The 144,179-nt window shown below is 47.0% G+C and overlaps 1 protein-coding gene across 1 annotated transcript; it reads right to left on the reverse strand.

Annotated features, from left to right (window-relative positions):
• Window positions 1–24,094: 24,094 nt before the first annotated feature.
• LOC144175620 (uncharacterized) lies at window positions 24,095–93,005 on the reverse strand. The gene is made up of 8 exons (XM_077704674.1): window positions 92,879–93,005; window positions 79,935–80,033; window positions 75,233–75,343; window positions 74,735–75,127; window positions 67,786–67,911; window positions 30,846–31,067; window positions 28,862–29,159; window positions 24,095–24,837 (listed from the first exon to the last, which is right to left on the reverse strand). The coding sequence occupies exons 1-8, from the start codon at window positions 93,003–93,005 to the stop codon at window positions 24,399–24,401; spliced, it is 1,815 nt and encodes a 604-aa protein (XP_077560800.1). The 3' UTR covers window positions 24,095–24,398.
• Between the last annotated feature and the right edge of the window lie 51,174 nt (window positions 93,006–144,179).

The raw sequence follows: 144,179 nt of genomic DNA on the forward strand, positions 1-144,179 counted from the left end.
TCTGGGCCCCATCGCCGGGGGAGCACAATAGCCCGGCGAATAGCAAAGCAGCCTCTGCGGCTTCTCCTTACTCCCCTCACGCCCAAGTCAGCTCGGTCGGCGTGAAAACAAACACCATACAGGTAAACAAGCTAACTCCAGCGAAAGATATAGAGTTCCCTTTGGCGATTTCAATTAATTAGTGAGATACCCGAACTTAAGAGAGGTGAAAAGCAAAAAACGCCCGTGTGTATAAGATTTCGACGCATGATAAATATCACCAGGTGGTCAAAATTAATCCCGAGCTCTCCTCCAGGCGCGCCTCATCGCTTGCGTTGCGTCGGTGTGTGACACTACAATCAATCAATCAACTTCCGAAATGTCTTCCGAGGCTCGTCTGAAGACACCACCAACGCGGACATCCCTATAATCAGTGCCACGGAGTGATCAGTGCCAAGTTGTTGCCGTGTCAAGTGGTTCGACAAGCTCTTCTCGGCCATTACGAGTTTAATTTCAATGGCAGCACTGAAACGACACCGCTGCCGACAGAGCGGCACCAAGCTGGCCCACTTATAATGATGATTCGATACGGAATTAGCGCAACACTTCAAAGTGGCGGCCTATAACTTGCGCTTTTGTTGGCTACGTCCGCCGTAGCGGCTACAATACCCTTCTTTAGATGCATGGTGCTCTAACTCAGCTGCCAACTACGTGCCACGTTTCTATTTTGGCGACTACTTATTATGTTTGAATAGACAAACCTTCTAAGTGGAACCATCACTTTATTAGTTACAATTTTGTATTTACCATAAGGCAGCTCGCTGCGTCAGCAGTCGCGCATTGGTGTAGGCATCACCTTTTTTGTACGACTGACGATGACAAGGGCATGGCATTTACTCTTCAGTCGCATAGGTGTTCAGCCGCCTTATTCGTAATCCGCCGTGGTGCTTTACCTCACTATTTCCAGTCGCTGCTTTTGTAGAAACAAATGGCGTCGCCTGAACCCGTGTTTGGGAAGCCTGGATTTACTAACCCCATATGCAACTTTTTTTTTAAAGCACCTGTTGGAGGCGTTACTGGGTGCGACACCTGAGGACTTGTTTTGAATACGCCTAGTAGGATGACTAACACCCTCGCCATGCATTTGAAACGACATTCGGGCAAGCACGAAGAACACGCGTACTTGCATAAGCTTTGCAAACCGCAAAAACAACGGGCACCGAAGAGGCTGTCATCGCAGCCAACCGGGGCACGCAAGTCTAGGCCGCAACTTCAGCCTTCATTGACAAAAGCACAGGTTATGACCACCGATATTGGAGCAACCATCGGCCCCGTCAGCAACCATACAGCGTGGTTGAGTATTCCAGCTTCATTGACATGATGTGCTGTGCTATTCCGGAGTACGTCGCTCCTTCGCGGAAAGCCCGCGGTAAAAAAATAAACTGTTGGAGCTTGTTCGGGACGTATTCGACAACATTGGTGGCGAGTGTGTCCCTCTAACCCCAGATGGGTGGACGTGGCAGCGCGGTGACAGCTTCGCGCGTGTTGCGGCCCACATGAGGAACCGTGACGTCCTGCAGCACACTTGAGCGCTTGCCAGCAAATCGACGCCACAGGAGCAAACTGGATGGAACAAAGTTCAGTATCTCCGAGACGCCAGCGAAGATTGGGGACTGCCCGACAATATCGAGATTTGTTTCATTACTGACACCGGCAAAAACTCAGTTTCAGCGGTTGTGCAGAGGCTTGTCGAAGTCTGCGCCGAATATAACTGAAATTTGTTTGTGTCTGATCTAGACGTCTAGCTTGGGTGCGCAAAGGTGGAAATTATTAGCAGCTGCTGCAAAAGTATTACAGCCCTGGACAGAGCAACAACTGAGTTGTCGCAGACCACTCGGTAACGCTTTTGGAAGTCATGCGTCTTGTACATAGGATAAAAGTGGTTCTGCGTATGCACATCTTCGAAGACGAAGACAAAGCATCGTTGGCAAGGAGCCTACTGCGCAGCCGGGCAGCACTATTTTCGGACCTAAAATGGGCCCCTGTTCCGGCAATGCCCATGCTAGTTCACCCTCGATACAAAGCTATTTGTTACACCAAAGCGAGTAAAAAAAGTGGGAAAAGGCTACACTTGCAGTTGAACATGAGCTGGTGCCAGACCCAGAGGACTGTGCCCACACATATGGTTTCCAGACGTGCAGAAGCCTCAAGCTGACACTCTGGGGGGTGTATTTCCTTTGCTAAGTTGTAACATAGGGTAGCATAGTTTTCAGGACAAGGTTATTCGGCAAATGATGGACTACTTGGGCGCCCTCTGCTACCACGGTTGCCGGCTGCCATGGAGGAGCGATGGCAGCCAGCTTTACCCTGCGCTGGCCAAGGTAGCACGACTGTACCTTTTCATTCGTTCCACGCAAGCGACTATTCAGAAGCTGTTCTCGACCGTAAGAAATTTCAGCAGCCGGCAGAAGCTGCTCCCCCCAGAGAATGTGGAGCAACTAGGATTTCTTGGTGAAAACTTATAAATCCAGTATAGAAAAGCTGTTCATGCAATTTCTGACATATTACAGTGCCTACTTTAGTTCCAAGGCTTAATCGGGTCACAGTTTGCTATTTATTACAGCTTAATTTGTAGTGTGAAATATTCAAAATATTCGATTCGAGATTATTAGACCAAAGCACTACAGGCGTCGAATTCTCTTCGAACCTTGTGGGAATTGTGAAACCCGCTGTACCGACTCGGTACACGGTCAGTGCTCCGACACCCGCGCGGCGTTTCAACGATGGCGCGGCTTGCGCAACAGCATAACAACCACTACGGCGGGGTTCGCCTGTGCACCGGGAGGTGGTGCAACCACCGCTTCGACGCGCTTGGAAGCAGGCAGCTCGAGAGTGGCTTGGGGGGCGGCAGGTACGTGGGCTGCGGTGCTCGGCGGCGGGGGACAGCCGCCCCGAGCGACAGCATCACGGCGTGGGGTGTCGGAGCCTCCTGGGATTTCCCCTCCACCCTGGTCCGACCAACGTCCACCGGTAGCAACGCGGGACCCGTCGACAACCTAGAAGACGGTAGCGCTAGTGGGGTTTTTGGAATAAACCCCTCTGGAGGTTGGCGTCGGCTGCATTTGTGTCTCGCCTGTGGGCGCTGTCCATACGGCAGCCGCGTGCGGACGATCGTCCGTGTCAGACCCACACCACCACCTCAGATTCGCTATTCGCCCACCCCTAGAAAATACGGATACACAATTCTCTTTTCCAAGTCCTCGTTTCACCAACTCTATGAAGTTATTCCAATCATATTTGTTTCTCAGCAACCAAGCACACAGGCGGCAGGTTTGCAGGAGAGGAGAAATCTGCTTGACCGAGAAATAAGCATCAGAGCACTTGCAGCTCTTCGCACAGTTATTACGAATAGCCGTGAATGGCGCGCCGCTTTCTGCCTGTGATAACCAATCGTTTCCACTTCAGTTCCCGTACCATCATGCACCCAGTCATCAGGGGAGCATTTATTTCGGAGGCGGACCCCAAACCACAGCTCAATGATCATTCCGCATGACTGCCTCTCGCGCCGGCAACTACCTCAAGGTAACCCCCCATATCCGGATTCATACTAACCAATAGCTTCCCACAGAGATATACAGATCGTATATCTTTCCTGAACTGCCACGCACGTGGGAAATAGAAACCCTAGAATACCCCCAAGACACATTCCCGAAAATGCCACACGGGCAGCACCAAGTTACGGCGCTGCGCTGCTCCGACCTGATGATCCAATACAGCTTCACAGCGGGAACAGCCAAGGTCATCGGCCATACTATAATTACCACACCAGCATAATCCTGATTTATTGGGCTAATAATAGTTATTTCGTCCTCTCTATAGTTGCATATTTATCCCGAAGTATGTCCTTGCTACAGCTTCCCTTATATTGCTCGCAAAAGAAGGCGAAAGCCTGCGACGGCAGGCATGGCTCACAAAAGCAACTGTAAAAGCGTTTCTTAGACTTATTTTTTTTAGCCTCAATCGAATATGCCTTGTTGATGGGGGCACGGCAGCCATAACCAGCCTTGTGAAAATAATGCAAAAACTGCGCAGGTTTAACGATACTAAACCTAGTTATCACGAGTGAAATCAAAGACTATAGTAAGCACAGACTATGGCAAAGATAGGCGGCGAAATGAAAGATTTCGCCGCTTACCTAACAGCAATATATAATGCAATATCCAAAATATTGTTGAATGCATCCTTTCGCCTGTGGTGAAAGCAGCCGTAAAACTCTCGCCTTACAAAGCGTCACAGGCCAGCGTCAAAGAATTGCGCGCCGTCTCAAAGATGTCAGGCGGGCACAGCGGAGGGGGGAAGATCAAACTGTATTGAACAAACCTCCTTCGTGGAAGTTGCGAGAGGCGAGGACAAGAAAACAAGAAATGTAAGGGGGAGAGGATCTGTGGTGAAGTGGCAGGTTAGGATCAAGCCTCTTTCCACGATATTTTCAGCAAATCAAGTGGACTATCGGACAATGATTTCATTCCCTCATGGCTGTCCTAAAGAAATACCGCTTGATTTAGCTTCATCCCTATACTATGAATGTAGTCATGACATTTTCCGTCTGTAGCTCCAGGAATTCGTGCCGGGTGTTCATATTCTTCCGTGCCAGGAATTGCAGCAGCCGAAGGTTATGAAAAACAAAAAGAAGATTTTATAAGGGAGCACTTGTGCTACAAAAGCGACCAGCCATGCCCATGGGCGTCGGCAGGGGGCTGCAGAAGAGGTGTTTGCCCCCTAGTTCGAGCCGGACCAGAACTTCCCCCTCTTCTTGTCACTCTTCCGAAGCCCCTTTTCTCCATTTGGGCTTGCTTGTTTTTTCCGTCTAAATTGGTGATCAGAAACTTCCCGAAACCATCATTGCACCAGATACGTCAAAACAGGGGGAGGGTCCCTTCTGTTGGGGTTTCTCCAGCAGGAACGCACTTAGGCACCGTAAAACCAGCCACCCTTCTGGCGCCTTTACCGTGCAGATTCTGCCCGTGGCATTTTTCCTGAAACCCCAAAGTGTTTTCTTCGTATGATTTCCGGACCTGCGTTGCCCATCCCCGGATTAGTTATGCCGCGGTGCTGAGCCACTCAAGAGAGAGAGAAAAGACTTTATTGATCACAGCCACTCAAGGGCTCCGTCAAATGTGTCGCAAATGCTGGCTTCCGTGCATCTTCTGATCTGAAGTTGTTGCATAGAATCGGAACGTACATTGACATTCTCAGCACACATTTATCATTTCGGCAAGTCCATGACTGAAACGAACGAGGTCCAGTTATTTTTGTTACGAGACATTTGATACATTCGCTGTAAAGAGTATGCTAGATGCGCTGTTCCGAAGTGGTATCATTATGAAGGTGGGAAGATGAAGAAGACGCTGACGGTGACGCGCGTGTAGTTCGGTCTGTAGCTTAGGCAGCGCTCTCTTATACAGTGTCTTCATAATATCCAACCTGTAATGTAAATACATTTTTGTAAATGCTGCTCTACCCGGTATCAATATGACAATCCATTTCGATTCCGCAGCTCCTCTCCTTGTTTAACACAAATGCTATAGGGATCGCGCCATAAGCACAATAGTTGCGTCCCCGTCTATTGCACGGGCGGATGGTCATTCAAGGCACTGTCATTCAAAGTAGCTCTGAGCAGACGATGTTTACACCTGGCGTAGAATCGCCGGCACAAGTAACGAGTGGCCTATGTTGGAGAAGAGGAACCCGCCCCGTGGAGCTCGTGCTTCTCGGGCGGCTTGCACGAGGACCTGCCGGGGGAGGGATGCGTTCACCGAGGGTTTCTCTTCCACCCTGCCTCACTGTACCGCCGTCGGCCTCACATGAATAAAACCAAACGCAAAGGTTGCAATATCCACAATTTTTAGATGCGAAGGCATCTCATTCACCCGCCTTGTCCCTGCATCCGGCGTCGGCGTCGTCGTCGTTGGTCGGCGTCCACCCCTCCCCCATTCTCCTCGCCGCGCCAGGTTCGCTCTCCGCCGCTCACCCCCTGTCCTCTCCGATAGCGAACACTCTCGCGAGGGGCATTGGATTGGATTCAATAGGATTGGCTTGGCTTGGATTGGATTTGGATTGGATTAAATTGGATTGTGTTGGATTGTGTTGCGTCATAGCCGCGGCAGACGCACTGGCGCCGGCGCGTCCTCTCACCGTTATGCTCGCTATAAAACGCGGTGCCTGCGCCGCTCCGCTCCAACGTTCCAGCGCCGTTCCTCCGCTGTCCAACGCTGCAACCTGCACCCCCTATGCGTCGCATCTACACAGGGGTTCCCGCGATGGGAGGTGGGAGTTTTTCTTCAATACAATACGAGAGATTAGTAGCTCACAAACTATACGAGCGCTTGCGATGGTTCTGAAGTTAACAAAACGTTGTTTTTGAGCATAGTGTTTTTTTTTTGGAAACAATAGCGCCAAATGCAAACCTGCCCCATATTTATCGTTTCCATTGAAGCTGTCACGAAAAAAAAAACGCTCTCCTATGAATTTTCGACCAATTGCACTTCCGCGTACAACATTTGCCGTATTTGGGCCACCCGACGTCACTTCCACTCCTTAGACCTCTCCTGAAGTTTAACGACCTAACTAGAGTTTGCCTATACACAGGTACAAACGTTGTGTGTGAGATTAGCCTCCCTCACTAGTAACCCAAAATCAGCCTTGCTCCCGGTAACCAATATATTCGCACAAAAATCGGCCTTCGTCTTCTCTAAGTGCCAAAGCAAACAAACGTTCTCCTCTCCTACATAAAAAACTGCATTTTAATCCACAAATAAACTTTACTTTTTGTAGAGAATCACATTTAGTTGACTCGAAAAGTAAAATGTTATCAACTGCACATGCCACTGGTGAAAGTGCAAAACAGCGATAGATAGATAACTTGCTTCGTATTTTAGTGATTAGTCTACCTTGGAAGGCTGACATACGCTTTCAGACGAATTTTATAGACCGGTCCTTGATGTGTATAGACGTGAAAAATACCGGTCAGATATTCGGAAAGTTCCTTGTACGGTTTGACATAGTAAAAGTTGCTCGTGGTTTATCTCCGCCTGTTCGCGGTTGGTTCGATTCAAAACGAGTAATATGATATCCGAAGCGCCGGCTAACCACATCTGTCTTTCCACATCATATGCGCACGTGGGCTTGTAAATCTGGACAGCCTTTTACTCGTAATGCTAAGGATCGCTACTGTGGCAGTTATTGCGATGCAAAATTAACTCCAGTACGGTCAACTTCACCTCGTTTGATAGCAATGCGATGTCGGAATCGCGCCTATCTCCGCTAGGCTGGACCAACGTAAGCGGAAGTTTTGTGAAAATAATGCCAACAGTGGCGCTACCATGTACATTTGGAGGCTGCAGTGAGCGGCTACCGCAAATGACGCAACAGCTTCCGTTCTATCAGCTGCGTCACGTTCGGCCACCCATGATTGCCGCTCTTTTTGTTTTGGTTTTGAAGACGCCAATCTTCACGATCCGTGTGCCTCGCGCGAATATATGTTTGATATGGCGTATTGTGAATTTTATGCTATTTAATGGGTACTGTTAAACGACCTTTTTTTTCGTTGTCGAAAACTTCAGTGCATTGGCCTTTAAACACGCATTTGCAGATAACTGCGCCGTTATCATTCGATTGTGCAATTTTAAAACTACTTGTTGGGGGTGGCGAAGAGGGGTAGAGAAGTTGCGCCGAATAAATCGGCTGCAGGGGAATGAAAAAGTAGACGTGGATGCTTAGGCATATACAGCTTCGCTGAAAAAGTCCCTCTGCACTAAGAGTTGGAGTTCAATATATCCAATTGTTCAATATAGCCGAACCCTGTCTATAACGAATTTTTTTTGTGAGTTCGCAATACGCGAGACCACCTGCCATTAACACGGCGTAGAGAAACAAACGTATAAATTACGCCATTACCTTACACAAAACAATTCATTTATTGCATGCACTAAAGCTACTTTCCGCCTTAACTGCCTATTTCACAAGAGAGGGGTGATTTTTGTTTTCACTTTCGTTTTGGCGGAGACGTCGTTTTAGCCAGTTCAAGTCCATGTCCTTCAATATCGAAGTAATTTTGGCAGAGCGCATCGACTAGCGAAAGCGCTTCATTACGCTTCAAAAGCACCGAAGAGACTGAGGATGTCCCTTGTGGCATTTTCAGTCTCTTCGGTGCTGTCAGCAGCACCAGCTGCCATGACATCAGTGCCGTTGTCTGTGCCTGATAGGCTCACAGTGACGGCAAATCCGTCGTTTACACTCAAAGGGCATTCCTTTTGGCACAGCATCTGGAACTTTGGCGAGCTCTTAGCGCAGTTCGCCAATAATGCCGCCTTGGTCCGGACTCGCTGACTGGATGTGCTCCGTCTGAAATCCCGTGCGTCGGAAACAGTTACGGAAGGTGTCAGGCGTCACGTCACTCCATGCGAGGCTCAAAATCTCAATCTCGGACAATCAGTGCGTCCGTCGCCGCTCAGAGACCAAGAATATCGGTGGCAATGGTAGGCGCGCCGAGTTCGATATATCCGATGTGAACTTCCTTATAAGGAATATGCTTCGCATGCATTTTCGTAGTGGATTTGCTTTTGTACGATATATAGCATAATTCGCTCTAGTTGAGTTAGTTATAATCGGGTTTGACTGTACATACGTTGCACCGACATCACTACAGCTCGCATGTTGGTGAACAGCGTGCACAGCGAAAGGCAGTCAACGTATCTGATTCTCTCATCAAGAGCAGTGCTAGGATATAGTGAGCAGTGCACCCGGAAGGGCAGTGGTTACGCCACGTCCTAGCCTCGCACACCGGACCTCTAGAACGACTTCAGCGTCATTGGCTGTATGAAGAGTGAATAAGCGCTGTAATGGTGGCGGTTTGAGGGCTATTGCGAGATAAAGTGACATTTCTGCGGAGCCTCGCCACTAGCAGTCAGCTCCCAGTGATCTCCCGCATAGAAACGAGCACAATTAAGCGAAAGCGCGCCTCCACGTATTGAAAAGTGAAGTTCGTGGCTGAGAATTGCCCCAACGAAAGCACACGAGGAAGACGCAGCGCGGCAAAACCCGTCGGAGCTGTAGGACACGTGGCACCCTCTAGACTCTAGAGCGGTGAAACTCAATCGACCCGTTCGTTCATTTCTGGCTTAGGGCGACAGATGGCGGCTGTAATTTGTCAGTTTCACGGGGCCTCGATGAACGCGGAGTGCGCGGAGATCGAGTCAACCTAGTTGCAGCCATTTCGAGTTGATAGTCTGTTTATTTGCAGGACTGACTTTTCTATCCCCTATGCTTTCATTTACAAACAGAGTACCATTGTTCCGACTACGCGTCACAATCCGCGTCATCTAGTTTTTCTAGGCTGAACTAGCTGTCGGCATTGAATTCTGGGTTCTCGGCACAGCACGCGGGGCGCTTCTGCTATTGCCGACGGCAGTTGGCGGTAAGGTTGAATCACACCGTAATGAGAAATATATCTCATCCGGAATCTATGTTAACTTTTTGCCCTGTCATTGTCACATGAAACCTGATTTCGAATAGTGTCGAATGGTTTGCGGGTATTATGGCAGTTTACAGCGGATTCCTGAGGAGACTCATTCTGCGAAAAACCTTTGTTTCTCTGATTGTTGTTAAGGTCGATGTCCGGTCCAAAAAGGAGGCGTCGCTGTAAAAAGTACATAAAAAGAACCATAATTGATCCGATGGGAGTTGAACCCAGTCTTTATACCGGCAGCCCAATGCGTCACCAGTGGGCGATCACTGTTCGTGGCCAGCCGTAGGACGAAAGCTGTTTTCATTGTTTGTGTTTCTTCCGTCGTGGCATATGCACACTGAGGGAATTACACGGTAATAGGCAGCCTGGACAAGCGACGTTCCCGGTTCCCAGAAACCCCTAAACTCCAAAATGGAAACTTAAAAGCTGTAGAATAGTGCGTGTCCTGTGCTGTAAATCTAAGAAGTGAAAGCGAAGAAACTGACGCATACAAAGCACGGGCAAGAAACCCACGCCAAAAGACAACAAAGTAAAAGTGAAGATACGCAAGTACGCCAGAACTCATTAAGTACGGCCAGGCTTTCGCCTTCCAAAGTTGTAAACGACATAAGAGCCCCGAGAAATTTTTGGGTATTTTGTGCTGAAGTTAGTTAAATTCACGGACGTTTGAACTATTTGTCCATGTTTGATAGCGGTGTTAACAAGATATTGCGTAGTATTTTTCTAGCGAAGCTTGTATTGGCGGACGTGCGGCTTCGGTGGTGATGTAAAACGAAACGCCTAGCGGCAAAGCCAACTTTATCAACGTGCTCTAATGACGATAATGATGAAGCCCTTGATGTGTGTGTCACGTGCCCACTGAAAAGGATGGGCCAGAGATGAAGGGTTGACTGTGCCAACTTTATCCGCGTGCTCTTCGGGTACTTCCAGTGCGACGAGGGTAAGCTGCTCATGGTAGGTTCCGCGGAAGAGCGGGCAGCCGTTCAACAACGTAAACGTTCCAAATAACCCCAAAAACAAATATCTTCAATAACGTATAACAAACACTTCCGTTGGGGTAAAACTCAGAAAAGTGAAATTATTTCGTTTTCGGTTCATTCATGATTTTGTGCTTCATTTCCGTCATTGGGCTTTGATTTTAATAGAACTGTTTTTATTTTCGTTTTGTGGTCATTGCATTTCGATGTAGTTCGGTTTGAGTTTCACTAGGGTAAAGCGTTCTAACACACCCTGTTTCCTGAGTAAAGGGGTTTGTTACTTGCGGATGTTTGCAATACAGCACAAAGAAAACTAAACGAAAACATCACGCCCTGGCCAGCTACTTGAGCATGTAGTTCTCAGTCGACCGCACAAGCAATATCAAAGAACGAGAGTTACTTCGTAATAACCTGGTAGGATTCAGGCATGGGTTATCCACTCAGGATGTTATGCTACAGCTGCAACATCGGATAAATGAAACTCTGAAGCACCCCCCCCCTCTACCCCCTCCGATGTACTGGTAATCATCGGGCTGGATCTCACTAAGGCGTTTGAGTGCTTGAACCATGCGTCTATTCGTAATTATCTGAACAACCTCAATGTCGGGGTCAAAGAATATACCTGCATTGCGGTATTTCTTTCGCAAGGTACCACACAATTAAACATCCAGCGATCAAGTCGACCTACATAAGCCTCGGCAGCAGGGGGACGCCACAAAGCTCCGTGCTCTCCCCCTTCCTTTAAATGTGACCGTACTTAAGATTTCTCCTTTGCTATACCAGGTACGCCTATAACATTACGGTGTGGACGATTGGTAGTAGTGACGGTGATGTACAGGAACTCCTGCAAGCAGCCGCTGATGTTGTGCACACCTACGAACATACTCCAGGGGTTTGTCCTGTGCACATCACAACCCATCAAGGCCGGGCCGGACACCATCATGTGCTCCCGGCATTCAGGTGTTGCTCCAAGGAAACGCCATCCCCAAAGCTGACTGCATTCGAATTTTGTTTCTACGGATCCACGAGAAAGGCTCTAACACAGCAGGCATTCAAGCATTGCCAAATTCGGTTGCTCAGATTAGGAGATCAATCACCCGGATCGCAAACAAACAGCATGGCCTCATAGGGCCCAACCTCCTCCGTGTTGTGCAGATAGTTATTACCAGAAGAATTACGTCGTTCTGTGTCTCACGCTCCGGGAAACAGAAAGACAAAAAAGCATTAGAATTATCTGAAAAGCCACGAAGGCAGCAGCCGGCATCCCTACTAGCGTCGCCACGTACCGGCGTTTAGAGATGGGCATCCATAACACCTTGGAGAAGCTCATTGAGGCCCAGCGTACAGCTCAATACAATCGGCTAGCAGGTACCATCACCGCGAGAACCATCCTGGAATCCTTGCTCATTCCTTCCGTCCATGAATGAAGACCCAAGATCACCTTAGTTCGAAAAATCCGGAAACACATCACTGTGGCACTGATCCCCGCAACGTGCATCTATCACATCACTAGGAGCGCAGACCGGCAAGGGCCATGGCGCTTCACATGGAGATCCACTTTAACCTAGAGGTCTGCTGCGTTGGCACAGCGAGCTACCCTGACCGAGGCGTGGTAAAGGCAGTGGTGGTTGGCCATAAAGGTAATGTGATATCCTGGTGCTCAGTCACCACGTCCCGCCAAGACACAGAAGTGACCGTCATTCTCGTAATCATGGGTACGTGGGCCAGAATTATATTATCGGATTCGAAGGCCACCTCATGCAACTACGCAAGAGGAAGAGTTTCTACGGCAGCGACGTATATATTCTGGACCCCCTCGGAGATAACACCAAGACAAGTCCACCTGATTTCGACACCAGCGCACTCATCCCTCCCGGAAACGAGATGTCATACGAAGCAGCCCGAGGATGCTGCAACCAGTCTGACATCGAGTCCAAGGAGGTGCCGCTTGACGCAGGGGGGGGGGGGGGGCAGAAGGAGGGGATAGGCTCTGGAAGTATGAAGAAAAAAACAACATTATAGGGTAAGTCGTCTGAAACCTGCTAGGAAAATGATCCCTTACAAGAGGATCCTCAGTACGATGACGTAGGCTCCAAATATACACTTTCCCCAACCCCTCCCAATGTCATTGACACTACACAGAAAGATACGAGGACACATGGAAATGGTGCAGACTGTCAACTGATTTATTCACACACATCGTTTGTTCGTGTTATCTATTCACATGCCCACAGTTGGTAACCTTCAAGGAGCAGTCCTCTCTCCCCTCGTTTTTATTCTGGCTCTTCTTAATCTCTCTAACCGCTTAGCTAAAATCCAACACTTTAAACATAGTTTGTATGCCGATGACATCACTCTCTGGTGCGCCAGAGGTATTGATGCACAAATTGAGGATGAGCTTCAGGCAGGCACAGACGTGTTAGTCGAGCAAGTGGCACTCGCCGGTCTTGAGTGCTCGGCCTCTACTAAGTCGGAGCTCATTACCCTCCCTGCCCCTCGCCGGTCATGCTACACGTCTGACATAGCAATAAAAATTCAGAATTATTCCGTTCCAAGTGTCTCTATACTTAAAGTACTGGCATTGATCATACAATGCAACAGAGCCAAAACCCAATACATCTACCCAGCTCACCTCTCATGTCATCAAACTATGTGCCCCATCCGTTGTATAAGAGCTCGGAACAAGGGAATGACCGACTTTGAGCGTCTCCGACTAATTTATGCCTTCGTGATAAGTCGCATTACATACTCTCTCCCATACCTAAATCAGACTAAAAGAGAACTGTATAAAGTAAATTGCTTCATCCGAAAAATAAAAAAACGGCGTTTCTAATCCCTCAAAGCACTTCCACTCCCAAACTGGGACGCCTAGGCATGTATAACACAGCTGAAGAGCTCATGGAAGCCCACTCTGTAATTCACCTTTCCCGCCTTTCTACCACCCATGCAGGCACATCCAACTTAGATTCGCTCGGGCTTCATGCACCGACCTTTACTGACGAGAGAGTATGCATTCCTCCCGACTCACAAAATCTCCTACTTGTTGCACCCGAAGCACAATGTTAAACGCCGGGAACATCGTGCATGCGTGTTCGCCCGTAAATGCCCCATGGGCCCGACCACCGCGTATGTGTCGTCGCTAGGTTTCGCCACCACAATGCTTATGCAGGCACCGCAATCTACGACCGCAAAGCACCCCTTACCAATCACTAACTACCCTAATGCGCTCCCCGGCCACTGCGGAACAGGCGGCCGTTGCACTTGCGGTCGCTCACCGGCCTATCCCAACAATTAGTATTTCTGATTCCAAAACGGTCATTCCAAATTTTTCCCGGGGTAACATTTTCCCGCAGGCTCTCAAAATTCTTCTTCGAAATCCTTCAACCTCCCACGCGGAGCTGATTTCGACTCCAGCCCATGTCGGGCTGGAAGGAAATGAAGCCGCTAACCTTGCAGCTCGAGAGCTAACCGTCCGAGCTGGGTCAAATCGCATCCCTTCCCAAGGAGCCCAATCAGCCCGTGACAGCCTGTTAACTTTCCAGGAAATTGCCTGCCACTACCGCCTCTCTCGCCGGCGCTACCCTCCACCCCACTGGTCGCTCATTCCCTCTCATCTCTTGTGAGGGGCAAAGGGAGGCGGTGTTTCGCCGTTCGGACCCTCAAGTCCAGCAAGGACGTGCTGAACGAGCAGCTCAGGCCATCGGCAACCCCCAAGCGCTGGTCACCATGGTCGTCGTGTTAGCCCAGCTAGTGCTCAAATAGAGTTTCTTTCTCTCTCTCTCTCTCTCTCTAACCCCATCTCCCCAATCCCTTGTGCCGCATCAATAATTACGACCACTGAGGGGCGGGCTGCTCAGCTCTGTCCCCGAAGTTGAAGTTGCGGTCGTCGCCCTGGCGGAAGATGCCGCCAAGAACCACGGGTAAATAGAATGTAGCTCTCATTCACAAACATAATTAAAGTTCTTGCTTGCACGAGAAACCGCATCAAAAGAAAAAATTCATAGGCATTCAATGAATGCTGATGCAATAAATACATTTACTTTCACGTGCGTACAGAGTTCCCATACACAAAGTATACGTATCCCACGTGAAAAGTATACGTAGCCCATGCGCGTGTAGTTTGAAACCTTTTTAGTTACACCAGACTCTGGTTACACGTAAGCGACGCACTCCACGCGTAGGGCGTTTGGATGCACGCGTTTTCCGCCTAAAGCCGCGCGTTACTCCTATCGCCATCTACTAACCGACAATGACACTGCTGTAGCCACTCGTGATCTCGCGAGCCCGTTGCTATAACGACGACAAACGCTACTTCGTAATGCTTAACAGCCGAAAAATCGCTCTTCCATCTGAGAAAAAAAAAGCTGTTTATCGATTCAAACGTTAGGTGAGCGTAAGAATCGGTAAAATGAAGGCGAAATCAACAGCCTAAACACGATATCGCACGGAGGAATTAGCGGCAAAGCTGGTTTCGTTGCGAAGCGGGAGGGTAAGGCGCCGCCCTTGTTCGGCTACTCTACGTACAGAAGAAACGTAACCACCGCAACGTAAGAATTCGAATCGGATGTGCTTCCGTGAGACTTACGTAGGCCCTTTGCGTTCTGAGCATGCGCACGGGTTACCCGTAAAAGTTCCACGTGCGTGGAGCTTCTACGTACGTCAAACTAAAACTGTGTAATATTACAGTATGAGCGGAAACACGTCCTGAGTACATATTCGTAACTAGTACAGTCCCTAGCAAGTGTTCAATCTCGATGTTGGAGGCGCGAGTCCCTAGCAATTGTTTTATCTTGATGTTTAAGGCGCACAGACGAACCCATTTTCGACACTACTTTGGCATTGTTGAGGAGCCGTTTCACCGAAGTGCTTCCGGGTACTGCTGTGTTGCACTTGGGGAAAAATCCCGGGCCATCTTCACTAAACCTGTGGAGGGGAGAAGCATGCCGTGTGTAAATGTATTGTGGGCGCTTGGCGTTTTTGCCCGCGTAGACGAAACCATTGAGGAGTAGAGGTATGCAAAATTGCTGCAAGGCTCGTATCTTTGAAGCACGAACCGTTGTAGCGCGAGGCTTTGGAAAACGAGTGTCCCGGTGTGTTCTTCTAGTACGTGTTTTTGCCCACAGATATGAAATGTTCTACCGCGAAGCATTGAAAAAGGAGTGCACGGAGATAAAACGTTTTAGCGCGAGGCGTTGGAAAAGGAGTGCCCCGGTGTGTTCTTTTTGTACGCGTTACGTGGTAAGGCGAAGTGTGAAAAAACGAGTGTCCCGATGCTCTAGCATTGTGACTACAATACACTACGACGACATCAGGCGACGACAGCCCGAGCCCCTAAGGGGCTTTGCCCATAAAAGTTGGTTCAGTTGCTCGAAGTTCTTAATCTACGATAGCGAGTAGTCAACTGGTACCAGCAGGTACCACGACAGCTCATCCTGTGCCCCAAACGAGAAGGAATCTTCGGGCGCGGACGAGATGGCATAATCTGCGCTGGCTCGTTTGGTCACCGCATCAGCTCCCTTTACGTCGAGGGTCACCTGGTCTCACATAGGACTGTCTCGGATCCGTGACGGCTTAAACACTGCGATTAAGCAAGTGGCTTCAATGAGATCGCGCTATCCTTAGAAGTGTCAAAACCTGTAATCCGGAAAAAGTCATTAGAAAAGCGGCATATTCCATCCCACATGCTCACATCTATTGCCTTTTTCAGATCATGGTGAGATTGGCACCTTTTTCAATTCAATTCAATTCAGCTTATTCAGCATTCTTTTTACATTCAAAAAAAGAAATGCCAGGACAGAAACAATAAGCCACAGAAGTAGCTTGACGGGGTTTCTACCCCACAATTGTCATCGGAAACAACGAGAGAAAGACTCATCATACACTTTCGTAACATACACGTAACACAGACCTAAAACACGATACATTATTGGTTTATCCTAAAAACAAGCTTGATATGCGGGTATTTATACAGGTATGAAGCAAGAACAAAAATACAATCGAAAACAAAACGGGGCATACATATAAACACGTGCTACAAACATGAGCAAATAAACAGTTACATACACGTCGGCATATTATATATGTACGAGTGTCGGCAATTTAGGACACAGTCAATGAGAAGTTGGTAAACAATTCTTTCTACTTACGCTTAGAACGAGTATTCGTATTAACGTGCGTGTTTTCTAGGCCGTTTAAAAAACTTGGCATAGCATACTTTATTCTGTGCATGCATGGTTTGTTCTGCAAAAGGGTACAAGCCAATTCTCTTTTTGTCTCATATCATAACGCAGTTGTGCGGGTCTCCGGAGATTGCATAGTTTAAAGAAGCAATTGCTAAGATTTCGGTAATTGTTATATTTTGTACATAAATTGTATCTATACATTTGCGTGACAGGAATAAGATTAAAGGCGGCAAACAGCTCTTTCGTATGGTCCCTATATGCAACGTTCGCAATATGTAGAATTCCTCTTTTCTGTAATAAAAACAACCTGTGAATATGTGTTTCAGGTGCATTCCCCCAAACAAGGTAGCAAATAACCTAATTGTCAAGATAAAATTGCGTTGTAAATGCAAAACTTAACTTTCGGTGGCATTATCTGCCTGAACCTGGAAAGTACGCCAGAAGTCCTAGCCAGGTTTCTAGCAATACGTTCCAAGTGTGCATCCCAAATTAAATTTTGAGTAAAAATTACCCCTAAAGTCTTCCTTTCCGTTGAAAGTTCAGTATTCTCAGATCCAAATTTTATTTCCTCGTTACGACCGATTATCTCTTGCACAGGGGAAAACAATATTGCCTTCGTTTTCTTAGCGTTAATATGGAGCGAGTTTTACATGCTCCACGAAAGAATCTTACGTAAAGCTATGTTAGCTGAATTCGCGAGTTCGGTAATACTGTCTGACTGAAAATAAAGGCTAGTGTCGTCTGCGTATGCTATATATTGAGCGTGTTCATCGATTCCTGTTATGTAATTTATGTAAATATTGAACAGAACACGCCCCAATATACTATCCTGTGGCACCCCTGCTCTCAAATTTAGTATAGACGATCGCTTCTTGGTTAGCAATACGCATTGTGTTCGATATTTTAAGTACGATTTAATTAGATCTAGTGTGACGCCTCGGAAACCGTAAAGCTCCAGCCTACAAAATAAAGGTTGGTGATTTATACGGTCGAACGCTTTTGACAAATTAATGAAAACACCTAACGTCAGATTTTATTTTTCAAATTCGTTCAGTATCAATTATTTTTTCGTAAGTAATGCAAGTTCTGTTGACATTCCATTGCGGAAACCAAATTGTTGTGGCGATGTGGTGGCGAACTTTTGTCAAAAGGACGTTATTGTTCTGCATGTAACTTTTTCTAGTCCCTTAGATATTACAGGGAGTATAGAGACAGGCCGATAATTTGAAAATTCGTTCCTGTCGCCTGACTTGAACAGAACACTGATCTTTGCAAGCTGCATGTTTTGCGGAAATTGTCGTGTGGATAAGCAAAGGTTGAAGATGTGCGAGAAGACCGGCACAAAAAAGATCAATAATAAATTCGATTGATTTTATTTGAAGTTCATCAATGTCTCTTGCGTTAGTATTTTTTGGGGACATGAAGGTTGGGTAAATTTCACACAGGGTTATGGCCTCAAACAAAGCCGTGTTTCCATTCCGTGGGCCCAAAGTACTCTTGTCTATGTCGCCACAAACGTTTGAAACCCCTGACACCAAATTTGTGAGATAGTTGTTGAACTTGTCCGCTAGTTCGTTTCAAAAAATTGTTTTATTTTCTATCGTTATGTGGATATCGTCGTGTTAAGAGGTACCATTGTTTAAGAGCTGATTGATCTCGCACCACACTATGTCACTTCCAAATTTAGAGCCACTGAACAAGCGCTCAAATAATGCATCTTTAGCATTACGCAGACATTTTGTAACATAGCCCCTGTACTTTTTACATGCGGTAGAATCGCTGGGGTTCTTAGTTTTAAGAACCTACAAAACGAGTCACTTTTTTGTATCATTTTACGGCAGTCATTGGTAAGCCATGGTTTCCGTATCTTTTTTGACGTTTTAATCGTTTTCTACCTAAAGCAATTATGGAAAGTTTTTTTCAGTATATCTATGAACATGTCATAGGAAGTATCAGAGCTAGTTCATTGGAATACAGGGCGCCAGTCACTAAATTCAATTTGATTTCAGACGGCAGCTAGAGTTTTTGAAGTGATATCTTGTACACTGTGTGACTGAGGAGAACGTGTATAACTTACGTACGTTACAGAATGCTTGTAGAACATGTAAATCGGAAGGTCATCACTTAGATCGGTAATAATTGCGCCAGATATTTTGCATTTAGTCGGGTTGTTTGTATCAAATCAATCTAGAAGGCTTCCAGAGTATCCGCTTATGCGCGTAGCTTCTTTTATTTAATTTTCGCAGAAGAACTATTTCAGGCAAAGCTCAAATTCACGGGTTGTGGCTGTGTTCTTGAGTAGGTTGACATTGAAGTCCCCATGTATATTAACATCGAGGTTTTAAGAGCTTACGTGACTGAGTTTCTTTTCGAAAAAGTCAATAAACTTACCAATTTTCTGGTAAGGTGGACGGTAAATGTTAACAAACAGATAATTCTTGTATGCTAGTGTTAGAACTTTGACGTCAGGTGTTACGAATGAAAAGTCTATGACAATTCTACAAGTAATTTCTTCAGACACCAACTAAAGCACACCACTACCACCACGATTTCCGTTGTTAAAAAATAGGTTCGGTAGCCTGGAAGTCTTAGCACTACCTCTTCACACGGGTACCACGTCTCCGTTATCATTATCACTGGAAATGGGAAGCATATTTCACTGAAGAGCGTCGTTAATGCGTCACATATATTTCGTGAACACTGCGCATTGCACTGTAGAAACGCTAAATATCTACCATCGAGAGGTTGCGTAATATCTTTACGGACTGGCATCGTAGAAAAACATTGACTGTGGGTGTACTGTTGATTACATTGCGCTAAATGGCGGGAACGGCACTGCGAATCTTGGCCAGGTCAGTTTCGCAAGTAATTGGGATGGCGCGTGACTTTTCCGCAGGCCGGGCATATACTTTTCCACCGGCTGCTCATGCGTAGCACGACTTCACTTCCCGATTCCTTGCAATAGTCATGCCGAGCAGTTTCTTTAGTTGTGGGCAAAGATGTTCGTTGACATACACAGGTCGTTTTACGGCATGCCTAAGTTCATCGGTTGCGAACCTAATTTTTCTTGCTTTCAACATGACTGCATCCCCTTTGGTCTGGTGTTTGAAGACTATTACAATGTTCTGTTCCGAACCATCACCTTTATTTGCGTTAGTAGAATTTTGCCGTGTAGGAACTCGGTGACAAACCTTTATATCGTCAGCCTTGATGGATTCCTCTAGAGCAGCCCCGACCTTGGCAAGCACGTCAAGATTTTCATGCGTCTCGTGTGGAATTCCCTTGATTTTCGCGTTTTTCTTCCTAGAATATTGTTCTTCAGCTGTAATACGCATGTTGCCTTCGCGTACCATGCGTCTCAAGTATTAAGGTTCCTGCTCATTTTTTCTTGAGAGTCTTTCAGTACCACATTTTCCGTTTTTGCATCAAGACATCCCTTCTTGAGCTTATCGTACTCGTACACTTAAAATTCAACGCTGTTTTTCAGTTACCTTATCTCCTTCCGCAACTCTAGTTTAAGGTTATTGATTTCGCTCGCCATAGTGAAGACTAACACAAACGCAGCAATTTAGACAGCAATTTCACAACACTTTGGCAGCAAAGGCAGCGAAGAACGAAAGGAAACAAATGAGAAAATGCCAACGTGGGGATTAAGCAGAGCAATTAATCCTTTGCACTGCTCGCTCACTTCCTCCGCTGCCAAGTGATCACGGAAGCGCCTTCGTCGACCTTTTGAGGAGGTCCGAACTGCAGCATCAGGCCACGCGGTCCAGGGGGGCGGGTCGTAGTGCAGTCGGTGCAACTGCACTTGCACCTAGCGGTCTGCTGCCGCTAAAAGCCTGCCCGGGCACGCCTGTGGATTAACCAGAGCAGTTAATCCTTTGTACTGCTCGCTCGCTGCCTCCACTGCTAGAGGGCCGCAATATGTCAGTCTGTTCTTCACTTCGTAGTTGGTTCGCTTCTTGACTGCGGTCGGGGTAGGAAGCAGGCAACCAATGGCCATGCGTTCCTGTTGCGCAAGTACGTCCAACGCACAAGAGAGTCGCTTCATGACGTGATCATGGTGGCGTATCCACGTCTGTTCTTAAGTGGATTTCACGTTCCACTCTTAAAGCCGAAGCCTAAGCATTTTCCAAGTTTTTAGTGTTCATGGTTGTACAGAAGAAGAGGTCGCTGTGGAAGACGCATCAAAGCTGCGCCGAAACACCTTTGTCATTGGCGTATGCAGCCGCTGTAAATTGACAAGACCGGCCGCACCCGGTGCATCCTGCCCGACAGGCTCTGGGCCGCTGATGAAATATTGTTCTGCCTTTGTCCTTCGAGAAAGCAGGTTCCGCGGAAAGGCGAGCACATGGTGCAGCTTATAGGAAGAGAAACACAGCCCCGGCAAGTGGCGTTTCGTACTAGCTTTAGCGCCCTAAAGCCTTGGCATCAACAAACAGCCAAATCCAAGCGATGGAACGCTTACAGAAAGAACACCGTGCCCTCTGCCGTTCATTTGTAAACCTGGCGTGTTAGTGTTACAGTTCCACTGACGCCTTAACGGAACGGTGGCGTTCCTCCATTCCTCCCACCAAAAAAACGAATTTCCGGAAAGCCGTGCCGTAAAACACTGGTTCAAAGCAGCCGCGGTGGGTGTTGCCCATATGGAAGTGAAAACGGCCTTGTGTTCAGATTTCGCTGCACGTAAAGATTTCTAGGTAATGAAAATAATTTCGAAGCCCTCCACTTTGGAGAGCCAAATATCCCAGGTGTAGCTTTAGTGCGCTAAACCATGTACTATAAAATGTTTCCCGCTTTCTTGTCCCTTGAAGAACAGCGAAAGCTATGGGCGGCAAGGAACGGCACTGCATTACTTTCGCGTCTCCACAAAATAGGCTTAATGCTTGTTTCTTTGGCTGCGATTTTTAAAAGCAGTTTGTGACGGTTTTATTTCTGCCAGTGTGAGAAAGCCGGCGAAAAGCCATAACCAAGTGCGAACACGAAAATATGATACAGAACACACAAAGCGGAAAAATAGTGTTTGTGTAGCTCAAATAATGGCCCGCTGTTAATATAATTGTAAAGCCACATATCACAATTTTGTTATTGTAAGAAAGCTACGCGTCAATTTGACATGACTGGGAAAAAATCGCGCTATTAGTGTGTTCCGGTTTACATTTCCGTGTTCGCGTTTCATTTTCCATGACTGTACCTAGAGTTACAAATAATACCCACGGTGACAACACAAAAATGTTTTGCAATTTTTTTCTTATTTGTTTTTTGAGCGCCGAGACTAATATTTGGCTTTTTTTGGTGACCACGCTTTGTAAGCGCAGGAAGTTAGTTAAATGTGTTCTAAGGTCGCTTGCAATTTCCTTAAAAGTTAAAAAGAGTGTTGAAGCACACCTTAAATTAAGCAGTTGATTTTCGGTTATTACCACTTTTATGGCTGCTCACGAGCCAATATTTTGGCTTTTGAAGACGCTTTTCCGCGACTTTGCTGATACATTTGGTCTCTTACACCCCAGCAAAATCCGAGTATCAATGCGCACTAAAAGCATTGCCACTGTTATCCCCCGATCGCATCTTTCGATGGCACTGTAGCGTATCTCTTTATACTGAAGGCTACGTGACCGTGATTCAGGACGTTGGTCCTCAAATATATTCCAAGCATCCAAGAGACAATGTAGACATCTTACTGGCATCTGTCGAAGCTCTTCCGATCCTGCTAACTTTCCTCGGACATTTAGCGAAGTTTTATTGGCTGTATTGAGAGTAGAGGGTGTTCGCTACCAGAAATAATTGAGATCCTCAGCCGATGGCGCGATTCCTGTCGTCGACTACCTCATTTTATTTATTTATTTATTTATTTATTTATTTATTTATTTATTTATTTATTTATTTATTTATTTATTTATTTATTTATTTATTTATTTATTTACCAACCGCGCCAATATCCAACCGCGCCATCGTCTACCCTCCTACAACTCGAAGCGATATTACTGGCTGTCCGACAACTTCAAATTTCTCACTGGCCTACCAACCAGCCTCATGCAACTATCTTCACAGCCAGCCAGGAGGCATTCCGCGCATTGCTCCGGGTGCCTTATCAGAATTCTATCTGTGCGTCCATCAAGATGCTTGCCCGAAGGCTACATTGTACAACAGGACTACAAATTCGGGTAGACTGGGTGCCAGGGCACTGCGTTAACTCCACCAAGGAGGCCGCGCGCGCCCTGGCGAGCGATGTCCTTTCCACCCGCTCCCACCCAGTTTTTCCTCATCCCGACCCCAACTTGGACCCTTTTGAAGCCCGTGCCACCTACCAGCGATGTTCTAGAGCTCGACTCCGCAACCACATCTCTGCCAATGACTACCCGTTACCTACAGGACTGCCACGTGGCCTTCAGGTTCTCATCCACAAGGCTCTTGCTAGGGCGGCGCTTACAGAGGACATCCTTTTCAAGTGGCGTTCTTACATACCAAAAAATGGGCGGCCACCCGTTCTCCCTGGCGCTACCGCAAACAATTCACCTCCGCCGGCCATGACACCACCCACGTGCGTCACGTGCTCTTTAATAGCCACACCGACCATTGAACATCTCCTTTGGACGTGTCCGGGTCTGCACGCGGAGCGCACGTCTTGCAAACACAGCAGCGTTACGTGTTTGACGGACTGGCTCTACCCACCCGCAGCCACAGCCAAGCAGGTGTTTGCCTCCTTGTGGGACTTCGCTCTCGCTACTGGCGTTCATATGAGAATGTAAAGTTTTCCCGAACTCACACCATCCTCCCCACCCGCCCCCACATAGGCCGAGTCTCCATCCTTGTGTCAATAAAGCTTCATTTATTTATTTATTTATTTATTTATTTATTTAGTTATTTAGAAAGTACTGCAGGCCAAGAATGGCCCAGGCAGGAGTGGGGGTGGTACAATACAAGAAACATGACAAAAAAAAAGAAAACAATACAGGGGAGGCACAAACTAACAGGCACATATGCAACATATTATGGTACAATATCAAAGTCACATTTCACAAAAACTTTCAATACACCGTAAATTTTCTAAAGAAGCATGTCCGTACCAAGTTACTTTGGATTATTAATTACTCTATCTAGAGGTGCAAACAATATCCATGGTACGAAGAAGAGAAAATGTTAACATAGGTTAACTACCTCCGAGCGCCATGTTTAGACTTCACCCAGAATTTGCTTCCTTTAATTTAACCCCTTCAGGAACTGCGAATACGCAAGCAGGTACATGGGCAGTTATTTTTCTTATTTAGGGAAGGAAAAGACTATTACTAAAAATGATTCTTTACGATACGTAAGGTCCTTATAATGCCAAAAAACGCGCGAGAAGTCAGTTTTTTTATTACTCTGAATCCTTATTCGTCATATTTAGAAAAAGGTCTTGATCGCTATTTCTGGAATCCAGCAGAATTTTTTGTCGCCCAATGAATATTTTGTAGCACAATATATCATGTGACGGGAAACAGGGGTTCCAATACTCTCACTGTACTTTTCACACCTGTAAACTTCCCTTCCCGCAAATTTTTTTTTCTCTTGCATTCAATATTCACTTACCTAACATCTCTTTTTATTGTAACCATACAATTATTGACTGAATACGTTATCTAGTAGTGGCTCAATCAACCTGGGCACTGCTGCAAAAAGAGTCCCGAGTTCCATTCCCCCCGCGTCAGCAGCTTTATACGCTTTAGCACAACGATCTGTGAACATCAGGACAAGCTAAACCGCCATCATAGCAGCTTTCATAGCGGCATTCCCCTCAATCGAGACCCCATGGAGTCCGTTAGTGGATTTAAATATGGCAGAATTCTGCTTTCTCGCGATTTCCGCGATCTTGCTCAGGAGCGGTGCCCGGGGGCCGCAGTGGGAGTCAATGTCGTCTCCTTCCACATCGTATGCAGCCACGCAGAGGGCGCCTTTTGTTAGCGCCGAAACAGCCCGGGCTTTTTGTTCGAGTGTCTCGGCATCGTCAAAGGAGCAGCGGTACTTCTGGCCGCTGATGTCGCCGACGTTGACGAGCTTTGACAGGCTCTTGTCGCTCTTCTGAGGCCGGTTATGCGGCTCGCCATATTGAATCTTCTCGCACAGCTTCGAGTACGGCATCACCGTCCTGCGATGGAAACAACCAAGTAAAGAGAGATGTTCGGAGACACGACGACTATGGAGGTGAGAACCCAATGGAGGCGTGTTTTGCTGTCGCCAAAAAAATCATCTACTTCATCTTGCACGTATCTTTCTACGCAAGGTGAATGCGACGGAGATCAACTAGTGGGCGAAACACAAATGGGAGGACACCTTGCCAAGTTCTATAAAATTGTTGGTGTGATTAGTCATACACTAACCTAGTGTTGTCTTATTAGAACAAATGCATAGGCGCACTAATATTCGAAACACCACTGGTCGCACTCGGCAACTTGTCCTTGAATGGGGCGTGCCCGTAAACCTTCCCAAGCGAGGCGCTGCCCGAGGTGTAGCACAATATCTGGCACTTTGAAAGAAATTTCATACGGGGACACGTATACTAGACGTTGTTGATCAATACGTGACAATACTAAAATCATAAAAAGCCCTAGGAGGCCGCCTTTTTCAGCCCCAAGCGGAGTGATGTGAGGAGATATTTTGAGCATTCTTTTTAAATTTCTTAATGGGCTAAAGGTTACCGTTCCTCAGGTATAACACTAAAGAACTTCAGTTTGTAAAGGAAATACCTATGCACTGGAATGAGATGTAGGGTTCCGGTTGAAATACACACTCAGGAAGATGTGGAGAAGGCTTCAGATGCACCTTTGATTGTGGCACGCGATGGCGTTATCCTACTCGGCGATTAGAAATATCCTGTAGTGCGAGGGATCCAGACACAGGACAGCGCGTCCATCACACGTGCACGATACGTAGTACCAGCAGTGCCAGTTTATTTAACACTGGCCTCAGGGGTGCATAAAAAAAATTAGCAGTAGCTCATCTCGGCTATGCCAGGATATATGTAGAGTGCGCTAAGATTGAGCTGGTTTTTTTAAGGTTTCCTGGTTGTCTAGGTTTAGCTGATTATCATGCTTACTGCTGCTAAAATGATTTCAAATCCATTCCAATCGAATCCAGTCCAGTCCAGTGACGGCGGCGGTGGCTCTGGCGCTCCAGCTGTGCGCCGTGAGACGTCACTGCTCCTCGCGCATGCGCAGCATGGCTCTCCTGGAGCCAAGCGAAACTGCTCAACCTCCGCCGTGTAGCTGTACTGGAAAAACTTGCTAAAGTGTTCTCGGAATGCTTAGGGACTTTAAAAGTGCCCATAGCTTGGAACACGCCAACATAGTTCTGATTCTAAGAAGGGAGAGAACAAAAACATTAAGAACTACAGAACCATCAGCCTACTCTCAGTTGTGTACGCGCTGTCTGCCAGGGTAATAGCTAAACGCCAAACCGACTGCCTGGATTTTCAAAAGCCCTGATAACAGGCCAGGCTCAGAGAAGGATACTCCGCAATGGATCACTTTTATATCTACAATTTCGTAACAGAAAAATCTGCAGAGTATAATAAACATCCTTACATTACATTTATAGGTTATGAAAACACATTGGATTCAATGGACACCGGAGCAGTGTTGTAAGCGTTAAATGACCAACTAAGAGAAGAGACTTATATAAGATTCCTATACGATATATGAGAAAAGTGCTGCTAGGATAATCCATCACAATCAAAGCGAAAATGTCACGATCCAAACATCAGTGAATCGGCAGAACAACTCCAAGAAATGAGCATCGCCAATCAGAAAGATTCGCAGTGGCGTTGAAAGTAATTATGAATAAATCAAAAGCTTTGACAAACAAGCACACTGAAAGCGCCTTGTTCAGCACACTTCGTGAGACACTAGAACAAGTAGAATAATAACCTCGGACAGGTGGTCAGTGCTGATACCAATCACAAGAAATAAATCGGGGGCAGAATATGAATGGATTGGGGCGCACTCTGCAAGCACAAACATAGAATTAAAATTAAGCTATTTCTATCACGAACACGAAAAGTATTCAACCAGTGCGTTCTACCGGTGATGACAGACGCAGAGGAAACTGGGCGCCTCACTAACGAACTGGCAAGCAAACTTCGGCCGGCGCAACGAGCCACGGAGCGAATATCGATAGCAGTAACGTTTAGACAGAGGAAAGGAGCATTCTGTGAGGGAGAAAACTCGAGCAGAAGATATCATAGTTCGAAATAGGAAAAAGAAATCGACTTGTGCTGGCCATGTAATGAGTGGAAATAATAACGGGTGGACCATGAGAGAAATATGATGGTTTCGACAGGCGGGACTACAAGAAGGGGAAGGCCATTAACACGGTGGAGAGAATAGGAAAATTTGGAGACCAGGAGTGGACGGGAAACGCAGTACAGGAGCGTGTGGAGGGCGATGGCAGATGCATTCATCCAGCAGTGGACCTAAATAGGCTGTGGATGATGATGATTGGTGATGTGGACTATTGCCGTTTGGTGTTCAGTCAAACGTTACTATTAGCTGTTAGATTTCTCTACTGTCTTTCCTCGTTATGGTGTGTCGGACGGCAAATGAGGCATACCCTTGAGAGGCATTCCCTCGATGAGGTTAGTTTCGATTTCGCTGAGTAGGTTTTTGCGGTATGATGCTTTCGGACAACCTGTGTGTTTGCCTGGTGTGTCTGTGGTTGGGAGCCATCAATGTCAGTTTGGTCGTTTAGGCTACAAGATTCTTAACAACTCCTATGAGGATGGCGCCCGATTTTGGTGTTTTACCTTTGTAGTATTTGCCAATGGTGGCTTCGATTATCTTGTTCCTAAAAATGGGGATTTGATGGTTACGCGTGATTTTTCGAAAGTCGAATGCATGATGAGAAAACATTGAACGTTATCTGAGCTTTAGAATGCCATGTTGGGTACCTGGATTTAAACTGTTATCAGGGATGGCTCTTTTCATAGCCTGATCCCTTGTGAAGTGTTTAAAACTGGCATAAAAATAATTTGAAGCAGAGGAGGCGTATTGGTGTCGACTGCGCCTCACCTGAAACCGAGAAGTGTACCGTTGCTCCCTGCCTGGCAGAAAGAAGTAAACATTCCGAGCCGCCGCTCAAATAAAACGTCATAAGATACCGTTTAAGGCTACTGTTTCTTCATCTTTTAAATACTCAGAACGCTTAGAAGAAGATAAAGTGTGGGGGGTCGGGGTACTCGGTGTCGTTACTTTCCGTCATGATAAATTCTTGACGTGCCTCCGGAACAGGCAGTTTACAGCAGAAGCTTCGCTCGTTCGCAGCGTGAAACTATGTTACAAAACTTGGCCATGCAACAATAAACGACTCCAGTCTATCACGTCAGCTTTTTAACCTGCACTCTTCCAGTGCTGCCTTGTTTTGTTTAGGTTAGTGGACTGCTGCTTGTTAGTCGTACCTATGGGGATGTCGCCTGAATTTGGTATTTTACCTTTTGTACTTTTCACCACTGGTGGCTTCGATGTTCTTTCCCAGTAGAAATGTTGCCAGAAGAAAAAAATGCAAAACGTTACTTTCCAGTTTTACATTCGGCGATGAACTTTTTGTTTTGACGTAATTCAAGTATTACAATAGGTCAGATTCATGAGCTGGGTCAGCGCAGTTTTTTCTATCGCTCAGCCTTAGTGAGGTATGAGAATGACTGTACAGCGTCAAGTTACCACGTGTTACGCCTGTACGTCACTGTTACATCATCCACTGGACTTGGGGCAATACCTCCTTTCAGCTTAACTAGATTCTCCAGGCGAAATAGCTGCTCAACATAACGGTTGAGCAGGCGCAGTGGAAGCTGCCCTGCAAAGTGCGTTTGGCCGATCCCCTTGCGTAATTGCGCAGCTTGGAATACTCAACGTCAGAGACTATCGGCATAATAAATCAGGCCACTTTTCCTGTCAGCAGGCAACGCCCGTATAAATGAAACTGAAGCAATTTCGTCAACTTAATGCACTTCTCCGGACACCTCTAACAGTGACCACAAGCGAGGCACAGATTTCTAACAAATGTTGGATGCATTCCTCCTTTCTAGGTTTCTCAGCTTGCTTCAGTCGTTGCTACTGCCACAGCAGGTGTCCTATCGAAACTGTACAGAAAGGCCTGCACCACAGTACACCTGAGATGTACTGATATCCCGTAGTTTCGGCATATGCCCGACGCCGTCTTTAACTCACGAATCGTCAAGGCGCAAAGCAAGGAGGCTGAAGCTGTAGCACAAGTTGGTGACATTCCGTTGGCCCGCGGTGACGTTGCTGCTCCGTTCTTTCTGCGCGTTGACGAGTAAATCCTTCATGCGGAAAGGCGAGCTGCCGTCAGGCCCGCTGCTCGAGTCGTCGAAGTTGTTCACGAAACAAGCGCCCGCCATGCGCCCATTGTTGTCTACGGGCGCGTGAGTCTGGTACACGTTGGCCAAGACGTCGGGGCGGACACTTGTCTTGTACGGACCACTCCTCAGAATTACAGAAGTCGCGCCTGCGTAGGAACGTAATGGACATTAGGCGGAGTTCTTGGCGACTATAATGAATGCTTTTTAGCTGCAAGTGGCTTTCTCATGCATGTTAACAGTGTGGAGATTGAGGAGAGTTGGGTTAGAGTTCCTGCAGTGCACAAGCTAATGAAAACGCGAACGATCGACGATCCGTGATAGTCTGAATGAACAAATCAAATTGCATTGTCAAGGAAAAATTAGCTTCGTACAACAAAAAACATGCAGCGAGAAAAAGAAATTGATGGAAAGCGAAGAAACACTGCATGAAAAAAAAAAAAAGAGCGCGGAATGCCATCGCGACAAGACACGATACCTAAGAAATTAGGAGCAGAAAACTCAAAATATTTTAAACAGAAGATACAATTGCCTGAAAAAAATAAGGACAACTGACGAAATAGGAAATTCAAAATTTAAGGAGGGATGAACGGGCGGTGGGCGTGAGCGAACTATAAAAGCGCCAGCACAAGGGGTTGTAGTGACTATTGACGGCAGTTATTACTTCAAAAAAATCAACATTTGAGGGAGCGAGCATTAACGCAATGTTCAAGCGGCTATAAAGAGCATTTTGTTAAAAGTTGTAGCTGTACACAAATCCGCGGCCTACAAATTAAAAATGAAACTATGGCAGACGACGTCAAAGCCATTGCTGGGGCCGACGATCACGACATAAACGTGGCGTTTTCTATGGCCACCGTCGCAGTGCGAGAAAAATGTTGAATTTAGACTACCAAGCAAGACGTTGCTGTGGGAAGGAGACCATTTTTATACGGCATGAATGTAGCGTATCTACAACGAACTCGTAAAGTTAGCAAAATTAGATGTGCTTAACTCCGCTGGTTTTTCTGACGTTCAATTTGCCATTTCATTTATTCACTTGAACTGCGGGCAAGGTTTTTCTGAATAGAGAAGAACCCGCTTGCTGAAAGGCACGTTTTCTTTTTACAAGGAAAATGAGGGCAAGTATACCAACAAATACGCTTATTACTAAATTGCAGTACCGTTGTATAAACATTAAAAGGCCTCCTATTGGGGCTTGAGAGTTTTTGAAGCATCACCTCCAGAAAATATGAATTGAGTGGCAATTCAAGAGAAATAGCATGCTGGGAAGGTGCAGTGAGTCTGCCTTCGCGGGAACTTAAAGAAGATTCGGTGAAAAAGCTTTCGAAAGAATAAATGAGCTTGGTCGACTTCCTATGCGAACCGGCCTTGGCAAGTTTTTTTTAGAAATTCTCAAAGGTTCTCACGTTCGCGATTCAAAGCTTAGAATTATTGCGGTTGTCAAGAGGTTCTGGCGTAAATTTGTAGCTGGATAGATCCCTATATAGCGGGAATTTGGAAGGGAAGTGATCTGGTTAAACTCGCAATCCTCTAGTGGCTGTTATCTATGGTAGCTTGTAAGCTGAAGAACGCTTTTTTGTGCCTACATAGGTGTTGAAATTTATATGGCTTGCCAACTTTTATTCATAAGGTTCTTCGTATCACGTTCTGAACACACACTATGCAAACTGGGTAACTGAAAGTCCAAGAAGGAAATGGTTGCTCGCAAAGGGCAATCCGAGACAAAAGAACCGCAGCGAAATTTAACAAAGAGCCTCTTGAGATAGTCACGCTCGCTCTTACAGTTTTCTTTTATTTCCCCGTCTCTTCGCTCTCCACTCCGACAGTCTCACCTTGGGATTTAATTAGCCCTTGAATGAGCATCAAGCATGCTTTTTTTGTGATGGAATTCTCGTTTCCTTTCAGGTAGAACTCGAAGCCGTCAATCTTCAGCGATCGCATGGTGGACAAGAGCTTCGTGAGATCGGTGCCCTTCTCACAGGCTTCGCTCTTCACAGTCCGATACAGGCGGGATCGATTGACGGCACCCTTCACAAATTCGCCGAAGCTCCGTTCTGCACGATGGAAATGTAAGGAGGAAGTGGCAGTCGTCAATTATTTCACGGAAGAAACGACCCCTTAGGCATACACGCCTGCACAGGATGTGAACACGAAACAAAGTAAAACCAAGCGTTCAAAAATTACTGCGCCATCTGTTCGATTCAGCAAGCACCCAGTGAAGCCCCGTACAGCGATGTATACCTTGCTTCAATTAAGATCAAATGTGATGAAAAAATGAACGGAATTGAATTCAAACAATGTTAAGACATTCCAATATGTATGTAAACACCTAATCCCAAACTATATCTATTCATTATGAAGATATGGCCACTTGTGCACGTTTACATTCCAAATAGTAGCGGTACGAACTCAAAATGTGCTGGGCCTATAGATGCGGGTCCGATCCAGGTCATGGTCACTGCTTTTATGATGGAAACGAAAAGCCAAAATGCCCCTGTGTCGAGACCTTCGCGCGAGTTAAAGATCCCCTGGAGATTAAAATTATTCTGGAACCTTTCAGAAGGGCGCACGTAATAGCCCAGTTGTAGCTTGTCTGAATTGATACCTATAATCAGGAACTCCAAAAGAATACGTTTTAGGTCAAGGAACTGGAAAGACAAAATTACGCCATTCCCTTACTGATACTTTGCGGATGCATGTACGGAATTATTCGAATACGGGGTTAATACGGAGTATGGCGCGCCCAAGCGTAAATAAGCATATACTCTTTCCCCAAACAGGAAAATCGGTGATTTTTCAGAAAGAAGACACTTGGCACCGTTTTTGTGTTTCAGACTTCAATATAAGCCGAATTGAGGCTCCGGATGTTTCGTGTGTACTCTTTATATACTGAATCTACACGGACAGTGGTTTCTTTCAGCAACATGGCAGCGCGATAGCAGAAAAACACCGTTACAAACTTTGGGGAAGGTATTCAGTATGGTGTTAGTGTGTGTTCCTCAAAAGTATCTCTCCTTTGATGGCGGCCTTAGAGCACGCTAGGTAAGAACTCCCTAAAGCCGTAAATACGGAAAGTTACAGCCGGGTCGTTTCCATTTTCATAATTTACAGACAGGAACACAAACCTGTTAGACTCTTTGTGCGGTATAGGACCACGTAGATTTATTCGGGATAAGAATTATATACCCACAACGCTGATTCAGTCGCACTTTTGCCAGGCGACAGGGTTAAATAAGAAAACGCAGAAATTCGGACGTGTAGGCGTGGTCACTGATAAACCAGCGGAAAAGTAGTACGTACAAAAAACCTCTGATAAGTTCAGAGGAAAACATACTACGCAGTTATCATCACAAGATTCGGCGGCAGGCACATGGAGTCGTTACATAAGGTGAACTCTTTGGGGTGACCTCTAACAGACAGCATTGTTGGAATGACTATGTTCAGACAGAGTAGAACAAGCTTGGGGAATTGTGCGGGTCCTCAGCCTTTATTGTTACTTCCTGCCAACGAAAGTGAAGCTACTATTCCACCATTCGCCAGTGTTGTCGTACTTGTGTGAAGCCTTATACTTTCTGCTTTTAACAGATGAAACCTTTATCTTTCCCGGAGCGTGTGATTGAATGTCCGAAGCAGTGAATTGTACTAATCCAGCTTCTCCTACTATGTGTTTGAAGACTCCTTTTTAAAGGAGCCATGAAGAGAAAACACAAGTTTGGTTCATTCGAAAGATTGCCTCGTTAGAACCATAACGACACCACTTATAACGCAAACTTCGCTCAAATAAGCTACGTAATTAGGAAAAAAGGAAATGACCATGCGACCCACCAGCTCATTTTCCGCAACACAACCTATGATGTCACTCGAGAATGCTCTGCGATTGGCGGAGGCCGGCAAAAGCAAACGCATGTTAGGCAGGGCTTACAGTTTGCATAGCGAGCTAAATGCCCGTGAAACATACTGCACATTCTTTTTATGACAAAGAACGGTGGAGTAAACGGTTGAAGTTCCGAACGAACACGCAAGCGTGTGCGCCAATGCGTACGAAACTACCGCCTGGCCGAGCTCGACATCTCGCCGTCGCGCAGACGAATTTTCGGGTTCGAGGCGCTCTGACCTTGGGGGAAAAAATGCCGTAAACACCGCGCATTGACGCTCGTATCTTTCTGGTCGAAGCAGAGAGCTCGCGCGAACGGCTTTCCATACACGACACCGGCCAACTGGCATAAGCGATACTGCTACTGAAGTTGAACTATTATTAACCGTAATAAAAATACGGCACATACGTACCAGTCTGTATTCGTCCGTCGCGACGGGGCTGACGAGGCAGCGGTGCCGACGGCAGGGCGTTCGTCTGTTGTGGCTATCGCGGAATGGTCGCTTTCCCGTCCACCGCGTATCCCACAACTCTTGCCGCTCGTGCACTTAGAAGCATTGAGCGTTCAAGTGGTGTGAGGTTGTTAAATGCAAGCCCTAGCTCCTCGGCGAGAGTTTTGTTCTCCGGATCAGGCGATTCCATGACTAGGGCTGCGGGTGCACTCGGTTTTACAAGTATTTTTAAAATGGCCGCCGTCTCGGTCGACTCCCGCGTGTGGGTGCTATACGGAGTCGACATACTAAGTATCTGTTTCATGGACCGGCCCGTGTGACGCCGTTGCTCACGTCACCAAATGTGCAATTTTAGCGGGAGATTTAAAATTTTGGCTTAAGTTGCCTTATTTCTCAGTGAATAAAGCATCATTTGCTTCCGGGAAAGCGCTTGGGGTACCATGAAACACCTAATCTTTCGAATAAAACAAACTTTTGTTTTCTCTTCATGGCTCCTTTAATGATCCTATAGTAATAAAGACGTACACAAAAAACCTTTATTTTATATTTTATTTATAACGTTACAAGATGCAACAATATGGCATTTGAGTGGGGGAACAAAATATATCGACAAAAATAAAAACAAACCCTATCTGAAAACTGGCCCCCGTCTGAACCGCCATGGTGGCTAAGCGGCGGACGCGAAGTGCTGCTCAGGCGAAGTATGCGACCTTTGTCCTGGCCGCGGTGGCTGCTTTCCTGATGTAGACTAAATGTGAAAACGCCGGTGCGCCGAGGATTCTGAGCACATTAAAAAATTCCAGGCAGTAAAAATTCATCCGGAGCTCAGCACTACAACACACCTTATAGCCCAAGTGTAACATATGTACGTTAAAACCAACAAACCTTAAAATGAATCTGAAAACATCACCAATTCGAAAGTTCTTGGCTATGTGATACTGGCTATGCGAGGTTGCAAACTCTACATCTGTGCAAGTAGACGCTACAAATCAAGGGGTGTATTCATATTCCCACAGAGTATATTACACATGCACTTAAAAAAATTACATCTCGTACTTGCAGAACCTTAATTTAAGGTCGACTAAAATAATTACCAGTTCACGAACTGCCCCAAAGTGCTCTCTCTATGTAACTTGGCCAAATGTGCTGCCATCTTCGGTTATTTTACTGTTATTTATGGTCTTAACTCAAGGTTTCTTGCTAAATGATAACCTTTCTGGCGTGTGTATGTTCTACAGTATGCACTTCCAATATATGTTTGCGAATGGAACATTATTGCATTTTCTGTAAATTTCGTTTAATATACAAATAACTTGGATTCCAGCAAAAAGCTTCTACAAGCCTCCCGTAGGAGGCAAAGGATCGCCAAAAACTGTGACTGATGGCGCTTGATGGCATGTACTCATGTAAAAATTCCAATGTGTAGGCTGCGGTTCAATCCACCGATTTCATACAATTTTTGTCGGTAGAAGTTGAGCAAAACACCTATTGCGGGCATTTTCTATACACACAGGCTTCAGCTAGGAGCCTTTGTATTGATAGCAGGAAAAAATCCTAAACTGTGAATAGCTCAACGGTGAAAGAACACCGCAAGTACCGCAGCAATAGATATGTCTCATAACCATTGGTATATCCCCCCAGGCCTACGACGGGTACTGCCATTAGCATTACGTAAAAGTCGTTTAATAGAATGTGGGCTATGGCCTTGCTTGACATGTTTTTGGATAGGCATTGTTGCTGTCACTGTGGCTTTTGTGCACTTGTAATCACACTCCCTTCGGCTTACCTGGCGCGAGCACTAATGTTGAAGTGAGGTTTTTGCAATACGCCTTTATTGCTTTATTGTTCAGTTACTACGCAATGCAGTGCAGTCTTTTGATAAATTATTTCTTAAAGGCAACCGAGACCTCAAGGACGTTTGTTTTACCCTCCACTTCTGGGGAAGGCCTCACGTGGTGATTTATTTAAAATGTAGGAATAGCGTTTGTTTGTGCATGGTACATTTTAACGACAAGCTAACTTCGATAGATTTATCTCATTCTTTTTCTATGTACATACAGGTGCGTACATTCTTAAGGATGGTTTACGACTATTAATTTTGTTTACGGTTGTCCTATTCTATCCTTTCGGCAGTGCTACGGCAGAAATTCGGGCACACGGACGTTGGTATGGTATTGTGACGTAGCCAAGAACGACGCAGGGTTCTTCATGAAGCGTTTAATGGAGCGAGCTCATGCAGCGGTCACAGCTCACAAAATACACAAGCGGCTAAGGCGGATTCGAGGATGTGACGTACGTACACAGACGACTGTCGGCGGATAGAATGCAGCAGCATTAGCTCGGCGAGCACTTATCTTTCTTCGTAAATTTTGCCGAACCGTCCAATCAGATTGAGAACACTGGAGATCGAAGAACAACAGTCTAGTGAAGTGGCGACGGGAAATAAACCCTCAATATCCACTGAGTCGGATAGCCTCTGCGGCATATAAAAGAAATGAAAGCGAACATATGCTTCGCTTAGAGCGCAGGCAAGAGAGCCGGGCGCCGCTAGAGACTGAAAACAAAGCACACAATTAAACAAAACAGAAGGCAAGATTCGCGGCACTACTCCCCGCTGTAACAGTAATCGACCCCATGCTTATATGAAACTTAGTAAAAGCAATTAAAAGCCCGTCCTTCCTTGGGCGTAGTTAGGCTTGAAGCAAAATACGCGCACGACTTCTCCTAACGTGCGTCGGCGTGATGTGCCGGAGTCCTTGTCGGGGACAATCTCGTAAATAAGTTGGCCAACACGTAGTTGAATTCTGTAGGGTCAGAAACACTATCGAAGGAGCTTCTCACAGCGTTCACATCGTCGAACGGAAGTCCAAACCCACAGAAGATAACCTGGGTGATACTCCACATCTCGGTGTTGGAGGTTGTAGCCTCCGGCATCCACGAGATGCTGGTCCCCACGCGAGCAAGATTGGGGGCCTCTTCCGCAAGCTGTAGGTATCCGTTGACGTCGGCGTTGAGATCATTTTCTACATGCGCCAGTATTGTAGTTGGCCGTGTTCGATAGACAAGCTCGAACAGTTTCATGTGGGTTGTTTCCTAAATAGTTCAGTTTAGCACAAGCATGGCATAAGAGACGACTTCCTCCTAAGTCTTATGTTTAATGCCCCGTACATAAACAGCACATCCACGATTGTCGTATTCGGGCGTTCTGTTAGACCTCTCTTTTGGGAGTGGTACACCGTCCTTCTTCGGTGATGTGTCTTGATTTAGCGCATTGCATGAACGCCGCAGCGACCGCCGTTCCGCGGTTCGTGATTACGATTTCAGAAGCTTCATGTAGGTTAGAAAATAAATTAACGAAGAATTGGAATTTTTGTGCAGTCCCCTTCCGAAGCGCGCCGGTGTCCGCCTAGCACGTCACGTAGTCTGTTGCTCCGAAACTCCGCTTATTGTCATACCGCGACGCAGGGAACGGGCGCAGAAGATTTATTCCGATCTGTTGGACGGGTCTCGATGGGACGCCGAATGGCTGAAAAAATCCAGCGGGTCTCCTCCGCGGCGTTTTGCGGCGCTGGCAAACACGCATGCTCCGGACACGGTGGAAAACATCAGATGTAAGGCGTCGCCAGCAGTAGTTGGCCTTGATTGTCCGAGCTGTGCCGAGGTGTCCTTAAGACGGGTCGTTGTGGAACGCTTCCAAAGTTTTGCCACTAAAGTCTACGTGAATGACAAGCAGACAATTTATTCTTATTTTGAGGTCGAGGTTTTTCTTCCCGAGGTCAATGGTTTAAGGCCGAAGGTAGGCAAGTTTTGCTTGAAGGCTCTTGGCGCAGCATGGTTGCGTCTTTTGAGGTAGTCCATCATGACGCGTAACTCGGGGTCGACGCGCTCGTGGGCGGCTAGTTCGCTCTCCGTCACGGTTTTTAAAAAGCCGCCGTCTTCATTGCAGTCCTGTGGTGCTGGGTCTACGGGGCCGTGAGATAGGCATTCGGCTACCGAATGTTTCCTACCGGATTTGCAGACAATCTTAATGTTGAATTCTTCTAGGCCCTGGCTTAACTCCCGAGATGGTCAGAGGGGCCCTTCCAATTGGCGAGCCGAGACAGCGAATGGTGCTCTGTCGTAACCTTGAACGGTCTGAAATACACGCATGGGCATAATTTTTAGATGGACTACATAATGGCGAATCACTCTTTCTCTGACTGAGCAAGTTTTTCTTCTATGACAGACGATGGCTCGTCCAGGGAATTACTTTTCCCGGCCGCGTTGCTTTTGCACGAGAAAGGCACCCCAGCCCACATCATCCCCGTCAGCAGAATCACGCTTTGTAGGAGCTGTTTCACTTCGCTAAAGGCTTCCCCTTGAACGGCTGCCAAATAGGAATGAGTGCTGTTTTTCGTCAAGAGTGTGAGGGGCTTTGCTGCGTGTGCGAAGTTTGGGACGAAGCACTGATTGTTTTTCGTCGGCCTCAAAGCTGCGACAGACGCCACTTGCAAGGCTCCGAATAATCAGGGAGTTCAAACTTCAGGTTGAACGGAGAAACACAAAACGTTGAAGAAAATACGGACAAAGCCTGACTATCAACTGACTCTACTAACGAAAAAGTGTAAATCTATAACGAAAGATTGCACAACATTCGGAATGTGCGACGTTCTTTCTTGCTACGAGATCAGTGCACAGGATTATTCCCAAGGGGGTTCATTTCTTTCTCTGTCAAAGCCACGGAAGCCGGGGTGACGCAACCGTGCTGTAAACCCGCGGTTCTACAAAGGGCATATCTGCGGGCGGTACGAGACACGCAGCAGTAAGGGCTTCCTCTTTTATGAATCGACACTCTAAGAACGTGAAAAGAGCGATTGCAACTACGTGTTTGTGCTCCGCCATTGAGAGGCCGTGCCAGCCTCAGGTGAGAGCGAGCTTCACCAGGCACATAACCAGGCTGTGTAACGCCTGCTACGTGAAAAGCATATTGGCGGCAGTGTGCGAAAACCTACTACCGCGTGTGAAAGGAAGTAACACAAGAGGGAAAGACGTGCAGCGCACGAGAGGGAGGTAGTGGGTACCTGTGTACATTTCTTCGTGAAAAACCTCAAGAAAATTAGCCAGTCGTGTGCAGTGTCCCAAGCAGGGCGTATCAAATGCGCTGATCAGTAACACAAGAAACGAGCAGAGAGACATGCACCACAAACCATCGAACGATACGGGGTATGCCAAACCGCCACTGCTGCTTTGCAGGCAGCAGTGGCGGGCAGCCGTCACCCCGGCTCCAGCAAGAACGTTTGTTTTTTTAATGTAAACCTGTGCGACGAAGATTATAATGACTCACCCGGAGCACATGAAGCAACCAGGACCCCTGAAGAAGACCTAGTTTTGCCAAGGAGCCCCAGGAGTACATCAAGATGATGATGATGGTTGGTGTTTCATGGCGCAAGGCCAACGAGGGCAAAGAGCGCCAGAAAAGAAGTTATATAATGAAGCGAGGTGATTACCACAAAAAGGTAGGTATAAAAACATGTAAATCGGACATAGTAAAATCAATTAAAAGTAATGTTGATGGCTGGTGTATAGGGCCAGATTTGATTATGCGTGATATGAGATAAGGTTTAAAAACTTAACATCTGACAAATAATCAAACACACGTTTTATAGAAACACTGGCATCGTCCCCTAGAAACAGCGATGGATGTAGTGGGATATGTTGTCTGTAGAGTTCTCTGAAGTGTTTGTGTCGTGTTGTGTGAAGTGCCTTGCATGTTATTAGTATGTGGACTACGGATAGGCCCTCCCCGCACCTGCTACACAGAGGTCTAGGAGATCCCGTGAGCAGGTGGGAATGTGTTGCATGCGTGTGGCCTATCCGTAATCGAGCCAGGGTAACTTCGTTGTGTCTGTTGTGAGTATCAGTGGTGTATGCTCCCAAGAGTGGCTTTATAATGTGTAGTTTGTTGTCAGTCTGTTGATTCCAGTGTGCTTGCCATGTTGTGCGAAGGTATTGTCTGATGTGTGATTTGAGGTCGGTGTAGGGTACTGTTGTTATGTCAACGGTAGTTGTAAGGGCAGCAGCGGCCGCCATTCGGTCTGCGGTCTCATTACCTGGAATTCCAGAGTGCCCTGGCACCCAGCACACGGTCACCTCAAGGTTTAACGCATGCACAGACATAAGAGTACTAATGAGAGCATTGACCACATGGTTTTTAGACTTCTGTGAGGATAATGTACGCACAACACTTAAAGAATCAGTATAAATTACAGATTTCGGAATTCGACTTAAACAATATGTTTAACTACAAGAAGTATGCCATAGGCCTCTGCCGTAAAGATACTTGTATTTCTATTCATAGTTCTACAGACATTAAAGGTGCCACCATGCGCAGCACAGGAAACAGTTGTGGCAGTTTTTGAAGCATCCGTGTAAAATTCAGCACACTTATATTTGTGCTGCAGGGATAAGAAATGTTGCACGATTGCGCTTCCAGGCACTCTGTTTTTCTCGACGCTTTTAAAAGATACATCACATGATATCGGGCGAAGCTGCCACGGTACTAGAAGTTCAGTAGCGGAGGTTTTGATGGTGTCTGAGAACATGACATCAAGTTGCGACGCTTCTTCTCTTACTCTGAAAGCGAAGGGAGCAGAGACTGATGGACGATAATTAAGAAGTTGAGATAAGGATGTATCATAAAAAACTGATGTAAAAGGATGGTGAGGCATTGATGAGATTTTAAAAGCATAAAGCAAGTCTGTGTAGGTTCGCTGACGTTCTAGGCTCCATTTGTTGGCCTCTACATACAGACTTTCGACTGGACTAGTCCGAAAGGCACCACATGACAAGCGGAGCCCTAGATGAAGCACAGGGTCCAGCATTCTGAGGGATGTTTTAGTGGCTGACCCATAAACAACGCTACCATAGTCCAGTCGTGAGCCTATCAAGCTGGTAAAAACACGTAAAAGAAGTTGTTTGTCAGCACCAAAAGAGATGTGCGACAGAACCTTCAGGATATTCATTGTTTTTAAGCATTTATGTTTTAGTTGTTTTATGTGGGGGTTGAATGTGAGCTTTTCGTCAAAGATTATACCTAAAAACTTGTGTTCCTTTTTGACAGGAATAGAGGCACCGTGGAGTCGAATGTCTGGATCCGGCCGAATGCCACGCCTCTTAGAAAACAGAACACAAGCGCACTTTCCTGGATTAAATTTAAAACCGTTGCTATCTGCCCAGCCGGCTAGCTTGTTCACACCAAGCTGCACTTGGCGCTCGCAGACAGACAAGTTACAAGACTTAAAAGATAATTGTACGTCGTCTACATAAATTGAACATGATATCGACGGTGGCAATGCCTTCCGAAGAGAATTCATTTTCACAATAAACAAAGTGCAACTTAAAACTCCACCTTGCGGTACACCGTTTTCCTGCACATGAACCCTAGAAAGTGCAGTTCCAACTCGCACACGAAACGTTCTTTCAGACAGGTAACTAACAAGCGTATTCACCATGTTACCCGACATTCCAAAGGACTTCAAATCGCTGAGGATGCCGTACCGCCAAGCAGTATTGTACGCCTTTTCAAGATCAAAGAAGACTGTCATACAGTACTGCTTGTGGAGGAAAGCATCTTTGATATACGCCTCTAATGCAACGAGTTGATCGTTGGTAGATCGCCCCGCCCTGAAGCCTGCCTGGCAGCTCTCGAGAAGACCGTTGTACTCTAAGAAGTACACGAGTCTCCTGTTTATCATCTTCTCGAAGAGCTTACACAGGCAGCTTGTCAGGGCAATGGGACGATAACTGGCAGGAGAGGAAGGGTCCTTCCCTTCCTTTAGGACAGCTACTACTATGGCCTCCCTCCAAGAGCGTGGAATGTGCCCCGAAAGCCATATTTTGTTGTATAGGTGTAGGAGTGTTTCAAGGGTGTCTGAGTGTAAGAATTGTATCATTGTGTAAGTAATCTTATCTGCACCTGGAGCTGAAGGCTTACATGTGGTCAAAGCAGCCTTCAGCTCATAAATTGAAAAAGGAGAATTGTAAGAAGTGTGCGACTTATTGCTATCACGCAGTGACTTCTTCTCCGCAGATGTTTTGTGTTTCATGAAAGTGTTCGTGTAGTGTGCTGAACTGGACACGTGTTCGAAGTGTTGTGCAAGCGTGTTAGCCTGGTCTTCCAGTGTGTCCCCTGTTGTGCTAACCAGGGGCAGGCTGTGTGTCTGTTGTCCTTTGAGCTTGCGTATACGTGTCCAGACTTTGTGTGTGTCCGTGTATGAATTAATGGATGTCAAGAAGGTGTGCCAACTCTCTCGTTTCGCCTCACGGCGCACACGTTTTCCTAACGCCTTGGCCCGTTTGAACAAAATGAGGTTACCCGACGTGGGGTACCGACGAAGGACACCCCACGCCTTGTTCTGGGCCTCTCGAGCCCGCCTACAATCCTCATTCCACCACGGCCTCCGCTGGTTGCGCGGGGCACCAGAGGCGTGGGGAATGGACTTTTCGGCGGCGTCGAGGATGTGCGCCGTGAGGAGTTGGGTAGCTTCCTCGACGTGTAGGTGTCCTATGGATGTGTGGTGTAGTTTGGATGTTTCTGTAAATGTATTCCAGTTAGCTCGTGCTTCATTGAACCTATTATGGGAAGATGGACTGCTCGGGCCTTTACCTATATACGTTAATGAAGTGGGGAAATGGTCACTGCCATATGGGTCAGGTCCCACACCCCACTCGAGAAGAGGAAAGAGAACTGCGGAGCAAATAGCCAAGTCAAGACATGAGTATGTGTTGTGTGCTATGTTATGATATGTAGGCTGCTTATTGTTGAAAAGGCATGCTCCAGAGGATGTAAGAAACCTCTCTATCAGGCGACCTCGGGCATCCGTACGAGAAGAGCCCCAAAGAGAATTGTGAGCATTAAGGTCGCCTGTTAGAATGTATGGTTCAGGCAGCTGGTCAACCAGCGCCTCGAAGTCAGAACTCAAAAGTGTAACATCAGGAGGAATGTATATGGAGCATACCGTTATCAACCTATTAAATATTATTAAGCGTATTGCTACAGCCTCAAGAATAGTGTTTAAAGTGACAGGGTGGCATCCTAAGGATTTCCGGACGATTATGGCCACACCGCCAGAAGAGTGTGTGCAGCCATCCCTGTCCTTTCTGAAGACCATGTAACTATTCAAGAAATTTGTGTGCTTGGAATTCAAATGTGTTTCCTGAACACACATTACACTTGGCTGACTAGCATGCAGTATCTCGTATACATCGTCAAGATTTCCAAGAAGGCCTCTACAGTTCCATTGAACTATGTTTTCTCTTCCCATTATTTAGTGTGAGAGCTACTGGAGTGTGTGTGTTTGTTTATGTGTCGTCTTTCGGGGCTGTGACTCTCGCCTTTTTTGGCTTGTCGGGAGGCTTTGGCGTCGGGACGCGCTCCTTGCGCTGCGTTGCAGGCAGGAACGGCCCGACATCCATCTCGTCGTCGGATGTCCGAGGGGTGCCCGACGGACCGGGCCCCCCGGACTTGGCCCCCCCTCGGGAGCCCTTCGTCTGAGCCGCCACCGCTGAGGGCGTCCGGGGCGCCAGAGGTGGCACGGGCGGTGCGGTGGCGGTGGGAGCCAGTGCGGGGCCCGTGGTGTCCATGGCACTCTCCAACGCACTGGAGGACGGGGAGGCAGGGACGGGAGCGGCACCGGTCCCGACGGAAGAGGTTGCCACCACAACCGCTGCTCCCTCAGCAAGCGGCGTGGTGGCGGGTTGGGCTGCCAGAGGCAACCCAGGGGGGGGGCGGCGGAGGGACCAGGTCAGACTCGCTGAACTGGGTCCCTGTGGAAACCAGACGCCGCTCCGCCCCCCGGCGAGCTGCGTCGGCGTACCTCCCCAGGGGGAAAGAGGCGAACCTCTTTCGCGCCTCTGGGAAGGTGATGTTCTCAGTTACCTTGATGTTGATTATCTTTTTCTCAGTTTGAAATTTTTCGCACTTGCGGGAGTAGGCTGCAGGCGCCCCCCCCCCGCAGTTTACACAAGAGAGGGTGTCAGATTGACAGTTGTCGCTCGGATGGTCATGCGACGCGCATTTTGCACACGTCGTTCGGCCACGACAAGAGTTTGTACCGTGCCCGAACCGCTGGCACTTAAAACAGCGCCGCGGGTTCGGGATGTACGGACGGATGGAGCAACGGATAAAACCTGCATTTATGTATTGTGGAAGAACTGCGCGGTCGAAAGTCAAGATAATGTGTTTGGTGGGAATCTCCTTGTCGTCTCTGCGGATGGTGATGCGTCTCACGGCAGTGACGCCCTGATCCTTCAAGCCGGCAAGGAGATCCGCATCCGTTTCGCTCAAGAGATCCGTCTCGGATATCACACCTTGCGAGCTGTTGAGGCTCCGATGGGGTGTGACCCTGATGTCTAGATCAGCCAGTCTAGTCTGAGCTAGAAGCTTCGTGGACTGCTGCTTGTCATTTACCTCGATTAGTAGTTCACCAGACCTTTGTTTTTTGCACTTATATGATTTTCCTATTATGGCTTCAAGATATTTTGCGATCAAGAAGACTGACTGAGATGCAAGAGGGTGGGTTGGATTGAGGGACTCCATGACAAGAAATCGAGAGTAATGATCTGGTTCAGGAAATGTCAAAGATGGCAATGAAGGAAAAGATACTTCGGTGCGGCCCCTTTTCAGGGACCGATCACGTTTGGGGGGGGTTTTGAAAATGCCATACAGTATGTATAGAAGCAGGGGACGGGGGTACTTTCTTCCACAACCTTACCCTGATAGCTGAGGAAGTCCCGGAGCTCCCTGCCTGATAAACAGACAGGGAGCCCATCCGCCGGAGCTTGACCTGGGCTCCGACGGCCACCGTTCGTGGTTTCTAACCCTCTACCTATAAACACATTGCCACGGTTGGATCCAGCTTATGTTTGGGGGCTCGGGGTCCGCGGTATCGCCAGTACCGTCACCAAGATTGCTCAAGGTGCCCCGTGCGGGGCCAGGAGTACATCAACCCAGCGACATAAACAAGTAAGGCGGCCACCAAGCCTTACGACCTAATTTGAAGCGATTACGGTACCAAACTGGCTTCCATCGAAAATTGTGCTTTCGAACTAAGCATCGGAACTTAAGAAGAACTGAAAGACGCAAAAAACCGCATCGAAATCGACCAGGAATTTCACCAAAACGGGAAAAACGTACCGATAGCGTTTCTTTTCTTTATTTTTTTTTTGCCCCTGGGCGCGGCCGTCTTGAAGACCACAGTTGCCGGCACAGGTTTGCGCTCTCGCTAGGTCTGGTGGAGCGTGTGCTTTTACGTTTCCTGCGTGCTACCCGCATTCCTGGTGTCTGCGACGGAAACGTTTCCCGGCACAGAGGCGGAGGTTTCTGTTTCTGAGCCGGTCAACTCCACGAGGTGGCTACAAGTGCAGGGTGTGTGTGTGTGTCTAACATCTCGACACTCCCGTGTTACAACAGGCCTGTGCACCGCGTCCAGGAATTCAGGTCCACTGCTGGCGTGACTACGTATTGTCGCGGAACACAGTCATCGTGTGGAAGGAATCAGCGCTGGGAGACTGGTTCAACGCTGTGAAGCTGCCACCCGCACTGGTGACCGGACTCGATCGTCGCACGTGCCGGCACGGTCAACGAGCTCATCGGGCGGCGACCAGGGGAGCGCGATCGGACGCTGGCAACGTGCAACTGCGGCGCCCCGCATCGCTGGGGCATAGTGAAACAGCCTGCACCGCCCACCGTTTCACTTGGCCGTCGCAACGGCATTTTGCGGGCATCGTCTAAATGTTCTCCCGCCACATCGTTGGCGCTACGCAATTCGGTAGCGGTGCACAAACCGGCCACATCGTAAACCCTTGACTCTGCTTTTGCAGGCGAGAAAAAGTATAAGTGATTTAATTTGGCTGTTGTTGTGCACTGCTGGCGAACAAAGCGTAAATTGTTCTTCCCGTGATGGGGAAAAATAGTGGCAAGGGTGCTTGCAAGGATGCTAACAAGGATACTGGCAGGGATGGTGAAAAGGAGGTGACAGATGTTAAAGAATTGCGGGACCTGCTAAAGATGTTTGAGGATTTTAAGAAGGATTTTCGCGCTGAGATGCGTGATCTTAAAGACGGTATATCTTTCTGCACTGATGTTTGCAATGACGTCAAGGACACTGCCACAGATATAAAGAACCTGAGGCTGGAAATGCAGGAGCTGCTCAGGCAGAACATAGAGCTGAGAGAGGAGAACAAAAGGCTATCCGAAAGATGTGATGAACTGGAGCAATATCAGCGCCTGAACAATATCGAGGTAAAGGGCGCGCCCGCGGAAAGCGACCCCGTGACCGTCCTGCAGAAAATAGGAGAGGCAGTGGGCGAGAGCATAGACGCTACTGACATCGATATATGTCACTGGGTTAGCACCCCAAAGCGGGGCGTGAAAAACATAGTTGTGCGTTTTGTTCGACGTAGCAAGCGAAATGACGTGCTGGCAAAGTGCAGAAAAAAGAGAGTGGACTGCTCTATCCTTGGATGCGCGCAAAAAACGCCGCTCTTTGTGAACGAACATCTGACCCAGAAAAACAAAGCTTTGCTCTCGGCTGCCATCCAAAAAAAGAAAGAAGTAGGGTGGAAATTTGCATGGACAACTAATGGAAGGGTGCTGGTGCGAAGGGACGAAGACTCGCCTGTGATTCACATAGCTCATGAAGGGAACCTGGCCCAAATCCGCAACTAAATTGGTCGCATGAAAATGGCAATTGCTATTAGATTTCGCTCTGATGGACTCGAATGACTCTTGCAAGTATTACACTGTCTCGGAATTCAACTCTAAAATATCATCAACAAAGAAGTCGTTCTCCATACTACATGTAAACTGTAGAAGTATAAGAAAAAAAGGTGATAACATCACCATTTTCTTGCAGTCAGTATCAATAGATTTTGATGTAATAGCTTTCTCTGAAACCTGGATTAGGGATAAAGCCAATGCACCTTATTTTCCGGGCTACCGTTTCGAACTTCTTTGTCGACAAAAAAAGAAAGGTGGAGGGCTCGCTATTTATTTTAAAGATAGTCTAAACTATGAATTAGTAGAAACTTTTTCTCTTATCAATGAAGACATTGAAATCTTGACGATGCGTTTTCGAAAGACCACAATCAGTCTGGTGTACAGACCACCGCACGGACATAAAACCAAGTTCCTACAGTTTTTAGACAAAACGCTAGCATCGGTCACTTTCTGCAATGCTCCCTACATGATTATTGGCGACATAAATATCGATATGAAGTCCGTTGACCCGTACAGCCAAGAATTTCAGACAGTTCTATCAGCTTATGGGTTTACAAATCATATAACTTTGCCTACTAGGCTCTCCAATCTAAGTGCCACTCTCCTTGATATTTGTGCAACAAATATAAGCTCGGATAGCGTTACAAGCGGAATAATTTCGTATGAGTTAAGTGACCACCTTCCGGTGTTCTGTGTTCTTCCATCAGCACCTAATCAAAGTAAAGTCCGAACTCGGACCCGCCTTGGACGCAAAAAGAATGCCGAGGCCCAGGAACACTTTTATAGATTAGTAGAAGCGCATGACTGGAGCTGCATTTATAACCAATCCGATCCTGATGATGCATATGATAAGTTTCTCGGGTTCTTGCGTACAAGCTACACTGCAGCTTTCCCTTTACAGAGGCTCTCCCACCGGACCATTAAAAATTGCCGAAAGCCATGGATAACCACTAGTCTTCACGAGAGAATTAAATCTAAAAACAAGTTATTTCATGACTTTGTACGTTCACGAGAACCTGCAGCATTTCTGAAGTACAAAAAATACAGAAATACGCTCATGTCAGACCTGAAAAAGGCCAAGAAAGATTATTACCAAAAGACATTTGAAAGGATCTACGATAACCAACGCAAAATCTGGAAGGTAGTGAATGCTCTGACTGGCAAAAGTACAAGTAGTGAATGTATCCAAGAATTAACAGTAAACGATGAAGCTCTTGCAGGAAAGAGATTAGCCGATGCTTTCAACGCCCACTTTATAAATGCGGGCACGTACGAAAGAACTAGCATTAGCGCAGACAACGCGTTAACAGAGGGCCCCCGTGTGCCTGAGTCCATCTTTGTGCGACCAACAGACACAGTTGAGGTTGCAAATTTAATCTGCAAGCTTAAAACCAATGTAGCATCTGGCATAGATGAAATAGGGCCCGCAGAGTTAAAACTGATATCACCATTAATATGCGAAGTTTTATCCTTCATTATTAACCTCACCTTGACCACAGGCATTTTTCCCAGACATTTAAAACTGGCCAAAGTCACTGCTATATTCAAAGGTGGTGACCGTAACAACCTGTCGAACTATCGTCCTATATCGGTGCTTCCAACTCTATCTAAAATATTCGAAGGCGTAATCCATGAGCGACTCACTTCTTTTTTTGACAAGCACCAAATAATAGCAACCAACCAATACGGCTTCCAAAAGCATAGGTCAACTGAGCAAGCTCTGGCATATATCAAGGAAAAGATAATCGTAAATATGGAAAACAGAAAATACACACTCGGTCTTTTCTTAGATATTCAAAAGGCATTTGATTCAATACATTTTGATTTGCTGTTAAAAAAATTATCTAGCTGTGGAATTCGTGGGATCGCATTACAAATTCTGGAAAACTACTTGCATGATCGATATCAAATAGTCGGCATCAATGGCATATTATCTGCCGAAATGAAATTGAAACAAGGTGTCCCACAAGGATCCTTACTTGGCCCGTTATTATTTCTTGTGTACATAAATGATATTGTTAAAATACCAGGTTCTTCTGATATTATTATGTATGCAGATGACACGAATATTTTTTTCTCATCAAACAGTTTAACATTCCTGGAATCTATTGTAAACGAATATCTGGTGCATCTTTCAAACTGGTTACAACAAAACAAGCTGCGATTAAATGCCACAAAGACAACCTATATAATTTTCCGCCCAATCAATAAGCCCTTAAACGAAGATATCAATCTCAAATACGAAGGTCATCTTATTGCACGGGTACATGAGCAAAAGTTCCTTGGTGTTTGGTTCCAAGAACAGTTAAACTGGTCAGTACACGTAAATAATTTAGTTGCTGCTCTGGCACGAACAGTTGGATGCCTTTATAAAATATCAGACTTAGTACCGCTATGGCTAAAAAGAAACATGTATTATTCTCTATTCTATTCAAAACTAACGTACGGAATCTTGGTGTGGGGAACAACCTCACGAAATAATTACAATAAGCTTGTTGTCCTGCAAAAAAAGATATTACGGTGTTTCGAAAATTTTCAAGGGAAATTCCAAGACCTGCCAACTTCACCTTTGTTTTCAAAACACTCAATACTTAGAGCTGACCAGCTGTATTACTTTAGACTCCTGCAGATGGTACACAAAAACAAGTTATATGTAGATGGTGACGCAGAAAACCGTCATTACTGTGTACGGCGTCCAATAAGACGTACACCTAAAACTAGGACTAATTACGGCAAACAATCGGCCACTTATCAAGTACCACATGTCTTGAACATCCTAGCGGATAATTTAAATTTTAGCACCAGTGCAACCGTATTTAAGACTGAAACCAAGGTGATGTTTATAGAGAAGAAAGTGAGATATGACAATCACTAGGCGTGTCTCACTCTAAAGAATTTAAACTGTACTGTGTGAAGACGTGATTTTTTCATAGACATGAGGAACACTCAGTAAGGAAACATTTCGTGTTGTATTGTATCTGCTGGCAACAGGTATTGAAGAAAAAAGTTCAATGTATATTGTAGAACTTGTGATTCTCATTATAGTAAATGTACGATTTTTTGTATTTTTCACGATTTACTTATTTTTTTTTCTCTGTATTGCTGGATCTTATTGCTAAGCACGCATATTTGATTTGAACATGTCCTCTACTGTGAACTCCTCTGTTGTGGACTCCAGAGGGTCAGGAGCCCTCGTCAGGCACTCAATGCCTTTAGCTCCTGCCCCTTCAGCAGGGATTGTAACAACGTCTGCTGAAAAATAAAGTGTTCTTCTTCTTCTTCTTCTTCTTCTTAAAAAAGTCTACGTAGGACAAATCGGCAGGTGCATTAATCACAGTGCATGAGAACATACCGCCTCACGTGAGTCAGCTGCATCCGGGCACTTTCCATTCTTTGCTGCACTTTCCACGATCGACCTGATTCCACCCCACGCATAGACAAAATGGACCTTTGTTGAAAAAAAAACGCAATCGCCTCGCACGGGAAGTCGTCGGGGCAATAGCTATCAACAAGCTAGGTGGCGACTGCGTCAACATGCCTTCTGTGGCTTTGACAAAGGAACAGATGGACCTTCTTCGGAATTGTCCTATGCACTGATGTCGTAGGGCGAAAGAGAATCATGCTTTGTAATTTTGTGCAATGTTTTATGGGTATATGTACGCTTTATGGTTAGTAAACGCAGCTGATAGTCAGCAGTGTGTCCCTTTTTTAACGGCCTGTGTTTTCCGACAACCTCACGTTCGAAGTCCGTGATTGTTGGGGGATTTGAAAGGGGCATCTGTCGTAGTTTCGAAGCCCACAAAAAACACCCGCTGTATGGCGTAGCGAAACCAAGATTTTGTTTCCTTTTTTTGCGTTAGGACCTTGTTCACCTAATGTGTAGGATGGAAGGCATAGTATCTCCGAGAAACGCTGTAGATGAGCCCTTGTAAGGTTGCTGATACTCCTTAGTGAAATTTATGACCGAACCACGCGATTTTCTTTGCCTAAGCAGCAAGGTGCCTCCTGCGAAGAAAACACCGCAGTCAAGACGCCAACTGTGGTTACTCGCTGCGGTAGTGCCGACGTCAGGGACATCTTGACAGTTGACGCTGATCAAGCTTGCGCGGCGAGACAGGGTTGCGAGACGGTCAGCGATCCTTACAGCAACATATCGTTTGGGGTCGACTTTTGCGTCACGGCGTGATCGGTCGAAAAGCTCATTGACTTCCCGTGCAAATCAATAACAGCACCACTTCTGCATTCGCAGAATTACGTCGCGGATACAATTCGCGAGTATGACGAACGCAGCAGGGTAGGTGGTGCTTTTCATGGTGCCGCGCGATGCACGGATTCCATTGGCGGGACGAGATGGCCTCCGGCTGTACGTATGTGCGGGCCTTCCGGACATGTAACATATGCAGTTTCGTCGCGAATAATCCCGTGACAACTGCACAGCCGGCCCTAGTGTCTATAAGTGCGACTACGTCAAGACTTTCGATGGATAGCTGCATGGTAGTAGAAGTCGTCTTAAAGTTTGGGGTTCATCGAGGAGTCATATCACGGCTGCTTGGCCTCGATGGTAGGTGGCTACGCCTCGTCGTTGTCGTCGTCTTTTTAATTGCGGTTGTCTTCCTTACGTCGACCAGGCCGCGTGCCGCGTTGCTGTCGTGGTGTTGGGCCGTCACATCAGGGTCACGTCAGGGCGTCGGGCTATGGTCGCGTCGTAAATCTCGGTGTTTGGCATGCCTCTGAGTCGTAGTGCAAATTCACCTCCAGAAGTTGCTGCTTTAAGTTTCCCCTTCGTTGGCTAGGGCAACTTCTATGTGACACGAAAGCGTTGCTGCGGTGACTAAAGCAATAGCTGGGCATAAGGACGGCGTCTAAAAGTTAATACGTACTGTGCCTTGCGTGGGGTGTGGCATGTATTCGTATATTTCATTCGGACAACAGGCGAGGTGTTTCGACAGGGAAACCCGGGATTTCGAGGCGTTTTTACGGGCAGCGTAGGTAGATGTGGCCGGCTTATCCCCGCAGCAGCATAGAGGACGGTGGTCATAGGTTCGCCACACGTCGGAATGACTGGGGATAGAGTGGAGTGTTGGACCGTGGATGGCCGGGCGGTTGACAGTGGACGGCGGTAGAACTGGCCCTCTTGACGAACACTAACCGGTTCACGGAGGCGGCGAACCACAGCGATGTACGCCATAGCTTGCGACTGTCGCGGTGCTTGCGCGGCTGTAGAAAGGCCAAGTTCTTGTTGCACTTCTTGGCAAAACATGTCGCAATAGGAGGTGACTTGGGGTTGCGGCGTGATTGGGAAGCGTGATTACTGCGCGGATGGTATCGCGAAGTGTACATGGGAGCTAATAGGCCCGTCAGCGTTTGTCTCTCAAACCAGTTCATTCACTAGGTGTTAGTACTTCCTCGCGCGAAGTTCAAGCATCTTCACCATCGTTACCGCGGCAGACGCGAAGTCGGCTACCACCTGCGGGGGGCAATGGACGAGGCAAGCGAAGAGCTGCTGTTTTACTCCTCGCACCAAAAACCGCAGTTTCTTCTTTCATTTCCGCGACAGCACGGTAACAAAGATCACGATCCCTTGGTTAGTATGTATATTGAAATGGGGTTATCAGTAAAAGCGCGGATCGTTCGTTCCGCGGGAAAATAGTAAATTACTTAATAGACTGTTTTCAGCCGCGAAGCTCGTGTGCGCAGTTCGTGCGCGCAGTAAAAATAGCAAGACCTTGCCCAGCCCGTGCACGGGAGCGAGCACACGTGCGAGGCTCGCGGCGACAACCCGTCAGTTAACAAAACCAAAAATAAGCTTAGTGCATATTGGCCATAATTGGCAAAAAAAAAAAACTCCAGCGCTCGCCACAATCATGGCAACACTTACTCGGAACGAGAAAAATGCGCCATAACGTGCGCCATTCTAAGGTGATGTCCAGTGATTATCACTTCGCAAAAAAAATAGATAAAGGGAGCTCACACTTATCGCAGCAATGATTGAGTAAAGATCGTCGCGGCAGCGAAGACGAAGCAAATAGGCTGCAATTCTGCACTTAAACGTTCAGGATGGGTGCAAAGGCTACGTACAGCTTCATTACCTTGAAATCGTACGCGTTAGAGTGAGCTGTCTTTCTTTTTTCGATAACGGTCCCGTTGTTCAGGATGCTCTCATGGTTTTCGAGCGCAGTTCGAGCTGGATCTTCAATATAAAATACGCCGGGCAGTTATGTCGCCGTCCCACCTGTTGCAGATCTGGACACGTTCTACCTTTTCCAACCACTGTTCCGGGGCGTCACTCTGAGATCCCCGGAACGATGCTGCCAAGGTGATGAAATAGAAGGGGGGGGAGGGGGTCATTGTTTCTGTCTCCACTTTGATTGGACTGCCTTAAAGGCGACCGCATTTGTGGAGAAGACCTTGCAGTTGGCGGCTGGAACTGGTCCGACTTGTTTGGCGGCCTGCTAGGGTCTTAGGGTTCATGTACGGAGCACCTCCCCTACATATCATGCAGCGAAAAACGATGTACAATACTTTAAGAATCAAGGATTATTGGAGCAACATTGTCCTCCCCTAAGAACTCAAAGATTACACAAATTGCAAAGAGCAGTCAACCAAGTGAAGTGCACATACAAATGCCGTTTAATTGGGATGGAGCGCCATTTGCTTGTCGAGCACTTATGTTTCCCAGCAGTTATTTCTGGAAGCATTGAATTATACTGAAAACCCGGGCGATCAAAGAAGAACACTTTAGTCTAGTGACCACACGACGGAATACTTGCGCTATCATATAAGATAACCAGAGCTGCATGCGAAAGCAAGGGAACATAACAGGGGCTTCGCTTCGAACAAAGACAAGACAGCCGGATCCCGCCAGACGCCGGAAACAAAATACATATTTAAACAAAATAAAAGACAAGGTTCGCGGCAGTATGATCTGCTTGTGCATACGATATTGGCATTGTCGGCACAGTTTTATTATTAAGGGTCCTTTTGTATTGGTTTATGCATACATACCATCAACTTTGTTACTAAGCGTCTCAGTTGGTGCGTCTCTGCCTACCATTTTAACAGCAGAGCTGTTTAGGGTGTGGAATTCCGGCTTATGCTTGCCGCGCCAGAAGAAGTTACTCCGCTCAACCGACAGATGGCACCACCGCCTCTGCGCCCAGCCACTAGGCCCAGCGAAGGCACCCCGACTGAGGTTGCAGATGGCGCCACCGCGATGACGGCCGTCCCTTGCGCAATATCGGCTTCTGCGGCGGGGCCCCCGACCTGCCTCAACCAGCTATAATATGCACCTACAACCTACCAAGCCTCCGTGGGTTAGCTTATAGTATACACACTTTGTAAAAATTTTCTAGGCCGATCCTCCGCCAACTCGAACACAAATAATTCAAACAATAAGCTTTACGTTTAGATGTGCCAAACATATTTTATGGCAGCAAGAAAGAAACGTGTTATCAAGCTTTCCGGCTTTAAACGTTTCAGCCGCACTCGAGACGTAAGCTTGTATATTGAATTTTTTGCGGCTTTCACACTTTCGGTTTGGCCAAAAACATTTTGACAAAGACTGTAGATACCGCGCTGAGTGGCGTTGTGAGCTACCTCCGCCTCTGCGGGACGTTTTTGCCAGCGTGCTGAAGGCAGCTCTGGTGTTTCGGCAGATTTCACAGGCGTGGGACTGCCTTTCATATTTTGAAATATATCCGAGCGAGCAGTAATCTATCGTATACTAATATGTAATCTCATCGTGTATGTAGCCACGCCAGACCTCCTTTAAAGGGACACTGAAGTGATAAGTAAACATTGCGGGATTACTAGCGCAAATTGTAGTCCGGAGTCCCCAGGCCATGTTTCGACCACTCTAGGCGCGTTTACGCGATTTTATTTAGTAGAAAAACTAATTCGAAAATGCTGTCCTCCTTTCTTTACGCTCGCCCATTTTCTGTGGCGTTTTCGTGTGACGTCAGGAGGGGATGAGCTGGCAATTGGCTGCGCCACGGCTGCGCTACTGCACGGCTCCCCGGCCGACAGAGTCAGTCGGCCCAGCGTTTCGTCCGCCGGCCGCCGGCGGGTCGTCGCAATCAAGGAGGTTAAAAAAAAATTGCTTGGTCGCAATTCGTTCGCTTAGTTGAAACGAAGCCAGGACACGTCTGTGAATGGAATAATGTGCCTTTCTTTACTTGGTTTATTTGTACATTGTATCTAGCTCCAAGTCAAGGTCGCTTCACACAAGCGCTGCACAAGCGCACATGCGACGCTTCGCTGACTGGTACGCCAGTAGGAAAATATAAGGCCTCTTGAAGGCGGGAGAAGAGTCAGCGAAGTCAATATAGGTACTAAGGAAATAAAATCAACTGATATTTTTACCGTACAGCGTAAAACTAGGGCGCGGGAAGCACTTTTTTGCGCTGGGCGAACAAGCACAGCGGTCAGCAGCACGACTACGCATCTGCGAACGCTTTTCCGTCTACGAAATGCAATTGCTAGACGTGAGCTACTGTGGATACTCGGGCGACGCTTACTGCACGATCGCAGTACAACAAATAGTCACCCAAGCTGCTTGAAATGCCAAAACTAAATAAAAGTGTAAACTGGTTGTACAATATATACCCTATATTAGCACACCCTTCGCGTCCCGCTCCGTGGATCAGTGGTCTGGGTCCTAGGTATGTCACCGCAAATGTTTTGCAAGTCACGAGTTCGAATCCCCGCGGGTACGTGCTTTTTTTTTTTTGCAAGTTAACTTTTTTGTTTTCCGCCGATGTTTTCTATATTGAGTTCACCTTTTTTGGGGCCGCAACGTTCATGGCTACACGAACTAGTTCACAAAACGCGCGCAGGCTGGCACTGGCGCGCTAGCGAGTTCTCGTTGGCGTGCTGTTGTCATAAGCACCGACTGCTTGCAGGCAGTGGGCACAGGCCAGAATGAACAGACCCTTGGCCTGGTGCGAACACGCTTTTTACGATACAGGCATGAGGGAGGCAAGCTCCAAATATGGGGGAAAAGCGCATGACATTTGGGCGTCTGCTGGTACGCGGAGGGCGTTCATGCACTGCGTAGGTCTCGGCTAGTGAATGCTACGACTACAAGCCGTCCTGGGAGGCTTATCTTGTGCATTTTACAGCCCACAACATGGCAGAAGCGCGGTACGATGATTACTGAGATATTGAGAATGCCCATCCAACAACGCCATTGGTTATGTTTTACAGAACCGAAACCGAAACCGAAACTTGTGTGATTGCTAACCTTGGGCATCGTCCAATCACGGCGCCCCTCCTCCCAACGTCACAGCCTTAGTTGGTGCGGCCGCCGCAAACCGCGCATGGTAGTTTTTCTTCTTTCGCGCTTTGTAAAATAATTACCGATTTGTCAACCGGATAAACGATGAAAAGTGTGCTAATTTGAGCCAGTCTACGCAGTGCAAGCAAAAGCGGGAGCTTGACAAATTCACTTCAGTGTCCCTTTAAAGCTGAAAATTTTCTTTGAAATATTCCCTTGCCAGCTATACAAACTATATTGATGGAGAAGTGGCCGACTCATTGGATGATTCGTCAACATCAAGCCCTAACTCGACACCTACACACCTAAATATCTAGAGTACATTTGTATCATAGCGCAGAGAATATTTAGTTCTACATATTTGAAAATGGCAACACCCTAATAAGTGAAATAGGGTTATGTGTTTTCAGAAATTCCTGAAAAATTTGCTTTTGCATTGCGATTTCAAAGCCGCTTTTGCTGATATGTGTCACCCGTATGTAAGGTATCCATGTGCAAGCGACGCTGAACTTGTCGGCCGCGCGGTGAGTGCGGTTCCGGGGACAGTGAATTACTGACTTTGTTGCAGTCAGCTTCTGAAGTGCGGCGTGACTGTGGGAAAACGCCAGTCCATTGGCTCCAGGAGCCATTCGGGGACGCGGTGGCAGTCGCCTCCGGGCCCCCTGCGTGGGTGTTTAGCGGAATGTGCGATTGTAACACCATTGGGTCCGTCGCGCTGCCGGAGACGGGGGAGCTTCCAACTGTCAACTGTGGTTGGAGAATGAACGATTTATGGCGATAGTTCGCTCTTTGTTAGCCGGTCAACGTACGCAGTCAGAGCGTGAGAGGGTGTTCGTGTAGCGGCCCGGGGTGGATGCGGAAAAATACGACGCCTGCGGCGGCAGCCATATCCCGTGTTCTCTGCCTGTTGATTCTGGTGCGCGGTCCAATGATCAGGGCATCACCTGTCAGCGGCGGGTGATCTTGGAGGCCGGCCGCGTTTAGTTAAAATTGACGGTTATGGGTTTGTGCTGGTTCGGAGTGGCTGCCCGATCTTTGACGAGGCGTGAGAATTGACGACGCAGGCCGCGCTCATAGAAGCTTTTCCCGGCCGGTTTCGCGTGTTTTCGCGGGGTCCTGAGTGCTTGCCGTACCTTTTTGTTTGTTTCTCATCTTTTCTTTTTTTTTCTGGTGAAAGAGAGTGACCAGCGGTGCAGGATTACTGGGGGCGTTGCCCACCGCATTTTAGGCCCGGATTTGGTAATCTATCCAATCAAGTCACGAGGAGATGCTGATTGGCCTGTATATCGGGGTTTGAGACTAAGTGACCCACCAAAAGCAAGAAACAGGAAGTCTCGGGGTCGGATCCTCAGGGTTTCAAGTGCTATGCATGATCGGCGTATTGCCGAGCTAGCCAGGTTCAGCTATGGAGGGTCTCGACACCTGTGGTTGTCTGAGGCTAGGGCGTTCCGCGTGCAAAAAGTCTTACCTGACCAGGAACCGCACTTTATTTCTTACTCTGTCTACTTCAGACAGCAAATATCCTGCATGTGCACTTGGCTAAAATATACCGTTCCAAAAACCCCTCTCCAAAGGTAGTCGTCGTGCCATCACTGCCACACCATCAGGCAACAACGCAGACCATCGGAAGACTTCTTCACGCCACAACATCGTCGCACCGAAGCAAGAAACATCGAAAGAACCTTTACTCCGTACAAATGTCTAAAAAATAGTTTCACAGTTTCGGCCTAACCGTCGGATCTGGATTTCGTGGTTTTTGCGAATTTGTCGTTATCTGCTCTGCCCTTCGGTACATCGAGTGTTTCGGTGGCAAATGTACAATGTATAAATACAAAAACGCGTATTCAAGGATTTCGCCTTATGCCTGCTAGCCGTCGAGAAGATTTTTTTAATTACACACAACAGAGTGAAAAGACCTAACAGGTGATATCAGCACCAAGACAAACTGTGGTTACAGCGGATTAACAGCAGGGGGAGTGTCCTTATGCTGTTGTAGGAGTCTCATGTGTCTAAATATATACCGACAGCCCTGAGAGAGGGAAAGTGGAAATTATTTGTTGAGGAATTCTATGTATCGCTTTCCCGTTCCCATATCGAACTGGTTTTGCTTATACCCATGGCCCATACGACTGTCGGAACGCTGTTTTGACAAAATTTCCCCCTAATTAACCCCTAATGGTACCAACCAAAGTTTGAGATAAAGTACGTCTTTTTAGCACTTCACAAAAAGTAATAAGCCGATTTAGATATACATCAGCTTGTTGCTTATAATTGTTACCCTGTAATAAATTTCTGCATTGTGTCCTGAAGAATCTCAAAATAGCCAACGAGATTCTTAATGCCATGCAGTATACCTCTAACCAGCCTAGGAAATTTTGTTTGTCCGCGTAAGCGGAATACTCCGAGGCTACTACTGGCTACATTAAAACCCACCCTAGGTTGCTACCGGCTACTGGCTACACCCAAGCAACACAAACTACCAGCACCGCCAGGGATCGACCCTGGTTCCGCAGAGAAGCGGAGCGAGAGCCCGTCGTCTTGCCGATTAAGCTACACCTAAACGTGGAGATGGGGAGACAGACAGTGGTTTGGATATAGTGCCTAGCATATACTAATCATTAGAAAGAATTTAAGGCCGCGCCGCAGGACCGATATTCAGCTCTAACGGAGGACGCATTGTTTACGACAGAGTAAGCCAGCGACAATCTTACACGCGTTATCATGGAATGTGCTGCAGAAGTCTCAGGTACGATCGCTGGACAGAATACTAGTAAACGTACCCAGGAGGAGAAAGATTTAATTAAGAAACGGCAAACCATGACAATATTCACCCTAGCTAACAGAACAGAACTAGCGGAGCTTTCGAAGTTAATGAATAAGCTCCAGACAGCTGACATACGGAAGTATAATATGGAGAAGATTGAGCATGCTCTAAAGAACGGAGGCGGACAGAATGCACCGGGGAGGCGTGTGGAAAAATCAGATGTATGCACTTAGAGATGTCATCACAAACAGGGGAAAAAAATTGGGCCCATCTCTCCGCGAGCGGGACTCGAGTAAATTCGTCGCATAGGGGTGGGTGTATTGCGTTAACGTTTAGCGTTTGGGGAGTTGGTGGTAGTGAATGCGTTGTATCAGCAGCTTCTTGACGTAGTTTGAATGAGTCAAGGATATAAGGCGCGTTCGTAGCCTCCCATTCTGTGTCGGCTTTGTGGCGCAGTGGGTAGAGCACCATGTACATTGCGTTCCGCCCGCAGGGTCGAGGGATCAAAACCTGGCGCCGGCAATTATTATTTTTTTATATAGTGTAGGGGGAGCGATGCGGACTACGGACGCCAACGCGGGTAACATCGTGAGTTACTGAAATGCTCTGCATCTAAAAGAAGAAGATAAAGATGCGAGGAGGCGGGCGTGTACGTTGCTCTCGCCCCGTCCGCAGCGCCTCTGATGTTGATTGCGGCAGGATGCCCCTAGGGATTGGCCAACCAAAGAATCCATCACGAGATAGATTCGCGTTCAACCACCGTCGTCATCTGCATGTAGGAAAACCGCTGAAGAAGAAGAAGGAGAAGAAGACAAAGCTGCGAAGAGGAGGGCATGTATGTTGCTCTAAGCCGGTGAACCAATATCAACAACCTCACCAACGCTGACGGAGACTACCGATTCTACCACAGAGACGACAACATCGACAAGAACATTATGGACGAGTTTGGGCGCCTCTAGAACCACCGCCTACTCACCGTAACACAACAGTACTTACGTGCCTTTGCCACCGGTGTGGACCCGGACGCGGAATTCCCTCCTGCGCTAGTAAACACCAGATCACTCAACATAAGGGCAACACAATGGAACCACACGGAACCCCCATCATGCTTCGCATCCTTATCAGGGTTCCGCACGGGAAGATGGTGTAATTTTTTTTTTCGAATATGATAACGCTTGTCTAAAGCAAGGCGTTTTGAGCGTTAGGAAGATTGGCCGGAGTGGCGGAGAACGACGAGGCGATTTAGCGTTAGACAAAAGAAGGTGTATATTCAAAGGACAATTACAGTTAGACGATACTTAATTGAGCATGTAGTATAATTTACTCGGACCAGTTTTATATGAAGACGTCCAAGCTACAAATGTCCGGGCTCACATCCGGTGTCTATATCCGTGAACTTGCACGGTGCCCCTGCCGTTGCCGAGTGGCCGAGAAAGGACGCGGACTGTAGCCTGTTTGCTCGCCGGCCAAAGAACAAGGCTGCATTGCGGATGCTGCCACGAAATGCCAGATACGACGGTTGTGGGGACGATGTGTCTTGGCTTTGAGGTCTCCTGGGCGCTGACATCCAGCTGAGAACTCTCCAAGACCTCAACGTTCCTCCTACCTCCATTGGTCACCTCTCTCCCGCTTCCTCGCCCCTTCTTCCTCAGCTGCTTCCCTTTCGTCACGTGATGCTCGCCGACATCTGCACGACCACTTCTTCCTTTTCACATCTTTGCGCCACGAAAAGAGTCCCCTCACAGCATGTCATTCTCCGCCTTGAGGTTGTCCGAGAAAGACTTTCGTTTTTAAATAGGCCGCCAAGCCACGGTTTCACACAAATACCGATTGAACGGTTAGCAGCCCGAATGGTTTGAACAAACAAAACGCGATTGTTTGTACTCAGGAGTTACTATTCACCAGAATTATTTGCCTTAAGAAATTCGCAAGGATAACAGCGAGGGACAAACATGGTTCTGTCTGTTCCATGACGGCTTTGTGTCGTAGCTTAAATGGCATGCGCGAGACGGCTTCATAGTATTTGTTATAAAACTGCGACCTGTAGTTCTTCATGGAACATGCTCAGTAAATGTTGCTATGGGTATGTACGAATTCGCGCACCTACGTCGTACAACTTGTTTTAGAGAGGTTTCAGTAAAACAATTTCACTTATTTTCAACGTTGCGAAGGGCGACCAGCAGAGCTGACAGCAGCCCCAGGAACGGCGAAGCAAAACACGTTTGTTTATCATTTGCGCTTCAGCACACCGTCCCGTTAATTAGCTGAACGAACCTTGGAGGAACCAACGCTTTATTCCAGGGGATCAGCATGGGCTGTCAGTTTAACTTCCTAAAGCTCACATACTGACACCAGACGGAAGTTGAATAACATTTACAACTTCGCCACGGAATACATAGTTGTGAAAAGTTGATAAATCGGGCGTTAAAGTTATAGTCGGATTAGCTGCTGATTATTATAAATTTTCTTTCGTGGTAGTAAATATATAAGAGTTACAGCCATTTTTCCTTATTACGCTCTCCCCTTAAATGGTGATGTACGCACCGCTGCCGGGAAATCAGTAACGTTTCACTGTGAACTAAGTAATAATGACAAGTAAAAGGAATTCCGCGTGATAATAGAGACGTTCATAGAGACCAATCTAAGTATAGCTAGGTTTGGAATGGTTTTAAATAAACAAGACCTGGAGCCCTTTTTTTAAACCACACTGCCTTCCTAGAAACTTTCGTTCTACGCCGATTGGCGGTACTCTGTATGGCGAGAACGTGATATTTACAGCTTTAGTGTAATACAAGTTTCAGCGGTTGTCAGTAGCCGTACGGCTTCCGTAGGAGCTCATACCTTGAGAGAAGAAGGGAATTCCTAATTGACCTTGATTCAGTTTCCTTTCCCAAGCATTTTTGAATGTTCTATTTCAGCGAAACATTTATCCATGCTTCTTCAAGGATCCCTCATCTTTAAGACTTTTTTTGGCGTCATGATTTTTAGTGCATAAAAGAGTGCCTTGCGTCGAGACCCCTTTTTACGTTCTTGGCGCTTGTGGCCTATGAAAGGGACACTGAAATCAATTAGCAAGTTGGGCTCAAACAAAAGTTCACCTGCTCCAGCGGCAAAATATGTTTTAATTGCCGAGAAATTATCAATTGAAAACACATTCCTTTGCTCGCGCCATTTTATGATGTTTCGCGTAATGCCAACGGTTAACAGAAGCGAGAGTGACCGCGGTGTGGTCTAGCCGGAAAACGAAAACCTACTGAGCGAACCATCGCATCCTCAGGAGCCACTAGTCGCGTACTCGACGTATACGACAAAACAACTTGCCTGTCTACACTTCCGTTACCTGCCACTCTCTGTGCGTCAATCTTGGTTCCGCACGGCACGTGAAATGGTGGTTAAACAGTGTAAATGTGCGACGCAGCCTTTCACTGTACCTACAAAACGTCTAGCGGACAGCGCAACCGCATCGCGACCGACGACAGGGGCACTCTATTGATTTGCGTTCTCGTTATGGATAGTCGCTTCGATGCACTTCGATAGACGCTTCGATGCACTCGGCCAAAACCGGCGGCGTTTAGACGGTATAACAGTGTGCCGCCATCTGTCATCTTAACTTGTAACAGCGTGCAACGCTACATTTTTGTTGCCCCCTACGTCGGCACCACGACGTGAGTTTAAGCAGGAACGTTTCATCAGTGTTCTGTCACGGTATGATTGATTGATTGTGGAGTTTAACGCACTGAAGCAACGCAGGCGATGAGGCGCGCCGTAGTGGAGGGCTCCGGATTAATTTTGACCACCTTTGGATCTCTAACGTGCGCCGAAATCTCGTACATACGGGCGTTTTAGATGCGGCGCATCTCTTGCTCTGAGGCATGTCCCTCTTGCGTCGTCGTCGTCGTCGGCGGCGGCGGCGTCTGTTCGCAGCCCTCCTCCGTTCGCCTCTCCCACAGCTGTGTGCAACACTCACTCCGGCGAATTAGCATAACGACAGCTGGCGCGCTTGGATGGCGCGCGCTTCGCTGCGTTAACGCTGCGTTAACAGCTACTCCGGTGCGCATGTGCGACTGTCCTCCGCGGTCTCCTCTCCTTCAAGCGCTGTGAATATACAGCGGGTATCGCGCTGGGTGGTGGCCGCTAAAACACGTGTACTCTTTCATTTCACGTATGCATGTGCATGAAAAAGTAAAATTGCCTCCATCGCCCCGTGTACGAGAACATCCGTATGTGATGAAAGGCATCCTACGCGTTCACAATACGTTTCACGCGATGTAGAGAATGAACCCAATGGAAACGCCAATTGAACCTCCATATGCGCCGCATCACACCAGGGTTCCCTCGCGGGGAGACGGAGGCAATTTTTTTGCTTTTCGCCTCAATCAGAAAAGCGGCCGCCGCGGTCGGGAATTGAACCCGCGACCTCGTGCACAGCAGTGTAACGCCTTAGCCACTGAGCCACCGCGGCGGGCCTCTGCGATATGGTAACTATTATTGCGGCATCGGTTGAATGTTTTGCGAAGCGAGTAGTCTATTAGCTCATCTGCCAGGGGTGTGCCAAGAGCTTTTACTAGCGTCCAAAGAAGTATTTACAAACTAGCATAGAATGAAAAACATGCATAACATGCTACAATTATCATTTTACCTAAGTTCGCAACGTAGTGGACGCATAGCAGCACACAACGTCCGGAATCGAAACCCCCGATTTGACGCACACATTTGATTCAACTTCAAGGCAATCAAGAAATGGTTTCGAACACATCGTCACGGCACGCGCTTTGAGACCGAAGCGCAAAATTAACAGGCAATCTACTGCCTCTTGTTGGTAGTATCACTCGCGTATTGCGATTTACGGGGCGAACAAGTCACTTCCCTACGGCCCTAGCCGAGGAGGTTTTCAAAAAAATCGCGCACACTCTACATACCCGTTGCGGGTTGAATCGTCACAAGTGATAATTCCAACATAACAAGCTCGCCGTCAGATTTTGTTTACTTATTTTTTTGTTTAGTTATTTGTTTTTATACCAGAACAACGCGGGAGGGCATTACATGGGGGATTTGGAGGATATTCAACCAGAGCATTAAACGTTGCCAGACCTCATTGTATAAACTTTAAATATAAACACGCAGGAAAACTACAGACAACAAGAGTAATAAGGCAAAAAGATAAGCAAATAACCTGTGCGCAAGGGCCGGTACCTTAAGAACAATACAGTGTGCCCCTGGTAAGAGTCTATAGGCGCAAACAACACGCACACAAATCAGTCAAATAAAAAAAATTGCCTCCATTCCACGCTGTGACGGTCTTTGGAAGCTTTAAACGACACCCACAACAATTGCACAAGCGACGTCACTTGCATCCACACACCTGGCCCTAAAAAGAGTGAGACCAGATATTCTGCCAGCCGTTACCTGGAATTCGTTGGGGCGGTGTCCCGAACACAGCAGCGCCAGGCATGGCCGGACTACAGCGGCGGACGCCGCTGCTGTAGCTCCGGGCTACACCACCACGCGACACAAGCGCAAGCACCGAAACAATTCGGCATGTCAGCTTAGTGATTCCCATTTATAGCGATTTAAACTAGTTATTTTAGTAAGTTTGAGAATTGCGAGAAAGCTGAGGGAAATTTTGTAATAGCTATTTATCAGATCCAATTAATGCTTCCGCGTTTTGTAATACCTCTTAAAACACAACCGAACTGGGATTCACCAATTTAGAAAACGGAGTCCCATTCGGAGCAAGCAAAGCGCAAAAGGTAGCGTTTCTCTAGCGGCCAGATTCCTGTATGTAGTGTTTACATTTTTTTTCCCGCCCAGCAAGCCAATCCTTTATGTATCTTTGCCGTACGGCCACTCGTTCCTTCCTGTCCCGGGTTACCCCGGGTTACGCAAAAGCTAATCAAGCCGATGCAAACAAAGCGCGCAATGGACGCGAAGCAGCGCCAAAACCGACCCAAAACAACTGTCGCTAAAGTAGACGACAAAGCCGTACCGCCGACTCTCCCACCGATGCGAACAGTAACCTGCGCGCTAGAAACGCTGGGTAATAGCGCCCTATCGCCGCACCATCTACACTGTGCCGCGTGAGTAAAAAGCGGTATCCACATACGCAGCCGCTTTGGGAGTTTCTTGTCCCTTACACCACGAAAGAACCGTTAGCAGGTAGAGGTGGAAAGCTTTGCTTTAATAACATCAGCGAAGCGAACGCGACCACAACACGCACACAGCTTCGGCCGCCGGCCTGGGTGCAAACATTCGTCCGCGCAGACAACGCCATGTGACGGAGCAAAACACTTGTTCGATCAGCGCAAATTACTGTCCACAGAAGAGCGTAACAATGGAAAACCGACGCGCTACTTGCCGCCATGATACAAAAAAAGGAGATAACAGGCATTTGACTGCCCAGAAGCAGCACCAGCCATCGGAACCACCCCTTGCGCCGCAGCTTACAAGCTTGGTAATGTGGGCACGGCTTGAATTATACCTTTACATTTATAACTGTTTGACCTATGAAAGTTAGTGTGCAAGAAAAGATTTTATGTGTTTCTTTGAGAGCGTGGGTGTGCGGTTCTCGTCCTGTTGCTTGTCACGTGACTGAAAACGTCAGTTAAAATGATCCACAGGGCATAGCAAATGTCTTGCAAGATCATTTTGCTTTCAAGCAAGATGATCCTGATGTAATCTTTCAGACCAATTACCCCTGCTTTCCTCATAGGTTTTTTTCCTGCAACGCCCGAGGACGTTTGTGCTATAATACGCACCCTGAAGAACACTGGCCCCGGCCTTGACAACTCTTACTCTTGCTATATCAAACTTATCGCACAATATGTTTCGGATGTTTTTCATACATCGCTATGCTATTCAAAACATTCCTATTTCCGACGGCTTTAAAAAAAGCTAAACTAGTTCCTGTTTTCAATAAGGGGTTATAAGTTCCATGCTTCTAACTATGGGCCAATTGCCATTTTGTCATTTTTCAGTTATATAGCAGAAAAGCTCTTAGTTCAAAAGTTAATGAAGTAGGTAAACAAATTTATATCCTGTCGCCGCATCAGTTTGGTTTCAGGGCTGGTTACTCAACGGAACATGCCCTAATTTCCTACACGGATAAAATGAAAGCGGCAATATACACGGGAGAATGGCGCATTGTTTACTAACTTTTCAAAGGCATATCTCTCTATTAACCATGCGAAATTTTTTAGCAAAGTGAACTCGATTGGTATAACCAGCCGTCACCTCAATTTAATCCAAACTTACCTGCTTTAAAGTGACCATGTCGTATGTGTGTCAAATTGTTACTCTCGGACTAAGGGAACAAATATTGGTTTGCCGTCGGGTTCAATTGTTGGCCCGTTATTGTTTCTTATTTATAATAATGATATTCCTCTTTGTCTAATTATTCTAACAGCATACTTTACGCTGATGACACAACAATATTTACGTCAAATAAGTGGTTTGGTTCATTAGTGGATAAACTTAATACAGATGCACTAATTTAGTGAAATGGTGTAAAAATAACTTGCTGAGCAATAGTGCTGCGAAATTCAACTTAATATCCTTACGTATAATCAAAGGACCGTTCCAGACGTCCTTGCATTGCCCTTGGTTCTAGTCTACTTTTTCCGAGTAGCAGTGTAACATTTCTTGGCGTAAAGATTCAGAAGAACTTGAAATTAAATGACCATATAGCATCAATAGCAAGAAAACCAGCTTACGGCATTCCAGCGCTCTATAAAGTTCGTTCCTTTTTTAGTGAACGCATTCTTATCTCCCTCTACCACGCATGCTTACACAGTGACATGGCATATGGCATATCATCTTCAGGAAATACATACAAAACTCATTTTTCTCCACTGCAACATATTGAAAATCACGCTATTCAAATTATAGCCTTTAGCTACTCCAATCGAACGCAGTTTCTTTGCTTCGTGCTCAAAATATCTTGTTGGTTTCATGACTTGTTAAGTATTTCCATGGCCTATTATTATATAATTTTATTAATGGGAACCTCCCCCTTACGGTAATTAGTACTGACCATTTTCCTCGTGGTGACTCCACTCCATTTTCTCTAAACATGAACTATTTATTGCTAAAGTAACAACGAACTACGGAAAGTTTTCAACTAACTTTTCGGCTATACACTTTTGGAATACGCCACAGTTCTATGTTAAAATATCCCGTACTGACTATACGTTTAAAAATAATTAGCGGGCATTCTTATCCCAACCTGAATAATTTGACTTTGTTGTATCATATTGAGTACTGTTTCTTTATTTCTTCCTTTCTGTTTCTTTATTCGTAATATGTTTCGTGCTTACGATGTTTTTGCATATATACCGTTTTTTATCTTGCTGATATTAGTTTCGTTTCTTTTTTTTTCTTGCATTGCGAATACGCTTCTTGGTTATTATGTTCTTGCATAGATACCGTAACTTATCTCGCTGATATTATTTTGCGTTTTGTTGATTGCTGTGTTTGTGCTAAAAACGGGTTTCCGTCTGTTTAATGTGTGACAGGAGGTCCCCCCTTCAGTCTCTGACTCTTGGACTTTCTTCCGAAGTCTTGTATTGTACACATTCTTGTTATAACACAAAATGAAATAAATTCAAAATTCCAATTTAAATTGTTGGCACATCCGCTCAGTCACCGTTTACGTCATCTCTGTTGGGAGGCCGATAGGTTCACTTTTTGAATATTTACAGGAATATTTCAAGGTAATGCCCCACACGCTTGTATATTAGATTTCTGGGGACGCCAATAAATCTAGTTAAATCGACGTCGGTTTTGACTTCAGTGTCTCTTTAAACGACTCTTAGTAGCGGAAGTGGTGCATTTATATCCTCGTCAGAATAATCTAGCCATGCAATTCGAATTGTTTTCATTGTTTAGTGTTCTTTTAACCAGTCTTGAGCACCGCGCACCGACAGACTTTTAAAGCTACTATTATTACCTGTAAAAAACCAGTTTTCCTTGGAACTCCCACAAGTGATGGGCTGTCAAGGCACGAACAAAGGTATTTTGCTCGTGTTAAACCTACTTTGAAGACATGTTCCTCAGTGTAGTGCGTGAACTATCACACCTGGATTACTTTTATGGCACGTAAATCTTTTCCCTGTGTATTTTTTTTATGTTCATATCCAAGAACGAGCGTCGCAAATACCCATTCCCCCACCCGAACCTCTCTCGCGATGAAGCTACTACCTTCCGGCGCCTACAGACAAACTCCTACCCACATACCACCCTACTACATGCCATGTATCCCACCCAATACCCTGCCACATGCAACTCCTGCCCCCACCCAGGCACCCTGTACCACATTGTATGGGAGTGCCAGCAATCCCCTTCCCTCACCCCTAACCCCAACCCTACTTATGAGCAGTGGGTGGAGCTGCTGACCAGCTCCGACCTTCCACACCAGCGACGATTGGTGGAGAGGGCACGGATGGCCAGCATAGCCTAAGGCATCCCGGACTAAGGAAGCCTCCCACCGGGCGGGTGCCCTAACATCAGCACCTGGTCTCCAATAAAGTTTATTCATCATCATCATATCCAAGACATTTGCGTGGGACGTTCCGCTTGGGCCTGCGATCACGAGGACTATTACCTTCGAAGGCGCTGCATAAATCTTCCCTCAAAATGTTTTCTATGTGCACTTACTGCTCTCGTCCGGGTCATCACCTTCGCTGAAGATCAGGTGCGAGCAGTATTTGGTGATTTCTGTTACCACGGCCCTGTACAGGTCCTTGCCGCGGACATGGCAGATGAGGAAGGGTCGCTCGGAAGCTGGGTGACATTGCAGAAACACGGTCGCTGTCGTCATTGTGTGGTTCTAGCCTGCTTCATTGCATATTGAGAGCTGCGAACTTCAGTAAAATCTAGGCCTTTGTGAGGCTCGCATACACGAGCTGATCTTTACGATCAACTTCGCTGACACAGTGGAAAGACGATGTGATGAACACTGCAGACGACCCCTCCTCTAGCCTCCGTATGTAGTCCGGCAGTTTCCGAAAGTATGCAGTTGTCCTGGGTTGGATGTACGGACCCTACTGGATAAGCAAAGTAGAATCGTGACTCTAGAAATTCATATGCAGAGATCTAAAGCAATGCTCAAGAGAGGACAACGGTTTGAGATAGGTGGCAAGGCAGTGAAAGTGGTAAGCTAATATACCTGCTTATCCCATGAAGTGACCCCGCATCCCAACCATGAGGCAGAGATATTTAGAAGGATAAGAATTGAGTAAAGAGCATTCGGCAGGCTGTCTCAGATAATGAATGACCTCAATGAATCCATTGTCCCTGAACAAGAAAGTGAATGTCAGCTCAATCTTACCGCTATTCACCTACGGGGCACAAACTTGGAGACTCACTATTAGAATTCAACGTAAATTGAGGACAACTAAGCGAACGAAGGAACGGAAAATAATATGTGTAATATTATTAGACAAGAAGAAAGCAGAGTGGGTCAGGGAACGTGTAATATTATTAGACAAGAAGAAAGCAGAGTGGGTCAGGGAACAAACGTGTTTTAAGGATATATTAGTTGAAATTATAAAGAAGGAATGGGTGTAGGCAGGGCATGTAATGCCAAGGCAAGATAACCGTTGGTAATTAAGGGTAAAACAGTGGATCCCATGAGAAGGCGAGCGTGGCCGGGGGCGGTAAAAAGTTAAATGAGGAGAGGAGATCAAGAAGTTTTCAAGGATAAATGGGTCGCAGTGAGCAGAGGAGCCGAATATTGGAGATGTATGGGAGAAGTCTTTTTTGGAAGTGGGCGGAGAGAGGATAATAATGACGATGATGATGGTTATGTATGTACGGGTGCAGCAAAACCAAGCGTCCTGGTTATAAGGATGTTAGCTTGGTACCAATGAATCATGATAATTGGTATGAATTCTTGATGTGCGTATGCGATGTTTTTCCTGCTGCTGCAACCAGTTTGCCGGAAGTTATATAGCAGTTTGCAGTGGTGCCAAGGTATAATTAGCTGCCAACGGGTTTCCTTCATGGTTTTCAGGAAATATGTTACCGGAGAACCTTCTTTAAACTTCACCTGTCGCACATCACCGGTGGCATGACACATTCTGCGAGAACGAAGAGGAGGAAGACTATCAGGCGGCTAACCGCTTACTCTCATCTCCATCTGGGGGCCGAGGGAGAATAGGCGAATAAACTCGGGTCAGCTCAGTCATGGGGTCGCGTCCGCATTCCGTTCTGTAGCAGGGACGAAGATGCGTTGTGTGACAGGCATTTCCAATGACGCTGGGGGGAATTCTCACCAATTACAGTACGCAGAAGTAAAGAGCTACAGCTGTTGCATGGCATAAACCGGCTGGCAAATCGGGTTGTGCCAGTATGTCAGAGTACTTTAGACTTCATGATTTGTCTGCCATTGCATTACTCTACAAAAAGGTTTCACTCCCTTTTGCTATTTTACGATTTTTTTTCTAGCTTGGCACGTACTGCGGAAATTGTCGATCATATTTTGCGTGCAAATGCCACTCAATGCGAGTTTTTATATGGATACATCCTGTCTCCCAACTTTCTGCCCACTTTTAGAAGTGATGTTTTTCATAAAGTGCGGTTTGCCAACACAAGGTGAATTGTATTTTTAACTGCTCCATAGAGGATTCCTGTCACCGCGACATTTCGGCATGGTTCTCCAATACACGTTGTTGTAGGTAGAAAATTGCGTATCGAAGGAAGCTGGATATGAGGTGCAAAGAACTTGACGAGATGCTAAATAAAGCATGGTTATTTGATCGGAGGGAATGCTAGGGGTAGTCGTATCCATTTGTAGTAGAAAGCCTGGAGAGGAATTTTTAACCAGGCAGTCTTTACGTCTCCATTCTACTTGGAAATATTCGATGACATTGGCGTCCAGCAAGCAGACAGGAAGGAGCGGCAAATCCGCTTTGCTGAAGCCCCGCAAAGGAGTAACTTACACTTCCCTCAAAAAACACGTCGCTCGAAAGTCTTCAAAACACCCTTGCAACACAAGTATTATACCGTTTCCTGAATTCCAGCGCAAGCAAAGCTCCTCAAAGGCGTCGTAGGGGAAATAGGTAGTTTGTCCAGCAGGTGTTCCAGTGATCACTTTCGAAACCGCTCACAGCACTGTGGAGTGCCGCAGTATTCAGTTAACAGGTTACCAATGTGTTAGGTAGCAACTATTGCAATAGTGTGCATAGCGTGTTAAAATATAACCGAAAAATAAATTGAGCGACCATCATAACTACCTCACTGTCGGTGCCTCTGCCACGAAAGATACCGTATCAGTACTTTTGCTGGTTGGATGTGTTGGTTTGTCCATTAAAAGGAGTTTCATTTCGAGCATGTAACTGGGTTTCAGTTAGAGCTTTAACCTGTATAATTCCTGCTGTTTAGTTTAGTACACGTTTTCAATTACCCAGACACTTTTCAAGCGCCGTTATAACAGACAACCCTGTTGTCGGTTGTTCAGAGGCTAGACCAAGAAGCATGTACGAAAATGCGTGTATGTGTGGTTTAAAATTTAAAATCACATTAAGTCCTTTAATCGAGGTGTGGTTTCTCGCATTCTGCATCTTTTATTTTTTCAGAGGCTCCCACCTACCTGAAGTTTGATTATCGCTCCCGAGACCTGAAATATAAAAGTAGAGCAACCGTTAAGGTATGGACCTAGTGTTGACGAAAGCGCTATCTGCGCCATCGGCCGGTGCAAGGATAACATTGTTGCCTCTCAGCCCGCAAAGTGAATCTCTCGAGGGCCGTCATTTTGCCCCACACATTAAGTAACAAAGTTCTGGTCTCTGCATAAAAAAAGTGCAGAAGCTCACCATTTGAAAACTGCTTTATAGTTGACAGAATAAACTGTTCCGAAAAGAAGTTAAAATATCGTGCACCCTTTCCTCTAACCCCAATGATTGTTGAAGGTGCAACCCTTTCTCGTGTGGGATTCTGTGACTATGTGATACGCTGAAGGTGTTCAACACTTTTCCAGAAAAACCGCGCCGACAGTCAGGTACGTACTCCGTAGGCGTAACCTTTGTGCGGCCGAAATTGGTACATGCTACTTGGCCTACAGTCAGTACTTTTTCGACAGGGTTCAATGATTCAAGGTGTTAGGCCTCAAAATGTGACGTTATGCCTGGCGTACTAAACCTGGAATGACACGTTAGGGCTAACGTCGTGTGGCTAGCAGCCTTATGGCAAGCAGAGAAACGTCATTCTCATTGTACGTCGAGATGTGGGTACCGGTGTCCATGTTCACGTCAAAACATGACGATAGCACGATATACGTCGCGCCATCACACGCCGACGTCACCTCTTCCTTTTGCTGCACTTGAAATTTTGCGGAGGAAGCCTAACGGAGCTGTAGCGAAGTTTCGCAGGACAGCGTTTTAATTTTTCCTCACTTCACCGACAATCACCATCATCGTCCAAGAAAAATGGCTTTCCTGCACTGCTTTTTTTCTTAGGGAAATCATCGGTGACAGACTGAAAGTTTCGCTTTAGAATAAACTTTTGTTTAGACAACGACACATGTTTCGACAAAACTGCTAACCGTTACCCCTCTCAAACACCATGAACGTCGGGTCACCGCCTGCGACAGGAGTATATTTTTGGCGCAAGCTTAGCCGAAAGCGAACTACGATTGAACAGGATCAAAGCTCTTGTAAGAAGCGACATGATTACAGCTGAACGAGTCGAGATGTTTTGTTAGGCAGTTAAGCTATACAAATCTATCTACAGGAATTTAGGCTGTGCAATGTACAAATCTATCCATAGCTTCTCGAAGGGGAACTGCTTTTGGACGGATAGTGTTTCTGGGCTGTTTTTAACCTTCTACCTAGAACACCCACGACGCCCAACAAAGTCGATTTGCTTAATCACCGCAAACTGCTTCCTGAGCTCCTCGAGGAATTATGTTCGTCGAGCTCCACTACGAATTAAGTTAAGATAATCTTACTCATCGCGATGCCCAATTAAATAACTATAGGGGAAGAATGATACGGCTCTGATTGCGTTACTCCTTCTCCTTCCTTGTTAGCTAAACTACCATGAAATGCCTTTTAATGTTACCATTCACTCGAATCTGCCAGTGACATCATTGCACACTCACGACATTGGAAAAGCACGTTCTCTTGGTCTCCACATTACAATCATAAAGTCCTATCTACGCTTAGCCAATATCCACAAACAACTGGTATGGCGAGTAGGGCTTTAGATGTTAGCGATAATACTCTGTGTGGTCGAGTGTTGGGTCATGTATAGCTAGGGCCACTGTCGGGACGAACGCCACTTCGCATGTCAGGTAATTGCGGGGGTCTGGAACTGTTGCTCACAAAAATCGGGACGACCCCAAACACAATGAGCGGCGTAGGTGGGCACCACACCGGACCCTCCTGCGGAATGCCTCCCTTTACCGCATGCGATAGCACTGCAGTTCTCATGGGCTTTTATTTATCTATCGTCTAAACGGGAAGACGTCCGCCAACGCGGCATGCACTGCAGCGCAAGTGTAAAAAGCGACCAAAACCTGCCAGTTGTGATCGGCGCACAAAGGCTAAGTATGGCTGCACTGTTTTTTAAACGAAGATTTCGTGTTTTCACTGATGGCGTGTGTAACGCGAAAATGCCGACGTAAAAGAAAACAAACGCTCCCTGTGGCTGGGACCGAACCTGCAGTTCTCTCACGCAGTGAAGCCAGCGTCTATCCGATTGCTCCATTTCGACTTGGTCGAAGTGGTTTGGAAACGTTGGACGACAAATAAACAATCCGTCACGAGAAAGCTTCGCGTTCAAGCATCGTCCTCGTTTTACAGTGGGGTGAATGATTGTTTTACTTGTCCTCGTGAGAACGACGCTTAAAAAGCAAAAACCGAGGCTCGCCGCGGGTTGTTTTTGTATCTTCTGACGGCAAGTGTTCTTAAAGAAAGGTGGTTCTTGAGCGTACGGCGTGGGCTCCTGAATCGGCCTGGAGCCCAATGTCGCGGAAAGCGACGCGGAAAAGAGGCAATCAGCCGATCGCCCGATTCCTGGGGCAGAACACGAGCCACTGCCACGAGTGCGAGGAGCGAGCCATGCCCATGTTCCCGTGCCCGTGTGAGCCGCCTCTTTATTATCAACACACTCCCGCCGCCGCCAAGATGCGATGGTCAAGCAGGAGGAAGCAGCTAACAGGTGGTTGCGGCCAATACAGAAAGGAACCCAGGTACGATAAAAAAACCGGCAGTCATAGCAATACGAAGGTCAGTTGTGAAGCGGCGGAGAAGTGGCAGAAGTCACACGGAAGGAAGAGTGCTTGTTGAGATACGATCTCGTTGTGCACCCCGAGTACACCCGCACCATTGAGGACGCGCAGATACCGGTAGCAGGAACAATGTTCCTGGGAATCCTAGGTAGGATGATCTCGAGCACCCGACGATAGCAGATACTTCATTCAATTCTGAACAGCGGACATCAAGCGCCACTCTCAACGTGGAAAACCGCCGTGTGGCAACATTAAGGCGCTGTTGTACATCTCCGACAGTCGCTATTTTGCCGCGTTCAACTCAGAAACGTGAAGTCACAAAAGCTTCCACCGTGACTGTTAACGGACGAATGCTTCAGCCAATTCTTCGCGCTTGCTACGCACCTGAATTCTAGAATGGGTACCACATAATGTTCCCAGACATGACCATCACTCCCCAGGGCATCTTGTTGCAGACTGGCGTCGACCGAAGGATACTGTTAGGCTCCGAATGGGGGAATTCCGAGCATTAGAAACGTATGTCCCTCACGAACTAGACTGACGCGCACTCGTTCATCAATCTCGGGCCGTCGTAATCTCGTCAGCCGCGTCTGATGTGCTGACGTCTTGCCACGCAGAGCCCTGGGAACAGCAGAGAGAGGCCGGTCACCTTCATATCATTCGTAGCCACTCGACTCGCTCGCTCGAGCTTGCTGCAGCAGGCCTCCTTGACGACTGCCGAATCCTGTGCGCCCTCCTCATTGCACATCCTGAAGTGGCTGATGGTGTAGTTTCGCGGGTCCGCAAGCTGCGCCGCTCGGTCGTAGTCGGCGTGAGGGTGATTTTTGGTGCTTCGATCGCCTATGCGCCGTAACCGCCTGGGTCGTAGGGGAGTTCGCCCTGCTCGGGATGGAGCATCATATCTACGAAGTCGGTCCTGGTTAGCCCCTGAGGGGCCCGCGTGTAGCCAGGGCAGTTTGCTATCGCTGGTATTTGGTCACAGCTGACAACTTGTCGTCGCGAGTTGTGCAGACCGGGATGGTGAGCTGCTCCACAATGTTTCCGGGACGACGTTCGCAGCAGCCGACAGGGGAGCTTCCATTACCTTTTGAGGCGGGCCGTTGAGCGTGGTCATTGTAGCTGCCGAGCATCTTTTCATGAGCCCTCCACAACCAGGTTCATATGGTAGTTCGCGCAATGCAGATCGGGACGCCGTTGCTGTGGAGATCGGGACGCCGTTGCTGTGGAGCGGTGGAGATACCAGTAGGCATAAACGCCAGCGGAGGTGCCAGTGGGAATGCCAGAGCCGGGGAAAAACACGACCATCGTTTTTTACTGGCAACGGCGCCCGCTCGCGACGGCCACAAACGCGGTGTTTTAGCAGGAAACGTCCACCTGCGCCCGCGGCGTACGAACCGTAGAAGAAAATCAAGTTGGGTGGTTCCGGGATGGCCGCATCCTTGCACGTCGTAGTCATGGGGTCTTTGGGAAGTTCAATGCCCTGGCCGTCCGTGAGTACGTCGAAGTCGTCGCTAGGCGGTGTGCTAGGTACATCAAGTTGTCCATCAAGGGAATCTGGCGCGAGCTCCGCCAGTTGTTCAGGGCGATCAGAGTCCTCGCCAGTAGTGCGAAAGTGTAGGTCACAGCCGTGCGGCTCACACACAGCGTCCACATTGGCCACATTGTCGGCATCCACGGTTGTCTTGCTGTCACCAGGGAGCGCAGCAGTCTTGCCATACCGGGTGACGGCAAAATCAGGGCTCGGCGCTCCGGTATTCTGAGCAGCAACTTGACAAGGAACCGCGGAGGGTCGCGCGAAGGAAACGTGCGCGCGTTTCATGTGCACGTTTTCGTGGTATTCAAAGCTGGTAAAGTAGTCACCTTCCAACTCACCTAATTGGATGATTTCCGGGACGCTCTTGTCAATGACCTTCATCTTCTCGTACTTGGTGTTGACGGCGAGCAGGTGCGGGCGGATCTGCTCGGTCGGTGAGTCTGCATACTCTAGCAAACATTCAAATGCAGCTACGCCCCTTGTGACGGCTTGCCTCACGAAGTCACGGCGGCGGCGCAGCAGACGGCCATGGCAGACGGCAGCGAAGCCGGGCGACGGGTGGCTCCGGCAAAACTCGGTAAACGTAACAGTGTCCCTGCTGCGGTTTTATTGTAGTCCGCCGCTACACATTGACTCCCCATTTGAGTGACCACAAAAATGTTTGTCAATTACAGCGTTTCGTTTATTGAAAACATTCAAATTTTGGGTGTTAATTATTCTAAGCTGCCCCTTGGATATTAGGGGTGCCGTAGTTGAAGGCTCCGGATTAATTTCGACCACAGAAATTACTACACACAGGCATTTTCGCTTTTTGCCTCCACCTAAAAAGCAGCTACTGAGGTCAGTATCGAAACCTCGTCCTTGGTCTCAGCAGCATAACGACTTAACCACTGAACATCGGAAGCTAGTGTTCTTACGTAAGTATTACCACGACGCTTTTTCTGAGCTGAAAATGAGTTTGTTTGGGACAAGGGACTGCAAAATGGTCTTTGTACTCATTCTACTACTACATACACGGATGAAATACGCGCGTTGCCCGAATGTCGGGCGATACCGGCCGTTACGCGTAACGGAAATCTGAGTGTACTCCAATAGTTTACGGCAAAATGCTGAACTAATGGCGAGCCATTGATCATGGTCCACTCGGGTTAACAACGGTTTATATTACTAGTTTGACTATAACGGATAATGGGGAGGGCACAATAGGTAATCGCTGCGAATACAACAGCGCTCTTTTTATCTTCTTCTGGCTCTTACTTACACGGCTTCAAGGGCAGCTATAAGTGAGGTGTTTACCAAGATGTTTGTCCACCAAGAGTTTCAACGCTTACGAAGCGATAACTTTTCCGATTACGTTTCGGACCCCTAAAAGTAATCAACGTTTATCTTGCTGAAGGCGGTTAAACTAGATATCTCTGCTGTGCGCAATTTAAATGTCTCAATATTTCTTTGTAAACTCACCGGGGACACCAGTTGGCCACTTTGTAACAATTTATATAAGGTTTTTGTGCCCTACTATTCCACTCTATATTACCCTGAAAAATGTATTCGCAATGACATTATTATATAACGCTGAAGCACACATTGAAGGTAGTTTTGTGTATACCGCTTCTACCGGTACATGGAGTTCGACTTCGGCATTTCGTTCCCACTTTCATATAATGCAGCGTGTATTTCTCCGAGAGGAAATGTTATCTCTAACGATGCAATTGTGGTCGTTGGGATTAATCGCCCAGATTTAGCGGAAATCCCCAAAGTGGAGTAAGTTTCTGCGAAGGAATGTTTCACATCCACCTCAATGCAGCCGTTCGACTACAAAGGAAAGCTGTGCGGCTTTATCAGAAACTTCGTAGTTGAAGAAAAATTCCTAGAGCGGCAGGATTCGAACCCGGGACCACCGCTTAACCAGAGCAGTCACTCTACCAACGGAGCTAACCAAGAGGCTAGCAGTTTGTAGCGCGAGACCGAATTGATCAACAACTCCAAGTGATGGAAAGGTGTTCATCGAGCAGATTTAGGGGAAATCCCCAAGGTAGAGTAATTTTCTGCGAAGGAAAGGTTGACCTCCACCTCAATGCTGCCATACAGCTATAAAAGAAAGCTATGTAGCTTTCCTTTGTAGCCGTATGGCAGCATTGAGGTGAATGTCAATCTTTAGTTTGCTCATTGGGGTTGCATTGTCGTAAAAAACAGGTTTTAACACGGTATAATCTTTTATCCGACAACGCCCCCTTCAGAGAGGTATTGACAATGTTTTTAACGTTTTTGTTGATAACATTATTCAGGTTATAAAACAGCCTGTCTATTAGTTCTAGCCTGGCTAGATGTTTCAGTACACTCCTCAACGTTGGTCTGATTCTCAGGAAGTTGAGTGGAGCCCTAGCAAAAAAAATTTCCCCGCACCTCCCCGAGGGGGATTGTGAGGATGCAGAAATGCGAACGTTCAACGCAACGTCCTCGGGTACCATGCGAGGAAGGCACCGCACAACCTTCGATACGTCGATGGGCACGTTCACCGCCTGTACCTTGACTCCAAACTGCCCGTTGCCTCGAGTCAGCCGCCTGATGCTCATGAAGGGGAGTCGAGGCGCGATGAGCCGCTCTTCGACCGGGTTCAGATCGGGAAGATGCGCCGGCCGAGGAGGATAACGGTAGCCAAAACTCACGCAGCCCTCCTCTTCGCAGCTTTGTCTGCTTCTCCTTCTTCTTCTTCAGCGGTTCCCCTACGAGAAGATGACGATGGTGGTGGAACGCGAAGCTATCTCGTGATGGATTGTTTGGTTGGCCAATCCCTAGGGGCATCATGCCACAATCATCATCAGACGCGCTGCGCCGCTCTTCGACCGGGTTCAGATCGGGAAGATGCGCCGGCCGAGGAGGATAACGGTAGCCAAAACTCACGCAGCCCTCCTCTTCGCAGCTTTGTCTTCTTCCCCTTCTTCTTCTTCAGCGGTTTCCCTACGGGAAGATGACGATGGTGGTTGAACGCGAAGCCATCTCGTGATGGATTGTTTGGTTGGCCAATCCCTATGGGCATCATGCCAATATCATCATCAGACGCGCTGCGCCGCTCTTCGACCGGGTTCAGATCGGGAAGATGCGCCGGCCGAGGAGGATAACGGTAGCCAAAACTCACGCAGCCCCCTCCTCTTCTCAGCTTTGTCTTCTTCTCCTTCTTCTTCTTCAGCGGTTCCCCTACGGGAAGATGACGATGGTGGTTGAACACGAAGCCATCTCGTGATGAATTGTTTGGTTGGCCAATCCCTAGGGGCATCATGCCACAATCATCATCAGACGCGCTGCGCACGCCGGCCAAGGGACGCACGACAACCCCCGACTATAATGCATTTCTGCATAAAAAAGGAATAACAAGTGGGTTTATAATGATAGGCGCTGTAAGTTTGTTAAATTGGTTTGCTATTTTCTAGCAGTGCATTGCTTAAATGGTTGGTGTATGGGCGCACGTTAGATGATACGGCGCAGTTAAAAGACAAGCAGTTAGAGGCCAGTCATTATTACATTTGCTTTCTAGTGAGGTAAAGGGGCTGTAGCAGTGTGGAGAGTAGGGGATTGTACTTGCTTTCCTATTTAAACGTAGATATGAACAAAGCTCTAGCGTGCTTCTTTAGAAACGTTTTATGCAATTTTAACTTGTCATGTGCAGCATACTTTGAACCGGCTGTACTGTGACATAGGCAGCGTACGAGAGGATTTCGTAGGTCCGAGATAACCAGGTGTTCAGGATTAGCCCTTACCGCATCATCACGACGCACGTTTTGTTTGCTGTAGGCTCCCGGTGTGGCAACTTCAATTTTGCTTTAAAAAAACCATAAAAGTAGAAGACAAAGACAATGTTTGATGCTAGACATGCAGCCTACCCTAATTTGGCACCTTGGATTTTGTACTTCTAAAATTTAGCACAATCAGCGGGTCTATTTCGTGATTGCAACGACGCACTGCAAACGTCTCCTTCAGCGCTGGCTGCGGCTCTGCCTCGCGATTTCGCAAGGTGATTGCTCCCAGGGAAGCGCTACTGGCCCCTATCGGTTTCCTCTACTAGCGGCCCTGTCCGTACGTGAATAGACAACTATCGAATGGAGCTAACCATGAATTTCACCAAATTTTGCTATGAAGTAGCGAAGCAAAGAAGTTCTGCAACTGCTTTTGCCCTCGAGGAAAGGACGTTGCCTTCCTTCCTAATTTTCCCTGTGTATTTTCTAATACCATGTGTATGAACTGGCCACAATAGCAATGCTACTCAGAAATGAGCTATGAAAGGGTCTCTATGTAGACTTATATACCTTAATATGATGCGAATGGCATTCCTAGTACCACGAAAATCGGGTAATGTACCGAGTCATAATTTCTGGCATTTAATTGAGAAGGGAAGTGCAGAAATACGAGAATCTAACCGCAAACACTACATTAAAACATGAAAGAAATACGTTCGTATAAGGGTGAGAAATAAGGTTCTTATTTATTTGTGACTCTAATTGAACTGGCAAATACGCTGGCTGCAAAGTCCACATTGTTATTTACGTCCAATGCTTGCTCTGAAATTCGGTAGACTTTTTCTCAGGAGAGCATACCTGTTCTTGTAGCGCAATTATTTGGCATTAAATTTACAACGCATCAGCAGCTTCCTCAGCTGTGCACTTTATGTCACACCACGATTCTTTAAAAAGCTCTACCTAAGTTACAGAGTCAATAGAAAAAAACTCCGTCACGGACATTTCATAGAGTAAGAAAAAACAAGCATCGGTTGCATAAAGTAGGCAGAACTGAGCAATGTGCAATATTGTTTGTAAACATAGTTTTCATATTGTCGTACCAAAACAGTGAACACGGAAGAGTTTTGGACAATGATTCAAGTGGGCACGTGTTGTTAGCAGAGAAGCGCGTTTATATTTGCAATTTTTCGATGATGTTGGTACAGTTGCAATGCATAGAGATTTTGTCAGAAAATATAACAAGAAGCTATTTAATTTGTTTAGGAAAAGTTATAATTTATAGAAATATATGCTGGGTAACAGTGCTTACGGCTCACGATGAAGAGGAGCGCCAAGCCAAGGAAGCCCAGAACGACAGGAACGATGCAGGCGAAAAGGATGTAACCTCCACTTCCGCCGAATTGAACAGCTGCACGTACGGACCGGAATCTGCCAACACATCATAATGCCGTAGAGCGTAGGTCTTCGCAGTACGGTAGGGCCCCATGAACCGAAAGTGGGTGCTTTTTTGTAGGGTGGACGAGTCTTCTCTCCACTCCTCAAGTATGGAGAAAATTGTCAAGGTGGTAACGCAAAAAGTAGAATAACTGCGACATATTTTTTTTTCTGATCTGGGAGAAAAAAACCGCAATTTTAAACAGGCGCTTGTATTATTGGGCGAAGGTAAGGGCATTTATACAGAGTCAACTTACGAATCACTATGTAATCGATTAATTCGTCCCCGAAAATCTGTATAACGTTTCTGAGCCAATGCCTTCGCATTAGGAGAACACCTTTTCGTAGCTCTGTTTGATAATTATATTGAACGCCAATTTGAAATATCTTATAGCACTCGAAAAGAAATTCACCAATGCACATCCAAGTTAAACGTTCAGAAAAGTTGACGCTGCCTGTGTATGCCTGAACCGTTCCCTCCGCATGGCGCAGTTCCCTGAACTTGTCAAGCGGTTTAATTGCAGTCTTTTAAAGTTTCTTGTGATGACTGAAAAATACTAATGCGCAAACTGCAATTCTAATTATTTTGAAATAAAGAACGGGCTTATTTAGAGTGTGTCAAATGGTTGTCTGTAAAGCTCGGATGGCCGGCTTCTGACAGCCCGGGCGACATCTGCGGATAGCGCCCGGTTTAAGACAGCCAGCTGGTGTTTAAGAATGGTTCAGTCAGTGCTACTGTTGTCTCCTCTCGTTTCGTCTTTTGTGTTGGCTTCGGCACCTGGTATTGCCGCAAGAACATGCCAGCTTGAGCGCGTACTTCGGCAACTTTTCGCGTGCATTACCTTCGGCATACAACCAATCGTGCGCCATCGTCCTACCAATCCGATGCGTGTGTATAGTGAAATGTACGCAACATGACTCGGCTGGTTACTTTCTCAAGTTTTCTCGTTCACTTTATTGGAAGGGTTCCTCGGTGTTGATGCGGAGCATCACTGACAATAAACCATACTTGGCTCAGTTGGCAAAAAAGCGACATCCCGATATCACCGTCGCCGAGACCTGTCATTTCAATTCTCATTAGCTGCATGAAGTCAGTAAGAAGGCTCTCATGAATATTGACAGTGAAGCGAGCGGCGAATCCGCCGGCCTGACGTCGCCGTGGGCAGCTGACAGCTGCTGTCACAGGCTCTTGGCCGATTACACCACTCCATTGGCAGCGACGTCAATGTCCACACCTACACAAATGCTCTCACTACAGAATGAAAAGTTATTCTTATGGATTGCCACCCCATTTAGGAAACTTATATGCCATACACAGAATTGCTTGACAGAGCTAGTACCATCAGGCCGACCTTTCTGGGTTTTTTTTTATTTCGATAAAATCTCTGTTCCTCTAAACACTTCCATAACCTGTTCTCCTGGTTATTTCCCCTACTTCTTCGGGGATGCAAAAATCATCTAATGCACCGTGCTACGTCAAAGCTTGCATTTTTCTCTAGAAATAGCAACATAATGATCGTGAAGAATTACCCACCATCTCGCGGCTTAGTAAAATCTTAAATGACGACTAGTCATATGCAGAGAGTTCTGTGATATTAGATACTCGGAAGTGAGCCACAGAAACCTGGACATAATTCCGAGCATGGTACACGTGAGGCGTTCAGATTGGAAGGACAGTGATGCAACATCTGGTAGCAAAACCAAATAAGTAAAAAATTACGTAATATTTTTTCTGAACAAGAAACTGCTTTTGTTATAAACGATACTTCGCTAAAACAGGAAATGAATTTGTTCTCAGTGCATAGCAGTGAAAACCAGGAAACATTTCGGATCAGTTAAATTGGCTACGGAAGCGATTTTGGTACGTTAGGGTTTATGATCAATCTGCACAAAATATTCGCCCAGGAAGCGATCACACAAGCGATATTTTTATATATATTTAGCGCGCGTGCATGCGTGTGTGTGTGTGTGTGTGTGTGTTCGTGCGTGTGTGCTTGAGCGCCTGTGTGTGCGTGCGTGCGCGCACGGGTGTGCACTGTGCTTTTGTAAGAACACAGATATTTAGCAGGTGTGTTTGTTAGTTTCTTTGAAGGCTGCGGACGCTTTCCATGATATTGTGTTCAATGAAATGTAAGTTTGTCTCCTAATATTCACAAACTACGAACAGATATATCCCGGCTCACTCGTATTTTTTATAAGATGATACATTTACTACCAGCTTCGTAATAAAAGCCGTCTACAGTCTAGTCATATTTTCGCCTTAACTGCTGCCTTCTAGTGCGTGGTTTTACAGGAAAAACAAACATAGGAGACCTATGCCGGCTCCAAAAAAAAAAAAGTCTTACGCATAATTTAAAACGCACCCTATATCAGTCACAGTTCTCCTTTATTTAAGAAACATCAGTTATTGACAATTATGACCACAAAAACAACAAACTCTAAATATTTATCACCACATAAGGACGGAGCGTAATGACTTTTACAAAAAATACACTTCAAGAAGACATGATGACGAGTTTAGCAGTTAATATACACAACACCAAAAACTCGCACAAAGTACGGTCACCAGAAAGTGAACTAGCAGATTCCCGACATTTTAAACCTTCCCCCCGCAATTCTAACTATGACGCAAGATGCTAAATTCGAACAAGCATTCAAAAGAAATCAGACATGTTCTTTTTTGAACTAGAGGAAAAAATGTGTCTTGTAATTGTTTGTTTCCTTCTGAAAATTTAGAGGTGATTTTTTCTTTCTGTGAATTCTTGTATTGTAATTATTGTTTCTTTATAATAATTCAGAAATGTTTTTTCTTTTTTTTCTTGGTGAGAAGTCTTGAATTCTACTTATTGTTTTGTAAAATCTGAGAGCTGACATGTTTCGTATTGTGAAGTTTTTATTGCAACTATTGTTTCTTTCTGAAAACTGAAAGCTCATTTTCTGTGTGCAATTATACACATAGAAAATTAGCTTTCAGTTTTCAGAAAATTAATTTCAGGTTTCATAAGTGCCTACAAAGGGCGTGCACTTCCCACAGAGTCGTGGAAAAACGAGTGGGGGGAGGTGGCGTCACCTTGTCAGGCTTTTGTAGCCTTTGTGACCGTTCCCTTCGACAACTGTATAATCATTCCTGTACTTGTCGCAATAAACTTTCAACTTCAACTTCAACTTCATTGTGTGCTGATGCAAAACTTATTTTCTGGCACAGGCTTTTTCATATATCAATTACTGTAGTTTGTTCTCCGCATTAAACTACTATTTAACGCAATAAAATAATATATCGGCGGAGATTTCTTCACTTACCGGCGAGCAGCTGCGAACAGTACAGAGGGATAAAAGCGAACATTTGAACTCTATTTTACCCTTTTTGCACCATCTTCTCACTATATTCCCATAGACGGCACCGCCAGCTTGCATGCAGGTAAGAAGGAATTTGGCCATGTAGAGAACATCGCATTTTTAAAATATCATTATGCTATCGACTTCAAGACCACAAGCAACGATCCGACATTTAAAAAAAAATTCAAGTGTTCGTGTGTTCTCTGTAACTTTTGAGCACTTAGGCGTCTCCGACTTCAAAATCCAAACGATATTTGTTGGCTCTATCAGGTTACGTCTCATGGCGACTGCGGCTGATTTTTCGGAAGTCCAAAGACGTCGTAATCGCAGGCTAGGTACAGTACCCCTGAGTAAAAAGTAGAATGTTAAACTGCGATTTTACTAAACCTGCAGCATTATTTATGCTGTAAAATTATTAACAATATGTTATTCCGAGAATGGTGTATTATCTCTGTAACCTTTACCGACACGTGAGGTGTATCTGTGGTCGTGTTTTATGTTCTCTAAACCAAAAGATTTTGCGCGTTTGTCACGGCAGTCTGTGAGTTGGTTGAACTTCCCACATACTGCTGATACTGACTCTGTCACGAGAACTGAGAATTCGTGAATTGTCGCTCAATGGCCTGCCACTTTTCGTGTAAGCTGTTGGAGTTCCGGGAAATTACATCTCAAAGAGCGACAGTTGAGCTCCAATATCGCAAACTTACGGGTCCAGGCCAAACAATCGAACCGTCTGGACCTGTCGAGTTTCTATCTGTTCTGCAGTCGTTGGTATGAGAGGACTCGCAGCCCTGCGAGTCGCAGCTGCCACGAAATGATGGACGCGTCTCCTTGAGCTGGTGGCATTCCGACAAATGAAGCGATGCGAGGGAAGTTCTAAATCACAGCAGGTAGAACGAAATTATACACACGGTTGTCCAGAGCACGAGATGGCCGGTTGTACCCGTTGCGGGTCGATTACAGGCCTGCGGGCGGACAACACTGAGTGTGTCATGGGAACAATTTTTTTTTTGTCTGTACCATTCGTACTTCCCTTTAGGAATAAATAAAAACGGCTACGATTACAATACTCCCTAAATCTAAATTTGTGCGCAGCACCAGCTGCAGTCTTTTCGGTCACAGCGCATAGCTGCTGCGTCTCAAAAAGGGATCTCGTGATCAGTGAACGCATTGCGGCGCGCGCTTCCCTGCCGTTGCCTCGCAGCGCGTCGCCGCCGCCGGGCATGTTGTGAACCGTGTTTCAACCTCCCGTGGAAATGTCAGTGGAGGAAAGCATCTGCGTCGGCGGCGCGAACTGCGTCTCAGGAAGTGGATGCAAATTGCGTATCAGGAAGGGACTGCGAACTGCGAAGTGAACGCGTCACTGTTGAGCGCACGACGGCAGGCGCTGCTACGGTGTTATATCGCGGCGCGGCGCCGCCGACCGGCATGGTTCATGCGGGCTAGGCATACCACCCTCCCCCCACACACTTTCGCCACCCGCTCCTTCGCCATTTTTCATCTGCATTCGGTGTTCTCTTCATTAACTCGATTGCGAGGCCAACGAGGGACACCACACACTTAAGGCCGTAACAACGTCTCGTCTCCACTGTTAAAACGGGTGGCTTTCAACGCCCACAATTCATTAAGCGTATACGCTGTAATAAAGCAGAGGTGTCCAAGTGCCTCTTTTGCCAAAAAACAAGGCAGTAAATTTGATTGATTTTATTGACTGTACGGTTTATCTCGCCAACGCAAAGCGGGCGATGAGGCCCGCCGTAGTGGGGGGACCTGGATTAATTTTGACCACTTGGGGTCTTTAACGTGCTCAGAAATTGCGTACACACGGGCGTTGTCGCTTTTCGCGTCCCTCATAAAAGCAGCCGCCGCAGCCGCGAATCGAATCCACGTCCTCGTGCTCAGCAGCACAAAGCCTTAGCCACTGAGCCACCTTACCAGGTAAGGTAATAAATTCACTTACGATTGTCGCCCATGGCTTCGGCATCTGTGAAAGTAATTACGAATTCAACAAAACAAGCGAAAGAATTTTAACGCATAAGCAAGGAAAACACCCTGTAGGGCTACATAGCTGCACTGAAACGGTGATCGTATTCGTAAATTCGACCGTGATGCATAGGTTGCTGGCGCAGTTTGCCTTCCTGCAGAACCACCGCAGTGGCGGACGAGGAGAACGGTAACCACAACGAAACAAGTCCGTAAAAGCCGAACAACGTGAGTCTCACGGTCGTACGTGAGATTCGAATTTTTACGTTGCGGGCTGTACGAAGCCTCCGGCGGCGCCCTGACCTCCCTCTTGGCAACAAATACGGCTCCGTCGCTAACCCCCTGGGTGAGATATCGTGTTTTAATCTGTTGATTTCGTCTGCAATTTGCGCATTTTAACCCTCACACAAATTTTCGATCAAGAAAGAGCTTTCGTTTTTCAGATAGAATGGCGATTTTTCAGCTGCTAAGCCTGATGTAGTAGCGGTAATCGTTGCCATAGCAACAGGCTCGCGAGATCACGAGTGGCTACAGCAGTGTCTGTGCCGGTTAGTAGATGGCGCTACGAGTAACGCGCGGGTTTGAGCGGAGAGCGCGCGTATCCAGGCGCCCTTAGCGTGATGTGCGAGCGACAACTAAGAGAGTTTCAAACTACATGCGCGTGGTCTACATATTGGCGTTGAGCGCAATCACGGGCGGCGCTTCCAAGTGCGGCGCCGTGACCTCCACTTAGAGATTTTCGCATTTGTCGTCCGCTCACTCGGGCTGGCTCTCCCTGCTTTTCCTTTGCGCTCGGTTGACGTGTGATGCTTGTCCGCACCACATTTTGCGCGTGGGGAACTTTTTATTATAAGAATAGACTAAGATCGCCTACACTAGCTCAAGGCGTGATTTAACGCATAGTTTTCGATATCGCTACGGAAGAAACATTGCCGGCGACGCCCCATTCTTTGCGAAGCCGGTCTTGTGCGCAGCGCGAAGGGTCGGAGCCCACTTGTCGGCTTCAGTTGTGAGCAATATTTAGAACAAAGGGAATAGCCAGCGACAACAGCGAAAATACAAGACAAAACCAAATTTCAAAAACAAAAAACAAAAACCTATGCGGCTGTCGGCTTTCGCAGAAGGCTTTGCGATTCCGGGTAATCGTATGCAATCTAAATCAGTTTTTTGAACCTTGGCGAACGCTCGAAAGTATTGCATCACATCACTTTACGTTGTCGTGGCATGAAAGTGGGCCGACATGCACTGTTGTCCACAAAAACTGTAGGCTGAGTTCCAAATAACCTACTGTGTGTATAGGCGCGTACTGGTTTTATACAGGCTTTTAACCAGTACAGATGTTTATTGAGCCAAACGAGCCACGTCTACGGCAAAAATACAGTAACACTATGTTTGTTCAGAGCTGGAGGGATATTTCGTTACATTTCCCACAGCCATATCTTCTCAAATATTAGGTATGCATCACAGGAAAGCTGCACTCAAGAGGAGGAGAAGGAGGACATGAAGGAGAAAACTTCATTTAGCCGGAAAATTGAGATGATTAGTGGGCCGGGTCCTCAGTCCAGGACAAGAGTAACAGATATTTTTTCCTTTACGCTTAGAAATTAAAGTTGGAAAACAATAAAGAGCTGCTTAGAAATATGCATCGCTTTCGTTTCTTGTTATATAGGCACGGGACACTGAAGTTTGCGCGCCACTGCAGCGCCACATCTCGCCGCCGCTTAGCAACTGTGGGTCGGTGGGTGTCGCGACCGGCCGTTCAGCGCACGCAAAAACACGCGCGCTGCGTGCGGTTCAACGTTGTGTGGCGAAAGTTTTTTAAGAAACATAGTTATAATTGCAAGTTGCAGGGTCCGAAAGGATCAAAATGTTGCAGGAAAGAATGAGTGGCAGCGCCGCTACTGCTGCGTGAAGGACTGCCATAATCGCGAAAGGCAGCCTGCCTGAAATGCATCGTTCTGTACAAGTTTCTTCGGCAGCCGTGTAGAATGAGCGTTGCAAGAAATGTTTTTTTGCAGTAAGAAAGCTACGACATTTGTTGTCATTGGAAGGAGTAAAATTATGGGTACGTTGACTGTTTATGCGCAGCGCAGACAGGAAGGGCCGTAAAACTAAAACGTTTGCTTTCAGTGTTCCATACACAACGCGTGCTGCGATGAATCCCATGCCGTCGTAGTATTTGCATAACACAAAGTATTAGGGCTTTCGCCACTATTGTTTTATTAACAGTAACCTTTTTTAGTGGAATTCACGGCACCGAATGGATGTCAAAAGACGGCACACGGCACAAGAATATGTTCACAGCACTTCGCGAGTGATGCCAAAAGCAATGTCAAGACGGTAATGTCAATACGCATCCCGCTTACTGCCATACTTTGATCCCCAGAGTTCGGCCACGTATTCTAAGCGAGAGCGTGGCAAGCTATCAATGGCAAGGTTGCATTCACTGGCGCTGTCTTCTTTAATGCGTTTTGCGTACTCTGAAAGTTGAAGTTACTATTGTTTAAGCAGAGGATCGCGAGGATGAAGAAATACTTTTTTTGGGCATTCTGAATGGCCTGAACAAACTGTATCACAATTAGCCGTTAAGACGAATCTAACATTAATCACAAGATAGAAGCCAAAACTAAACGGAATCTTCGTAAAGACGGCCGCAGTTCCGCAGCAGATTTTCAACTGTGTGGAACTGCGTTTACTTTGTGATCAGTTAATAACGTTTCGAATCCGTTGTTAAATATTGACAACAACAACCGAGCTGAAGAAGGGCAACCGAAAAAGTAACTATACAAACACGCTTTTGTCGTGGAGCGCGTTGTATAAGCTGGGGTCACTTTATTAGGCTGTGATACAAGAAAAATAAAACTGACCTGAATTGGCGCTGTAAATAAGCTTCCCCTTGCTGAGAATGGGATTTCGCAACGATGTCTGTTCAATAAATTTCTTTAACGGCGTACACGCGAGCGGGAACGCACAATCTCTGTAACTTCTCGCGCACGCGAGGCCGACAGTAGTAGCTCAGCCCCGTAATTGTCCGGAAATTGCACAGAAGCACTTCATACATGGGGGAACTATTTGCCGGAACAGTATTCAAGCACGAGACACCTTTCAAAAACAATCACTGAATCGCAAAAACAAACAACCGAGAGGCGCCGAATATATGAACGCGCGCCCACCGTCTGGCTCTCACCGATCCAAAGTTAGCTCAAGCTTCCGCGGGGCGGCGCTTGGTGCACTTATTCGTCGCGCCCTCTGAGCAGTGACCGGTGCCTATATGCAGGTGTACTATTTAATGCGTTTGTTAGGGACTGTATCAAGCCTTCAACGCCGTAATCAGATCGTAGCTGCTCAGGTTGAGAGTCAGTTCGTTATGATAACGATATAATTACGATAGAAATTAGGAGCACAAAAGCCGCCTTCGAGTACTCTGGACAGAGTTGTCTGAGACGCGATCGTGGCAGCGTAGCACAAACCTTCTCATTGTATTTTCACGTGAATAAACAATTCACGCTGCGGATATGCACCTTCTTGCATGCAGCCATAACGAAAGCCAATTTGTGAGAAAGGGAAGGTATGCCATACAGACTGAACAGAATATCCACAAGACTTTTGTAAGCTTCCCAAACAATCATCTGCAAACCTACTAACAAAACGTTTGTGACGGTGCAGAAAAATGAATGCGTTGGGCACAAAAAAAACCCACACTGTAAAGAAAAATGGCCAATTTTACGGAGAAAGCTGCTGGTAAAATGTTACCGGACACATTTCCGTAATTGAGACAACGGAAAGAATTCTAAGAATGAACATTCCGTAGTACGGGAGACCGTAACAAAACAAACACACTTTCCGTAATTGATAGAATCTTCAGAAAAGAAAAAAATACTTCGACGACGAATCAAACCCGCGACGTTGATCGAATGGGCACGACGCTCGAGACCACTGCACCAGCGCACGAACGCTGTACTTGTGCCGAACAACCTGTATACTACATGGTGCCCACCCTGCGTGTGCCATACATCGGTGTTTACTAGCTGGCTTACAGATTTCCTGGTTGATAAAGTGCGATTTCTTAAATAGCGCTTTCGCAGTAAGGTTCCGCGAAGCCCTCACAATAGTTGATCGCCATCAACTCCGCTGTTTAGAGAAAGCGCTCGCAAAAATGTGTGTGACTGGCTACGACTGCGATTTCGAACTGCATGAACAGTGCTTGCTGTGCTTTCGTTTTAAGCTTTAGGCTAAATACATCGGCCGATATTGATTCCTTGAGAACTCAGTTACCTTCCGCAACTCTGCTTTTGCACGAAAATAACCTTATATTTTCTACAAGTGTGCCGGTTACACAGGCATATACAGTTTGCAGGTACGGCGCCGCGACGTTGCCGGAGCGTCGTAAAGACAAGATACAGCGCTCGTGTTGAGCGGTATGGGCCTGATGGTCCTCACTACGTTTACTACACTTTAGACACTAACGAAACAGAGCCGCATTCATTGCGCCACGAATGTTGTCGGGGCGCAGTTTTCGCTTCTCGATTGATTCTCGACGATCGACACGACAATATATTTCTTGCAGTTATTAATAAACTGATCTGTTTCTGTTCTGCATCATACAGAGAAAACGCCCGTATTTTGCAAAGCAGAAAAAGATTCCGTTTGACGTGTAACGGAGAGAGCATCCGTATACTGAGGGACGGAGCGCACTTCCGTAGTCCGTAATTTGTCCGTAAAATTACGGATTGTTTTTACAGTGCAGTCATCTTATACAAACGAACAACAACGACAGAAATAGAAGCCAGCCGCCTTATTGCCTGCTGTGAGATGCACGTGTAGGGGATTGCTGCTTGGCCCGTGTACCAGTGGCCTGTTGAGTCTTCATTATATCATCTCAAAAATACTGTAGGGAAGCTTACGCATTTTGAATACTTATCGAGGAGCTCTGAGCGCTGAATTTCGCGAATAAGCTAGACAGGAAGAGTTACACACGGTCTTCTGACAGATGCTCTGAAGAAAGTTGTTTTCTCTCTCTTCGTGCGTTGCAAACTTGGGGGGATACAGCTTTAAATTATTCAGAAGCCGGCAAACTAGCTAAATTACTGTAAATCCGCTTTTTAATGGACTAAAGCATCAAAGTGGGGGATTTTGGGCGCAGGAACTGCTGCCTCTCACAAGCGGAGTGTAGCAGACGACAGCGATGCGAGTCCCTAAGCCGACGTCCGAGCCAGGGGACGCCACTAAAACATCTCGCCGCCAATACTTTTCGTGTTTGCGTATGTGATCTTCCTACGGACATAAAACTAAAACTTCCAAATCAGGTACTGGCGCATCGACATCGCTCCGTTAAATCTGAGTACCCGACAGAACTAATAATTAATACCAAAATTCAAACTTTAGAATCCCGAAGAAAACAAGCAAGATTAAATTTCTGTTTCACCTCTAGAGGAAAAACAGTGTCATAGACCTTTCGCACGTACTCACTCCGTTATCTTCGTGTCCTGCTAGAGGATACCAGTCCTACAGCTTCAAACCGATTTTTGGACGCAATAACACATTTAAGTACTGTTTTCCTTCGCACAAGAACAGAGTGGAACGATTTGCCGCGCCATATTTCTGAGTCTGGAAGTGTACTAAAATCTCTTGAAAATTACTTTGAAATGTGGTTTAAATTACTTGCGAATATTTTGGATACCTCTCGGTGTTTTTTTTATTCTCTACACCTGTATGACTATGTCATTGGTCATAAAAGTATTGTTGTAACACCTCCCAGTCCTGCTTGCGCCATTTTTTGTGGCCTGCAGTATTTTATAAATAAATAAACAGCTTTAGCTACGTACGTACATAGTTCCTGTACGCAAGCTTGAGAAGCATACGCATACCACGCGAATGTAATTTGAAACTCTCAAGCTAGAGCCACATGCGCTACTACAGCATGCGACTGATCGTTACGACGGTCGCTACGTGTAGTCGTGCGCAAAATTTGAGACACATGGTCCGAAGCGCGCGCTCGGTGCGTCGTCGGCATAGCTACGCCCAGCGTTACTTGATATAGGTGTTCCGCAACTCCCCATAGGCCCCATGCATCAAAACACGGCTCTCCGATTGGTCCAAAGTTAACAATTTTCTGTAGAGTGGAGCCATGTGTTGGTGACAAAATAAACTATTCAACGTGGCTCCCCGCTTGTACGACTCCGGCTAAAAACTGGTATTACGGTGCTTCCGGAAATTTTTTGTGCCGAAGGGGTGCAATGGGTTCAACCATGCAAGTGTCTTATTTGCATACGAATCAAGAGTAGTGAAAACAAAAAGCAGGCGTCTGGTCATCAAGATGCGTCGTTGCTTGCGCATTGTCGTCTGCAGCGCGTAAGCTGCGGTCTTCCGGCGGCAAAAAAAGGGTAAATTTCTCTTCAATGGCTTTACGCAGTTTGAAAGGGTTATTTAGACCCACTTGATAAGCTACTGGATTAGTTTTGTAATACAGTGTGTTTTTAGGCCGAGCGGCAACTTGAAATTAAGTACATAGTTCAGGTCGGACCCATGTTGTGCACGAGTGCCCGCCTAACGGAAATGGTTCGAGGCAGTTGCGCCGACCGAAGTTAAGAAAGCAATGAATAACTTATGGAAGTACAAAAATAAAGAATTATGCGCCTTAAAGGTGGTCCTGCCTACCAAGGCAACAGCCTCCACAATACATTAATGCACAGAACGTTGCAGGAGAAAACAAAATTCCCCGCATTTCCCCGAGGGGAAGAATGTGAAAGTGCGAATGCATGAGTTGAATTTGCGCGGTTCGGTAATGTTCGCGAAAGAGAGATCACACACACACACACACACAACTACAAAGAAAGAAAGATGCATTTATTTACAGACACCTATTTGTGTTGTCGTTGTACTTGATTGCTAGAGCGGATCTCAGCTTTGAAATTTCGTGTCAGTACTCCTTTAAGCGGGTGCATTAGCCCTTCTCACGCCCGATTCCTGGCCAATCCCCCACGTGGGTATGTGCCATGTCAGCGGCCAGGCAGCGCGCGCCCATCTCCCCCCGTTGCCAAAGAAGACGAGGAGATTCCTGGCCAATCCCCCACGTGGGTATGTGCCATGTCAGCGGCCAGGCAGCGCGGGGTGCATTAGCCCTTCTCACGCCCGATTCCTGGCCAATCCCCCACGTGGGTATGTGCCTTGTCAGCGGCCAGGCAGCGCGCGCCCATCTCCCCCCGTTGCCAAAGAAGACGAGGAGATTCCTGGCCAATCCCCCACGTGGGTATGTGCCATGTCAGCGGCCAGGCAGCGCGCGCCCATCTCCCCCGTTGCCAAGGAAGACGAGGAGCGCGCGCACCCGCAGCTGTTGCTATGCGGACGGCGGCGGAATGCGGACGGCGGCGGACGCTTCAGGCTCGCTCAAGAAGTGCATTCGCACTTAAAAATTGGCTTAACTTAATCGAGCAGTGGAGTCAAAACACAAATGACTCAAGAGACACATTCGCGACAGCACTTCATTGCCCGGAAGCTTACAGCACGGCGGGATGAACGGGTGTCCGCTTGCTGTCGTCCGGGCTCCTTGAAGGCGGCGTCTTGTGTCTCCTGGCAGGCGGTGCTCCCGCTGGAACCCTCCGCCGTTGTCACAGTCTTGATGCGTCATGCTGCAACTTGTGCGGGGCGTTGAGTACAGTGTGTTGCTCGTGCGACGGCTTCATGGCGGACCATGTAGGAAAGAATGGGGCATACGGAGCAACGTTTGATTGCGGCAGACATGGGGGCGCTGCTGCAGTCGTTGGCCGTGGCTGCGGCTGTGGCTGTGAAAGCGAAAGGAGGAGGAAAAGGCGTGCGGAGGCAGTGGGCAGTCGCCAGCCGGGAGTGCCGCCAGCCAATAGAGAAAAGACACCGCCTTCAAGGAGCTCGCGCAACAGAAAGCGGAAAGCGGTTGTCTCTGTAAGCAAACATGGCGGCGGCTTAGCTCAGGTAACTTCAGCTCAGCCAAGATATGCAAAGCAAAAGCTTAGCTTGGTATGTTGGAGACTCGGTTTGAATTTTTTCACCCTTGATTTAGCTGATTGCCGACCACTTCTCAAAGCCATTCGGTTCCGTGCAACGCTCACAGAAGAAGGCCGGGCGAACGCACCGTTCCTCTTCGCCGGGCGTGAGACGAGTCACATAACGCGAAACAACCCGGCACCACATGCATGGGAGGCTGCAGGGGTGGTCGGCTGCCTCGGCCGCAGCGGCAGTGGCTACCGTTGTCAGCGCTCGCAGCAGTGCCGACAGCGGTCCCGGCGAAAGATGCGATGCGATTCGAGGGGTGTGTCGCCGGGGGTGAGTCTCCGGTCAAAAGGTCACTTTGCGCATCTCCCGCGACATCGCTGGGCAAAAGGAGTAAAGCTTGGCTTTTAAAAAGAATCCCCTAGGACGTTGCGCACGCAAGTTATAAAGAATTGTCTGGGCCACCGCGCACAGTTCTGCGCAAGGGTATTTGCGCGACGCCTTCCTGGCGTGCGAGATCCACAAGATACACCGGTCGCACTGCATCGACACCGTTTTTTAATGTCTGATTGATTGATTGATTGTAGGGTTTAACGCGCCGACGCAACTCAGGTGATGAGGCGCACCGTAGTGGAGGGCTCCGGATTAATTTTACCACCTGGGGATCTTTAACGTGCGCCGAAATCTCGTACACACGGGCGTTTTTGCTTTTCGCCTCCATCAGAAAAGCGGCCGCCGCAACCGGGAATCGAACCCACGACCTCGTGCTCAGCAGCGCAACGCCTTAGCCACTGAGCCACCACGGCGGGTTTGCACTAAAACTACTCACCAGATTTGCCTAGTTAAATTATTCTACTGCACCTCCCCTCATGACATGGTCCGCTCAAATACCTCCACAGAAGTACAGAGACCTTTCCCAATATACCGCAGTTTTAAGCCAAAGTCCATCCCGCTGACGAGTGGCCAGGGAGTGCTGTTTTTATGCATAGCATACTTTGCCGACTGCGTCCACAGCCATGACCGTGTAACGCCCTGTATTCGCACAAAAATGCAGAAATGGCGGACGTAACGCATATAACTGCTATAATCATATGCAGCTTTCCCGCTCATGGCAGCCCTTTCAACACAGATTACTCTGTAGTGATTTAGTGCAATGTAAACTTTTTTTTTGCAGCTGATATTGGGGGAGAAAACTTGCCTTGTGCTCAATTTCAAGTCTCGCACGTTGCGCGACTAAGTTCCTGAACCATGGAAACTATCCAATAGAAATGCACGAGGGTAAGATTTGACAGCGAATTACACAACACATATTCAGAAGTCCGTGAATTTCTTTAGTGTTTTCATCTTTACGTTGACTTCTTGCTTTGTGCCAAATATCCCTTTCCTGAAGTGGTTTTGCTAAGTTCTTGAGGGGTTTGAACTTGGAGCGAAAAATCTGGGTATGAGCGAAGTCGAAGAAAAATTGGTCGAAAGAATTTAAAAAAAAAAGCAATAGGTAAAAATAAATTTTACTAACATGATGTGACGAAAACAAAAATGTGCATCTTATACATCTTCTCTCAAAACCCAAGGCTAAACAAAAAAAGCCGGAAAATACGTTGTAAATACGAATAAACATGGCGGAAATGAGCAGTGTAACGCCCTGCATTTCCAAGAAAACGCGTAACAGCTAGATATAGCACATTTGTTTGTAATAATAGCATAAATAGACCTGATGGATCGAACAAAATTTTGAACCACCAAGAAAGAATAGAAAAATAGGAAAAATGTATATAAATGAGCTTAGGAAATCGAAAATATGATTGTTATTCATGTCGTCCAAAAACGAAGACTAAAGGAAAAAAGCCCGCCAAACACGTTGTAAATAAAAATAAACAATCGCGAAAACAGAAAACCTCGGCACTAGACCTAATACTTAACTGGCGAAGTCAAGGTACCTAATCCGTATAATGGTGCAAAAATACATCATTAGATTAAAAATACTTGAAAACCTAAAAACAAAAACACAACACAACCTCTTTCCTACTCATTGCCAAATATGGCTGTAAAAAGCTCACACTCTAGACAAGCGGCGTAGGTATGCTGCGCATTAGTAGACAAGTGTGTGCATTTCTTCAGATTTTTTTTCTACAGTACACTCTTACGCAATACTCTCCATTGGTGAAGCCACCGCTATGGGGCCACCGGGAGCGGACTTCTGTTACGTCGGCTCCGCAAAATGTCCTTTTCGCTAAAGCAACAGCCGAAATATTGGCTTGCAAGTGAGGTGATTTGTTTGCGGAGCTCCTAGGTACTCCGTAGACGCCAAATTCAAGCCCGTGAGGGGACGTTTTGAGACTTTATCGCGCCCTTTTTTGGTCGACCCCGCCGCAGCCTCGCTAACTCTAAGCCAAGCAAGGCTAGGTTTAGCAGCCCTGCGACCCCGGGTATCTGCCATCAGATTCTTGGCGGCAGCCCGATGCAGTCGACAAAATGGAGATGGAAGTGGCGGTAGGAGGTACGGACATCGATCCGACGGAAATTAAGGAGAGAAACTGGATCACAAAGGTGACTTAAAAAGTAAAGGAACTACAGGATCAATGTCGACGAGAAAAACAAAGCGCCGACGACCCGTGCAACAGGATTTCAACAGCCGCCATCGGAGCTGCGAGAAACGTTAAGAGGTTACCCGTTGAAGAATATAAACCGCGTGTGTCTGGCAAGCAGCTGGCGTAAAAATTGATTGCATCGCACCTGCCACACACGGACCACAAGGTGATCCTGCGACCCAAGGGGGGACTTGCACTCACGAAGCTCTCGGTCGCCTACGTAGGGGGAATGCTAAGACTTGCCGCCAACGTACAGTGGGAAAAGGCGAAGAAGAAGACCAACTTGTAATAACGACAAGCAGGGTACCATAACATACAGCATGCCGACCGAAGAAGGCGCCCTGGAAGTACTGGCACTGAAAAAACTACCGATTGGAGACAAGGGCTAGGAAGTCATGTCCTGCATAGCCACACTGGAGAACTGCGGTAGAGGAGTAGTACATGGCATCGATATCCGTTTCTCTGAGGATGAACTCGAGGTCGGTTTCTCCCACCGCACTAACCCCCCTATCACTGGGGTGCGTAGGATGGGAAGATCCGAATCAGGGATCATCACTTCTGCCGATCCCAAGGTCCCAAGATGTATCAGGTGCTTCGGATCGCCCACCAAGTGCTTACTATACCGAAAGAAGTTGCGGAGTATGCTTTAAGTGCGGCAACATCGGCCATAGATAGGACGTCTGCATGAACAATCCACCGAGAAATGTAGGAAATGCGGTGACCAGTCGCCCGCGAGTGAACACTGTTGTGTACCCAAATGTCAGCTCTGTGAAAAAATTAACTAGAGGGGTAACAAGAGATACAAGGCTCTCTTCCGCACACCATACGTCCTGAAAAAAGAGACAATGGGTACGCAAGCTTGGAGAACAGGCAAGGAAACAAGAAGGAGCGGACGAGAAGCGGAGGCACAGAGAGCGCAGTCAACCACCAAAGGATCGCAACGGGCAAGCCGAAAGGACCAGACCCGGGATCGTGCGAGGAGCATGTCTCGAAGCTGAAGCAAGTCGAAAAACGGATGCGTATCCTTCCCTCGCCTGCCACCTCTGAAGACTGAAACTCTATCGACTGCTAAAAGCTCGAGTGCAAACAGCGCCAGTGTCCATGAATTCCCGGAAAACTCGAAGACGAACGCACCAAAGGCAGGTTGGGTGAGTTGGACCGCCCATGATGCAAATGCGGAGGTTGCAAGGAAATTGACACAGCAAAATAAGTTTCTGTGGAGCAAAATAAGTTCATCATGGAACAAAACGCAGAACTGAAAAGACAGCTTGACGAAATCAAGACCCCCATCACCGCAAAGACACCGGAACAGGTAGTCGAGTCGATGCAGGTTGTCCACTTTCCATCTCTCGAACAACTCGAATCCAAACTGAACGATGTTGACGAAAAACTCGCCGGTAGTGTGTCGAAATTAGACAAGGTTTTTGTAGCAATGCCAAAGTTGAAAAGCCTGAAAAAGGTAGAGGATAGACGACTGGAAATGGAGAAACGCTTTAGATTGGTTAGACAAGTTAGATGGCAAAAGAGCGCGAAAAATCAAGAATTCAACAGACTCGATGGATCACAGCCAACCGTCTCTTACAGCCTGGCAGGGGAATAGTAGGGGCTACTGCAGGAAACGTTCGATTTTGCAGGCTTTCCTCCACAGCGGCGAAGGTCGTCCGGAAATAATCGCGATTCAGGAATTTGGGTACAATTTCACATTATCCTGGTATAAAGTTTACCCGGGCCTCGGAGACGACACCCGGGTAGTCACGTTCGTCAAGCGAAACGTAACGACAGTGCAGCACGAGACTGGTCATACCGAGATCGACCACTGGATGGTGGAAGTCATCCCGCGTAACGGATAATAGTCTATACGTCTCGAATGTGTGCAGCTCACCCAACCAGACAAAAAGCGGTTTTGGAGACTTAGTTTTCAGAGTAAAAATCTAGCCAAAAGTGCCCCTTTGCTGGTCGTGGGGGATTTCAACGTACCACATCCAGCTTGTGGATACAAACACTTTAGTCAAAGGTAGGGCTTTGCGCGAGACAGTTCAACACCATTACCTACTGCTAATCACCGACTCAATGAAGCCGACGAGGCAAGGCAATAGTGTGTCGTAAGACACTACACCCGACCTCACCTTCACGCACGGCGGAGTCTAGGCCACGTGGCGAAATACCGGGGAAGACCTAGGCAGCGATCATGAAATCATAGACGTCGTATTCAGCTATGGGACCCCAGTTCCTAAAACGCGCACGCACGAAATACTAGCCGGGAAACTTTCAGAAGCAAATACGTTACGGCAAGCGAACCGATACGCGACATTGAGGAGTGGAGTAAGAAAATTGTCGAAGCCGCTCAAGCGGGAGCGGACGAGATTGAGACGGACGAAGGGATCAAAACGACTGACAGCCGCCTCGTCGGCTTATGGAAGAAAAAGAAAGAATTAGAGGAGAAACTCAAACATAAAAAATCGGACAAGAACCTACGTAAGAGGATTGCAGCCTTAAATAGGGAGCTACAGGACCATTCTTTGGAGCTGACCATACTAAATTGGGAAAAAACATGCAGCGAGATGACCAAAGATATGGGAAACGCGAAAACGTTGAGGTTACTTAGGCGCCCACTCGATCCCGTAATGACCAGATCGGAGGCGCTCCAGCAACTCCAAACCCTAGTCTACAAGTTCGAGGGAACCACGCAAGACTTTTTAGACGAGGTCCGTAACAGATACCTGGGGCCGTCCATCCGCGAAACTCTTCCCGAATACGCCGGAGCCGCAAACGAGACCTTCGACGCCGCGCTTACAGTAGCGGAAGTTAGAGCAGAGAAAAATCGCTTTAGAGCCGAAACTGCCGCCGGGCCAGAGAAAGTCAGCAACAAAATGCAGCGAAATCTCACCAATGAGTCCATCTGACACTTAGCCGCTTACATGCAAAAATGCTGGGACAATGTAGAGATCCCTTCAGAATGGAAAAGGGGCAATCTGGCCCTCCTTCCGGAACCCGTAGAGACACTAAGCCTTGAAAATCTAAGACCGATCTCTATCAGGTCATGTGTCGGCAAGATAATGGAACGCGTAGTCCAGACCAGACTTTCCCGATATCTCTAGGACGAGGAACTGTACCCGGACTCCATAATAGGATTCAGAGCTAAGCTTTCGCATCTGCGACGTAATGCTCCATATCAGAGAAGACATCAAACTACGCGGCTAAAGATACTAGAGCCATTTTCGGTATAGAAGTTGCCAAAGCCTTCGACAACGTCAGACACACAGCCTTGCTTCACAACTTGAGCATGTCAAACGTAGACGCGAAAACGTACGACGACGTGCAAAATTTCCTCTCAGATCTTAGGCAAACATTAAACTAGGAGGTATGTCCCTCGATAACATCAACCTAGGCAACACGGGAACGCCACAATGTTCGGTACCATCCCCCACCTTCTTTAATGAGGCTATGGTACAGCAACCGGAAAGTCTTGACAGGATAGAAGGTCTAGGTACACCATAAATGCGGACGTTCTCAAGCTGTGGGTAAATAGTGACGGCGATGGGCATATGGAAAACGTTCTTCAAAATGCCATAGACGAGATCGAACGCTATTTAGAACCGCTGGGACTCAAATGTTCGGCCGAAAAATCTGAAGAGCTTTTTCTCGTCCCATAAAACAACAGGAGGATTGGCAGAAATGACTGCGACATCAGACTGAAGGCCGGCAGCAAGCCTATATTCGCAAGAAACAAGATCATAGTCCTCGGGCTGTACGTGCAGGACTCCGGTACAAATACTGAGAGCATTCGCAAACTAGACAACGGTGTCGCGCAAATTTGCAGAAGGTTAAAGCGCATATCCAACAAGCACTGGGGAATGAAAAAGACTAATCTACTCAGGTTTTTTCAAGCTTTTGGCATTAGCAGGGTACTCTTCGTAGACCCCTTTATGAAGCTAACCAAGGCAGAAAAAAGTAAGCTTGATATCATAATTAGAAAGGGTATCAAATGTGCGCTAGGTCTTCCCCCAGACACCTCGACGGCCAAAATACTTAGTATGGGTGTATGTAACAGTATCGACAAACTCATTGAGGCGGTAAATGCCGCGCAACAACAACGGCTGCTGAGCAGCAAGACGGGTCGGGGAATATTACAGCGTCTGGGATACTAAACAGGAAAAATAATCAAAGATAGTATAGAACTACTCAAGCAGCTCAGGGAAAGCTTACGGTGTGACCCCTGCCAAGAAACATGAGCCCGACGCATCAGGAGGCTAGACGTAAAAGTAGAGCCAGAACCCTGCAAATTAGGTATAGTAGCAGGACTGGCGTCCTGTACACAGACACAGCGGAATATCAGAGGAAACGAGCTTTCGCGGCAGTGGCGGTTACGGAAAACGGAAAACGGTCTCTAGCTGCATGGTACTGAGCAAAGACGTAACACAGGCAGAAGAGTCAGCCAAAGCTCTGGCGATGACTCAATCAGGAATTAAAACGATCGTGAGTGACTCGAACTCCGCCATCAGAAACTTCAATCGGGGAAGGATATCCAATGCGCATGGAGGATCCTCGCGAATGCAAAGGCGCCCATCGAACAGGCAACAGAAATGGGCACCAGCTCATAGGGGTCTCATTGGGAACGAAAAGGCACGTGCGACCGCCCGAGGTCTGACAGTAGGGACGATGGCCGCCGCCACCGAGACAAACTCGGTTCCTCCGTACCCGGAGCCCCTCCCGAGTGCCGACGACGGGGTAGGAAACTTTCACAAGATAGCACAATACTATAGACTAGCGAAGAGAGTACTACCCCCTGCTCACCCGCACCTTAGTGGGAAAGAGGAGATACACTGGAGAAGGTTACAGACGGGCCCGGGGTCTTCCCAAACCTCGTATTGTACATTAATCGCACCCCAAAGTATCCGACAAATGCAAAAAAATTCAGCACCGAGCGGACCTCGTTCACATGGTCTGCACGGGTCCTTCCTACAAAAACCTCACGGAAATTCTGCATCCTGGGAGGCTCTGCTGCTCATCCAGGCCTCCAGAACTCAGAGAAAAGTCATGGATCTCGCCCTACAAGCCACCGAATCTTAAGGAATTCTGACTGACTGGTGGGGGGCACACCCTTTTGTGGTTTTTACTGGTGTAAATAAAGTTTCCCCTCCACCTCGTCTCCATTGGTTCCATCAATGGGTAGCGGCTTGATATAGTGTATTTCGCCCCAGATTAATCTGGAGGTCTACGAAGCAACGCTTTATGTTTTGTTCACCTTTGGATGTTTGAATGGAATAATTGAACCACAAGGAATGAATAATATATCCTATAGGTTTCATTGCAGAAGAAATTTTGCCCGGTAAATCTGCCAGTTTACTTTCTCCTCGTCCAGTCAGTGGTGGCTTAGGGTTTATCATAACAGATAAGCGACATGAGGGCATCGGTTTTAACCCCAGTACACACACAATACTTGATTTTTCAAACGTGTGATAAAATATCTCCGACCATCTCCAATAACGTGAAACCTGGGGAGGGGCGAAGCATGCAATATATCCCTGTATTCATGGCGCCTTGCCGCTTTTGTCCACGGAGATGAAACCGTTGGTGGGTAGAGGTGTAAAAGTCTCGTGTCTTTGAAGCCCGAAACATTCTAGCGCGAGGCGTTGGAAAACGAGTGTCCCGGTCTTTTAGTACCGTGACTACAACGAGGACAGGAGGCGACGACAGCCGGAGACGCCGACAGCACGAGCCCCTAAAAGTGGGCGTGCATGATTCCGCTGATGAAATTCTTTAAATAACAATTTAAATAACGCTCCGCAGAAAAAGGGACTTATGCATAAACACTTACCTTGCATAGTGCCTTGCATACCTGGAACGAGCGAATGTCACGATTAGTTGGCGCCTGGAAAAAGTCAGTCTTCTACACATTAAAATGCCTGGAACTGTCATTTTATAAATTTAAAAAAGTGGCCACCAGCCAGGTTGTACATCCTGGCATGTATTGAAGGTCGCTAGACGGCTTTCAGCTGGGACTAGTAGTATATAAATAGCTTTGGTTGCCGCTTATCCGCTATTGACAACTTGGCTCGCAGCCTCACTGCCCTCCTGCTTCATGCTCAAGTAAACGACAGTAAAGACATACGGTCCCGTCGGTGCTAAGTGCTCTGCACAAGCATGTAGTGCCACAGAGATCCTCGGGAAGAAGTTCATGTGTACTTCAATTTTCAGTTAACAGTTAATTACACAAGAGCCCTATTCCTGAAGTTTGAAGACAGCGCGAGTACTCGGTCAGAGAACTGAAATGCATACCGTTAGAACGTGAGAATAATTTGCAGCCTCGGTTTATTACGGACATTTTTGTATCACTCCATGATTCCGCCGTTTTTCATCCAAAATATTACGGCAATCATTTAAAGCCTCCATCTCAAAAAGACCAGGCCTCGAGTTGCGCGGTTGAGACAGCACCACTCGAGAATTATACACACAACCAAACATGGGCTCGGAAGCAGGAGTTCAACATAGGATTGAGGTGCATTGTACTCCATACTAGTCCGCATTCAACAAAGCATGCTTGCCGCAACGTTTATTCAATGACTTTCCCTAGGCGACGGCCATTTTTCGCTCTACATTGAGGTCATAATCTTCCATCAAACCACTTGGGTAAGTCAACGCAATATTGCTAACAAGGCCATATTTTGCGCTCGGTAGCTGGAAAACAACAAAAATAGTGCAACATGTTTTATGCTCAAGATCAACCTTAGGTTTAATTTGAAAAATATCGAAGTAGCCCTTTTTTAGTTTGCTTTCCAAATATACCAACATGCGCTACCAATATGCGCAGCTGACTCGGGCGGGCTTCGGAACACCGCCGGAATCAAAACAAAAGTGACTCGAAACGCCGTCAGTGACTCGAACCGAATTTCAAACTTTTATGAGAAAGGCAAATTTTTTTTTCCAGCAAAACAACTTGACAACTTCACATGGGCAAAAGGAGATATACATAAAATATTCTTCAAAATTAAATAGGTTAGCCGGACGCGCCTGTCAGATCACTGGTGAAAGTGCCTGACAAGCATTTGTAACGTGCGCCAAATCCTTATTACACAAGCCAGCTAGGAACACAGCAAAAGTTAGGAAGAGATTAATTTTTCTGGTATCTGTAATTCTGGCCTGCCTAAAACATAGGCGCAAATGTTCTGATATAGTGGGTTACATGAACAAATAAACACTTTGGAAACATTTTTAGAGCAAACCGCTGCTCCGTTCCCGCTGAAACTTCACATGAAAGTCGCACTTGGTGGTCTATTTCGCTTGACACCGGGAATAACGAAGGTACTTCCTGTGTATTCTGAAAATAAACACTTTTTTCGCCAATACGAAATTGGAAGTAAGTTTGGACGTGCAAGCTGATGATGATAATGATGATGATTGCTATTCGTTTCCCCTTTGTAGCGGGGTGATGACGGGTCATCTTACAAAAAGGACTAATGTACCTATGATTTCCACTCTTGGTTCAATACTAGCGCTGGTTAGGGCCGGCACAAAATACCTTTTTTTCTTGTTACAGGTGGTAACGGCCCTAGGCAATATTCCCCGCTCTGCTTTTCGTCCCCCAGCATTCTAATCTTCTTTTCGTCGCTTCGACAGCCTTGACGTTAACGTCCTCTGTATTAGAACGAGAGACAGCTGGGCGAGTTGGAAGGGGTTCATATTCAAAATTTAACTACTCTTAAATCCCAGGGCTTCTGGCAGCCGAATATTTCCCTCATATAGATTTTGAAGGATACCCTCTAATTCTAACACTACAAACCGTATAGTTTGCTTCTTTGCCGCAGACCACGCATACACCATTATTGCGTGACTACTTCCGCACAAAGCTCTTAGTTCGCAATGAGCCTGCTCTAGCCTAAAAAAGCAAAGCACTGCCCTGGGAATTCTCGTAGAAACTTTTCTTTCTGATGTCCAGTTTCTCAGCCTTGTACATCTCTAACGACTTTTAGGCTTCCATTTTTTACCTCCATTTATTTATTTCAATCTGCCTTGCCTCTTTTTTCGTTACCTTGGCTGTTTTGGATTCTCCATTGTTCTTTCCGTATTTCATCGTTAGCCTTCTAGTCTTCCTTAACCACTGCGTGTCCACGCGTTTCAAGTATAGGTACATAAAAACCTTAGCTGCCCACCTTCGTTGATCCATTGCTCTCAACCTCATTTCAAATCATATTTTACTCTGTGCTTCTCTAACTTGAAACGACGCCCAGCCCATATCTCCCTGAACTGCTTCGTTAGTTGTTTTTCCATGCGCGCCTAAGGCCAAACATCCTACCGTTCTCTGGTTCACTTTAAGGTCTGCTAGAACGTCTGATTTTAAGCAGAGTACAGCATTCGCAAACGTGAGACCCGGAACCATTACTCTTTTCCACATTCCTCTTACTACTTCATATTTGTTATACCCCCACAGCACTCTATGCTTCATTATAGCTGCATTTCGCTTTCCCTTAACCCTAAGTTGCTCCTCATGAGTTCTTAAGTAGTTATCTTCTCCGCTTATCCACACTCCCAAATATTTATATTCCTTCAATGTGGGTAATTCGCCTTGCTCGATGGACACTGCGTTAGTGGTAGCGTCATTGAAAACCATTATTCACAATTTTTCTGGGCTAAAATTTAACCCAAGGTTGGTGGTTTCCTGGAAGGTAATATTTATGAGCGGTTGCATATCCGTCTGGTTATTAGCTAAAAGAACAATGTCGTATGCGTATAACAGTCCCGGAATACGCTGTTGCACCACTTAGGTGTCTCCACTGTACTTTACGCTTTTCAAGTATTGTTACCTAAAAAACTTAGCGACCCGCCTACGTTGACCCATTCCTCTCAACCTCATCTCAAAACATATTTTGTTCTGCGCTTCTCGAACTTCAGACAATGCCCATTCCATATCTCCCTGTACTGTTCGTTAGTTATTTTTCCATGCGCGCCTAAAGCCTTGATCTTGAAACGACAGCGCCACCTGGGATACGCAAAACAAAACGAGTGATGGTGACTCATGGTGGGAACGAGACAAATGAGGCAGCAGACGGTCAGAAAATCTCTTTTGTCGAATGTTTATGATGGCCATAATTGTTATATAAGAGATCATACGAATCATAATAAAGTATACCCGAGGGTCAGCGTAATTAATACCAGTCATCTGGTTTCAGATCGTCTGTCTTTTGCTGTGCCTGTTCGTCTTCTTCGAACGATCTCATGACGTCATCTCACAAGCACATACACTCACGCACAGAACAGGAAATATAAAACGAGAACAATGCAAGAAACGTGAACAAAGAATAGTGAGCCTTATTTTGGGAAGCGGGTAAAACTGGCATAGCAGACAGCAGACGATCTGAAACCGGATGACTGATATTGACAACGATTCACGGCGAGCATAATGTATCGAGAAAAGCGGCTTTCTGGTCGTCTGACCTCAATTGACTCCTTGCCACTGTGAGTCGCCATCGTGCGTTCAGTTTTGTATATACCAAGTGGCTCCGTCGTTTCAAGTTCAACGTTCACGTCCACATTGGCCACCATTTTCTCATTGGTGAAAATCGTTTTTATTTGTGTTCAAGACAAGCAGGTAAGTACGGTCGCCGTTCGGGGTGTTACAAGAAATAAACCATATAATGCGCCTTTCATGTGAAGTTTAAGCGCGCACGGAGCATTAGTTAGCTGAGAAAATTTTAAAGTGTTTCATTGGTGTCAATGTGAATGTTTAATTTCAGACAAACTAAAATATACACAGGAGATGTTACCGAATAAACATCGTAATGAACACATCACAAACATCACGGAAGCGGTTGTCTTCGGGGGTTTCCTGGTATATATCGCTATATGTAACGCCCGGTATATGTCGTTGTTCCTTGATTTTTCGAAGCGAAGTCTCTTCGAAGTATTTGCAGGTCTCCATTGGAGAGAAATATGGGAAAACGATGTTTAGCGCTGGATCGCATCCCCACCATTAGTTCAACGGCACAACACTAAAGATACGTTAGGAGCACGCGAAGCACCCTTTATCCTCATACACATTACAAGGCTTTATGACTCCACAGGCCGAACACTTGGTTGAGTTTACCCTGGTTCAACTCGCATGCTGGCCTTATGTATAGATTTTCTTGGTTTTGGAACACCTTTAATAACCGCGGAAAACTGAATGGCTCTCATTCGTGCATGGCTGCTTATCCGTATTCATGGTCCGACGTCGCTTAGTGGACACAGAAAAAATAAATTCACCGGAAAAAAAAACACATTTGCGAGGGATGTTTTTGGACTTACGACTCTGGGTTCCTTCATCCCCCATTCTGGTCTCGATTCCTTGTGTGACAAAAAGAGAACACCAAACAAATTAGCCTAATATCCCGGCGTGGTCATTCGTGTACATATATGTTGCCATCTTTGCTGCCACACAAAGTATAAAACACCTTTTAGCTGCTGCTAACGGAATGGATAACCCTGAGGATTCCTATGTACACGCGTGGTCGATAGTTGTCGGGAGGCGATTTAAAATTCTAAATAAATTCGTCTGCTATGTAATGGTTCAGCACTTCATTTGCCTTCCTAGGCGCAGCGTCATACTGCCTAGCACAATTAGCATACGCGTAGCAGCAACTTAGCCACCACACAGCAGGAAAATTTACTCCTATTCTAAATGGGGTCCCGTAAACGTATGACGCCGAGTGTACCTAGAAAGCACACTTTTGCAGAGTCTTCTTAGCTTCGGTTGGTCTCTGAGTGCGGCTTAGTTCCGCTTCACCTTATATACCCGTCCTTTCCAGCTGCCTTTCTGGCTTTGAAACGTAATGCCGGGTCAGGTAGCCTCTTGGCCTAGCGAAAGCCAGCCAACTGTTCTTAGCCGACTGCTTTAGGAATTCCACAAGCTATTCTTGAAGAGATTGACTGGCGACGTAGTGAAACTTCTCGCTAAGGCTAGTAGAAACGACATACTGGAAAATTACGCCCACCTCCCCTCGCGGGAACCCTGGTGTGATGCAACGCATCTCACGGGGGGTTCCATTGGTGTTTTCTATCGTATTGATTACGCTTATAGCAGGGATTCTCACGCGAAGGGGAGGTTGGGCGGACGACCGTCGACTGAGACCGACGGAGCGCGGCATGCCGCTTTATATTCACAGCCCACGAAGGAGAGGAGAGCGCGGAGAGAGAGAGAGTACTGCACATGCACAGGGCGCGCAGCGCCGCACACCGGCGCTTAGCAACGGAGTAAGAGCGCGCTGCACCAACCCGCAGCTGTTTGGGAGAAAGTGTTCGCTATCGGAGAGAGGAGAGGAGGAGAGGGGCAGCTGTGCGGACAACGCCGGACAGACGCAGGAAGGACAGAGGGGCGAGCATGAGATGCGTTGCATCTAAAATTAAGAACACACCACCGCGTTCATGTTTCTGCGTTGGAGATTGGCGGCTACGTTCTAGGTTCTACGTTAGCCGTATTAATAAGGGCACCGATCTTTGACGAACACCACCATTCATCTCTGGCAGCATTGCCGGAAATACAAACTCTGAGGTTTTGGTTGGTATGCGTGAACTCACCTTAACGGACAACTTGAAAAGGCTTCTAAGTGCAGTGGAGCATGTTGGTCACAAAAAAGAAACTCATCGCTGCGTAGGGTCTTAGTATGAGCACAAATCATGACTAGGGGCTAGATTTGCGGGTGTTATAAAGCACGTTTATACACCAAAACGAGGAAGCCAAAACACTGTTTCATGCCTCGAATGCCTTAAATAGAGGAACTATAAAATTTTACAGAAATGCAGGTAATTTTAAACGAAGACGTGCGCGACCCACATCCACGACAGCAAAGCCATAAAATTTAATGTTCATGATGGTACTAAGTTACGAAGAGTTGAACATAGCCGTTGAATTGTTTTATAAAACTGGTCGACTAATGACGTTTCGCTGGACTGATTCAACACGCGTACTGACACAAGCATGTGCAATGACCAATTCCGATTGCTCAAGCCCGGCATATAGTGAAACAGGCATAAAAAAGACATTTGAAAGTTTTCGATACTGGCTTAAAAAAGCGCTATTTTAAGTCGGCCTGGCATGAATAAATTACGACAAAACATGAAGAGACACAATTAATAAACGCCAGATAAACGACGATTTATTAGTAAAGAAAAATGTTCCTGTATAGCGGCTGTTAGGTACAACTTTCACAAGTTCATCGTATAAATTTTAATATTGGAATTATTAAGGCAAGACGTCCCAACACGCGAAGTACACTTGCAAACGTAGGAGCATTTTTTGAAAGGTGTTCAGCTGCCGAATATATATATTTATAGAATAGCGTATTTTAGAGCCCGTCGGAAGTGTGATCGTCAGACGTATGGACATGTAGCTCCGCAGTAATGTTTAACCGTTGGTATTTTAATATAGCAGTGTTCTGACAACAAAGGCGCGTTGGATGCTCAACCGTTGCATTCATAATAGACTTATACTTGAGATATGCTGCTGGAAACGAGAATACGAACGCGAATGTTTGGAGAAATTATTTGGAGGGGTCGCGGAACATAGCCTTATGATCACTGTTAAACGTTGGAAAGCAATAGCTACCTACAACTATCTCCAGGTTTTTGGATTCAAAGTTGTGCCTCTTGTCACTGAGAATGAGCGGCCGATTTCACTGATGTTAACGGTCGTTTTCTGGCAGTTTGCTGAAATAGAGGACTAGATTAAATAACAGAATGGTTACTGTTACTGTTACAGTTACTGTTGCCCAGTAATATGAATAACAGCCTCAAACTGCACTCGAAAGCGAAACTTAAGTCTAACCAGTGCTCATCTGGACCCAAACACGCCCAAATGGCTTGTTCAAGCATTTAACCACGAACTCCAAAATAGGCAATTATAGGCAGTAGAAGAACACGAAAACGGCATTTCTTCGCCTACATTTCACGCCCAATAATAAGGCGAGGCGAAAGATGTGCAAGGAAAAAAAAAAAGGCGTTCGCCTAAAGTCCGGTCTCTAGCCCTGACCGAATGCACGCATAGTTGCTCTAGCGTAAAAAACACGCCGCATGCAACCTTATCCCTACATCTGAAGACTTGACACGCCCAGTGTCCGCCACATAGCATCTATGTTCCCACATCGCGAAGTATGTTTTCCACATGCGGCTGCTGCTTTCTTTTGGACTTACCTGTCTCGTAGTCGCCGACATTACCGTGCTTTCCGGTGCGGGTCGCCACAGGTCCAATCGACGTTGCTGTATCCAAACGAGTTGTAGTTGGAGTCGGTAATACAGACGGCACCTCAGTTGCTGCCTTCGGCATGCTAATGGTCGTGTGGTGTGCAGCCTACTTGTGCGATTAAAACTGCGGAAGGAAACAGCGATAAACATATTTTCAGATAGCCTCGTAGCTGTTCAAACGAAAGAGTATCTCATTCATACAATGTACCAGGGAAACATAGTCGAGCCGGCTCCAGGATCCCATTGCGACAGGTTTCTAGTAGGCAATTATTAGGCGTATAAAATGGATAATTAACAGCTAAAGTTTGTGTTGTAGATTGAGCACCCACAAACTATTCCTCAATACTTGTCACTTAATCTTTCTCCACACGGTAAACAACACAGTATTTACATGCCGTGCTACTATGTAACACACACTATGTATTCTAAATTTTGTGGTAATTACAAAAACTAAATATTACATAAATTGAGGAAATGGTTCACATTCCAATTTTTAACCTTATTTGCTAAACAAATATAATCTTTTACCGTTATAATTTTACAATAGACCAAGACTCGAGAAAACCCTTGAGTTAAAAACTGTGTATTTAGTTATACGAATTCTCTACATAGGATGGACGTAAATTCAACCTACTAGAGCTACATAAACGTACGTGGAGCGAATTGAACGTCAACTCAATTCATGTAAGTCAATGTTGGAAAACAAGTATTTTGCTGACTGTCCAAAGCAGCTCTGACTACAAATCGTCACAAACATGCAGCAACCCAGGACAAATGTGTGCAGCAGAAAAAGCTACCGGGTCCTGCCAAAAACGTAGAAATCGCGAGTAATAAACCTTCCCACATTCTTACCGCAAACTTTCATATAACTAGACCAATAAAACCGATCCGGGATAGAAACGAATCCTTAGCCACGGCCAGCGTCCCACGCGGCCATTTTTACCCAGTTTCATTGCCTTTTGTTTCCACAACACTTACCAATATCCCAGGCACGAAAATTAAACCATGGCTGCAAATAAAGCTACATAAAAAAGGAAACGGATTGTAAAAGCTACGTACCGTTCGTAGCTTCGACAGTATTCGTGAGCTGCGTTCCAGCCTAACGGAGAAGAATCACGTTGCCAATACGCAGCTGTTGGTGCGTTAGGGAGGCTGTGTTGCGACAGGAGCGCAGGGTTTCGCGGTTCCTTAAGCATCCAAGGCAAAAAAGTTAACAAAGTCGTCCGTGTAATTTCGGTTTGCCCAAAGGAGTATAAAGCCAAGGTTTTGGCAAACGAGTGCGTGCTTCATGCACAGGCAGTGTGAAACAATTTCTGGGAATTGTTGAACTGCATAATTAGTAAAATGCATCGCGGGCGGGCTATTGGTGATTAGCTGGACTTGTCGCAAGGCCAGTACCACCATCATGCAATAGTCAGGCGGCTAACGCAACGACATTGTGAATGGTGCTTGGAACTAGCATATGCAAAAAAGACATCCCCCTCGCGAGGGGCACGAATAAATGCACAGCATTTCCGAGGGGGTGCGCCGGCAAGTCGTATCTCTTGATCGCGGGACCCGTGTCGCCATCTTTTGGAAGCGCGGGACAACTTGTGGCGCTTTCGAAACAAACGAGAAATGAGTGAAGGATATAAGGCGCGTTCGGTGCATCGAAATCTGTGTCGGTTTCGTGGCTCGGTCGGTTGTGCGCCGGGCACCTTGCGTTCCGCCCGCGGCGTCATGGGTTCGAAACCGGGCGCCGGAAACTGTTATTTCTTCCTGGCTGCGGACTACGACAAGGCGCGCCTGCGGACTACGACAGGGCGCGCATGCGGACTACGACAAGGCGCGCATGCGGACTACGACAGCGCACGCCAACGCCGCGTGACATTGTGAGTTACTAAAATGCTATGCATTTAAAATTGCCCCCACCTCCCCGAAGGGAATCGTGAGGAAGTGCGAATGCATTTCTTGCGCCGAGAGTACACGGCGTAGTAATTCTGACATCGCCTTGAGAGGCGCCCAGCCAGCGAACGGTCTAAACTGGAGCAGAGCGAGCAGGAGACTGTAGCGAGAGAGCGCGCGCAAGCCGACCCAGGGAGGTCTGGCGGTTTATCGCTGCATATAAAGGGGGGTACGCCGCGCTGAGCGCGCCGAGCCAGGTGGCTGAGAGAGAAGGCGGGCGCGCGAGAGAGAGAGGGGTGCGCGCGCAGCTGCAGCCAGCGAGGAGAGAGGAGGAGCGAGCGAAGGGGGAGGGGGACGCTCGCAGCGGCGCACGGCAGCTGCCGGGAGAGGAGGTGGTGCGTGACGTCACGGCGCGGGTGAGGAGAGGGATGCGCGCGGCGCACACCGCCGCGCCGCGTGGGAGCGGTGAGGGCGTGGCGTCACGTGGTGAGTGACGTCACTGCGCCGTTGCTACCGACGCTCCTCTCCGCTCTGCGCCGTTGCTAGGGAGAGCAAGGCTGCGGACGCCGCCGCCGCCGGCGGTGGATGGTTTGGGGTCGCTTATAAAGTGCATCGCACTTAAAAAAATTACCCTGTATCGGCTGACTTGGCTGCAAACGTCGTCGAAATGCTATAGTCGTCTGCTCCCATGCTCTTCCACTCCCGTCTCGCTCGTTCCATGATTATAGTGCTAGAGGTTTGCGCAAATCATTTCAAATTTGCCGCGTTCCAGTCCCCAATGTGCGTTCCCCGCTCCATCCACCGGAACCTTTCTTTGCCGTTGCAGTTTGACTTGTTGGAATGCCGTCAGGAAAGCAGGCTTAGTATCGAAGGCGTCCACTTTTTTGTTTTTTTCTGGAGATATTTGTTCATTTATTCAAGCAGCCATGTATTTTTAGAACACTTCAAATATCACATGCATGTTCATTTTTTGTCTCAAATATGCCTAGTGTGCTGATTTTGCTCAACTATTTTCGCGAGTAGGAACATTGCCACCAGATTTAGAAGTTTACAAATGCTTTGGCTATGTAGGCGTCTTGTTCAACAACACTGTTAAACGTGAATCGAGGGAGACGCAGAAAAACATACGGACAGACTGAAATTTCCCCGTTTAAGTAGCCCAAGAAAGACTATCACCTCTAAAAGACGGTAGGGGCGCGGCACTGAACAACATCCGTGTTGATCCCTCGACAGGTGAGCGGTTAACAGAATATACCTAATGAATGCTCATGGACGCTGATGAAGGTCCAAGTCAGATTCAGAAAGGCTGGCTGCCGAAAATGGTACACCTTCCTGCGCAGTGGGAAATTTTAGATCATGCGAGCCTGGCGGGGGACGGGGGGGGGGGGGGGGGCGTAGAGGGGAGGGGAGTGAATTTTGTGTTGGTTTCATGGAATAGGTGCTTGTGATTGTTCGTGAAGCGCATAATAGGCGGTTTAATGAATGAATAAACGATTCAATTACTGTATTGTAGCAGTGAAAGAAGTCCTGCTTGAGAATGTAAATGTGGGATAAAAGAAAAACAAAACGCATACGGTCTCTTAGAAAAGCCATACCTTTAGAAGTCAGAACTATGCTTGAAAGACCTGAAATGGTCACTGAAGTCTCAGTTGAGTAAGGCAACCCAGTGAATGCATAACCACAATGTCTGAGGTTAAAAACACACGCGTTTCAGGACAATAATGTGGGCCAGGTTTCGTACAGCTATGGAACGACTGCTTCGGGCACAGGCAAGTCGTTTCTTGTACAGAAAGGTTGGCGCTCTCGTACAGTTGGCGGTCGGCTTTTAAATAAACAAAGTTAGTTGAATAATGGGATGTGGAACTTGCAAAGCGGGGCATAGCGCATATATCATACATAGGAAAACGCACGTTCTAATAATTTCTGCATGGTTCATGAAAGCTACAATAAAGTATTATGGGGAACATGATGCTTTGTCATGGTGCGTCCTAAAGTGGTGAAATATTAGAGCTGCCAGCGGGCCAGAAAGCACAGGCAATCATTCTTTGCGAGTTATCTCTCGTACGCTGGTAAAAAAAACTGTTCAAAAGACGAGAGAAATTAACCATGACACCTAAAAACGCTTTATATGTGTTATCCATTTGCAGTTGGAATATACATAGCCATAAAATTGTAGATACAGAATAGAGTACATTCGAGATTGTTCAGTGTTTTTGGCTAGAGGTTGTTGAAATTGAGGTAAAGTGTCTGGAGATCTACATCAATTTTTACAGTGAAATTGTTGAGATCATACCGAGGGGGGCAGGCGGGAGGTACTTTAGCCGGGGAGTGTCCGTGAACAGAAATCGTGGTAGAAAAAGAGGGTGCTGCTAGGTTTTAAGCGCTCGGCCTTTCATATCGCGAGCTTACATTTGGCGCAAGCAAGATGTGGCCGTCGATGCGAGCAAAATCATGGGCCAATGAAATGCGGACCCAAAAACTGGAACCAGAACACGCAAAATTCAAAAACACCGTTGGTGCGCTATTGGTGCATTTGTAGCCACATTTCCCGACTTTGTGTCGGTTCATTTTGACTTGCACAGAAAGAAATGGCGCTATTTGAGTTGTTTGGTTCACATCCTTGTGCTGTTCATGACTGTACATTACAGGTGAATGGAGCGGTAGAACGCAGAGAAATAACTGAAGTTCACCATCGTCGTCACGGCCCCCATTACACAGTGGGAGGAACGAGCAGTAGTGAAACACGCAGGCGACAGATCGAAGCAATCCGAAACATTATGTGGATGGCAAAGCAACTACTCTCAAGTGACAGGGTTACAAACACCATCGACAACGACAGGCGGAAGTAGGGCATCTCAGGAGCTCGAGAGGATTTCCGTACTTTCGCAGCCACAACCTACCGGAAGCGCTTAGGCCTCTTTCTACTTTTGGTTTCGGTAGAACACGTAACCCAATAACACTGAAACCGCTTCACTACGTCATTCGCAACAATGTGAATGGTTCGGACCTTAGTGTCTATTATCCCGGCAACTGTGAGAAGTGCCGTCAGGACTTTCTTACGGCAGTCACCTGTTATTGGCTAAGCACGCTACGCGGAGGTGGTATAGGATAAATATTCCCTAAAAAGCTGTGTTTGCTGCTGCCCCTGTAGCGCTGAGTTATAGTACTTCGTATTAAACGAGAAGGCGCAGGTTCGAGCGCGACATCGCGATGTTTTTTTGTAGCTTTCAGAATTTTTCGGTCATCGTGATTTTGTTAATACGGTTTTTTACTCAGGTTTTTACTATATCACGAGATCGACGCACATGACTTCTAGAATGGGTTTAAATACGTGTAATTCTGCGTTGTGTTCTGTGTCGTTGGGCTGGGTTAGATTAGGTTTTTTTTCAGTTAAACTCGATTTGCATAGGTTTTTACGCGTTACGTTAGGTTACGCTAGGATCGGATGTTAGGTTACTTTGGGACGTAACATTATTCAGCAAATTTTAGGCCAGGCAGATTTTATGGAAACTGCCGTGAGAATTTCCCGGAGGTAATTCTCACTGCTGCCGTGAGATTAAACGCAGCATTATCCCGCACAATGTCAATGTTTGGGACCTTTATTTTCACTCAAAAATTGAACTAAACCTGTGAAGAAGCATAACGCGGACAATAGGGTGTTGTCGGCAGCACGTTCAACTTTGCTAGATATAACACTGATATGTTATTTTACTTTGAAGATCATCTTGTCTCTTACCTCTGTTTCCGATGAAGTGGGGGAAACCACAACGCAGTGCCTTTCTTCTTCTTCTTTGCCTTCGTGCATCGAAGATTAATGATGACTTCGCCCGGTTGGGTTTCTTATTTATCTTCTTTCTGTATCAACCTACTTACCTTACATGCAAAAAAGTACACCGCATAAAAGTTACATCAACACACAAGCTATTGTTCTTGTGGGGTTTCAGATGTTTAAGCTGGAAATTCAACCACCAACCAAACGGAGGAAGCCGTGACGTGTAAGCGGTTTGGCCTCGCAGTGCGTCAACACCAACTTTGTAACAGAATTTCATCAAGCAAAGAAAAACGCATTATCTGTTGGCCAAGGATGGCGGGAAAAATGAAATAAATATACTTGTCAATGAGGTAGACGTAACCAGAAGAAGAAAGTAGAGCTGGTCTAATCAATAATGCTTTAGACAAATTAATATGCCCGCATGGGTGAATGTTCGCACGAGGACTTCGGGGACGGCTCTACTAGGAGGACTTCTTCAAAGCACAGCCTTTTGCCGGTGTTTGCAAGTTGGTGGTGACTATTCGCGCGATAAAAATCACCCAGAATTTGTAGTCTGTTGCCCCTTCCCTTTGGTCCTCTTCTTCCACTCCTGTCTTTCATTGTTCGCGCATTTTAAAACCCTCTTACCTTCGTTCCTGTCATTGTAAATCTTCAATTGTGGCCACGCAAGTAAGATGATTACCGGCCCCCATTCCTGCGAAACTATTCAAGCATAGTTTTTTATTCCCTTCATTTGCTGCAGGGTTGTGGTCCTACCATGCGCAAATGTGATCAGATGCGCATGAAACAGTTTGCTTCTCAGCAGAAGTACAGACGTTATTTATTTATTTATTTATTTATTTATTTATTTATTTATTTATTTATTTATTTTGTCACGGTGCATTGTGGTGGGCTGTACCACTAAGCGCCATTACACAGGACCAGCGACGATGACGACGACGACGACAAAGAAGGTGCTGGTGGACCCTGCGCTGGCTCTCTAATGGCCGCCATGTAAATACTGTACATAGATCGTTCTACCTTTTAATACATCGCTTCATCTTCAACCATGGTTCGAATCATTTGCTCTGCCGCCACGTTACATTTGGTGGAGTACGGGTTCGTCATCCCCGTCCTGGCCCCAGCTTCGCAACTCATCTGTATCGGTGGAGTCGTCGAGGGTGCGTGAACCGCGTCGCGCAGCCGCAGCCCCGCCGCTACCAGCACTCGACGACGTCCCCCCGCCCCGTGTCCCCAGCCCGTGACGACCCCATCCAGAGCCACGAAGACCCTATGACGTGTGACCAGACGACGACGACGCCGTGTCCCCAGCCCTGTGGTCCGACGTGGTTGCAAGCCCTCACCGGTTCGTCGTTCCCTTACGTACATCGCTGCTACGGGCCGGCGGTCACCAAACCCATCACCTTCATCTGTGGTGGCAAGTGGTTCGTGTATTTTCTCGCATTGCTCATCCGCATCACCATCCTCACCGCGCCGCAGCTTCGACCGGTACGGTCGCCCTCGACGGGGGGGGGGGGGGGGGGGGGGGGGGGGGAGGGGATAATGTCAGGAGGCATTGTGGTGGGCTAAGTGCCATTACACAGGACCTCAGCGCATTACACAGGACCAGCGACGACGACGACGACGACGACGACGACGAAGGTGCTGGTTGACCCTGCGCTGGCTCTCTAATGGCCGCCATGTAAATACTGTACATAGGTCGTTCTACCTTTTAATACATCGCTTCATCTTCAACCATGGTTCGAGTCATTTGCTCTGCCGCCACGTTAAAATTTATTTATTTATTCACATATCAAAGATTCTTTTCTTTTATGTCCACACAATACCAGGAGAAAACGCATAGTAATTTTAGCACGCCGCCTGGAATATCCAAACATGATGAAGCAGTACTCCACCGTGTGCGGTTGAATGTCGCCTACACGCTGTACTCTGTTGCAAAATCCACCTGTCCCCTTCCTTCTCCACTGTGCCTACAGTGTGGTTTGCGTGAAGATCTGAAACACCTAATCTGGGACTGTGCGCGATTTCGTACGCAAAGAGTCTTTCTTTCAGTGGCTCTGGGCAGGCTGCTCTCCGTAGGACTAGAACTGACAGACGCATTAGGTCCCTGGAGTTCTTCCAAAACGAGCCAAGCCTATACGGCGCTATGTCCATCAAATAACTTAGAAACGTACTCAAAAGATTTTTCTTTCTTTCCCCGTATTGCCGTTCTTCGAGCATTCTAAGTACGTCAACACAGCAATTCAGCGGCTATTAGCCGGCTTTCTTTCAGTTGCCGCCATGAAGGCATTGATAGCCACTTGAAAAAGAAAGCCACAAAAGCAAAGCAGAAACGGAAGGCGTAGCTGCTGCAATGAAGACAACACGCAGTGCCACTCCATGCTGGCGATAACTATAGTTTTCGCGGATCTTGCAGACGCAAAGGAAAGGGTGAAGGCGTTTATCGGAGGTGTTGCAGACTGCGTTTAGCGCTTTTAAACCATTTTTGCCGGAGGACGTTCCCCAACGATTGCGTGATCAAAATCGGAACTTTTGGAAACCTGTTTGGGGCCCCTTGATAGGCAACCTGCCCCACTATTATAAACGTTTTTCGAAATATTAAACGCTTGCAGAACGTAGTCAGCCAACACACCCAGGGTCAAAAAGAACCTCGGCCTTGGGGGTCAAAAAGTACTACAGCCAAACATTACTGCTCTATGCCCCCCAACTAACTTACAAGCTTGCTCAAAAGATTTTTCTCTTTTTGGCGGTCTGAGAGCTCTTCGAGCGCTAGAATTACGTGATTACAATGGTGTATTCGCTAGTGGCCGGCTGTATTTCAATAGCAGCAAAGAATGCACTCGATAGCAACTTTATAAAGGTAGAAAGGAAACCACCAAAGCAAAGCAGAAACAGAAGGGGTATTTGCTGCGACGAGCAAATTTCGAGTGCCGTTAGGTGATGACAATAACGGTAGCTTCCGCAGTGTTTCCAAAGGCGAAGGTAAGAGTGAAACTGTTTATGGGAAGTGTTTCTCTGCAACATTTCCGATAAACCCTTTTGGGATTTGCAGAGTCCCTTTGTATATTTGTAGATTTGTCGCTTTTTTCCGTTGTATTTTTGTAGATTGGCAGAGTGTCGTGTCGCGTTGGCGTCGGCCCCGGAGGACGGAGCGAACAGGCGTGCACTCGGGTTGAAGAGTCAAGCGAAAAGGTAATATATTCAGCCTGAGTCACATATATACCCTGGGGTCAGCGCCCTGGTGGAAGAACCAGCGACATCAAAACAGAAAACGAAACTCCACTTACTACATACTTCTTCCCATTGGAAGGAAGCACGGATGGTGATGAATTTCTGTTTCTGGGGATACTGGAGCGAAACTCACGACGTGCAAATCGGATGTTATTGCGTCCATCGCTGACTTCAAATATCTCTTCGCTACTTGCACGATATTGTTGAAGTAAATTCTGGACTTCTGATACGTTTTGTTAACTTGTATGGCTTTGTCGAACGCCAGAACTGAGTCTCCTATAAGCAGGCGTTTGCTGGTGCGATCTGACGTAAGTCCCACATTGAGTTGATCGACAAAAGAGAAGGCGTCTGCGGAGGCGAAGTTGTACTGTCGACCCAAAAACTCGATCGACTATTCAGTTTATTCACGACGTAAGCTTCGGAAATGCATGCGTTTAGCCCGCTGTGATGTCGAGAGGTCGAAGTGAGCCGCGAGTCCCTGGACAGGATGCTCGTACTCATTTACAGCGCTTGCGCCCGCCGGTCGGGTTGACCAGATCATGGGCGCGATTCTATCTGGTAGTGTTCCCAAAAAGGTCTTCAAGAAAGCTGCTTTTCTTTGCGGTGTGAAATTTTTTCCGTCCTCCTGCGATAAAGTAGGTTGCGAACGACGGGTGCCACTCGCACAATGGAACGGCCAGCTTCCCCGCGGGTACGGCAGGAATTGGGGTGGCTTCGCTACAATGTGAGCCATTAGGACAAACTACTAAACGGAGTGGTGCCGCTTTGCTTTCCATTCTGAGGTCTACAATGCGTTTAATGAAATATCTGGTGACTTGTCCATATCTTGGAATCTGACTTCACCTTGAAATGTCACTCGACGTATTCGCTGCGTGTCGCTCCATGAAAACCGATTTCGTAACCATGATGGGGCCGCTGACTTTTCCTCGGTGAGGTCGAGACAGCAGGCCTAACACACTATCGCGCGCGGGTGAACGTTTCGGCACTCCCTACGTGAAAATAAAACTTGCGGCTTGTTCGGCGGCTTACGCATTTTTGAATGTTTTAGTAGCGCTTACTTTTCTGTTGGTTCTGGAGTCGACTGGGCCATTGTGGTGTCGCGTCGGCGGCGGCCCCGGATGGCGGAGCGAACAGACGTGCACTCGGGTTGAAGAGTCAAGCGGAAAGGTAATTTATTCAGACTGACGTCACATGATGATGATGATGATTGATGATCGCTATTAGTTTCCCCTTTGTTGCGGGGTGATGACGTGTCATCTTTCCAAAAAGGACTAATATTTCTATGTTTTATACTCTTCGTTTAATACTAGCGCTGCTCTTAGGGCAGTCACAAATAACTTATTAGACACAAAATACTTTTTTCCTGTTACAGGTGGTAACTGTCCGAGGCAATATTTCCCTCTCTGCTTTTCGTTCACCAGCATACTAACCTTGTTTTCGTTGCATCGAAAGCCTTGAAGTTAACTTCCTCTGTGTTGCCCTTAAATCGTAGCGCTTCTGGAAGCCGAATATTTCCCTCATGTCGATTTGAATGAATACCCTCGCATTCTAACACTATGTGCGCCAAAGTTTCTGTTTCTTTTCCAAAGACAACGCATACCCTATCATTTTGTGAGTACTTCCCCACCAGGCTCTTAGTTCACAAGGAAGCACTGCCATGTGAATTACCGTAAAGCCCTTTTATATCGAATACGGTTATATCGAATTATTGCATATATCGAACCCTTGTACAATTCCGATAAAAAATTACATGCATATTAAACTTTTTATATTGAACGTGATTTTGCTCACAATTATTATATCGAACTCTCCCGCACCGGATTTTCGCTTTCCTTAGGCATGCCGCATGCGTTCCCGCAATACATCAGCGCGCAGCGGTGGCGCTGGTGTCGCTTGCGACTCCCGCGCGAGCGCTAGTGCGTCCAAAGCGGCCGCGGAAGAGTGGACCAGCTCCACGTATGCATGCCGTTGGCGCCAAAAGCGCCACACTGGGCGCTGCGGGCTACGGTGTCACCGATGTTCAAGTCTGCGCCACTCGCTGCCCGCACTTGCCCGGTTCGCCGGGTTCGCCATTATTCTCTTGTATCCATGCTTATCTCCTCTCTGTCGAAAACGGCGAGGACCCCGTAGCGTTTCCGAGCACGAGTGAAGCCGTCGCTGCCGTGGCCCTGCTACGGCGATACTGCCGTGCCATTGAGGACAGCGGTCTTGCGCTTGTCGACTGTTTGGGTACCGTGGAGAAAGTGGTCGTTGCCCTCCAAGAAGCAGGCTACACTCACACATTTCTTCCGTCCCAATAAATTCTTGTTTTCTTTCCGAGAAAGTGTCGTATCAATACTGAACTGCATGCTGGTAAGAGGTCAACGTTAGCTCATGACTCCGTCGGCAGGATTGCTCTCATGTAAGATTTTTTTGCTTCAGTTTCTATATCGAATTTTTGCTATATTGACCTATTTTACAACCCTCACGCTGTTCGATATAAGTGGGCTTTACTGTATCGTAGAAATTTTCTTTTCTGATGTCCATTTTCTCAGCCCTGTACATCTCTAACGACGTTTTAACTTCCAATTTTTCTCTCCATTTATCCATGTCTATCTGCCTTGTATCTTTTTGGTTACCTTGGCTGTTTTGGGTTCTCCACTGTTCTTTCCGTATTTCAACATTAGCCTTCTAGTCTTCCTTACCCACTGCGTGTACAAGGTTTTCAAGGATAGGTACCTAAACACCTTAACTGCCCACCTACGTTCATGCATTGTTCTCAAGCTCCTCTCAAAACGTATTTTACTAAGTGCTTTTCGAACTTCATACGACGCCTTTCCCATATATCCCTGCACTACTTCGTTAGTTATTTTTTCCATGCGCGCCTGAGGCCATATGGCCGACTGTTCTCTGGTTCACTTCAAGGCCTGATAGAACGTCTGATTTTAAGCAGAGTACACATTCGCAAATGTGAGACCCGTCTTTTTCCGCATTCCTCTCACTACTTCGTATTTGTTATATTCCCACTGAGCTCTATACTTCATTAGAGCGGCTTTTCAGTTTCCCTTACCCTTAAGTTGCTCCTCGCGCGCTCTTAAGTAGTTATCCCCTTCGTTTATCCACACTCCGAAATATTTATATTCATTCACTCTGTTTAATTCACCATGCTGGATAGGCACTGCGTCAGTGGTTGTGCCATTGAAACCCATTATTCCAGATATTTCTGCGCTAAAATTTAACCCGAGGTCGTTGACTTCCTTGCCGATAATATTTATGAGCCGTTGTACATCGACATGTGTACCCTAGGGTTAGCCCCCTGGTGGCAGAACCACGGACCTTGAAACCAGAACCAAAACCCCAGATGCTACGCAGATTCCGTTTAAATGGGCTCTAGAAACTTACGATAAATGCATTACCCGCCGAGGCGGCTCAGTGGCTGAGGCGCTGCGCTGCAGAGCACGAGGTGGCGGGTTCTGTTCCAGGCCGCGGTGGCCGCTTTTCTGATGGAGGCGCAAAGCGAAAACGCCCGTGTGTACGAGATTTTGGCGCACGTTCAAGATACCGAGGTGGTCGAAATTAATCCGGAGCCCTCCACTACGGCGCGCCTCATCGCCTGCGTTGCGTCGGCGCAATAAACCCTGCAATCAATCAATCAACGTTAAACGCGTTCACTCTTTTTTGCGTCTGGAAACGGCGCGAAAGCTATTGTTATCGGCAGTACTTAGTGCCACGGCATGATTTCTCGTTGAAGCAGACAAACCTTCCGTCTCTTCTTTGCTTTATGGGTTTCTTTTTGAAGTCACTGTCGAATGCGTTCATTGCTCAACTGAAGGAAAGCCTGCCTATAGCCGCTACGCCGCTCTGATGACGTAACTGCATCGGTGGAAGAACTCCAAGTCTGGGGAAAGAAAGAAAAACATAGAGACGTAATTTTTGGCTGAGGTACTTGTCGACGATCTAAGTACTGGATTTGTTGGTTAACAACGTTCTAGAAGCATTTAGGACTTTAAAAAGTTGTAACAGTAATAAAAGGGCGTTGCAGAGTGCCTGTAACGTGTTGTAGCGGCACCTACCAGACCACATGGTAGGTGCGGCTACAGCACCCTCGTCCCATGACACGGCGATTGGCCGATAACGCTAGTAGTTTTCACATAAGAAGTGCTTTGGCAACCTTGTTGATTGCGTTTCTTTAGATTATCGCATATGAAAGTTACAACTACAATTACGTCCTGCTGCCAAGAAAACATTCTATTTTGAACAGTACGTCACTCTAATATATATGAAAACTCATTCTTCGTTGCAAACACGGTTAAGTTTGGGATGATACTTGTGATTTGAACAACCAATAGGCAATTCTAATCATTCGAGTCAAAATATCCACTTAAGAGCATTTTGTCTTCGAAGATGGTGTAAGCAAATATAGTCGTGAAATTTTGCATACTGAGACAAATACGATTCAGAAAGAACGTCATTCAAGTAACTCTCACCAAATTTTTATCTTAGAACTCATACATGCACCTACTAAACTGCTTTGGTGTCCCCGGTCGACAACGGATCGAAACTCTCCACTAAACACTGCCCTTCGAACACGCAACTCTTCTGTTCCCAACTGTCCTGTCTAGTCCCAAATGTCCTGTCACCCCTATTTACTCAAGTTGTCAAGGCGTCTGTGCAAGACCGATAACTACGTCCCATCTTTTTTTTTTTCTCTTGAGGGCCCATGCTGTCGGAAGAGGTCGTGCTCCGCTGCACCCCAATGCGCTAATGGCAATCAATACAAGTAGCCACTCGTGTGAGGCGCCGATACGCTGCACACACCCAAACATATAGCTCCTCGCGGTTTGCAGCAGTGACTGGTTTGAACATCAGCTTTACATTCTCCAAGATCACTGTATGCTACAGAACGGCAGTCCTTGTATACAATGCGCTTCTTTTATGCGGTTTTCTGTAGGTACTACTGCTTTCATAACCTTCTTTTAAGCAAATATAAACTGTGACAAGTTTTGAACCTGCTTCCCAACTCACTTGGTAGTTAATGTTCTGTAATATCCCACTAAGAAATGAATTGGGCCAATGCTTTTATGCGTTGTCTCAAATTTTAAATCCAGAACGGCGATTAGGCTTTTGAGTGAGGAAAGGAGGCAGACTTCAGTAACCAGGTTTCTAACAGTTTACACCCACTAGCGGTGCTTGCTGCAATACGGCTGCGTGCATTACGTGTAAACGCGGATTGTTTCTGTGCTTGAAAGGCGGCTGAAGATTTGCTGGAGAGCTTTATATATGAATGGAGGACGGCGGTATTATCTTGGCGGTTCGAAATCAAGGTATGCAGTCTCAGTGGTAATAGAGGAAAACTTACCGAAAAAAGAAACTTGTATATATTCGTACATTATCTACGGAACCTGTGGTAGAATATACCATTATCACAGAAAGTAGCATTATTCAACATCACCAGGGGCGCCGCATGAAAAACAAAGACAAAACCCAACTCTGTTTTATATTTCAGGCTGTCTAGCGTGGCCCCAAATAACGCTTTTAAGAGAATAGCGAGCACATTCTTTTGAGAACTCACGCTTGACTAGAATATATATGTGAGAGCACAAACTTTGCTCTACAAGACGTCGCTAGTTACGTAATGGGGGAGTGCCAAAAGCAGTCATTAATATAATAATGGCCCTGTGGTATTGAAGTGATCCGTTTCAACCCATTTAGTGGCCCCACTACTATCTCATAGTCCTGTTCCTCCCAGATGGATTTGATATGCGGCCGCCAACCGCGCTCGCACGTTTCTGGCAGATTATAAGGCACTGTAAAGAAAGTAGCTGCTGACTCGCCATGACATCATCTGTTTCCCGCGATGTCTCGATTACTACCGAGAAACCAATAGATGCCGTATGCGGGGTAAAATCTGCGCCATGTATTTGTGTACACAGATCGGCGGAAGTGCAGACGAAGACCAAGCGCATGCGAAAGGCAGAACTTCAAGTTGCGCTTTTACCGCTCCATTTGCCCTGAGGCGCGTGTTTCCAAGCGCTTCGCTGCACAGCCCAACCACGTGACATGCGTGACGTGATGGCGAGTGCTGTTCTATTGAGCTCCGGCTAAAAGGAGCCCGCCGTTCGGGCTGTGTGGCGGCCAGGCGGAGTTCTGTGTGCTTGCGCTAACGGCCTGATTTCGAGTTCCAGCGGGTCTACTTGTAATTTTGTTAGGCCTAGTTTTTCCTAAACTCAATATTACGCGTTGCCCTAACTAAGAATGGTAGTTTGGTACGGTCTAAGTCGATTTAAGATCGCGGAGCAGTCTGTGACCATGTTCAATGGAAGTACTGCATCATGCGAAGAGATGTCGCGTGGGCCGTTGTGCAGCGAAGCGTCTTGAAATACGCGCCCGGCAAATCCTCACCTGGTTTCACAATGCGTCCGTCGCCGCTTGTACGCTTTGTAAAATGAATTGGGACGAGAGTGCAGGTTCAAATAAGCGCAAGACAAGATTAGAGGGAAATCACGATTGCGAAATGTGGAAGTTGTGAAACAACCAATGTAGCAACGGGGCGCGACTGGCAGTGCTGATCCTGAAAAGGTAAAAACTGAGACGGTTAGAACGTAAAGCATTAGCGGCACGTGCATCGAGGATTACGCGGGAAATGCTGTGTTGCGGGCTACGAGAGGCGTAGCATGGCGTTTGCGCTATGCCAAGCTTCATGTCCGCGAAGAAAAAGGAATAGGATCTCATTCGTTATTACGAATCCACCAATAGTCCTACCGCTCCATTTTTGATATTGTGTAAACTGTTAGGACTCTTGTTGGGACAAATCTGGTGTTTGAGTGAATAAAAATTGTATTTCGTATTCATGAGACGTCATTTATTTAGAGTGGCAAGTCGCTTCACGAATTTTTGACTGCTAAGCATTTCTTTGCAGACTCAACGGAAGAGTCCATCTGTTCGTGTGTCATTCTCGAGGCGACACAATTTCGGCGCTAACACAAATTTTATAATAACAAAAATAGTCGTAACGTGTAAAAAAGAAATTGCTTCGTTAGAAAAGGAAGATTGCCGCAATGAAATTCGAACGGAGGAGTATTCAGTCGCAGAGCAGGCACATTACGAACTACACCAGCGGTAAGCGCTCACAAGAGGGATATAATAGGCCTGTTTTTAATGCATTCAGCAGAATATTACTTTATTGCACATTCACGGATGTGACCTGTTCTATACGAGCCTTCCACTGCCTCATGGTCCCAACATGGAAGACAGCCTTGCGAAAGCTGCTGGCGGTAATGTGAAGTTGGTGTAATTCAGAGAGGGGGGGGGGGGGGTAAATTATTGTCACACTTACCGTTGTTCACAATAACTGCTACCTGACGAAGACACAAAAGTGCCTAGTGAAAGTAAGCGTGTCGGCTCCGAAACAAACTAAAGAAGATAGAAATTGTTGCGCATTCTACGGCCATTGGTGCAGCGAAGGGAGATGGAAGCAGTGTTCTATGCGGCCAGACGGCGACCTTACAGGAAAAGCCACAACACAGAAAAAGCACATAAAATACCATCGTACGATGTCGAGGCTGATTGGATGAATAGGCTGTGGTTGGGCCATGGCTACGGAGAGGATGTAGAAACAAGAAGTAAAGCACGTCGACGGGGACAGCAATAGCTCAACTGCGCGTAGAACAAGAGGAGGCAAAACGAGACATAGACGCAAATTGGCCCCATTAACAGTGCGCCGACGCGTGCCATGAGAAGCAAGAAGGAGAGCGCGCTCGCAAGATTTAGTGCAAAGAAAAATGTCTCGAAGACAAACTTTGGAACGGTGTGTAGCGTCTGTGACGTATTACGGTTTCGGTTCGACGATACAAGAATGCAGACGAACCACTTAGACCCGCTACACAAGCTGCGTCACAATCTTTCCACTCTGCTTTACGTGCAAAAGTGGCCCGCATGAAAGCGAAACTCTTCGCCTCCCTGGCAGGAAGGACTTCTGGCAGGAAGGACGTGAAGTACATGCGGCCGCGCTCCTGTAGTCAGCATTTCTTACGTGAATTAAGCGGGGGCCGTAAGAACGATTCCGACCAGTACAATAACAAGTCATGCACATGAGTTTCATTTAGCTGACCATTGTATTTGAGCAAAAAAATGTTGTTTTTTTTTTGGGGGGGGGGGGAGTGGGGGAGGGGAGCGTAGCGCTTAAATCACGAAATACATTTCTTTAGGAAGTAACGACTGTTGTGAAGTCGCTACCACAGGTAATCACGAATAGACCAAGAAATTATTGTTGCTGTTGCAGCCGCTTCCAAGATACGGCCCGAAGGGTCACTTGGGACGAATGGAGCTGTGTGCTCTACGAATGAGAATAATAATTACCGTAGGCCAACGAAATTGATACGGATCACGTGAATCCGAGGCTGCCAACATCGCCGACAGAAAGTAAGACACATGCTTTCACTGACAGTCTCAAAGGGGCTATTGCGAAGAGAAGAAACTCGACGTCACAAAAAAGGGCAAGACGGCGCAGCTGCAAGACGGGGCAATAAATATAAAGGAGCGGTCCGCTGGCTGTCAGAGACGTATGAGCCGAGATACCCCGGTCGGCATTTTTTCGCAAGGGAGGGGGGGGGGGGGGGGGGGGGGAGCCACCACAAGTCGTTTTTCAGCGGTGTCTTCAACAAGGGAACGGGCTCACATACACAACCGTGATTCTTTCGTTGTCCTTCCTCCCACAAACCTTAGAGATAGCAGCAGAAAGAAAACAAATCAAATAATCCTTCCGAATAATGTGGTAGGTTCTGGGTGCCGCACGCACTCACGGCAAGAAGACATTAAAAGGGGACGGGAATAGTGAACAAAAAAGTAACGCAATTTTTCCGGCGTATCCCATTATAAAACAAACAATGTTCAGACTTACGTCTGTTAGAAGCTTACGCCACACGAAGTTTTTCAATGACGCCGCTTATAATCATAAGCGATGGTTTTCCAAGAACAGCGGCAATCCTAATAAGGTCTACTTTTTGGTTCGTAACGATGTTATAAACTTTAGGCATACATTGCGCCAAATGTTGTATTCTACATGAGGTAATCAATGCAGACATTAAAAAAATGTCGTTTGATTGCACCCGGGCAAATGTGGAAAGCGGCGGCTCAACAATAAAAATATGTGTTGACCCCACCAGAGGCGTAAAGCTCTCGCAATAAATTACAGTGCAATACAGGAGCCATGGTGTAGAAGGAAATAAAAAAAAAACACTTCAACAGGGCACACAGGAGACCTCTATTCTGCATCAAAGTTTAGCACCAACTTTGCACTACGCAAAAGACAGGCAGCTTGCGAATATTTTATTCGCCAATGTTATACATTAACCCATCTGCGGTGTTTCGGAGCAAAATAAACAGTAGCCTGCACAATACTGCATGACCTGTGCCTACTGCACCTATAAATTCCACCCTGGATCCCGGGTTGCAGCGAGGATGTGGCATCTGGGCTATATGGCAGGGGCACAAGCCCCACCCACCCCGTAGGCTTGTGCCTTTGTCATTTAGCCGCAGAGGTTCTCGGTATGATAAGAGATTGCCATTGTCTCTTCTCCGCAGATTGGAACAGATGTTCAAGGTATGCCTTGGCGCACTCTCTCATCTTGAAGTTCCGGCTTTATCCATGCGACTTTTCTGATGGAGGCGTGAAGCAAAAAAAAAATGGTCGCGTATCTGCTCCTTTCGTTGCAAATTTCGACAAAAGACGATAGTCTTTATTGACTTTTGCCAAGTAAATGCCTCCCTTCGCTTTCCCGCTCACCTCTCATGTTCCTCTCGCGTCGCGCTGCTACCAAGGGAAAGACGCCAAAGGTTTGCTTAAAGGGACACTGCAGTGAATTTGTCAAGCTCCCGTTTTTGCTTGCACTGCGTAGACTGGCTGAAATTAGCATACTTTTCATTGTTTATCTGGTTGACAAGTCGGTAAAAACTTTACAAAGCGCAAAAGAAGAAAAACTACCATGTGCGGTTTGCGGCGGCCGCACCAACTAAAGGCTGTGACGACGGGAGGAGACGCACCCTGATTGCTTAGCATTCAAACAAGTTTCGGGTTCGGTTCTGTAAAACAACATGCTTGACATCCGACGGCATTGTTGGATGGGCATTCTCGATATCTCAGTAATCGTCGTACCGCGCTTCTGCCATGTTGTCGGCTGTAAAATGCATTAGATAAGCCTTCCAGGATGGCTTGGAATCGTAGCAATCATTAGCCGAGGCCTACGCAGTGGATGAACGCCCTCCGCGTCCCCGAAGGCGCTGAAATGGCATGCTTTTTCCCCATATTTGGATCTTGCCTCACTCATGCCCGTATTTAAAAAGCGTGTTCGCACCAGGCCAAAGGCCTGTTGATTCTGGCCTGTGCCCACTGCCCGCAAGCCGTCGGTGCTTATGGAAACAGCACGCCTACGAGAACTCGCTAGCGCGTCAGTGTCAGCCTGCGCGCGATCTGTGATTTAGTTCGTGGAGCAGTGCACGTTATGGGCCAGAAAAAGTGAACTCAGAAATGAAAAAAAACCGGCAAAAACGAAAAAGTCAATTTATAAAAAAAAAAGAATGTACCCTTGGAGGTTCGAACTCCTGACCTGCAAAACACTTACAGCAAACATTCCTAGCGCTCGTGACCACTCAACCACGGGCAGTTTTTTTTTCTTATTGCCTGGATTCGACAATTCACAACACATCTCAGATCAACAGCATAATTGATATGCAACAAAAACGTGGTGAGGCAGCCCGACTTAGGGCTATTGATGTCCTTTAAAATTCTTTCAATGACGTAAGCTTCTCTATCTTTGGCAGCCACACAGGCGATACCTCATCAGATTTAATTATCTCCACATAACGACCTACACTTTATCTGAAGTACTGCTTTGCGGAACTGGCATATACGTCGTTGTACAGTCTTGCTGTGCGTGAGCGCCATATGCTGTGGAGGCCCAGCGCCATGACTAATTCATAACGCATTCCACCCTCTTTGTATACGGAGAGATACCGTATGCCATGAGGGTTAGGCGGGAAGTCTTTGCAAAGTGTCCTCTGTAAAACATCCCAAAAATATACGCCCTCCCAAAAATGCAAAAATAACATGGTCTATCGTCTCCGGCGGTTTGCAGCTAAACCAATCTATCCCCCATGGCACAAAAAGCCTCCTTTCCTCCATAAAAGTCCGGACTAATAATGTTGCCGTGTGTAGCCGAAAGAAAAAAAGACTTTACTCCAGGCTGTACTTGAATTCTTTTCACCCTTTTGAGCAGATCCTTGCCGGGCCCTCCACAGTATATAGCTCTGTACAAGGGCACAGGGAAGACACCATCCACAATATCATTGTACAAGGTTTTCCGCTTGACTGTGCTAAATAATCTTTAGAGAAACGTGCACTCAAAAAGTTCAAACTCTCAACTACTCCTTTCGAAAATCCAAAAATACCCCCCGACAGGCACTCGGTGATGACAACATAGTAAGGAAGTACCCTGCCCTGCCTTAAATCACTTACTGTTCGAAGAAAAGGGTCTCTCACATCCCTTAAGAAAAGAAATCTGTTGACCAGCTGGCGCACAAATAAATGCGCCAGCCCTAGTCCCCCATCTTTCACTCTCCTAAACAGGTTGGTGCGGCTGCACCTCTCCCAGGTTGAGTCTTTCAGTGATTGAGATTTTGCACATTCGCACGAAAGCAATGCAGTACCTGCATTACATACCACAATTTGCAAATGTATAACAAGGTGCACACCGTTGCCCTAGCAAATCTTGAAAAAAAAAGGCCCCTTCCACTTATCCGCCTCTGCGCGAATCTCCTGGGTTCGTTCAGGCCAATACGGCTCACTGTCCCTATAGAACTGCAAAGGGGCACCGAGGTACTTCCCTGGGGTCGTTATCCAGCTGACGTGGGCAAAAGTGCCGGGTGTTGACTGCCATTCGCTGTGCCAAAACCCTAGGCACTTTCCCCAATTAACCGAGCTCCCGGTAACTGCAAGAAATAGCTTTGGTATGTCCACTACTCTCGTAATACTGAACTGGTCTTCGCAGAGAACAGCAATGTCGTATGCATAAGCCAAAAGTTTGACTTCTGACTCGTGAAGGTGGAACCACCATATATCAACAGATTTTAAAACACGCAAACATAACGTCTGAATGTAAATGCAGAACAATCCCAACAAGCCCAGCATTTCACTCTCTTGAACAATAGTGGACTGAGCGGGCAGCCGTGGCGCACGGAGCGTTGCACATTAAAGGGGCCCTGAAAGGCATTTTGAGCACACTAAATGAAGTAGAGCAATCGTTAGATTGGGTCGTCAAGGTCATCTGGGCCAAGTATTACTCTTTTACGCGCAGCGGAAAGCTCACACTTTCGTTGCGAAGTTTGTCGCTTTTTTCTCACCCTTTCCTTCGTGTTTTTGGACGCCGCCATCTTCACATGTCTACATCATCGATTCCCAGATGTTCGTCATGCCCTAGTCATCCTGCTATTGGGCGGCTTTTTCACGCACTTCCGGCAAAGAGATGAGTCGTCTGCTCAGCGTCGGCTCGCCGGCTGATCTGCCAGCGGAGTGTCGGAGTGCTTGGGCATTTTACGACAAACGAAACAAGTGTAAACAAACGCTTAACCGTTCGTATTGAATGCAACACGGCCATAACACGACATGGATATTCTCTTACCTGAGTACGTTCCGTAAAGAAAGCGTTGAAGCCCCGTGGCACTTCTTTCGTGCAATCGCAGAGAACGCCCTGAGCCGAATGCCCGGGTTTGACGGATACATTTTATTCCACTTCAAAACAATCCAGAGATGTGTTTCGAACGAACACAACGTCACAACATGCGTTGCAAGTCTGAACCGCGATTGACAGACGATAGGTTGCCTCCTCCTGCCCGTCGTAAATTCGGCACTCACCTCGCGCGCGGTTTGCGGGGACGAACAGCAAGTCACTTAACTCTGGCGCGCAAGCCGAGATGGCTTTTAGCCACACACACTGCACATACCCCATGCGAGGTTGAGTCGTACGCCGCTCGAGAAAGATAATCCAAACCATGGGAAGCACTATCCACCCGCAGAAGCACAACGTCGCATTTCATCGCGAAACAAAGGCGTCCACAACACACACCATCGCCTCCTGTAATGCCAAACGCATCTCGCACTTCCAAATGAGAGTGAGTAGTATGCCTGCAGTGCCCATATGCCGCGAGGTGGTGCCCCAAGCTGAGCCGGGATCACGCAACCGTAACTGACTTCTAGAGCGGTTTGTGCCTTGTTGCCAGGACAACCGATGTTTGATATTGTCAAAGAAATGGCGCTCGCTCCAGCGCTAAAAAGCTCAGAGCCGCGGCAGAGCATGTTTTGCAAACGTTGCCGCTCTCCACCACGCGTCGCCCCAAGCTGAACTGGCGTTTTGTGCACGGGTTCTGTATCGGTTTAAACTGTCTTTTTCACATGCCGCCGTCAGGAATTACCGCCGCCACAAAATAAGACCCGGCACCAGCGGGGCCACATCTGATACGGCGTTTTTTGGATAAACAGTGCGCTGTGCATCCAAGGGAGCGAGGGCACCATCCCCCCTTGCGGCTGCGAGTTCGCCGCCGATAAAAAGTCACGTGCCGCCGAAAGCAAAGTCCTGCAGCAACGTACACCGCGAAAGGGCAAGGCCAGGCCGCCGCACACATGTGGCCAGATTTTTCGTTCGCTTTTCCAGCCTTTAGCGTAGTGCGGGATTCATGGTGTCAACAAAGCTTGCCCGTAGCAGACGGCATGCAGTGTGAGCAGCGCAATAGCGGAAGTACGTCACCGCCGAGGAGCGCAGCATCATGGGAGGGAAGCCTCGCGCGCCGTCAACAGCGGAGAGTACGTTGAAACGAGGAGGAAACGCGGCTCGGCGATAATGCGCGGTTTTTGATTTACGATTTCTCAGCTAATACTCATCGCTTTAACAAAATTCTTGCAGGAGGAGATTGCTAATACATTGCTTTATTTGGTTACATGTACAGCCGGTAAAAGGCTTGTCTATAACACAGCTTTTGCACTCTCAGCCCTATCCTGCCCCACCAGAGCGGGATTTGAATAAAACTACTGCGGAATTCTGAAGTCTTAGCCCTTCGCTTTTGCCTCCGACATGTTTGGAACGAGAATGTTTCGGCAGTTTTCGAATGTAGCTGGTTTAAGTCGAAATCGCTGTTATAGACAAGCGTTTTACCGATTGTACATCCACGCATCGGCGGAAGGTATTTCAGGACCCCTTTAATGGGCGCTCCCAATGTCTTGTTCACAATCGACCGCGTACTGCAATTCCAGTACGCGAGCGCCACCCCCTCCTTGATAACAGTACCAACATTAATATGATCAAGGATACTGAACAACAACTCATGTGACACGCAGTCAAATGCCTTTTCAAGGTCGAGCTGAAGCATAGCGACAGGCACTCGCGTGGCGTCGCTACACTCAACCACGCACCTAGCCTTATGAATGTTAGTGCATATGGACCGTCCTCGTATGCCGCATGTTTGATGACGGCCTATTATTTCATGTATCACACCTTGAAGCCTACTGGCGAGAATTTTTATAAATACTTTATAATCGACATTGGTAAGCGAGATAGGTCTATATGCTGTGACATTTTAAGTTTTCCTATATCTTCTGTTTTTGGGATTAAAACTGTGTGAGCTGATCTACAGGATATTGGCGGATAGTTCAAATCATAAGCCTCGTTGAAAACCGCCCATAACAACGGCGCTATTTCACTTTTAAAGGTGTTGTAGAATGCCGCGCTTAAACCATCTGGGCAGGGAGACTTCCCTGGGTTTAGATTTTCGATTGCATCTTCTACTTCTTTTGATGTTATTGACTGCTCCAATCGTTCCTTCGTCTGATGTCGAGCATCGGCATGTTTTCTAGAAATTCTTTCTTAGAGGCGTCAATGTTGACAGGCCAAAAAGAAAAGAACGTTTGATAATACTTGAAGAAAGCACGTTCGATGTGCTTGTTATCTCCAGATGTTATGCCGTTTCATACTATTTCGGCTATGTCATTTCGCCTAGCATGTGCTTTTTCGAGTCCCAAGGCCCTCTTAGTAGGCCGTTCACCGACTTTCGTTTGGTCAACTCTTGCACGTATGAATGCTCCGTGATAGCTTTCCTCGTCAATAGCCTCCAGTTTTTGTTTAATTTGCCTAATGTCGTCTTTGAAAACACCTGGTGCTGATCTTTCTTCCTACGTCGGCTTGTTCAATGTTGCTCTTAACGCCGTTTCCTTCATGTTTTGCTCATAGTTTATGCAACTGGCCCGCTGAATAGCTTCCATTTTAATTGCTTGCTTGCCGAGCTCCCATATTTCTGAAAACGTATTGTGGCTCCCTTTTTCTATTTAGATATGCTGGTCCTTTATTCCTTCACTTAAATTTTCGTCATAAATAATGGTTGTATTTAGCTTCGAAAACTCCCATGCAAACGGGTTACGCTGTTTTTTGTACCCTATTCTACACGCTACAAGACAATGATCAGTAAAGGACAGTGGCAAAACCATGTAGTTTTGGCATTTTGGCACCATGTCTAATGATAAGTATATTCTGTCCAGTCGGGAATGGCTTGTGCCTTGAAAATGAGTTTATTGCACACTTCTTCCACCTTCCATGCATTCCGCTACATCCTCTAACCCGAATTCCACGATCTGCCTACACAACAACTCAGTGCTCGCATTATTAAAAGGCCTGCTGCTTACCTTGTCTCGTGCGGCTAATACGCAATTAGTCTCCTAATAATACTATGTGCCTATCATTACAAAGGTGCTGTCGTACATAGGCGAAAAAGTTGACCCGCTCGTCTTTTGAAGTCGGTGCGTCAATGCACCCAATTCGCCACTGGTAGCCACCAAAGGAAAAGTCGAAAATCATCAGTCTTCCTGATACAGATGACGTTACGGTTTGGACGATCAAACCAGGCACCTTTCGCGCAAGAAGCACGCACCCCGCCGAAGTACCGACTGCATGGCTAACACACGCGTAGTACCTTGACGTGACATACTGAACGAGAGTGCGAAGCTGGGGGAGTCGGTAAGAATCCATTAATAAAAACAGCGCAAAGGACGGGACAGGACTGAAAACAGACAGGGACCGCCGCTGACAGGGACGCAGCGCCCGTCCCTGTCTGTTTTCACTCGTGTCCCGTCTTTTGCGCCGTTTTTATTAATGGACCTCGACGTGAAACGCCGCACCATGCTCTCAGTCTCTTCGTCTCTTCCTCCCCGTGAACTTTAGTTTCCTGAACTGCCACCTCACGACCCGAGCAGGACCAAGCCTCGTCCCCTTACATGGAGCCCGATCAGCTCGAGACAGCTTACTAAGCTATCAAGAAATCACCGCACACTACCGCCTCTCCCGCCGAATGTATCCGCCCGCACATCGGGATCTTACTAATGCCGATGAACGTCTGTGGCGCCTACAACAGACGAACACGCTGCCATGTCGCTCCATACTGCACCATATTCATCCGTATTTATATATGTCACCTAATTGCCCTGCGTGTGGTGCGAAGGATACAGTCGCCGATCTCATACGGGCATGCTCTGAAGACCCCTTTCCTTTGATCCCCTCAGAAGAGCTCTGGGTGAAGGCGCTGGGCCGCTCGGACTTGCAGACCCAGAAGAGTCCGTGGTCACCGTGGTCACCGAAGCTTCCGTGGTCACCGGCAAGCTGCGGCTGTCGGTCATCGAGCGCACTTAACCGGGCGTTTGAATAAAGTGTTTTCTCTCTCTGCCAACACATCAACGTCACGCTCCGTTAGCAATCGGAGCACTTGGCTTTGTTTCCTTTTCTCCGACAAACCCCTGACGTTAAGTGTAGCTAAGTTCAGTGTGGGATCCTCAGACATTTTAAATCGCATAGAGGACAAAAGTGTGACGCTTACATTTCGCGTCTATCGCCCGGATAGGCGCTCCCGCCCGCCACTGCGCTGTCCCCTGCGTTCCGCGTCTGGGGTGGCGTTCCCGATGGGCGCCGCTCAGGAGGTGTGTTAGGCCGGGTCCTCGGCGTCGACCACCGCTTCTGCGTTGCTTTCACTGGAAGCTCTCCACTGCTGAGTGTAAAGTGCCTCGGTGTGCGTGTGCCAAGTGCAGGCGTTTTGGGCATGTCGAGGCGCAGTGTGCCATCATACGCGTCGGTGACGGGGTCCACGGACACCGAAGGAGCGTCCGACGTAACGGAAACTGAGGACGTAACGGAAACTGAGGAAGAAGCTCAAGGTGCTGGTGGTAGCGATCCAGTGGAAGCTACCTCCAGCACACCAAAGGAAGTAGGCTTCAGCCAGGAGGGGTACAATGACGAGGTCGCTCTAGTAGACCCGGCAACCACGACAGGGACCTTCGAAAAAGCTCCCACCTCCCCTCGCGGGAACCCCTTTGTAGATGCGACGCATAGGGGGTTCACGTTGCAGCGTTGGACAGCGGAGGAACGGCGCTGGAACGATGGAGCGGAGCGGCGCAGGCACCGCGTTTTATTGGCGGTGAGATCTTTGAGTGGCGCACCCTGGCTCTGACTTCGGCTTAGGGATTCGCGCCGCTGTCGTCTGCTACACTCCGCTTGTGAGGGGCAACAGTGCCTGGGCTAGAAATCGCCCGCTTCGTTGCTGTAGTGCACGTTAAAAAGCGTATTTCTAGCGACTCAGTTATTTTGCCAGCTTCTGACGCATCTGAATAATTTGAAGCTGTATCCCCCACAAGTTTGCAACACACGAAGAGATAGAGAACAACTTTCTTCAGAGTATCGGTCAGAAGATCGTGTGTAACTCGTCCTTTCTTGCTTGTTCCCGAGGATCAGCGATCAGAGCTTCTCGATAAGTATTCAAAATGCGTAGGCTTCCCTGCAGTATTTTTGAGATGCTCCTATGAAGACTCAACAGTCTAATACTATGCACCAAGCATCGGCCTCTACACGCTCATCGCACAGCAGGAAATAAAGCAGCTTTCTTCTGTTTCTTTCGTTGTTGTCTTGTATCGGATTAATGTTTCTTGCTATTTTTTTCTGCCCAACACATTAATTTTTCTGCGCCGTCACCAACTTCTTATTAGGAGGTTTCGGGATGTTTGGGAGCCTCACAAAGGTCGTGTGGATATTTCCTTCACTTTGTATGGCATACATTCCCTTCTTCACAAATTGGCTTTCATTACGGCTGCGTGCAAGAAGGTGCATATCCGCAGCGTGCTTTGTTTATTCACATGCAAATACAATGAGAAAGTTTGTGTTACGCCACCGCGATCTAGCCCTAAACAACGTGGTCCACAGTACTCGAGGGCGGCTTTTGTGCTTCGAATTTCTACTGTAATTATATCGTTATAACGAACTGACACTCAACTCGAACAACGATGACATGATTACGGTGTTGAAGGCATGATATACTCGCTAACTAACGTAATAAATAGTATACCTGCATATATTATAAGACTCGAAACCGAAGAAGAATTTCAAGTAGCTCTTTATTGCTTTTCAAGCCTTCCAGGCGCGAAGAACAAATCCTATTCCACTCGGGATGGCGTTCTATGATTTGAAGAAAATTACTTTTACTCTCTTGTCCTGGACTGAGGACCCGGCCCACTAACCAGATCAATTTAATTGTTAAACAAAGTTTTCCCCTCGTCCCCTTACTCCTTCTCCTCCTCTTGAATGCAGTTTTCCTATAACGCATATCCGAATATCGGGAAGATATGGCTGTGCAAAATGTTCCGAAATATCCCTCCAGGTCTTCACAAACATATATGTGTTACTATAAATTTAACGAAGACGTGACTCGTTTTGCTCAATAAACCTCCATAGTGGTTAGATGTCTCGTATAGAATCAGCACGTGCGTATATACACAATAGGTTATTGTCATGTCGGCAATGTATGTCGGCAAACTTTCATGCCTTGACAACGTAAAGTTATGTGACAAAACGCGTTCGAGCGTTCGGCAAGGTTGCAAAAACTGTTTTACCTTACATATTACTACCGGGAATCGTGATGCCTTCTGCCAAAACCGGCAGCCCTGAAGGCCTAGAATTTGTTTTGGTCTTCCATGTTCGCTGTTGTCGGTTATTGGCAGCTGACTGTTCCTTTTGTTCGAATGCTTACATGAGAAGATGACGCCTAGCTCCGACTCTTCGCGCTCCGCACAGGACCGGCTTCGCAAGGAATGGGGTGGCGCCGGAAATGTTTCTCCCGTAGCGGTATCCAAACCTATACTTTAATTGACACCATGAGCTAGTGTATGCGATTTTAAGCCTATTATTATGATAAAAAGTTACCCACACGCCAATTCTGGTGCGGACAAGCATCAGATGTCAAACGAGCGCAAAGAAACAGCAGGGAGAGCGATCCTGTGTGAAGCAGACGACAAATGCGAGAATCCCTAAGCTGACGTCACGGATGCGCGCTTCACAGCGCCGCCTGTGTTCGCGCTCACCGCCAATAGCGCGCATAACGCTGAGGGGACGCGCCGGCGCCAGTGCGTCTGCCGCGGCTATGACGCAACACACTCCAACACAATCTACTTTAATCCAATTCAATCCAAATCCAATCCAATCCAATCCAAGCCAAGCTAAGCCAAGCCAAACCAAGCCAATCCCAGCCAATCTAATCGAATCCAATTCAATTCCCCTCCGGAGAGAGTGTTCGCTATCGGAGAGAGGGGGTGAGCGGTGGAGAGCGCAGCTGGCGCGGCGAGGAGGATGGCGGAGGGGCGGTCGCCGACGACGCCGGATGCAGGGACAAGGCGAGTGAATGAGATGCAGTCGCATCTGAAAAAGCGCCGAAAATCGCTCTGAAGCCGAGGCGGCGGGAGCATCGTTGGAAAGACAAACAGAAGCAATGGAAACCAACCGAACTGTGACTGCGACGGGGCCCGCCAAACGCCCAAATGCCGATTCGGAAGAAGGAAAAGACAACGCAGCTGGAGAAACTACGGGGAGAGCTCTGCTGACCTTGCAAATATAAGGTATATAATGTATAACCAGTTTACACTTTTATTTAGTTTTAGCATATCAGGCTTTTTGTTGTACTGCGCTCGTGCAGTAAGCGTCCCCCAAGTTTCCACAATATCTCACGTCTAGCAATTGCATTTCCTAGGCGGAAAAGCGTTCGCAGATGCGTAGTCTTGCTGCTGACCGCTGTGCTTGTTCGCCCAGCGCAAAAAAGTGCTTCCCGCACCCTAGTTTTACGCTGTACGGTACAAATATCAGTTGATTTTATTTCCTTAGTACCTATATTGACTTTGCTGACTCTTCTCCCGCTTTCAACAGGCCTTATATTTTCCTACTGGCGTACCAGTCAGCGGATTGTCGCATGTGCGCCTGTGCAGCGCTTGTGTGAAGCGACCTTGACTTGGAGCTTGATACAGTGTACAAACTAACAGAGTAAAGAAAGGCACATTCTTTCATTCACAACCGTGTCGTGGCTTCGTTTCAACTGAGCGAACGAATTGCGCCGACCCGTCGGTGCTGGCGGACGAAACGCTGGGCTAACTGACTCTGTTTGAAGGTCGGTGAGCCGTGCAGTAGCGCGGCCGATTGCCAGCTCCTCTCTTCCTGACGTCACATGAAAACGCCACAGAAAATGAGGGAATGTGCAGAGAAGAGGAAAGCATTTCCGAATTGATTTTTCTACTAAATAAACTCGCGTAAACGCGCTCAGAGTGGCCGAAACAGGGCCTAGGGACTCCGGACTACAATTTGCGCTCCTAATCCCGCAATGTTTACACATCACTTCAGTGTCCCTTTAAATCATTTTAAAGTTACTGCGTTCCACTCCTGCAGGCCGTGTGTCTCGATGCCAACGCTGCCGTACCGCGGAGACGCACGCGGATCGAGGCCCCCTACTTCAACGTTTATAGAGCTTGCCTGCTCCAGTCCACGTGCGTTCTAAGCAGAACGTTGAACCTATCTAGTGGATCCTTTCGTTACTGTTGCCGGTTGATTTCTTAAAACGCTGCCAGAAGAGTATAGTTGCGCGGGTGACAGCAGGCGACGGCGGAGTGAATTTTTTTCTGCAGTTGATGAAGTATTTATTTCCCAAAAATCACGCATGTGTGATTTTTGGTAAAGTAACACTGCAAATATCTCTTCTGTATTAGTTTGTTGTCTTATATTTGCGTAATGTCTTGTTCTTATTCAACAATGTTGACAAGTAGGAACATTACACCGGACTGAGACAGCTAGATTTAGCTGTGAATATATCAGACTATTGCGCAGGCCTTGTTTTACTTTAGCCGCGGGCGGCTGAATCGAGTGACAGACAGACAGACAGACAGACAGACAGACAGACAGACAGACAGACAGACAGACAGACAGACAGACAGACCAAAATTTCTGGGTTTAAGTAGCCCAAGAAAGACTATCGTCTTTAAAAACGTCTGTGATTGGAATGAAGCTGTGTGAGTTACCAAAGGCTAGTCCTATCAATTTGAACAAGGTTGTATTTTGTCTTCGAATGGCCCCTTTAAAATTCTCTCATGATATTGGTGTGGGTTATGGTGGTATTTGTCCCAGATGAAGTTGTAAACTGGGCGAAAATCCGGAGACCACATGGTACAAACCTGTGCCCGTGATATGGGACGTACTTACATAGCACGCACGGCATTGCATTAAACAGCCATAGTTTCATGTGATTACTTGCTTTATTTCAACGTGTGGAGTATGATGAGTGTGACATCCGCAATAAAATAACGTAGGCAGTAGGAATAAGATTTTTTTATTTAGTTGTTCTTGTCCAAAATGCAAAAGAAAATGCTTTGCATATAAGCATTCAACGCCTGTACAGCAGATGCCACTGTAAGGCCAATGGAGTTCATTCTGCGGAACATACATCGAATCTATGCACTAGCGTTATGTGACGCACAGCTGTTATCTTAAAGAAAACGAGAGTTTATGAATTATGCATACAAGAATCATTATACTACTAGCAATAGTTTCAACAAATATCAACCCTCAACACACAGACATGACGCACAAAAACAGCGCTGTTTAGAGCGAAAATTACGCGAACATGGCAGGATTATCCCACTCCCACAGCGGAATAATTCATCCACCGGTGTTTGTTAAGCCATGCCAGCTTAAATTCGCGCTTCTGTTTTGAGTCTCAACGCAGTCCGTCTCGTAGCTGCTATCAGGACTCCAGGCGGACATAAGAAGCTTGTGCTTTGTAACATAGTGAATCTGGTTGACCTTTCGGCACAGCCAAAATGTCGAGTATGCTGTAATGAGCTCCCCCTGGATGTTCACAAATAGTTGCCCCATTCTATGGCAAGTTTTCAATGCTTCGGGCATAAATGCCCTATAGTCTTCCTGGAGCCATGTACTTACTATCCAGAAACGTTTCTGGAGCGGCCACCCCCTTTAGGTGTACTTAAAGGTACTCTACCCAGATGAGGTAGACCAAGTCACTGCAACGTTCACCATTCAGTGCTGTATCGAACTTTAAACTTAACAAGAAAAAATAATAACGCAAAGATGGCGATATCTTACCATACTCTTGCGGTTAGGCATGTTCTGTGCAAGTTGAGCAAAATATTGCTGCGTTTTGAATTTTTTTCGTGAGATCTGAGCAAGGAGTTATAACGAGGTCCTACCATTTTGGTTTCAGACTTTAATAAAAGGACATACTTTTTTAGCTGACGCTTGCACTGTCAGTTTTCAGCCGAGTACATACTGCCAGTTTTAAAGATATACGATAAAAAAGTATTTACAGTGCATGAGCACGGGTTCTTAGGCATGTTTTGTGCAAGTCGAGCAAAAAATTGCTGCGTTTTGAATTTTTTTTTGTGAGATCTGAGCAAGGAGGTATAATGAGGTCCTACCATTTTGGTTTCAGACTTTAGAAAAAGGACATAGTTTTTTAGCTGACGCTTGCGCTGCCATTTTTCAGCCGAGTACAAACTGCCGGTTTTAAAGCTATACGATAAAAAAGTATTTGCAGTGCATGATCACCGGCGGCTCTGGAATGTATAGGGCGCAGAGAAGTTTTGCAGTTTTTGTTAGAGACGTGGGAAATGGAAATTATGTTGGGAATCTCCTTGGTCCATTAAAAAACGTAGGATTGGGCAGTTGTACACAGCCAGCATGCGGGCGTGGTGCGATGCTCCAAACCAGTGAGAATTTTGTTTCCCGGAGTGTACCAAGGAAACACGCGTATTTGCATGGCCCCGCATACATAAAGGCAATGAACTACCATGCTTCAGCATGAAGCGGACAGTAATGACACAGTTAAAGTATTCCCTTGGTTGACAGAGACCGTGATGTTGAAACTGAACTAAGAAATTAGAGATTGTCTAAAAATTGCCACGTTATTTACCGTGATAATTCCTCTGTCATTTCGGTTACTTAAGAAATGCTGACAGTTGCTCAAAATGTCCTTCATGTGACATTTTAGGATGTCGCATGTTAAGTAGCAGTTGTGGGTCCAGGCAGAATGAATCACATCAGCGCGCACCCGTATGTTGGGGGGGCGCGGGGGAGCAGAAGCGGGAGGGCGGAGATATGCTGTTGCTCTTGAGAGGGCCTGTGGTCTGTAGCCCGTTTATTTAATTAGGAAATACTGTTGTCATGCACGGCCGATTGAGCCTTGAAAGAACGATACTCCTGCGTAGACAGAACTTCAAACAAGGCCAGGAAAAGTTAAAGAAACATTCTACCAGAAAGGCACGTTCGTTTCTTCGCCACCAGCACGATCGAAGGTCCTCCATTTGCGCACACTGCTATGATGATGTTAAAATTGGACATAGTGACCTGCCGCGGTGGCTCAGTGGCTAAGGCGTTGCGCTGCTGAGCACGAGGTCGCGGGTTCGATTCCCAGCCGCGGCGGCCGCTTTTCTGATGGAGGCGAAAAGCAGAAACGCCCGTGTGTACGAGATTTCGGCGCACGATAAAGATTCCCAGGTGGTCAAAATTAATCTGGAGCCCTCCACTACGGCGCGCCTTATCGCCTGCGTTGCGTCCGCGCGGGAAACCCCAGAATCAATCAATCAATCAATTGGACATAGCAGTGGATGAACACGTCGGTACGAAACGCGGAAACATAAGTCCCGCTAGCGGACACACCATGCGACAGCGGCTACCTCACGTGGAGTTGCGTCCCAGTAAAAGCAAACCATTAAAACTGCAGCCAGAACAAATATATTTTTCACTCTTCATGTACTGATACTAACGCTGTCCCGATACACTTTGACTAACCTCTCCAACTTCGTGCATAATAAAATATTTAGCAATTTGCACGAGTTGAATTTACTTTTTCCCTCATTAAGTCACCTATCCGCTCCACCGTAGGCTCTTTTGACGAATTAAAACGCAAATACTCCATTGGAAATAAAACGACATACACATTTTTAGCACGCAGACACAATGTACTGTGACAACGTGTAAATATTAGGAAGTGATTATTTAAATATCAGACTTTATAATTGATCTACACCGCACAACGTAACGCACAATATAACCTCCATCGTCAAAAGACGTCAGTGATTATGCAAGGATTATTAAGGGGTAGAAAATGCGTGTTTTTTGGATGTTGGCACTTGGAACATGAGCTTCTCAAAGCAAGGGGCGCTTCTATCCTTGCGGCATATTGCTGTTGTTGTGTTTCAGGCCCCTGAATATGCACTGCTCTGGGCAGCCGCCGTTCAGGGAAAAAGCGGCCGTGGACGCAATCGGGAGGCTTTAGTTGTTATCGAAGGTGAATATGGCTATCGGGTCTTGGTTTCTGTCGCGACACCATCTGCCTGTGGCAGGGCTGGTAACCATCGTGCATTCACATTTAGGATAAAGTCTGGGACTGGCTCGGCAAGCCGCAGCGCGCACTTTTTGTCTACCCTCTGTTCTCGCGACGCCGTCTGCCTGTAGCAGGGCTGGTGAGCGTCGTGCCTTGACATTGAGGATAACGTCTGGGACTGGCTCGGCGAGCCGCAGTGCGCATTTTTTGTCAACCCGGTGTTTTCCAGTTTCCTAGGTTAGGGAAAAATACCGCCGAACAAATCTGCCTAATCGCAGGGGTGAAAATGACTGACGCAACATCGCCTTCGAAAGGGGGCGCTCACTGCACGCAATCTGAGCCCATGTAATATCCCACTCCAACAAAACCCTCTCGGGCCGGACAGAAACGTAAAAAGGGAAGAATGAAGGGGTGCCGCGAGGAAGAGGGGCATACTTTGCTGTGCGCCTCAGTCAAAAACGCCCTCTACCCACGCACGACATTCACACAGCTAAACTGCACGTTGCACCCATTACGCAGCCCCATCGCATTCTTCAGTTACTATAGAATCCATCATCATCAGCGTTGCACCGATGACATCACCATCATCGACGCCTGTCGACATTGCGCGATCGGCGTGAGATAGCGCTACGTCTTCTTTTAAGTCGCGATTAAACCTTCTGACCGCTCGGTCGCTCTCTCCCTTGTCTGAAGTCCTCTCTCGTCCTGAGTGGCTAAAGAATCCCACAATCTGGTGCCAGAAACCCGGGATACAACGACAGCGTCAGGCAGGGCCTGACCATCCTCAACGACAGGGCCTGCTTGACTTTCCACGAACCAGCCACTGATGACCCGAGATGACCTCCCTGGAGCGCATGCTTAGGCGCCGAATCACTATGCCAGCCTAGCGAAACGGCGTCTTAAAGGAAATCTAAGACGGCCTACGTGATGGACGCTTGACCACACCGATGGATTTTGCTATTTTCCTCGAAAGAATACAATTCATGTTCGAGCCGATGATCCAATAGCTAGATGAGGACATCTAACGCTAACACCCACACGATCTCGACACGGAAGAGACCTCCGACGTGACGATGTTCAAAGACAGCGTCGTCAAGATCATGGCAGAACTTCGTTACCGCTTCCAAAACCATCCGACCGGTGACTCTTACCCTTCAAATTCATCGAATAGAGCCCACGCTGCTGAGACTGCACCGATACGGACGAAATTACCAAGAATAGAGCTAACGAAGTTTGACGGCCATCGTAGAAACTGGCACAAGTTTTGGAGCCAGTTTGAAAGATCTGTTCATTCGAATCCCGAGTTAAAAGACACAAATTCCACTACCTGACGAACCTACTAACAGGAACGGCGGCTTCTGCTATATCAGGATTACCGATTACGGATGCCTGCTACGCTGACGCTGTAGAAATACTTAAAAATGATTTGGAGACAGCGAAGTCA

The sequence above is a fragment of the Haemaphysalis longicornis genome, unplaced genomic scaffold (genome assembly GCF_048455015.1).
Source record: "Haemaphysalis longicornis isolate Haplotype H1 unplaced genomic scaffold, Haemaphysalis longicornis Haplotype H1 scaffold_3, whole genome shotgun sequence".
Lineage (NCBI taxonomy): Eukaryota > Metazoa > Arthropoda > Arachnida > Ixodida > Ixodidae > Haemaphysalis > Haemaphysalis longicornis.

What these genes read in the sequence shown, in the direction of transcription:
- LOC144175620 (XM_077704674.1), bottom strand. Translation starts at nt 93,005, where the DNA reads ATGACGCATCAAGACTGTGACAACGGCGGAGGGTTCCAGCGGGAGCAC. An exon ending in AGGGCTAATTAAATCCCAAG is followed by an intron (nt 29,160 to 30,845) that starts GTGAGACTGTCG and finishes GTTCCTACGCAG; the next exon opens with GCGCGACTTCTGTAATTCTG. An exon ending in GCTTTGCGCCTTGACGATTC is followed by an intron (nt 24,838 to 28,861) that starts GTGAGTTAAAGA and finishes TCACCTCCATAG; the next exon opens with TCGTCGTGTCTCCGAACATC.